Raw genomic sequence first — 144,179 nt, forward strand, 5'->3', positions numbered from 1 at the left:
TCCTGAAAACAAAATAGCTCCAGAACAAATAGAAAAGCCACAACATAAACGAAACAGAGAAGACTACATGGATGAGAAAGCAAAATAAATAAATAAAAGAAAAGACAAAATCAAAAGTATACAAAAAAGGATTATCTTTCAAAAACTGGTGGCTTGATAACAGTAGCCCAGACCCACCAAAGTTTATATTTTCCTTCTAAGATTTCCAGTGGAAAAAATAGAGGGCAAAAGGGATATCTCCTTGTTCTTGCACAATGAGAGTTACCAAAGCAAGGAGCAAACGACCCAGAAAACTTAAAAGGTGTCAGTAGATCCGAAGGAAATCCAAGGTTGCTGACGCCAACGAAGAAATTCAAACAAGAAAAAAATTTAAAAAAATCACGTTTTCAATTATGTTTGCAGGTTCTCTAGATCTATCTCCTCTTAACTTCAACCAAAAGAAGCAACCAGAACCAACTATTTGAAACACTATTACCTTCTATTTCTTTCATAGAAACTATCTATATATGCAACAGAAAGAGAAGAGATATGTGATGGATTAGGGCTATAGTTGAAACGAACCAAAGAACCAACCCTTAAATAATTCCGATCAAAAAATGGAACAGACATATACGAAATCGAAGATTTCAATAAAAATCATGTAAGAATCATCAAAAAATATCCTTTTCAAATTATTTCACGGTTTAACTTCCTGGATATCGTATGATAAGTGAACAGAAGCAATCTATGACAAGTCACAGAGTTGGCCCATCAATTAGCCTTCCATGAATTTTTTATATTTTTTTTAAAAAAAACCAGAGAAATCCCCAAAACTTTGCACACCAGCACCTCCACTCATCAATCCAAACAAAGAAAGGAGCACTTTTCCAAAAAACCCATCAAGGATACAAGAGATCCATACGAAATCCCAAGCTACAGAATCCCAAAACCAAACCCGATCCCAAAATAACATCAAAAAATCCACCTTTTCAATTCTTTCACGTTTTTCCAAGCTTTATTTCTTCTCAATTTCAATTCCGGAAGGAAAAAAAAGCCATCTTCTTTAATCTCTCACGGATTTCCAAGCCTTATTTCTTCTCAAATTCTAAAATTTATTGCGGGAACAGGCAAGCCGAAATACCTGAGACGAGGGAAGAGAGCCAATCGACGACCTCCCTGCGGGACCGCCACTTGAGGGACAGCCCGGAGGACGACGACGGCGGGCAGCCGAAGGACGCGCAGGAGGAGGCCAGAAGATGGTGGCCTGGCCGCAGCGCAAGGAGCGATCTGAGGAACTTCCCGGGAACGGCGTAGGACATGTGGCGCACGCTCTTCTCCCGCCCCACCACCGCCAAATCCATCCCGCCGCCGGCGTCCCGGAGGTAGTAGTGCACCACCCTCCTCCCCTTGTCGTTCGACACCGCCACCTCCTCCCACCCGACGAACACCTTCCCCATTTCCCCCATATCCAAACCCTAATCGCAGATTCGCAATCCAAGAGAGAGAGGATTCGTTCCGACAAATATGTAAATAAATAGGAGAAGAGGAAGGGGTGGAAGAGATTTGGGTGGGGAAAGAAATCGACGGCGGGGATTTCGTCCACGACGTTAAATCCGACGAAACCACCTCGAAAGGACGGGGATCCTAATGGACATGGAGACGTTATTACCCCTAATAAGTCCAATTATTTACGTGATTCCCATCATAGGATCGGATGACCCGAACAGCGAGGCTAGGGGAGGGAGGACGCGACACGCGTCCGAATTTGTGGTGAGCGAATCGGCGGCTTTGCGTGTTGATTACGTCAAAAACGCGTGCCAGAATTTGTCGGGTTATTTTATGCGGGTCAGCCGATCCGTTTTCAATTTATTTTTTTATTTTATTTTTATTTTATTTTTTTTTTTGCTACGACGGGTAATTCAAATCTTTTTTAGCTCATTCACGGGTTTAGGTATGTTAGGCTCCATTGAAAGTTTGCAAGCACAAGTCAGCCTGGTGCCAACCAAATTCCCCTAAACAATCCAACAAAATTGATCTGGTTAATGTTGGAAATAATATTAGTTTTAATTGTAAAAAAATAAATTTTCTTATTCTCTAAATTTTAGTTATTTTAAATATTTTGAAATATATTTTTATGAGACGCCTCTTTTAAAAGAGTTGGACTTGCCATGACGTATCTTTAAAACGTCTCTTCGATCTTCCTGATAATCCAGGATTTATTCAAAAACAATCTGATCTGTTTTTTTTAGTATTCTATCTTCCAAAAGCTTTTTCTACAAATAGAGACTTTTTTCACCTTTCTTTTCTATCTATTATTTATTTTATAAGCATCCGAAGAAGTCAGTCGGATTAAGCCTCCACAGTGATCGTACTCGTTAGAGAAGGATTGAACCGAGCTAGATTGTTGTACTTTACGAACGAGATCACCGCAAACCTGCACGTGAAGGACGAATCACGTTCTTAGAGTAGTGTATATCACACGCCTCAATCCAGGCACGCTCTTTTCAACCTTCTAATTTTATTCTAGTAGATTATTCCTTTATAATATTTTTATTAAATAAAAATATAGCAATTTATAGGCAAAATATTATTTTCAATGGTTAACATTACAAGAGCCTCACCAGGGCCTCTTGTTATTAATTTTATTTTTGAAACTATTTTCTTTTTGATTGTGAAGAAGATATATTTTGAAGCAAACTTCATGACAGATTTACACCTCAGTGATTCTCCATTATCTTGATTGTTAAAGCTGAAGTTCTTCTTTCTTCCGAGGAGGAGGCTATCCATATCTTTCTTAGGGTTCCCATTCAAACCAGCTTCGAAAGTAGGTTGCCTAACAAAACTTATGTTTAGATGATACCTTTGGGCCAACTTGGGTTTGGAAGTAGGTTGCCTTTTGTCATAGTCTCAAGTTTCATACTTCTTGGTTCGGATGGATTTAGATTTGCTTAATACCATTCGAATAAGTTGACCCCACTTCCTCCTCCTCCAAACTCTAGTGACTTATCTACAAATTGATTGACCCAGATAAGATTCCTGGATCAATCAACTCCACAAAATTGACTATAAGGTAGAAAATTATATGATCCAATTTGATTACTTGGCTAAGATTAGATCATTGCTTTATTAGCATTCTTAATTGCATAGTTATAATTGAAAAGTTTTTGTTAAAGTTATAAATATGTTTAATTGCAAGAGAATGCACAAAAACTAAAAATTAGCTGCCCCTAAACTCCTATATTGTTATGGTTAAGGTATAATTTTTATATGATGAAACACTTACACCGAATCTTTCTGTAAGGAATTTGCATCTATTCAAAAATTAGCTACTCCTAATCTCAATCCTTTCTATGCTTAAAACTTCATCATCACCTGCTTTCTCAAGATTTATTTCTATAATTATTCCCATTTGCTTGGCAAACTTGATTATGGCTCTACTAAGAATCTCCATGACAACCATTTGAGCCCCTCTCCCTATTTACCATTCACAAGAGGTTGTTCGTCATTTGCAAAATTTTATTATTAGAAGACTTGGAAAAGTTGGGATCTTTTAAACCTATTGTCCATTATTTTCAGCAAGATATTCATTTCTTTGATGCATTTTACTCTAAAAGTACTCTCTTTTATTTTTTATATTATTGCTTTAATACTATTTGATCTTCTTTCATTGATTTACACATCAATAGCTATTGAAATAGTGTATATAGAGCCTAAAATTTCTAGTTATATGTGCCTAGTAATTCATAGTATTGGTATTTTTATTGTTTGTATGGTTTTCTTTGCAAGGGTAAACTTGACAAAAAAATCCAATAATTATTCTCTCATTGGACAAAACATTACTTTCTTTTCATCAAAATACACCTAAATAAAAACAATAAATTCATAATCATTACATAGGATAATAATGCTAATCTCAAATGGATGCAAGGATCAATTTCTGTTAAACCTATCCAAATTTAACCCAATCTATATATAAAGTCTGTATACCCCTAAAAATTCAATTTCCTTTCCAGACCATGCCTCAGGTTGATACTAAAACTCATCTTAAATTATATCTCCTTCTCGATCATTTCTTTAGACCCATAATATTAGGACTTATTTGGTTCGTAAAAATAAAATAAGAAAAATTATAGTCAACAGAAAACGAAAAAAATCTTTAATTTGATTAGAGTTTTCAAAAAAAAAAAGTAGCATTCATATGAGAATAAAATTCTCATGTTTCATAAAAAAATTCATGAGGAACATAGGAAAGTTATTTTCAATCAGTTGAAAATTTGATATATTTTTCTAAAACTATTCTTAAATCATCAAAATTTATGAATAAAATTTTTTTTATTAAAAATATAATAAATATTTTGACTTTAAAAAATAGATGCTCAACTAAATATTAGGCACTCTAAAATATGCTAATATTTTATGGTTAACTAAAAAAATTTTCGCACGAAGGCTCTACAAGCGGCAATTAATAACCGCTGATTTTTTAAAACCTCATCCATTGAGCACGTATCTTAATGCATCATTATAAATCTTGTACTTCCAAATCTCCCCTTCATCCTCATGAAAATTTTATCTTTTTCTTTAATAAATTCACTGCAATCCCGAGGTGGCAGGGCGTGAAAGATGACGTATTGTGGTCGCAAGGGGGCACAAACTTCAAAGAAGATAACCGATTACAGCTGGAGACAGCTCAGCCAGCTTGGACCATATCTAATCTTGGACCATATCTAATCTTACACGATTAACCACCAACCTTGTAAGAAAAATTTCAGAGGGATGTAATAAAAGGGTCAAGGGACAGAATCTAATCTAGGTTCGCTTTGACTCGTTCCATTGTTTCTGTTCTTTTTCGTGAGAGCGGACAAGCACAGCATTATCCACGTGATGCTGATGCTCTCCCTTGCTTTCCCCTCCCCATCTTGGGCCCATAAGCCTCCAATTATTGCCGCTCCATTTGTGGGTCTTTTTATATAACTAATCTAACTTAAAAAGAATACTTATTGATGGTGCAAATATACAAAAAAAAAAAAAAAAATAGATCGCATCTACTTTGATCATCCCATGGTTCATCGATCAGCTTTTTCATAAAATTGCCATCGATGGCAATAACAATCATCTACCACCACATTTATTCTTGGTCTATCTGAATTAAAATTATTTGCAATTAAAAAAATATAATGATCGATATTTATTTCTTATTTATTATTATAAAAGAAAATAACAATTACAGCATCATCGATATAAAAAAAAAATATTTTTGTAATTGATGCAAAGATATTGATATTAAAATATGATATTTTATTTCAAGGAATATTCAAAATGTTAAATAATAGCCATTGTTCTCATAATTGTAATGGCTGCTATGACAAAAGAAATCATAGTGGCTATCATTTAAAAAATATATATACAATGTAAGATGGGCCCTTCCAATGTGTGTGTACCTATTGTTGTCAGATATCACTATACTTTGGACTCAAAATGTTGTCATGTTAAGTGTTAGATCCATGGGCCCATGCATGTTTGTTGATTTTTCTAGAACATGATGCCATCGAGCTAGGATAGGATGGATGATTTCAAGAGAATAACGACAAGATCGATGTAAAGCTTGTATAAAATATGTATGTGTTTGGGATTGTTTATTGTTGCAAGTGGTCTCAACTAATGGACAAAACCTTTTGTTTTTTTTATATAGATAAGAAGAGCTACTTTACAAGGCCCTTGTGTGACCACAATCCCTAGAGCACCAATCATAAGAATATCCTGTAGCCCCTAAGATAGTGATGCTGACCTCTCCCATCCAATTAGCTGTTCTATAATCATCTCTGTAGATATGTCTGATCCCATATGAGGTGCAACTCGCTTTGAGCCTCCAAATATCTATCAGCAGTGGAATATGGGTGTCTTCATGCTCCGCTTCTGCTATTATGACTGTTCGGAGATCTCTTTTCAAAACAATACTATCAGCTTGCAAAACTAGAGCAGCATAAGTCAAATCCTTCCATGCAGCTCTTAGCTCAGCAAGCGACACCAATATGTCATACAATAGACAGTCACTTGCTGCTATGAGGATTGATCTGTGGTTGCAAATGATAAAGCCAGCTCCTCCACTTTGCTCTCTATTCTTAATACGTCTATCAAAATTGACTTTGAGAAGCCACAAAGTGGAAGTTTCCAAATGAGCCACAAGATGCACAGAAGCCGCAAGTGTAGGACCCGGCACAACCCTTCACATTTTAAGTGTGGGGCCATATGAATTTTGAATTTGAAGAAAATAAAAACTTTATATATTTGAATATATATTCATTTAAAATAATTATAGAAGAGGCATCAAAAATAACCTGTATGAAAATGAACTGAAAAGAAAATAAAGAAAAGGAAAGAAAACAAAACAGGCAAACATCTTATACCTGTTTAATTGCACTATGATTTTGTTCAGAGGAGATTTTACCTATGAAGTATTAACTAATTCTAACACCACTTATTCATAATGATTAGTCATATCCCCTCTGTTATGCATAAAATAACAAAATATTGCATGATTCTTGAGTAGTTTGAATTTTGGGATATGAATTGAAGAATCATTTGGTCAATCGAAAAATTAAAAATAATATTTGTACCCTTAAATTTCTATGGTTATGAAGTATAGGGTTGTCTCCCTAACCTATAAACCTAGTGATTAACCCAACCTAGTATTTAACCCAATCTAGATCGGATGATAAGCAGGTTGGGTGTGGATCCAAGTCAAATCTATTGAAATTTTTGAATTAGGCCTAGGTTTAAAGTTGTTAAACCCGACCGGCCAAACCCATACTCCAATCCACCAACAGTATGCGCGCGCGCATATATATATATATATATATATATATATATATATATATATATATATATATATATATATATATATATATATATATATATATATATATGTGTGTGTGTGTGTGTGTGTTTGTGTAGACATACTAGTTCAATTATGCTTATTTAATGATAGTATTTTTAGCCCAAAACTTATCTGTCGAAACTATGTGGTGATATATCTTGATTAACAACTCATTCTATGCAATCATGAACTATATTTTATATAAATTAATCCAAGAATTAGGTACGTGACATAGTTCAAAAACTGGTGAATCAACTTGAGAATTGGCCGAGACATCTCCACTGGCAAGTTTTCAAGCCAACTCTGTAGAAGATTCGGATTGTGTAAAATCTAGATTTTGGATCAATCTTGACTTGGCTAGCTTGTTGAGTTACTCGGAGCTCAGTCTGAATAACTTGACTCAATCAAGTCTTTAACACTAATTATACCATATCTCAATACCATCTTTTTTCTCTCACATTTCTATCCAAAGCATGTTATTGAGGGTGTCTTCTACAATATAAGTGGTATATGAGTGACAATCTATCAAACCTTTGAAATAACATTAATCTTTCACAATCAATTATTTATTAACTTATCATTATGTATTATTCTACTTTTTTTCCTAAACAATTAGTACAATGTGTCTAGGATGAGGGTCCATTCTGTCATGCTTATTCATGGTATAGTTATATTCCTTTCCCAAAAATTACTAAAATTTGAATTTCTTTAGGTGAGAGCTGTAATACTATTTACCGAGACAGTTTATTGTTTCCTTTGAATTTGATTAGCATTCAGAATAAACAAGAAAAAAAAAATAGTCGTTGATAGCTGTTAACTAGTCATTGGTGTCTCTTATTTTTTTTTATTTTAATTATTTAATTAATATATTGTTATCATGTTAACAATAAGCATTAGGGCTCCATGCAGTATTTGAATGAGCTTAACTGTACTCAGCTAACTTTCAAGACGGGTCTAGTTTTTGAATTTTTAAACTATGGATACATCCTATGTATCAAAGGAAACATCTCTCCTTTCTTACTTTCTTACTTTAGGTTTGTTATGGAAATAAAGAAGCCTGGATTTAGTCCCACATCAACTAAATAGTGGAGAGGCATGTTCCTTAAATGGAGAGGGGCTACCTCTTTCTGTTTAGAGGCACCTTTTGCGGGCAAAATCGTGCGTTGGGAAGAGACTATGAAACCCCCTTCAAAGCGGACAATACCTCTGAGAAGCAGTCGCTTCCGCTGTTTAGACCGATGGGGACGAGGTCAGAGGGCGGTAGATCCCCCGTAGCGCTGAACGCACAGGCCGGAGGCCGATCTCCCTTGATCTCATCACTGGTGGCCCATGCAGGACCCCTTGATCCCGGCACAGACCTCTTCACTGGGGAGGCTACGTTGTGGGAATAAAGTGGCCTGGACTTAATTCCACATTGACTAAATAGCGAAGAGGTCTGTTTCTTAAATAGAGGGGGGCTACCCCTTTCTCTTTATAGGCACATTTTGCGGGGCAAAACCGTATGTTGGGAAGAGACTATGAAACCTCCTTCAAAGCGGACAATACTTCTGAGAAGAAGCAGTCGCTTCCGCTGTTTAGACCGGTGGGGGCGAGGTCGGAGGGCGGCAGATCCCTCCGTAGCGCTAGACGCGTGGGCCGGAGGCCGTTCTCCCTTGACCTCATCAAGGTTCATGAAGAGAAAACAACATATAATACATAAACTGATCTGGTGAAAATTAACTTGAAGAAACATGACAAATTTGGATGCCTTGCCTTGGAACCAATGACAGTATGATTCATTCATTTTTCTCTTCCCATTTGGGTCCTGTTTGATATGATGTCCTGGAATCCAGGATTAGGATTCTGCATGTCTTTGTTATGCTGCCAGCTATAATTGTTTCAAGCAACTTATTCTAAGCACACTTCGAAACACATCTTATTAATTAATTGGAGGGAGGGGGGAAAAAGCATATCTTGTGTGAATTCATCAGGTGGATTTTACAACAAATAACTGGAATCCTTAGAAGTAGTATATTTTGGAGATTGTTGCACTAGATGCACTAGCAGTAAGACTGATCTTCTGAAATTTAGTTTGCATCCAAAGGTAAATTAAGTCAAACTTGTTTGCCATCCAGTGGTTTTGCTTCTACCCTTTTATATCGAGCCATCTTCGCTTATTAGCATTTAAGCACCACAATTGGAGTCTCAAACTGCATTTATAAATCAATTCTACTTTCCTGGCCTTCTGTGTCAATTCAAATATAAAAGGGATCACCCATTAGTCTCCTTCCTCTCAAAAATATAAAAAATAAAGGGATAAACCTATAGCTTCTTTTCACTTTCATGTGTAGTTTTTAAGCTTTGACTCTTTACTTGTACAGTTGTTACAAATTAAAATGCTTCTGAGATAAAGTGAAATTTTTAGCTTTGGAGCAAATGAGGGTCTACATCTTCTCTCACAATGTAATATCTTCCACCTGCTGTTGGTGTTGTTCATCTTTCTTTCTGGTTGTCAAGCCCATTGTTATTCAGCAGGCGAGTGCACTGCTAAACCTCTTGTACATATAGACTTGTAGATATTTTCATCCTTAATAAATGCAGAGTGGCATCTTTGCCTCCTTTTTTATCAAAAAAAAAGAAGAAATTTTTAGCTTTGGTAATTGATTTAAAAAACTCTGAAAAACAGACAGCTTCATCAGTATCCCTTGTCTCTAATCCTCTCCTGGTTTCTCTTGCATTGCATGATGTTTTCTTGCAGGTTCATATTTTTGTATCAACATATTTGGGATTTATTGCTACTAAATAAAAAAGGTTATCATACCTGCATGCATTCCTTTTTTAAAAAAAAAATACCAAAATGAAAAAGAATGCAGGGACTCGGAAATAAAAGACCACCCAACCAACATTTCGGCAAAAGAAGACACAAACTGACTCAAAAAAAAAGAAAAAATTACTTGAGCAGATATAAGGTTCTGAGTGCTTAACTTCTGATGGGATAAAAATTAAGAGGAAAAAAGAGAAAAGTTGGAAAGCAGAAGCCCAGCCATGTTGAGCTTGTATCAAAATGAACACCACTGATCTATTTAGGCATCTGAAGGTTCTGTGATGGTTGAATCCTTCCGTGCTTCATGAGACATTACTCCATAGTCAGTGCCATAGTTCCAGTAACCGGGGCCATATCTGCTGTTCATGATACCAGCATGTAGCAGGATCAGGTAAAGCAGCTGTGTGAAGGTCAAGATTATGATAAAAGCTTCCAAAGTTCTCTGCAAATATTGAAACACAACATAGGTTTGATAACAACTATTATTCAGTTTGTTGATAAAAAATATTTCTTATTAATGGTTTTTGAGTACTTCACATACCAGATGTCTCCCTCGGTTTCCCAGATTGATATGCTTGCATGCAACACTGCAGAACACAAAGATAAAAAATTGTCAATTTGTTAGTTATGGTGATCGTCGTCGGGTTTTCCTCGACAAGTAGAAAAAATAAAAATTTGTGGAAACTCAATTATGGAGATGGAATAGGTTTTGATTTTGTCTTTCTAAATGATATTTCATGAAGATATATAGGTTTTAGCTGTCAATTAAATAGATCCTATCTTTGTCTTTGTATGATATATCCTTGTTTCAAAATGCTCTCTTGATGGCTGCATTTCAATGATCTGTAAGGCTATGTTTACAACCAACATCAGAAAAATTAAGTAAAAATTTGGAAGTGTTTAAATGGAAAGGTGAACTATATATACGCAAACGAAAAAAAATCCCCAATCTGGTTTAGATGTAACAATTGATTGCAAGTCCCATTATTTTGTATAGTTTGAAAAAGCAAGGTTTTTGTCCTTCAGAGATCAAGTGTTTTGTGGTAACAATTTTTTGTTAGCATTGTTTTTGAGTTTTTCATGGTTTTAATAGCAATATATGAAAATTTTCTAATGAATTGATTTTCCAACATCTATCGAATCACGATCTCTATTAAATTGCCCCACTCCATGCATATATTCCTCCTAAAGAAATTCAATTTTTCAAATTCTTGTAATATCTATTAAGAAACAAGGCAAAAAAAAAAAAAAAAAGTTCTTGAAAATTAGTTTACTTTAGATGCCCACATTATTGTTTTGAAAAGTATGAACTATCTTCAGTGTGTGACCTCATAGTTACTAGATGATTTTAGGGACTCATGCTCTCCTAGATGACCATTTTGGCACTCAACTATCTATTTTCAGCATACCGTACTTGAAGATCAAAACACCCAGAGGGTGCCAATTAGTTGAGTTAGCAAAGTCATTGGGGTATCATTTATCAAGTAACTTAGGTTCGCCCTGGCGTCGCGACATTTTGATCAGAGATTTCTCTTGTCCTAATTCTAAAAAATTAAAAAAACATTCAGCTACCATCAAACCTTAATTCAGAAAGTACCATCTCCCCCTCATTGGGAAGTAGATGGGGGGTTTGATTTTTAGGAAGTATTGGCCCTCACTTCGCCTCCCAATTAGCAAAGCCCTGATTCCACAAGCCTGTGGCTCGGCCTGCTTGAGAGCTTAAGCTCTCGCTAGCAAGGATTAAGGTGGATATAGGATAAAATGACAGAGATTTTTTTTTCTTTTTTTTAAAATAAAATTGCATACAAGGTAGATCATCATAGAAAAATATTATGAAAAATTAGTTGGGATAAGTATAATAAATCGAACGAGAAGTCATAGATTCGAATATGAAAACAACCTACTCGGACTGACTTTATTCTATCTTTATTCAACATAGACCATTATAAAAGGAACCAGGAAAAGCTAGTTGTGAGAGGTGTGACAACCCGAACGAGAGGGCCGTGAGAGCCCAAGAAACCAATGCAGAAGAGATTGCACTCGCCAAGCTGTCGCTCCGCCACGCCCTCATATGCAGCAGCCCTGCCACCGCCGAGCACGCCCCCACCGCTCCAGCCATCAATGACAAGATCAGCAAGTAGCTCGTCGACGGATTCCCTTCTAAATCCATACACAGTCAAAAAAAAAAACAAGCCAAGTTCTTGAAATCAAACCACAAACGAAGCCTCATGCATGTCATGCATCAACTTACGTGGGCGCCTGTCGCGGTCGATGATCCTATCGAGGGACCATCCAGCGAGGCCAAGGATGATGATGTGCATGACGAAGTTGATGAAGAGAAGAGGGACGAGGAAGCCCCTACCAGCCGTTCCCATGGCCATCTATCTCTTTGGTACGACTGTAAGTGGTGTTTATGCAGCTGAGATGGAGATGAAAGAGAGTGAAGGGGGAGTTAGAGAGAGAGAGAGGGGGGGTAGGGGGAGAAGCTGGGGAGAGAACTTTTAGCTGAGATTTATAAGCTTGTCATGAGGGTAGGGTTAATGGTGGGATACGTGGGGATGTTAACAGAACTAAGAAGGGGTTACAGATGTTGGTTGGAATGTGATAACGTGGATGGCGATGAGAGCGTTTGCAGTGTTGGTTATGTCTGCCTTCGGCTTTTCTTCGATATTTTTTTTGACCGAGCCTGTGGGCTCGCTCTCCTTCCATGCGCCCCAAGTGTTGCACCTCCAGAAGCTTTTTCTGAACACAGCTCAGTTTGTTTGAACCAGTCATGAGGGAAGCCATGGCGAACTACTAGTGATTGGGCACGTAATAGGGGGGGCATGGGGTGTGTAGGGTCTTTTATATAATATAGGGTTTTTTTCCGCATGAATATTCTTCTAAAAATTTAAAGTTACGTGAATACCTTCTTAAAATTTATATTTATTTTTGTACCCTCATAAAATACTATTTTTACACAAATGACCTTAATATAACGATTCTTCTAACACCATCAATAAAAATCATATTTATTTTAAATAAAAATAAATAAAATTTTGAAATTACTTTTTTTTGTACCCATCGTGATCGCGTTATAAATGTTTCTTTTTGCACATCTACCTATTAAGAATATTTTAGTCATTTCAATTTGAAATAGTTAATTTTTTTAATGGCGTTAGATGGCATATATGCAAAACGAGAATAAAAAAAGATAAATAACAAAATAAGTGATTTACGAGGGTATATATGTAAATATTAATTTGGAAGGAGATTTATACAAAATTCAATATTGAGGAGGGTATTTATGCAAAAAATCCTTTAACATATATCATACATTAATTAGGGAGAATAAATGTGCTGTATATTATTATTTTTCATAATTATAGAAATATAGATTTTCTTGTTTACAAAGTACAAGAAATTATTGATGATTATTAGTTAGATGTAAAATAAAGATTCAAAGGTCAAAGGATGGCTTTGCTTAGATATTTGATGCACATGTAAAAGTTAATTAGAAATAATATCAAGAATTAACTATTCATACTGGATATAAGTCATTGCAATAGTTATGGGAACTTAGAATATATAACTTGTTAAATTAAATCTTAATAAATTATATTATTAAAAAAAGATCTTGTTTAATCTATAAATGGTGGCATAATTGAAGAGAGTCATCATTGTCTTATTATTATATGCTATATCCACTTAAACAAATATCGATAGTCATACGGGACCATTAAGAATAGATGTAGTCAGAAATAAAGCGGACTGCTTACAATTGTCATTACTGTTATAATGATATTGTTATGCTCCCAAATTCACTATTTAAGGACCATGGATGTAATATATTTAATTTTAATTATCCTTATTCCATATTGAACCAGCTGATAATTTAATATAATAAGTGATAAATAATATAATTTTGAAACATTTTGATTAATTATAAATATGTTCTAATGCTATTATTGCTAGTGATAAATTTAGAGACATAGGTTTTACATAATGCTATGACATTAACTATCACAATAACAGAGATAATAGCTATTGTTTAATAATTTTATTATTCAATTAATAATTAAAAAATTTATATTGGAAACTTCATGTAATTTAGAAAATACAATACTTCTGCTGATGAACTAATTGTATAGCACATAACATCATTATTTTCAATTTCAATTTTATGGTGGTTATTTTATTCCATTTTATGAAAATAATAGTGATTATTTTTTAAGATAATTCCAAGCAAATTTAGAAAACCAGCACTATTATTTTTTTTATAATTAGAAGTAGACTAGTAAAAGAATACATATGCGAATTCATGGTTTTAAGCTCCACACCATGAGACTTTCTATAATATGATATAATCATCATGTCTTTCACATTATATTTATATTTGTATATTGTATTGCATAGAATTATATTTTTTTGATACAAAGAAAAGCATATCCACCTACACTTTACTTACCCAAGCCCAAATATTTGATTTTCAACATATATCGGGTTTTTGGACCCCTACAATGAAGTCCACCAAATTAAATAAGACAAAACTATTATAAAAATAAAAAATATCTTATTCTTGGCAAAAAAGAATAAAAGTGTCAGCAATTAGCAAATCTAAAAACTAGGATGCCTCCACTTGAAACCCGTCCCATCATAAGCGCCTAGATAAATTTTTAAGTCATCAGAACTCTTAAAAGCTTAGAGGATCACTGAAATAGAATAATTCAGCCATTCATTGCAATATCATCTTTACACTGCAAAGCTCAATCTGTCCAGAAGTTTAGAACGTAATTTATTAGTTCTATTGATCTTTTCTTTCTTGTTTAATTTGACTTGACAGATGAATAAAAGAACTCGAAGACTTCTCTCTCTCACACACATGGCACAACCATGACTTCATGGATGACAATGTGACATCCCTCCATCAAGCACTAAGAAATAATAGTTCAGAACTTATCCCCAGTGCGTCACAAAATCCAAAGCAATCAACAGAACAAACGCTATTGTGCAGGGCCAAAATGTGTTCGCCTACACAAGGAGCACCAAATTAATGGTTAAAAGTACTGCAGGCCATCCCAGTAAAATGATCTACATGTATACAAACTGTTATATTCTTTCAATGGTTTGTGTACCTGTCTTTAAAATGCAAAGTTTTAGGTCTGATTCATGAAAGCCTGATATAAATTTTATCTTAAAAAAACTGCACTTAGCCAGCAGGATCTTGAATCAATGCCTAGGCCATCATGAGCAGTCAAGCATTTGAAGCAGCAGGAACACAAACGAAAAGAGGAACCAAAGGCCATAGTCAAGCCCAAAGCATTTTATACAAAAATTTTCATTGATAACTAAGCAAAAGTTGCAAGCTTCCCCAATAAATGATTTTTCCTTTGGACATATACACAATTTTCTTGAGGGTCACTTGACATTTAGAGGCTAATAGCGCCACCAGATTATGACCAACCTGGCCTAGGTGTCTCATGCTAGTCACGCTGTTATCCATCTCGGACGCCAAACTGGCCAAATGTGTTTCGGTGGTCATTTACACATAGAGGTAAAGCTCTCGTGGTCCATTCATCAACCAGCCGGCGTAGGACTTCTGTATACCAAGACTTTATCAGTGAAGGTGGTCTCAATAGCAAATCAGCACCAGTAGTGCAATCTCCAGTTTGCTGTGTGGACCTAACCAAAAATGGCACTCAAGTAAAACGCTTCATTTCTTCGATTGCAAAACCATTCACAGATGGCAAAACTGGGATTCAGCTTTCCAGCACAAGAACCCTAGCTCTCTTTTGCATTTCACTGAGTAAATTTAAATTTATGGCGCGGAAATCCTTTTGGCAGTTCCATCTCTCAGTAATACAAAGCAGGTCCTTGATAACAACTACTTCACCATCCTTCATTGGATCTGGAAGCTCACCTTCACTTTCATACTCGCGCTTCCCATAACCTGCTTCAAATTCACTCGATTTTGCCATGGCAGTTTGCAACACAGAGGCAGGTATTCCTGGATTTCCAAATATGTCAGTCGTTTTGACATTTCAGAACTAAATAACAACTTCAAAAAAATAAAAAATGCAAACAGTCCTCTTAAATCATGCAAATGATAACATTTCTTATAGATGATAGCTAAATTCTCATGATATTTCAGCTTATCGTTGCAGTGAACCATGATAAAAGGATGACGTTCCAAAGGAAAACAAAATGAAATAAAACAGTCAATTGGGAAAAAGAATACCAGCCAAACGAGCAACATTAACACCATAGCTTTTGGGGCATGAACCAGGAGTCAGTCTATAAAGAAAAGTAACTTCTTCCAATCCGCTAACTCCCTTTCCAACTTGGCAAGCCATATGACAGAGTGACACCTATGTATGCATGATACATTAGAGCCAGCAATTTGTCCAGCGGACGCATGCAGAATTCATAATACAGATACGAAAAGTGCACCTTAGCATCTTTCTCATATTCTACGGCCAATCGATGATAATGAGTAGAAAACAAGCCTCGGCACTGTATCCGATGAACAAGATATTCTAAAACAGATGCACTGTCAATTGAATAAAAGACGAGAAGAAAATTATTACTAAAAACTGCACACAATAGAATAAATATTGAGAAAAGAACACATCGGAAAATGCAGCATTTGCGAGATGAATGCTATTTTGACACAAAGCAACTCTCCAGTATCTATGATCGGTACTCACGCAATAGCTTGTCCATCAGAAGTTGATGTGCCCCGCCCAAGCTCATCTAATGCCACTAGAGAATTTTGGGTGGCAGAAGACTGCATTAAAGAGGTCAAAATATAAAAGTATCAAACATGGAAAAAAATGATTCCCCATAATCTACACAAGCAGAAAGGACCTCCATATTTTAAATATCAAGCATGAAGAACAAACCACAGACATTTCACATTCATAGTCCCCAAATAACACTTACCAGCATTGAAGCAGTCTCTGAAAGTTCCATCAAGAATGTACTTTGGCCAGCAATAATGTGATCTCTTGCACCCATTCGAACAAAGATGCGATCGACAGGAGAGAGCTTAAAGCTTTCTGCAGGGACATCTGCTCCAATCTGGGGAAGAGAAACTTAACATGAAGAGAAGGTAAAGGAGTAACAATGAACAAACTCATGAGCAATATCTTACCTGTGCCAAAATCACAGACAGGCAGACTTGGCGAAGTAGAGTTGACTTACCACCCATATTTGGACCTGTGAGAAGGATAAAGTTGGCACGCCCTGCCCCACCAATACTTACATCATTGGGCACAAAAGAACCCTTGCCTAAGGCATCACTTTGGAGAATTGGATGTCCCAGACTTTTAGCAGACAAAAATGGAAGTTTGTCATCTGAATGGCATATTTCCATAATGAATGGGCGGCATGCTGGTCCCTCATAATAGTCACTTGCAATTGCCAGGCTTATTAAAACATCTAGCTCTGCATCATGCAGCACACAGCATAGTCAGAAAATGACATTTTACAAAGGACAGAAGATAGTGACTTTTAATCAGTGTAATGTGTTAGCCTTGAGAATTGAGAAATCCTCCAAGAAACTGCAATTTTAAACTTACTTCCTCTTAACATCTCTTGTACTGTCTTACATCACTAGAGATCAAGTATTTAAAAATGAGAACTTTGAAGATAGTGCATATATAGTCTGCATTCAAAGTCTTTTAAATTCCCCAAGTGCAAGGCAGAATAGCATCTCTTCAGCTCCTAGAACTTATCATCTCTGAATTAAGGGTATGCATTTAGCAATAACCAGCCCATTACAGGGCAGATTCCAACAAATTACTCAATTTTCTTTACCATTGTTAGTCATCAGAAATGTAGTATTGTCAATCAAGGGTGTGTTTTAGAAGGAACTATAGTGAAATGAGAATGATGAACAAGTTCTAGCCTTAACTGGTGGTGGGTATAGGATGTGAGAAACATATTAGCTTAAACTGCATCCTATGTTGAGAGAGGTCCCAACCAAGGACAAACTAACCTATCCATGCTTTATTTACATACCATAGCTGTAGGTTCTGGGGACAGCAGGAAGAAGCATACCACTTTATTGGGGCATAACTTATACCAGTGACCATCACTTCAACACAGTACAATTTGATGTAGCCTACTTTTTCCTCTTAAAACACTATCAAAACATCTGAAACAGTGCTACTTCTTGGGATAAACCAGAGCTCTTCTATTCTTCATATTTCCTTTGGCTTTCATTGAAGATATAAAGACTTAATCAATTAATTGGACATGTTAAAAATGCCGAGTAGTCTTTCGACATCAGATCAGTGAATTCTTTAATTTGTTATAATTACCTTAAAAGAATTAATGGCATTCCTCTTTTTGTTTTTAATTGAGACAAAACCATGAAATTCAAAAATATGATGAAATAAGAGGAGACCAAATTCAAGAAAGTCCTGTAACATCCACAATGGTAAGTGAATGTAGCATGTGAGAAATAGCAGTCAGTGCACAGCTATTATGCCATTCGGAATGTGATTGATTATACATGATGTTTAGATTTAGAAAATGTATGAAGAGTGTATATGAAATAATATTATTATTGGTAAAACAAAGATACCTGCAGTTACAGAAACCAACTGTCTCCACTTGCTATGATGCTCACTGAAATACTTGATCAACCTCTGAAGAATGCCTTTCAGCTTAGATTCTTTATCTGCCTCAGCTTGAGAAAGTTCTGACAAGAACTCCTTTATTTTTGGTGTCCAGTATCTGAAGTACCCCTATATGTGCCGAATTCAAAAAAGAAATAATCCTGTTAAACCCTTTCATAAGGAAAATTAGCCCTATTAAGTGACATCCTCTAACAATTAATACAAACAACAGGGGTAGCAAACTCAATGGATGATTATCACTGGATTATTTTCTGAATTATCAAGTCATTTTCCATCAAGTTCGATTATTTTCTATTATAAAGTCCTTAGATTTGCTCTGAGTATTACTATAATCCTATGCAGACAAGGATTGGTTAATTAGAGAAGGATTAGAACCCAGCTGCTATAAATTATTATTTTGGCAATTATTAAAATGTTATTCTGACTACAATTAATGTTAAAGAGTCCTATAAATTTACTTATTGGGTTGAAGAAGGTCCTATAATCATGAGGATTGCAGAAATTACATTGCAACTGCAAATTGTTTTGCAGGCAAATGGAATTGCAGGCAATCAAACAGCCTGTAAGAGTGTTAGGTTTTATTATAGGCATCCATATTCCATAGGCATCCAAATTCCAAAACCAAAATAATTATCCCTTTGCAAGTTAAAATTTAGTCTTTTTTAAACTCATCATTAATGTTGGATACCCTATTGGTTAGCAGGAATAAAGATGGATTTTCTAAGAAAACTTTGAGTATCACTTGACAGCAAACCAGAAAAAACAAACCAAACAAGTCTCGCCAACCTTTCCTTTCCCTCTTCTATAATTCCTTTTATCTACAATGATACATCAACATTATATAACATTATTAATCAATATATAGTTATTCGAAGGTTGCATTTTCTTCTTTTACTAGCAATTTAATAATCATATCCTGCAAAACATATTACAGCATATCATATAACAGATATACTTTAATTCAAGGATTAAACTCTGATGTATACCAGCCGTATTGGATTACAACAGTAAGGTATCAGTACTAATACATCCCCCATATTGGTACCACACCAACACATGGAATTTCACCTCTATTTCGTTATGCCAAGACCAAGAGGCAAACCATGCGTCAATGAAGTACCATACCATACTAGTCTATTCCTTTCCGATAAAGCATAGGTACAGATGCTAGTACCAATACTTCAAACCAAGGTTTTCTGTACCAACACAAACCAACCTGTACAGGGCATGCCGTATTGACTAGTACAGTATGGGGGCTAAGTACAGCCTCATACCAACACATGGTACAGCTCTAATCTTGACTCCTACAACATACATGTGTCCATATTGGGGGAATATCATAACAAACCATAATACTAATAATGTACCGGTACAAGGTCCAGTACCTATACTGAAACCCAACTTTGCATTTATTCAACTAGTACGATTAATATAGCAAAATATGCAGGCAATAACAGAAGCTAAACAAGGTTAAGTTGATTCATGATTTGAGAAACTAGTTTTCAGTTTAGAATAATATTGATTTAGATGTGCAAAGCATGGACGCTATCCATTTACTTATAGAACAACCATGATAGCGACAAGGGCTGTAATATCTTAAAAAAATACCATCAAAATCATAGTTTGCTATATTGGACCACATTGCTATACCAGTAGGGTAATGTATCAAGTATCAACACTCAATATGGAGTGTATTGGTTGGTTACTGGTACAAGGTCTAGTACTCGTAATCAATATTTTCAAAAGCCATTTTCTATGAACTAGCAACCCCTTTCGATTAATCAAGTGTTGATTAATCATATGCCTAGTGCCCTTTGATCGAAATCCCAAACCCAATCTATCATCGCAATTCCATGTTTGTTACAGTTGATTCAGCTTAATTTGGAAATTGTGCATACACCTTGGCACAATCCTTAGTTGCGTGCATAGATCCAAACTCATCGATTTGTCTTCGAGAGATTATAAAGTAGTTTGGTTACCTAACTGGATTGTCAAATAAGAATAATTGGCTTAACATGCCATAAGAAAGATTTGTTGGGAACTCTATATGATAGGGATCTATTATTACGGAGTCATGGGATCTATACAGGATAGGAACCAATTGATTGAGGGATGGCAGGCTCTAAACTGGTTTAGGCCCATTATCAGGCCCTTATTGGGCTCAATGCTTGAGAAGCGAGTGGGATGCCAGTCTAGGGGAACCAACCCCACTCTCGTTTACATGAGAAAGGGCATCGGCGCCCATAGATGCCCCCTCACTTTCTGATGTACACGAGAAAGAGAAGAGGCGGCCACTTAAGTGGCCTTAGCCTAACCCTAGTGAACTTTCCCTTGCCTATAAATAGGAGGTATGAGGTTAGGGTTTAGTATAGAAAATCCCTTCTCTCTCTTATTCTCTCCTCTCGGATTCATGTGGTGGTGTGAGGATCTGGGGAAATCCTCTTGAGGCTCTTCCAATGAGCGAAGCGAATCCAAGCGAGTCTCAACACAAGTTGCCTCGGCATCCATTGAGAATGTGTCTACAAGATCTATCCCACTGATCTGAAAAATCTGATAGTCCATATAAGGTATATTCTCAACCTCGCATAATGAGACAAGAAGATGCCTTTTGCTCCCTTTTCACAATAAGATAGGAAGAGTGATAAGCAGAATATCAAGAGATTATGATTTGATGTTTTTGTTAGGTCAGCAATACAATAAAAGAAAAAAAAAATGGTCAAATTAATTCCAAGATTATGTTATTTTCAAACTACAAAATAGAATAAGATCATTTTGCATACAGAGGAAAGAATACAAAAGTGCATAAGTATGTACGAAACCATGCCTTATATACATGGAACAATTGAATAACTGATGTTGCACACATAAGACAATAATAATACGAACAACAACAGCAGCAAATAATAGTAATAGTAATAACAACGACAACAGATATTAGCTATTAGAGAGAATCTTAGTTGTTAACTATGGAACCAAGAGATTTTTTCAAAAAGAAAAAAAAGACTACTTATGGTTTACAAAATATAGATAAGATCTGCTATATAATACTTGCAAGATAATAGTGAAGTGTATTTCAAATGAAATAGCCAGACAACAGATCTCTAATCTCCCAGCCCTCATCTAGATATGCACCTGAATACCATGCCTAAAGTATTGGGGAGAAGTCAATCAATGATAATACAGAAAATCTATTATTAAAAATACATAAATCATATTATGCATAGCATAATACCAGTCGGTCAGATGTAATACATCAAGACTTCAATTTGCATACCTTCTTTGATGATTGTAACTCATAGTCGCTAGGAACAGCACCCCTCAAGCTCTCAGGAACCTCAAGTAGATACATGTCTTTCCCAACAGTGACATAGTTTATCTACAAGGATTGTTAAATTTTATCATTCAATACAAGAGAACAAAGGCCCACTATTAACTATGTAAACAAAGTATTCTTAACAATGATTATACCGATGCATCTCCTAGCAGCTTGCGTTGCTCCTTCAGGTACCTTGTCAGAGCAGATTCAATCTCTTTCACTCTTTTACATGCAAGATCATATTCGACATCACCTCCTTCATGAGGTATAATGCGCCCACTGCAATCAGCTTCTGACCAATCAAAGGCATCCTTGAAATGACTAACAAGTGAGCACATGTCTGGAAGCCCTTTGCCTGCAAACAATAATTCATCAGTATGGATGGCGCTTGACAAGTCTACACTGGAATATCAAGTAACAAAATAAATGCTCTGTGTACCGCATGTGAGCTTAATAATTTACACCTGGTGTTAACAAATGATGGAGCAGACTAGATTCTGTAGTGCTCAGTATAGGACTAAGGGAAGAACATGCTTGGACCATTAATTGGCAACCACGGAGAGCAGCAATAAATTCTCGGAGTTGCTTCTTTGCTGCATCCTCGTAAAGAACCACTCCATTGGAATTTCTTCCATTAGCCCCACTGTAATTCATCCAAAATATATTATGGCACCATCATTCATCATCAAAATCAAAACTACAAAATCATTTTAAAGTTTAAATAATTATTTGTAGGTGCAGTTTAATTCTAGTTACAGCTTACTGAACTACCAATTCATCCATTCTGCCGTAGGAAGAAATCTGGATAAGGAAGACAATGTATAACCTGAAACTTGTGTACCAACAACAGAGATGAAGCCTTGAATGAGTGGTTTAGAAGGATCCAGATACTGGATTTCCATTTACATATGTTTGAAGATGTATAAACTATAAATCATGATCAACTGTTTGGGATTTTGAGTATATATGCCCTATCATAGCAAAGAACTTTCATGGTCCTTCATTTTTGTGCCTGCTTGATGCATATAGGAAACCTCCAAGACATGTGATATTTACTCTAGGTATTCTTTATGGAATAGATTATTATTAATGGGGTCGACCTCAATTAAAAACATAAATCATTTTGCTTTGGTAGGATTGAGCCTCAAACCTTTCAGAAGCAGTCAACCCCTGTATAGACCACATGCATGCATATATGCAAACATGCACATATGCGCAAACCAACAAGCACAAGCAACAACACCACCAACCGAACCACTGGCACACCGCCCTCACAAGCATGCACAAGCACACAAAAGCATACTTGCATGCACACAAACTGACACAAAATCTTAGCAATTGGATTTGAACCATGTCCTTCATCAGTGAAAAACAATGATCGGTTATCTTAATTGTAGATATATTGTTAACTGTCATCTACAACAACTCAAAATGAGTGGTACAAATAGACTAGCATGCTATAATGTATGCTTGGAAATAATGAGAAAAAGAAATGATTTGCACATGTTAAAAAACAAAGGAAAAATTTCAATCGATTTGATTGCCTCTATATCACAGGTCAAATAAGAACACTGTAACTACCAATAAAACCGTATTTTGCAACCACCTATCCATCATATGGTATATAAAACACATTTGACTTCAATGCATTTTAAATGTCATAAATCATTTTTAGCACAATTTCTGATAGTTTGTTTGTACTTGGTTTACACTGATCAGCTTTGGGCTAAAATCCTATCAATAGATTTGCAGTACAACTTTATGTATATCGTACAAAAGCCAAAGAGGAATTTTGATCAATCAATACTTGTATTAGTAAGATAAGTATATATGAGTGACAAGTTAACTGACCAAAATAGCATTTGCCCTTCTCTAAATTTTAGGGAAAAGCCAAAGGTTTTATTTATCATCTCAGTATATTTATAAAAACCCTAATAATCCATTTTTACTACATGTCCATCTGTAGATGATCATATTTACATCCATACACCCATATGTGGACAGGAAAAATAAATTTAACACTTAACACATGTTGACAAGTCTTCTTGAAATGTAACTTCATTTATAGACTCATGTTAAAATTTGTATGAAAAAATAAACAAGAGAATATATAAAAATAAAAAACACAAAGGTATTCTTTATCATTTTCATATCACAACTATTGTATAACTGTCCTATTTTCTCCAATTTAATTACCAGCAAAATGAACTGACTTTTAAATATGACATCAAAGGAGAACCCACGAAACAGAGAGTGGGATGAGTAAGCTCATTGTTAAGCATGGTAGAAGATCATCAAGTGACTGACTGAGATAACCTTACATCAGCATTGAAACATGCATAATTTCCAGGAGTTTATCTATATCATGCAATAGTACTTATGCCTAACTGTCCATGTTCATAACGATCATATATACCACAATAATATGCATATCCATACTTAAGAGTAGAAATTTCTTAGTGATCCACTGATCAATTACTAAGATGGAACCCTGAATGGCAATGACAGTTAAAAACATGCTTCAATAGATTGGTGCACTGCTCATGATTCATCCACAAAATTTTTGCTTGCATACTATCATGCACAGTACGATATTATATTAAATGGAGCAGAAAAAAAGTCATCCTGGGAAAAACAAAGGAATTCTCTTTAGCAGATTTTTCAATGGAAAATTTTATACACTGTAGAGTAGCTATGCATGCCTAAGCAAAATCATAGTACTACTCCACATAGAAATTTGTGTAATCTTCATTATTTGTATAACCAAAAAATTATGGCTCTTAAATTTTATCAAAATTAACATGTAATTATCCAAATAATCCTTTACTCAAACAAGAAGGAACATCTCTGGCAGCCTCTTCTGCACTAGATATCAATGTAGCCCAAAACTTGTTGGTGATGGCTCAGATAAAATTACAAGCAAGGATAGAGGTATCAGCCATGCAGGACCCTGCTGGCAGTACATGATGTACTAGCATGAAACCAGCAACCAGAACAACCGGATAACGTCAAACTGATTGGTACACATCAGCATTAGCAACAAATGCCAATAGGTGTCGAACCGCTTTATCTGTCAATATGTTGATAAGAATGTATTAAGATTAAAGTGGCATAAACCCTTCTGTTTCCTATCCTGGCATGCAGGAGGGGATTTTAGCTGTGGGGAGCCTCGATTAAGTTTGAGTTGCACAGATCAGGCCAAGGATGGCAAGAAGCAAGCAAAGCCACCAATACATATTTACCGTAATGGCCCCTTCCACCCGTTCTTTTTGGTAATTTCTTGTTAATAAGACAATACTATGAGCAGTACCACAACATGTCACTCCAATAGTGTCAAAACTATTTCCATCAGAACACAACAAGAACCTGGTAATTTGCAAGGATATCTATGACCTTGTCAGACAGTCAAAGGTAACAACGAAGTGAAGATAATCTGAAATCGCTGTACATAACAATAAATTGTTAAGTTTCAACTGAAATGTGTTTTCATAGTGTTTGACTATAAATTTCTCCAATATTTGCTTTTGTTGCATATGTATACATGTTTTTTACTAACTAAGGCCAGATGACTGCAAGAAAATAACATTTTAATGCATTAAACATGGCACATCTAACTAGAAATAGGTTTAAACAATAAAAATTCAAAAAAGTTCATAAAACCCCATGTCAGGCATAGTTGGTCATGCAACAGGCCATTCCAGCCTGTCCGTGTCAGCAAGGCATGTGCTGCAATACATGTTTTGTCGATCAATGATCAGCATAAATACTGACACCAGCTTGGAAGTTCATATTTGACTTCTCTTGAAGCATGCAGAATTGAATGATACAGAGAATATGGAATATGCCAAGCAAGTTCATTTAAGAATTAAAAAGAAATTCAGATAACAAAGTCAGGAACCAACAAAAGTTTACATGATTCATCACTGCCAACAATTTGAATTAAAGGCACCCCAGAGGTCATGCTTAGCACAAAAAAAGTGAGTACAATTTCTGTTACACTTTCCATATTGCTCAAAATTGCATTAGTTTTCCAAAGTCCAAATAGGAACCACTTAAAACGAGGGACGAAATTAGCATGTTTCAATCGTAGAAACCTAATTTTCATAATGGAGCCACCCATAAACTACCAACAACTCATCAACAGGTACAAGAGTGGTACCATGATATTTAGGGCAACTTGGAAAATCCACAGAATTGGATGTAAACCAAATGAAACTTGAAACAACTTGGAAGAATTAATTTGGATGATTTCTAAGGACATAAAAAGAGAAAAGATGAATTTTCCAGAAAAAGGATATGGTGGAAGATGAAAATTTGACTAGTAGTTCGCAAACAATTTATGTTTCACGGAAATAAAGATCATCGGCAAGGTATGCTGAACCGACGTTCCGGTCGGTTCAACCTGTACCGAACCGGTGCTGACCGGCACCGGTACGGTACAGCGTATAAAAACGGTTCCGACCCAAAATGGGTTGGAATCGATTGGTTCCGTACTTGTACCGGTGTGAACCGGGCCGGTTCGCGCAGGTACAAGCCGGTACCGGTGCGAACCGAACCGGTCCAAGCACATTTTCCCCGCGCGTGGGCGAGCGGGGAAGAGTGCCCACGCGGCTTCCAGCCACGTGGGCCTCTTATGCCACAGAGTGGCATTTAAAGCCACTCTGTGGCATTTAACTTTTTTTTTGGAAAACGCGCGCGGACACGCGCCTGCGCGCGATTACCCGCGCAGGAACCGCGTGATAGCCACCTCACTCCGCCAAGCCAAGGTCCAGCAAGATTGGCCGAGGCCAACCTCGGCCAAGACCCAAGCTCGGGCCACATCCACTGCTTGGAGGTCTGTCCAAACATTGGCCAGCACCTCCAGCCCACGGCGCAGCCCCGCGCAGGCCATGCCCAACGCCTGCGCGAGGTTTTGCGCCCCCTGCAGCAGCGCGCGGCCCACCGCGCGCACGGCCAGCCACAGCAGCGCGCGGCCAACCGCGCGCGCCCACTGCAGCCCGCGCGCCCGCCTGCGCGCGCCCTGCAGTCCGCGCGCCCCCCTGCGCGCCCCAGCCAGCCAGCGCGCCCGCCTGCGCGCGCCCGCCAACCCGCGCGCCCGCCTGCGCGCGCCTGCCAGCCCGCGCGCCCGCCTGCGCACGCCCATCAGCCCGCGCGCCCGCCTGCGCGCGCCCGCCCCTCTGCGCGGCCGCCCGCAAGCGACCGCCCGACTGCGCGCCCGCCTGCGCCCGCGCGCCCGCCTGCGCGAGCCCGCCAGACCACGCGCCCACCAGCGCGCGCCCGCCTTCCAGCGCCCGGCGTCTGCGCCCGGGCCATGCGCCCGGCACTCTGCACCCGCGCCCGCCTGGCGCGTCCGAACCTCGCCCAGCAAGGAGACGACCAGTGCACAGCAAGGCCGCCTCCCCGCCTCTCGCCAACACTTGGCGCCCGTGCAACGATGGGTTGCACGCGCGCCGGACATGGGCATAACAACGGGCGGCAACCAGGGGCACCAGCCCATGCATGCGCACAGGTGCGCGCATGCACAGCAAGCACAAGGCTCCGCCAAGACCACATCTGACCGAGCGCAATCAGGCCAACCAAGTCCAAAGCCAGCGCACGGGTCAAGCGCAGCCAGGAGCACCGCGAGCCAACCGAGCCCGCGCACATTGAGTCCGGACCAGCCCGCGCGCATGCCCAAGAGCCAGATAAGGAAAGCCGAGGTCAGCCCAACCAAGCGCGCGGCCAAGGACAAGTGGCACCCATCCGCGCACCAGGCGCAAGGCCAAACAAGGAAGGACTCGGTCAGCCCAGCCGTGCGCGCGCCCAGCGACAAGTGGCAACCATCCGCGCGCAAGACCAAGCATGGAAAGGCATCACCGGTCGGCGCCCAGCCGAAAGCAACCAACAGGGACACTTGGCAGGCCGCCCAGCATCAGCGCCCAGCCAAGCAGGGAAAGCGCACGCGCCAAATCAAAGGAGGAGCCGGTAGGCTCTTCCATAGCGAACCGGCAAGGATGGACATTAGCGGCCGAGATGCAATCGGCCAAAGGATGGACGCCCAGCAGCAAGCTAGGGCAACAGGCCATGGGAACCAAGGCACAAGCGGCGCATCCCTGAAAATCAGCAAGCGCCCCTCGGCCGAACAGGAAAGCCAACCAAATCAGGCCGCGCCCGGGCAGATGGCAGCAGCAGCTCGTGACACGCGCACAGGCCAAACCGAGGGCCAATCCCATGCGACCACCTATTGAAGCACATGGCCGAAGAAGGCCAAAGAAGGACAGCACCCGGCGGCCAAAGAAGGCAGCCATTTGAATTCAAATTAGAGTCCCAATAAGCTAGGGCATTCGGCCTACAAAAGGAGCCATTAGGGCCCTTAGTTCATCATTCATCTTTTATCATATTTTCCAGCAAAGAGTCAAGGGTTGTATCCCTTTGGTGTGTCGGCCGAAAGGCTTGGGCTAAGGAGGAGAACATCAACTCCCCTTAGATTGTTTTAGGCAAAGCAAGGTCCCTTCCGGATCTTGCATTGAGTCCTTGTAATCGTTGTCATTGGAATGAAGTCAATTTTCCTTTCATCATTGAGCCCCAACTTTTGATTTCTTCCCAACGCCGGCAGCCAAGAGGCAAAGCACACGGCTTAGATTCCAAGGCAGCAAGAAGGAAGAGAGATACCCACAAGCAAGTCGGTCCCATCACAAGCAAGTCCCTCTACCGTTGGCGCGGGGTTTGGGACCGCAAAGCCCCGCGGGTTCCAAAACCGCGCCCGCGCGCGATTCCCCGCGCGGGGCACCGCGCCCGCGCGCAGTTGCCAACCCGCGTGGGCCATTTAATGCCACAGAGTGGCATTTAAGGCATTTGACGCGTCCGCGCAAACGCGCGCGGACACGCGAGCGAAGAACGCGCGCCCGCTCACGATTCCCCGTGCAGGAACCGCGCCCGCGCGCGATTTCCCGCACGGGGCACTGTGCCCACGCGGGCTGGGCGCGATTCCCTGCGCAGGAACCGCGCCGGCACGCGGTTTCCCGCGCGGGGCACCGTGCCCATGCGGGTTGCCAGCCCGCGTGGGCCATTTAATGTAAATGCCACTCTGTGGCATTTGACGCGTCCGCGGACGCGCGCGGACGCATTTTTTTTTTTTTTTTGATGTCCGTGCGCGTGGGGCCACGCGCGCAGCTCTGATTCGGTACCGGTTCCAAGCCGGTACCGAACCGAAACCGTACCGGTGCCAGTGCTCACCTGTATGCCGTTACGGTCGGTCCGGCGAACCTTGATCATCGGTCATATTATATATGTTACAATGATGTGCTCCCTATGCATGAAGAGTAGCTAATCTGAACTCTGTAAAACATCCAAATGGAAAACATCACCAACAAAACAAATATTTCCATAATACAAATGATGGAAAGCACAGAACAAGGATATATGTAAATATGGCAACTGCCTCATTTATCAAAGATATTGTCAGAGGAAGTATGATAATTTCATATAGCCAGAGATCCAATGTTACCAGCTAGCAAAGAGGCGTGCAAGCAAACGTTCCATGTCTGGAAGCCTTGATAATTCTTTTCGAAATTCAAGCACAAATGCAAGACCAACGCCCTGATATCCAAACTTAATGTTAATGACAGAAACTTTGAACACCTAGAAAATAATTACCATAACTGAAACAGCACAAAATAATGTGAATTTAAAGTTAAAGATATGGTTTACAGTGCATATTTGGATCAGAGTGTCTTAACCAGGTTGGACAAAGGTCCAAATCAGACCAAACCTACATGTAACTCATTATGAAGCATGAATTGATATTAGTGTATGCTGATCCTCACTTTCACTTTCATTAACCTTAGTTAAGTGAGACATCTGTAGTGAGGGTCATCTCAGACATCTTTCAGGCCATCAGATCATACTGTATTTTATAAGAACTTTATGGATCTGCATAACCCATGTGATAAAGAATTTTTCCCTTCAACTTCATGTGTCCCTTCTTTTATCATGACATTACATGAGAACTATGAAATGACAGGAAGCTACAGCTTTGCATCTACATTTTTCTTTTTACTTTTTTTTTGTTGGGAAGAATAGAACATTGTTTTAAAAAGTGATTAAGATCTGATAATGATGAGATATATCTCTTAATATAAACATAGCATACTATATATTTATATTAGTCCACTGAAACTTTTTAAAACATAGCATATAAAAATAAATATTAATAACACGAAATGAAAATTAAATTCTACAAGCATTTTCTTCACAGGATAAAAAAGAATAAATATCAACAGTAAGTACCCCTTTATCACTCTTTGTCATTTATTCTGAAGAGTTAATGTTTAATATTGTTATCTACCGCATTTATGAGTGGTTAAGAAGAAAATCAGTGTTTAATGTGATCATTAAGTTGGTTCAATACTACCGAGGAATTTTCTCAAAGACCCATGCCCCACCTCCATCCCACTTCATTACACCATTAAATAGGCCAAAATCAGAATCTCGGCTATGTGATCTTGAAAATTTGAGCAAGTCTTCAATGACCAAACTTTCTCCAGCTAAAAATTAAGATTTGTTAATTACATGTTTGCAAATTTCATATTCTACATTTAGTTTTAGCCAACTTCTTGGAGCCATGTAAAAAAGAATGAGCCATCATATTTCTGATTCAACCCACATACATGATAGTAATATCTGTCAAACTGCAAGATACATTCATTAAAAATGAAAATATGATAATAATAAATGATCAATCTACCAAAAGAGAATATATCTCTCAAAAAAGAACTACATCACTGAGCGAAGGTCCAACCCATGGAAATTTAAAAATATGGTCCCTCTAAAAGTGCATCCTACTAGTCAATTTCAATGATCCCACACACATAAAACAAACATGGGCGCATGCACACAATGACAGTCGTTATATACATGTTAAACAGATATGGCAACCACAGACAAATTGTTCCAACTTAAACCTATAAATCTATAATGATGTCCAAGTGGCATTCTATTAATGCAGATGATGGTTGAAATTAGTAAAATGAAAAGATAAGCTCCAATTATCAGAAAAAAAGGATTCTGCAATTAAACCTACATGGAAAGCTCAAACTAGAGATGAAGTGATGAAGTCAGCTTACTGTAACTATGATAACTAAAACCTTGTCAAACTTTAGAGTTTAGATAATTGCCATTATATACAAAGTAAAAGCAGCTTAGGTGAATAGAGAAAGATGTAGAACATCGAAATCAATCTAATCAGAGGTGTTTTGCTTAAAACAGCAGAATTAAATGGAAACTGTAAATTTCACATGTTTTTGAGCCTGAATTTTGCAGTAGTAGTAGGAGCACCACCATGTCCAATGACAGACATCCAAATATTATGGTGTATGCACAAATTAACTGGAAAATGGGCAACATATTGAAAATGCTGGGGAAAACTATCTTTTTCTAATATAATCTTCCAAATGTGAATTATTAACATTATGGTATGCACAAATTAACTGGAAAATGAGCAACACTATGAAAATGCTCAGGAAAAAGCTATCTTTTTCTAATATTATCTTCCAAATGTGAATTACAAACCTTCATAGCTGCTATGGCATCTTGACGTTCTACAATTGACCTTGTATTATACAGTGGTCTAGCAAGCCATCGTTTAAGCAATCTTTTGCCAAATGCTGTCATGCAATGATCCAACTGTGCAAAGAGTGTCCTACAAGGAGGAAAATATCACATTAGTACGATAAGATTGCAAAGTAAACCTATGAAGTCTATTCAAAGTTGTAAGTACCCTGAGGGACCTCCATTTCTGTTATTCTCCAATATCTCTAGGTTCTCAAGTGCTGCTGCATCAAGTATCATATATGAATTCTGAATAGTGCTGAAAAACCCCGAGCATGGAAGTGGCTCAAATTTAGCACAGTTAAGCAATGTTTCATCCAGGAATGCCTGCCTTAAATAAAAAAGGCAGCCTCCAAAAGCAGAAAGGGCATACAATCCATCATCACCTGCACTCACCAGCTCAGCTAACACATCTGGTAAGGCCAATGAATCACTCGCCGGATTCTCAAAATTAGCAGAAATGCTGTCATTTGCTGATGCTGGTAGCTTCCTTGATAGACTATAATATTTTCTGACCTCACCAATAGCTTTCTCAGCATCCCAAAATTCTGTAAAAGGAACCAAATCATTAACTAAAGGGTTTCTTGTATTGTTCCTCAAGACTCTCTCAGTTTCAGGACTGAGCACTTTAGAAGGCTTTATGATTTCCACAGGCCTTAGTTCAGATAATATTGAGCATAAGCAGTGGCGATCTGAATCATCTTCGAACTGTAACAAAAAAACAGAAAGAAGTTCGTATGATAAGAGAAGATATAGTACTGAAAAAATATAAACAATTATTCTTGAATTTGAATGGCAATGCATAACAGAGAGAAACAGAAATTCAAGGATCACTAAGTTCACAAACCTGTCCTATCATGAACTTGCTTGTGGAAACATCAACCACACAAAGACCTATAATTGTCTCTCCTTTCTTGTGGTTCTCAAAACATTGGCAATTTTCAGTAATTGACATTAGGTAAGAAGTGTCAGGATTTGCCAATAGTGACTCTCCATCAGTTAGTGTTCCTTTTGTGACCATAGCACATATTTCCCGTTTCACGACCTTGAAAAATAGAGAAATATCAGTAATTAACTTATTTAAATGTATAACACAAAAAATTATAGCATACAGTTTCTAAACAAAAGAACAAAATGAGAAAAGAAGTGTGTAACATGCTAGAGGAACAACATAAATAGTTCATCAAACATATACAAAGTTGATCTAATTGATGTTGGCATTCACACTATCATTTCTTCCAGGACGTTCTTTTTCTTCTGTTTGGAGAGTGTGAAACCAAGATACAGATCTCGTTAGGCATTACTGCACCTTATCTTTAGACCCCATCTCTTTACGACGAAGTTCAAGCTGCTCAGGTGTCTCTGTCTGTTCCACAACAAGAACCCGGTAACCCTACATTACCAAAGCATTCCAAACAAACAAATTGTCAAAGATAGCACTCCACTCTCAAGACTTCCAACAAAGCATAAGTAAAAAAAACACGAAAATGAAGTAAACTAGTTTGATATGCAAAAGCACCTTTCTAGCCAATTTCTCCAAATTCATCGCAAAATTCTTTTCAGGAAACCCACAATGAGGCTGTTCTCCCTGAAAGTACATGTTATTCGCCAGAAGTTATATGAGAACCAAAAGAGTTTTATCTGTGTTAAAAGGGAAGTAGTAACAAAAATAACACTTCAAAGACAGCCAAAATATTTGAAATATGAAAAGAAAATCTTCTTTCCTTGAATTAAAGTATCATAAAAACACAAATTCCAAGCAAGAAAAATGGTAAAAAAAGAAAAATTGCAGCAAATATAGTCAATCCAGTTCATATATAACTATAGATTTAAACATCAACACAATGGATAGGAAGTGCAGACAGATTGCTAAAGTGACATGCACGACCATAATATAGTTAACTATCCTTAACTATATACCTGGACATAAAAGCCCATGCTGGAGCTTCTTCTACATTTTGCAGCTTTTGTAGGATTTGTATATCTCATTTGTTACCATCAAAACAACCATGATCCCGACCTGGGTTTTCACGAGCGTTGGCGGGCACACGAACGACCTGCTTCTCAACCACCCTATCTTACTAATAATAATAAAGGGGAGCGATTAGGGCGTACCCGCCGCCTATCATTTTTAGGAGAACCCGGGTTCTAAAATGGAGTCGGTGCTCCATCGGCTGGGATGATGAGAGTGGATGGGGAATCTAACCCAAAACGGGCGGCTCCTGTTCTACTACCTTCATCCTCGGGTGAAGCCATTGTTGGGGTTGGCTTTTGCTAACTAAGGGTCGATTTTCGTGACTTGATGAAGAGGAAGCCGAGTCTCTTTGGTCTTGAAGAGTCAGGCCAATCCAACCACTTGCTCCTTTCCGAAATACGGGAAAACCCCATGAAATTTTCGATGGAAACGGAGTTTTGCGAATTCTCTCAGAAAGGGCCCGCCTTCTATTCAAAAGGCGAGCATCTGGTCTTTCGGTTCGATCCATATTCCGCTCCATTGATGAAAGGGTCGGTCCCCCTATCAATTCTCAATCTATTAAGGGATGTCGGTGAAGTAGTCGACCAGTTGTACGGTCTGAAGGAAGCAGACATCTGGAGAGACCGTTTCTGTTAATTCACCAACGTGACCGACCACGTATCTCACCATGGCATCCATCATAAGTTGTACAAAACAAGAAGATTGGGTTAGGGCTAACAAGTAAATTTTTCTTCCTTTCTATAAGATTCCATATCAAAAGTGAATGCCGCTTCCTCGAACAATGTGATAATAATAATTGCTTTTTTAGTTAATGTGAATCAATGTATTATTAACATTGTTTAATAGGATTCAGCAAACTAATCAAGTTGAGACTTCGCAACCACTGAAGGAGTAAGTGGCAATGTACAAATCACTACAAAATATAGTTATAAAGATGGTAGACAAGGTGGATAATGGAGGTAACATTTGCAGATTTATCTGCAGTAGGAACTAAAAAGACTTGTAGGACATCATCAAGAATGAAAACTAGGACATATGTAGTGTATTCAAAAAGGAAGTGATTTTCCAAGCCAAAAAGAAAATCAGAGCCCAAATGTCCAAATCAAAATCAGACATCATCAAGAAAATCCCAATACAAGTCAAGGAAGATCAGCTGAACTGCTGAAGTGATAGGAAGCTTCAAGGGCATGCCAATACTGGTGTTATAAAATGGCTTAATGGAAAAAAGAGGGCAATTCAAGTTCGTATGCATGAGGTGCAAAAGACCAAGGCTTAGTGAATAAAATCCCAAAAGCAACCATGTCTGGAAAGAGATATGATGATTGCAAATGCCTTTCCAAGAATAAGCCAATCGTAAATGTATAAAGCTATGTTTAAGACTAAAATAGCCACGATAAGCAGAGAAAAAATAAAGAACCCCAAGAAAAGCATAAGTAAATGACTATTTAACATTTTGGGTCAAGAAAGGGTTATCAGAAATTAAGCATGAACCGAAGCAGTAGAAAACTAAGCTTTAAGCGTTGAGACATTTACAAAAGATCTAAGGTCTAGGAGGGTCTAATGAAACAAATGCAAGGCCCAACTCAACCTTTGGAACTAAACAAACATGGGTAACAATCAGAGGAGTAGGACGAGAAGGATCTAGTCTTGGAAGAAAGCATTGTTTGTCATAACTAAGGTTTAAATTTTCAGCCGAGATGGACCGGTTTCATCCCAAAATGGTTGGAAATTGATTGATTTTCAATTTCACTTGATTTTGGCCAGTTTCAGCAGGTTCAACCGAAACCAGTTGAAAGTCTCATATTTTGCACTTTTATTTGTCCACTATTTAAATGCTTCAAATTTTGAAATATGTATCCAATAATTTATCTAAATTTATAATTTTAAACAGTTAAGCGTCTAATTGTTAATCATTATTGGCTTGTTCTCTAGCTTATTCCTCAACATCCTACAATCCTATTGTTCTTGCATCAAATAGTGATTTTTATCACTAATCACTTCGTTTGGTACTTGGTCATGGGAAGAAAAGAAGGTGGGGGCTGAGAGATTTCATTTTGAAGCTTCATTCTTTCACTTTGCTGTGAATTGGGAGGGAATTCCGCAGGGGGAAGGAGGGTACTATTCACATCACTCAATGTTCCCCACCTGACCATTTTCCTTGGTAACTAGGTTACTAGGAGAGAATGAACACTTCATCCCTCTCCTACCCTAAGAGTGAAAGGAAGCAAGAGAAGTTGAACTGAGGAAGCTCTTCTCCCAAATCCTAGTCTCCCACCGTTCAACAACAGTGACACAGCTCCAGATCGAGTAAACTATATTGCCAACCATAATATTAAGAGGCAAACAGGGAAGATCTCATGGTTATGATATGATTCTTTTTCTTTAAATGATTTCTTTAAGAAATAAAAACAACTTATGATTTTTGAAACCAGCTTCTAAAAACAGCTATAGCATGATTCTTTTTAGAAACAACATGAAATAGCGACATAAAATTGTTTTTCATTTAGATGAGGATGTCTTGTGTAGATGGGTCATGGGTTATTGAGTTTAGAAAAAAGTTTATTACAATGCAAAAATTAGAGTATACATGGGAAAATCACAAAAAATAAAGAAAATTGTAAAGTACACAACAAAAGAGGATAATTACATAAACCCCCTTAAGATTTACGTTTATTATGCTTACACCCAATAGTTTGTAAAACCTACAGTTACACCCACTTAAATTAACGGCATTAGTGAACCGTTTACCTCATATGAAAACTTGAAATTGCCCTTGGCTGGGGAAGACGATGCACACGTTTTCTTGTGTCCTTGGGTGGTAGTTATGTCACTTAAGGTTATTCTAGTTATTTTTTATTTTTTTTTGACATGATATTTGAGTCCTATTTAAGGTTAATAGTTTGACCAACATTCTGTTAAGTTATGGATCGAGGTATTGAATAAAAATATACCTCAAGGGAGTAAGCGTAGGTTTTTCAAACTATTGGATGTAGGTGTAATTTACCCCTAATCTTAGGAGAGTGTGTAATTTACTCTAACAAAAATTAGACGCCATTGAAAGAAATTACATAAATTAGATAAATGTTAGAAAATATAGAAATTGCAAAAACTAGAAAGGAGCAAAAAAATATAAAAATCAAATAAAAGATGTATAACATTACAAAAAATAATAAAAGAGTACAAAGATACAGAGAATTATAAAAACTCAAAAGAAGTGAAGAAATTATGAAAAAGTAGATAAAAGGTGTAGAAAAAATAGATAGAAGTGTAGAAAAATTAGGAAAAAAAGAACAAGGGCCTAGTAAACTACATAAATTAGATAAGTGCTCAAGTTTGGCCTTTTGAGGCCGCTCTCCTCTTAGCGCAAATCCTCACTTAGATATGGTAATCTCTTCCCCCTACATTCTTTTTTTCTCACCATTTTTTTTTGGTTGAAAATCAAGAAAATAAGAAAAAATCATGCCAAAATTTTTCCATCTAGCATAGACTTAACTACATAAAGGGGAGATTTTTCATCTAGCATAGACTTATCTAATTTTTGCCAAAACTTCTTCTTTTTTATATTTTCTCTTTCTGAAAACATAAAGGCAACCTCCACCCGTAACCAAGTCTCGGATTTATATTGGTTCATACCAATTACAAACTGAATGCACCAATTTACAAGCACCTAGGCTTCTATAACCATCCCAACATCCAGCCTCTCACCAACCCAATCCAAGACAGACAGAGATCTATTGGGCCTTAAATCCATGCTTTCAATACAAAATAAATACTTTGTACAACTTTATTTTTACTGATTAAATGATCCAAATATATTATCCTATTCCATATAATTCTTGCTTTCATAAGACCATTATACAAGTTATACTTCATTTACAAGTATCATCCAAACCTCTTAGAATGCTTCCATCTAGTCTGTTGAACAACAGAAATACCTTTCCCAAAGAACCATGAAACCATTCACTTTCAATATCAATTAGGTAAAGTTTCATCTTGCAATCCATCATAATTGATTAACAACGAAGTTTATCCCATTTATATTAACTCAGCACTAAGGATTTGGTCATGGTATTGTCCATCAAAATTGAAGTACTCTGTGCCTAATATCCCTCTCTAAATATTTGTAAATTCCTACAAAGATCTCTTTGGACAAGAGGAGTGTGCCATAAGAACCTATATTCTTGTTATATAATTTAAGAAGCTGCAAGAATCAGAGAGAAGGGGGTGGCAGGGAAGAGCTTCTTCTGAGGAATATGTTTCATCTCTGGCACATATCCAAAACTCAAGAATTTCTAAGAAGAAAACTTCTTTCTCCAAAAACAAATAAAGCTAGCATCATTAAATATCTTAGAAAAATATCAATGAACCTGATTAGTTTTGTACAGTCACACTTGTAAGTTGTAACAGCCTAACAGGTCTTTTTAAAATAAAAATAAAAATTTAAAATCCCAACACTGCCTTTTATGTAAAAGCCTATAAAGAGAACAAATAAACCAAAAAAAAATCTATGGAGACGGAATGGGCTTTCGCATACTCAAGTAAACTTTTATCCATTATTTTAAAGTTTGATTTATATGCTTTTTACTAGTTTATTTTAGGTATTCAACAATGAGACTCTAAGTTCATAGTTAACTAGATACCTGACCAAGCACAATCTGTCTAGACATATTAAGTCTCATCTGTCTAGAAACTGGCATCTGCCTAGAGTAATTATCTGATCATATCATGAAGATTACATGTTGTTTCTGACAACTGAAAAACAAAATAAATGCACCTTTTTGTCTAAATATCTAAAATAACAAAGCACCAAATTAAGTTGTATTTCAAACCATTGTGAAAGCTAATAACCAAAGCAAATTTACCTAAAAATTGCAGTTGTAAACATTCATATATAAATCAAAAATCAGCATGAATGAGTGAGAATATCTACCTTCATATATTGCAAATCAAGCTCCCTCACTCCAATATGTGCATCCATTTCAAACAACTCATAAAACTTTCCCATCTATTAAAAAAAAGTATGTAAATCTTTCAATTCAACTGATTATATCAAGGTGCTTAAGCATGTAAATGTATTGAACTGACTCATAGGAGTGTAGTTGTACCTTGAAAAACAAGACCTTATCCATATGCTTTGACTTGAACTCCCACCATTGCCTCTACAGACCAAAGATGCCAGCTAATATTGGGAAAAAATACAGCAAAAAAAACTTTAACCACCAGCCTATAGAATATAAGGAATCACCCACCTGTCCTCCTGACAGACTCCTCAAGAATTCTGGGGGCAAGTACAGAGTTTTTGGATCATAATCTGCATCGCCAGGCCACCTCCCATGAGCATCTTTCCGCCCTCTAGGACAAAAGGAAAAGAAAGTAGCAGAACCCATTCAGGCAGAAATCTTGAGGTAAGAAATTAAGGTTAGCCTACCATCATTATGCTAAGCCTTTCTATAAATTTATGCTTAATATGCCTCCAAACAAACATGCTAAGAGGATTGGAGTGATCCTTGACATGAGATAAATTTCCATGATAATAAGTTATTCAACTAAGCTTTCCAGCTAATATCAGATTGTTCTTTTAAGTGCTTAAATGTCTCTCTTTTTTTTATAAGTTTCAGATGGTACATCCCTCCATGAAGATTCAAACCCAGCCCACTTTCCGTGACAGTTGATCTTACCGCTTTTGCCATCTAACTATTGTATAAAGGCCGTGGAAACAGAAAGCCTTGAGGAAGCATTTGGAAATGAGAAACAGGATACGTTGATCCCTAGAGTTTTAACCAAATGTGCAACAACATTATATGCATTTCCACAATACTATGCTTAAAGATAATGTCAGCACCAGAATACCCATATAATCACATCCAAGTTCTAACCATTTATCTAGTTCCTTTTCTACCTGCAGTTCCTTACCCAAGATAAAACCATATTCAGACCAGATTTTGAGAAATTAGAAGTTCCTTGCTTAAATTAAATTCATACGGTCCCATTAACAAACTGGATGAAAATGTTTAATAGTTTTCATCTCATGAAACTATTTATGGAAGATTTATCAATCCAATACACATCTGCATAGTGATTACGAGTACTTTGACAATCAAGTAGCATTGTAATATGAGTATTATTAGATTTTTTTTTTTTTTGCTAAGGCAGGTATTTCATACATTACACGTACAAATACACCCAATAAAGTCAGAAAACAAAAGATTGCGGAGTGCCCGAGGCAACTCCCCCTCCCTAGCCCACATGGTGCTTCCAACATGGTTGGCTACATAGGCAGCCACCCAATCCGCAGCCCCGTTGGCCTCTCTAAATACATGTTTGGCCTGGAAGGCCCCTCCATCCCTTACCATTATCCAGATGTCTTGAAGCAAGGGGTGATCCAAACCAGCACCTCTCGGACCCCTCTGAATCCAGGCCAAGAGTATTATTAGATTACTAAAGAAGAGAAAGCAAGATTCCCTATTCCAAATTGAATAGGTCATTTTTCAGCATCTGTACATATGAAGGGTGTCTATGATCTACCATGTAGAAAATATCTATTTCTCGTTGGAACCAATTTACTTTGGTTCCTCTGAAGGGATATCATGCCTCAAGGTTATCATCCCATAAATAATGTGAAAAACTATTCAATTCTAACTTCCTCCCACATCCTAGGGCGGGGCCTACAATCCATCTTGATTATAATTCCTATTCTTTGGTCTACTTCAAATAATAACTTGAAATCGAAGTAGTACTTTTAGCTTCATTATGCAGTTTGGAGTTTTGTTGAGGGTGCTAATATTTAAAAAGCATGAAAAATATCATTAAGTATGTTCCAACAGCAAGTTATCATGGTATAAATTAGTTGAGATGTAAGAAGGACTATAAATTATATAGCTCTTTTCTTTTTTTTTCCCTCTTCTTAAGTCTATAGGTTATGACTAGTTAGATTTAGTCAATGGTTTAGCCAAATTCTAAGTTCCGCAGGGTTTAAGCTATCATGACCTATATAAGGGTAAGATTAGCCACAATGACTTCAAAAAGATTGATAAAATTATCAATTTACTTTATCTCATGTCCCCAATTCATCATTTGTGGTGGACCACATTCTCAAATGCGGTCCTCTCCGAACTTGACATTTTGCCAGGATGATCAGAAATCAGCTTTTTCTTATCCCATATCACATAAAAAGATTAAATGAAGAATTATATTTCGTTTTAGGTCCATTGCTTATAATTGTTTCCTAGGAAATAAATGTATTTTCTTATCTCAAACCAAGTCCCCTCTTCCCTCGTTCTCTAGATTCTTTTTCTCACACAAGGAAACTTTGATGGATTCTCCCTGATTGTATGAGCTCAAATTTTCTTAACTATCAAAGTGAATTTCCCTTCTCCCCAACTATGATTCTAGTTTTCATGGTAAAAACTGTCTTTGCATGAATGTAGAGACTAATACAGAAAATTGAACCCCAAGTATCATCTTTGCCTTCACATAGAAGTCAATGCCACTGAACCCCACGACTAGAAGACCGACTAGCCAACTTTCTAGTAAGATTTCAAAGACACTAGATGCATCAGTGAACTGAGGAAACATGTACGAACTTTACCACCAATTTAGCAAACTAGTCAGGGCACATGCTACCAGCAGCATGCAATGCTGCACTAACCCAAGCTCTCATGAAGCTATCCATCAGAACAAGGAAATATGTCCCATCAAAGAAGGGTTCAAGTGATGGATTTCAATGAAACCTCAAGCTCCATTCCAGCCATTCAGCCATAAATCCTTCTCTTCCTCCTTAGTTTCTATAAATTTCAACATGGATGTCCCAAGTCCCAACTACACAAGACATGAGCATCTTCATTATCAAGGGACATGGATGTTGGTTTCCACATTTGTCAAGGGACATAGATTTAGGTGAGTCCTGGTATCTTGCTTCTACTTGGCAGTTTTGACAAGACTTCAAAGTGAAGCAGCGAAGTGCTTAAATTTCTACAGCATATGCCTTCCATCTCCAAATGTTACCAGCTTGCTTCAGTAGTACACCTGATGGAATTTGGCAAAGCAGCAGAAACATTGATTAAAGCATTCAGCTTTTTCTCATTTCTTTCAGTTATTTCCATCCTTTTCCTTGCTGACAGCCCAGAAAAAGTATGGAACTTACCTACAATATTTGGACTATGCTTCTACACTCAGTTAACTGCTAACTGATTTTACTCCATACACCAGGAATCAAGCATGTCCATGTAGCTGCAATTCCCAGAAGACCCATAATTTCTCCCTCTTCTGGTTCCCACAGCATCTGCTTAAACTATACAATTTGAAAACCTCCACGGTCATCTCCAAAACCTATACTACAGGAAGATTTTGCTTATTAAAAGAGTAAACTTAGTTTATATGGGCATGTGGTTACATAAATAATAAATTTTCTAGGAATCTAAACAGAGAGTTATCCTGTGGATCCCTCCCTCATTTTGCATCTGAAAAAGATTAGCATCAACAATATTGTGGATACATCATTCCACAAAATTCTACATTTAGAATGAGTTTACAGCACAGTCATGAAAAAACGAAAATGGGTTGGTTTTTACTAGTCTGTCCAAAAATATAATATTGAAAAATGTAAAACATCTTTCCAATAACAAATAACAAAAAAAAAAATCATCTTTTATAACAGATACTCACTCCCCAAGGAACCTAAATCTTTCTGCTTCCCTTTTTCCAAACCGTTCAGCTGCTTCACCAGTTAGACTGCTGTCAAGAGTATGCAAGACCTGCCCTCCTGCATTACGAAACCATGCATCATAAACCCATTTCTTATGCTAGACACAAAACCTAGTCCTTGTCAAAAAACTACAGAACTGAACTTAACAACTGCTCTATAGTAGGCTGAACTATTGATAGTGAAACAAAAAAACAGAACAAGTATAAGAATATTAGGGCCCATTTGATATTGCTTTTATTTTCTTTCTTTTTTTTCAAAAAATCCAAGAAGAAAACTGAACTAGACTGAACAAGTATGTAGAATGAAACCCTTTTGTTTCTTAAATTGTTTGTAAAAGCTTTAGAGCTTTTTGGCAGCAAAGATTTATTGCTTTCAAAAAAGTGAAAATAAATCGAGGACTGGCAGAAGTTCTGTGCAGATGCTATCTCCAGCATCAATCTCCACAGTACTTCAAAGTTGTAGGGAAACAAAAACACAAACACAATAATAATATCAAACAGGCCCTTATTTATCCATGTAAACTGGCAGCAATAGTATCCCTTGAAGGTAGATTTCAATCAAAAAATACCATCTGAGACATCCATAAACTCTGGTGCACTAATTCCCTTGAGTCTCTTTTTCCCAAAATCTAACACTTATTTTCTTACTGCACCACATGCAATATTTCACGTCTATAGGTAGTCGGGACCATCTTTCTTACTCTCAAAATTGCTCAGGGACCCAACAGTGCTGGTTCTGATGCCGCTCAAAGAGGCTTTTGATGCACTCTTCTCTCCATCTCCATCTCCATCAAATCTAACCTTTTTAGCACAGTCCAACTTTGCAACTTCGATCTTCTTCCTTTTCCGATACTCTGAAGAATTCCCCGACCGGGACCTTCTTGAGCTTACAACGATCTCCTCCTCTGAGTCATCCTCCACTATGTCCTTCCCCATCCCCTTACCCCACTCCTCATCGTCAGTAGAATCCTCCGCATTGCTCCCGTCCTCCACGTCCCCCGCACTGCACGGCGTCTCCACCGGATCCGACATCCGCCGCAGCCGTCGGAGTCTCCTCGAGGGCTCCTCCTCGACCCACTCGAACTTCTCCTTCCCAAGGTCCAAGCTTTCTTCCTCAGCATCGTCGTATTCGACCAGGTGCTTCCGGGAGGCCTCATCGAAAGACTTGACACTGCCCTCGTACCACGCCTTGTCGAGGGGCCAGAAGACCCTGATCCTTCTCCCGACCACCTCCTCGGAGTAGGCCCTCTCCCCGGCCGTCGGCGGGGTTCTAGGGTTGGAAGCGGGACTAGGAGGGATAACCAGAAGGGGCTTATTCTTCTTCCCTAGCGACGGAGAAGGGTCCGGACTAGGCTTAGCGCTAGGGCTAGAGCTAGGGTTAGGGCTCGGGCTGGGGCTGTGTTTTTCTTGGGAACCCTTACCGAGGGAGAAGAAGGCGGTGATCTGGCTCTGTTTCCGGACCAGAGGAGAGCGGCCATTGCTGAGGCGACGGGAAGGAGCCATTAGAAGGGAAATTTAGGATTAGGGTTAGGGTTTGCGGTGGGTAGACGGAAAGGGGAAGCGTTGCGAGGGAGGGAACATGGCGAGGTGGCGGGAATTTAAAGGCGGGACAGTGCTTGGCGGCGAGGACTGGAAGATTTGGCGGGAAGAGTGGCGGGCGTATCCACGTCAAGAGGCTAGGTTGGCACGATATTTTTGAATTGTTGCCTATCTTTCCGAGGCCCGGCGGCCGGCGGCACCGCCGCTGGGAAAGTACAGACGCCTGGGCTTAGAGACATGCATCAGCGAATGGAACATTAGTGATATATGAGGTAAGTGACAAAGGGAGGATAAATGTGGCCAATTTGGGTCAAGATCCAATGTCTTTGAGTTTCCCTGTCATATTCCCTGGTGACACAGCCAATGTGTGTTGAAGGGGTAAAATTTGCATCAGATGTAGAAGTTCGTGCAGTAGCAAGAAGAATTTGATTGGACAGGGCAATGGAAACCAGGCCCGATTCCTAGTTATGACTTGGAAAAATTGTTAGTTTGAAAAGCTCTTTTAAATTAGGAAGAGATGCATGAAGTTGATCCAATATTTTTATTTTAAGATAGTAGCCTGGCTTGCCTTTATTGTGCATAGGTTTGTTGTATGCTTATGCCTCTAAAGACTCATTTGGTTCGCAAAAAAAGAAAGGAAAAAAATGTGGTCAACGGAAAAATAATTAGATGCCTCTTATTTGGTTAGAGTTTTCAAAAGAGAGATACGGAAAAATTGTATTCCTATAGAAATATGATTCTCACGTTTCATGGGAAAATATGAAACATGGAAAAGTTACTGTTCCGTGAGCTGGGAATCACTCCATTTTTATTTTTTTTTCAAAAACGCCCTTTAACATTAAAAAAGCATTAAAGGCCTAATTTTTATTAAGGGAATAATAGGAATTACATATAACTTTTTCAGCAAAGTGCATGGTCAACCAAATATAAGCACTCTGCAAATCTGTCACTTTTTCATTGTCAACCAAATATGCCAAAAGTACTTTTCCAGACATCCTCTTTTCAAAAATCTGTTTTCCATGAATTATATTTTTAGGAGGAAAAATGCTTCCCGCAAACCAAATGAGCCCTAAGAATCATGAATATAAGCAGGTGAACATGCAGGTGAGATAGAAGGTTTAGATAAAGAGAAATGGAGTTTGTAGTCAGAAAATAATTAATAAAAAAAATCAATTGAAGGAGGTGGTGAGATCAGTGGAGGGTATGCTGTTAAAGAGAGCACATAAACAAAAGCACAAAGGGGAGCATGCACGCTAAAAGAGGGGAAGAGAGAAGAGTAATGTGCACATAAAGCGGAGAGGAGGATTCAGGGGTGCCCAAGCTGGGATCATCACGAGCAATTTTGGAGGTGAGTCGGTCCTACAGCAAATCGAGCTTGAGCTATGGCCTTTAGATAGCTAGAGTTATCGTACTTGATGAATTCCATCATACCAAATAGTTGGGCTAGGCCATAACCACAACTAGACTTACTTGCAGGTAACCTTAGCTTATCGAACAACCCTAAGTTTATAAATCTTGCGACCTATATGATACATATTCAAAATTTTTATTAGAATCGCTGATGGTTCATTTTGCTCTCTTTTTTTCAGAAATGCTTCATTGAACTTCTTAGACACTTATTGAGTTATTAGTAATACCATAGAGCTTTCATTTCATTATAGTTATGCCTTTTCAATTGCATTTGCTGAGATATTATTGGTTCAAGTTTTAGTTTTCCTAGTTAATCTTCTGTTAAAATCTTTAGACAAGAAAATAAAAGCCATCAATTCCATATCATTACATTTTATATTGGTCGTTTTTCTTTGGTACCAGCTTAAAAGTTATTATTAGATCGAGGAAAGGCTATGACAAATAATCTCAAAGATCGATTAGTAAATTATTAATAATGCTTTCTTTTCAACAATAAAATGGAGTCTTTGTGCATTGATCGTAGCACTCGGCATATCTTTTGGTCATTTAATAAGCGAAGCAATCAAATTTTATTGCTTATTGGTAGGGTTAGCGAATGGACAAGTTATTAATGAACTAGCTCATATCTGGCTTGGAATTCAATGGGTTAAAATTGTGAGCTATATAACTTGTGCTATATTTTTGTTCACTAACTAATGTTGTTATCTTTCTTCTTCTTTTTAGTTTGCTAACCTAATGCAGCGATCTCTTCTCTGATGAACAATGGCTCCATTCTCTCTCCCATTTTTTTTACTGTCCATTGTTCTTCAAACTTCCAATACTCGACCCAACCTCTTATCTTATCCCCCTTCTCTCTCCTCACCCCTCTACGATACAAGTTGTGATGGAAATAGAGATTGAAAATGACAAGATTGTGGGAGCTCTCCAATTCATTACAATCAGTGACTTCCCTCGACCTCCCATCTACAAAGCAACATCCCCTTCCCTCTCACTTCAGATTGACAACCTCTTTTCTTCTAGGCTTTTAACCATCAAAAGAGGAACTAAATTTCGAGCTTAAGTTGCCCCAATTACATACGAGCCAAGCTCGAGCAAAGGTTTCTCGGTTTACCTTGAGCTCGAGCCAAGTTCATGCAAAGTCATTTTAATTTTGTCTTGAGCTCAACTAGAGCTTAGTTTGCTTGTATTAGGCCTGTTTGCACCCCTACTTATCAATTGTATGAATATTTTATGGATTAACTATTATTGGAGGAACGTGCAAGAATTTTGTTTGTTCATTTTGTGGGTTGGGTTAAAAATACTCAAATGTAATTTTCTTGGTTTACGCATAGAAAAAAAAGCCTTCACAAATTTATGAAAGGTATACTCAATAAGGACAAATTCAAACAAGTTTAATATTAGACTTGGTCTTTATATAATGGGATATAGCATTATTTATACATGTTACTTAATAAGTGCATCTTCACAATTCAAAATCTGTGCATTTATTATTCATTGTTGCATAAATTGTGTTGATATTAGTTTACTCTACTTGCTTGCTATTAATTGATTGTGCAAGATCTCAAACAATGATCTCATAGATTTAAGCAAGTCATGCATAAATTTTCAAGAGCATTGGTTCAAAATAGACCTACACCGTATTGAAAAACTTGCAAAAGTTTCTAACATTTATATATAACTTTTGAGTAGGGCTTTAAGATATTTACAAAGGATAGGGTTTATAAAGCACCTAGTGGCGATGAACTTAAAACTAATAATAAACAAGTAGAAAAAAGAAGAAAAAATTATAGCAATTTATCACAAATAGTGTTTGAATTAGGAATGCATGAAGAGAGAAGCTATTTGTTATGATTATGAAGTTCATTCGAATATGAAATTCAATCACAAAAATACAACATCCCATTTTTCTTTTACTACTCAAAGCTTCGAGATATTTCAAAATCAAGAAATCTCTACAGGAGTACTAGCTACACGAGGAGGAAGATGAAGTGGAAGATAAAAAAGAAAATTATGAGAGTAACTTGCTCGGATTTTTCCAACATGTGTATACCATAATATATCTCCAGCATAGCATGAGAAAGTTTCTAACTTATGGTCTATTTAGAAACGAGTCAATCCAATCTTGTAGAAATTTATGACATGAGAAAGAGTTGGTCGATTCCAGCAGTCTAGATCAACCCAACTTCTCTGCTCATATCCTGCAGGATAAAAGAAATGACCTCTTGAGATTTTTTGTATAGCGCGACGCTTAGGCACTCATCCTCATTCCATTCTATTGTCATCTCTCTCTCTCTCTTCTCCCTCACGGATCATGACTACCTTCCCCCTAACCCTCTTCCTCTCCCTCCCTTCTCCACCCCCTATCCCATCTATTCTTCCTCCATTTCCTATAGAACCACGCAAATAGGCCCAAAATAGGATCACTGGTTTATTTCTCCCTGCTACATAAAATGACAAAAATAATGCCACATACGTATTTTTTAAAAATTTATTATATTTTTGTATCTTTCAATTTCTTCCCAATCCCAAGCTTAGCATTAGATATAAGCTACTATGTTTCATAACTTTTCAATTTTCATCTCCATACCTATCAAACAATTAGGAGAGAGAAAACTCAATTTTCTCCAAAATTGATGAAAAATATAAAAAAATAAGCATGCCACACCACTAATTTCAAACTAATTGGACTCTTCTTCCCTAATTCCATTGCGGGATATATATATATATATATATATATATATATATATATATATATATATATTCTAAAATTTTATTGATATAAAACTTTTCTAATTTATCTTTTTTTTGTTGGAAGTTTCGCTTATCTAAAACTCTTATCGATTGGAAATAATCTTCTATAATCAAAGAGATTAATTGATTAAAATATAAGTTAATATCATACCTTTTTATATAAAAAATTCTTTTTCTTGCATGTGCATTACTCGTATAAAATGCTAGTAGTAATCTTAATTAGGTTTCTCCCTTAGGGATCTAGATCAAGGTATACCTGCTCACTGAGAAAAGGAAAAGGCATGCTAAAGTTCTATACAAAATATAGCATTGTGAAACTTTAAAATCAATCTAATGGAAAATTCTTATTAATTTGGGATTTTTATTATTTCATACATGATAATAGACCAATGCATTTTAAAATCCATATCAATAGTGATTTGTTGGTTAAAAGCAAAACTTAAGATCATGTTAAATCAAAAATATAATCTATCAAATAAATGTCAAGAAAATTTTTAAAATTTGTATGATATCAAATCCTTGTTTTTCTATAAAATTATTTTATATCTAAAACATTGACAATAGCCGATTGTTATTAGGGTTGGCGATGCTTATTCATTAATATCATCTTACTTGCTTCAACTCATCCTAAATCAGATTAAATCATTTATTTAATAAAATGATCAGATTCAAATTTAAATTTTTAATAATTTTTATAAATAAATTGAATTTAGATCGATAAATTTTTGTTCAATATCCAGTCCGACCTAATGGACACCTAGAATTTGTATTTGTACAATATTGACAACTATTGCCCAAAAAATCATCGCTTATTTTCTTCCCACTCACAGATCCTGTTAGCATATCTCGGTCCAGCCAAAATTTGTAACCCATCTCGATTCGGACTTTTTTTTGTGTCTGTTCTCCCATCTTTATAGGGTATTTCGTCTCTCCACTTAGAGACTAAGAGCTCGTTTGGTTCGCGGAAAAAGAAGGGGAAAAAAGTGTGGTCAACGAAAAAGTAATGAGATGCCGTTTGTTTGGTTGGAGTTTTCAAAAGAGAGATATGGAAAAGTTGTATTTCCATAGGAATATGATTTCCATGTTTCATGAAAATTTCTTTTCAATGAAAAACATGAAAAAGTGATTTTTCCGTGAGCCGAGAATCACTTCATTTTTATTTTTTTCTGAAAAAGCCCTTCAGCATTAAAGAGGCATTAAAGGCCTAATTTTTATTAAGGGTATAATAGGAGCTACATATAACTTTTTTAGAAAAATGAACGGTCAATCAAATATAAGCACTTTAAAAATTTGTTACTTTTCTATTGTCAATTAAATATGTCATAAATATTTTTTTTTTTTAAGCGTTAGGTCTATTTTTTAAAAATTATATTTTTTTAAAAAATAATGTTTCCGCGAACCCAACGAGCCTATTGACATAATGAGAGATCTTACAGCGCCTCAAATCGGCCACTTCCACTCCCACTACGCCGCTTCCCTTTCCCTTCCCTCTCTCCTCAAACACCTCGCCACCCAGAACCTTCTACCGAAAAACGCATCGAGCTTCGCCATGGCTGCCACCCCATCCTCCCACTCCGTCGTCCTTGCATGGTACTCTCTCCCCCCTTCTCTCCCCCTTCCCGATTCCAGATTCCCATAGGAATGACCACATGGTGTGGTGGTGGGGATTTTGTGTGAAGGGGCTCAGGGGAAGATGGGCAACTTGGAATGGGCGACTCGGAAGAGAAGGACTGGGTCTGCTGCGTCAAATTCCTCGAATCCGAGAACGTAACCGCTGTCGTCGCCGGCAGCCGGAACTCCCTCGCCATCTGCGAGAGCGGACATGTCTCTCTCTTTCCCTCTCTCTCCCTCGATCTCTCCATCTTTTCATATCCATTTTTCTGTTATCTTCGTTTAACTGATATTTATGGCTGCTCTTTTGCTTGCAAACTATTTCAATAGCTGTTTACCTGGGGATGGAACCAGAGGGGAACCCTGGGCCATGCCCCGGCAACCAAAACCGAGAGTCTTCCCAGCCTCGTCGAGTCCCTCGCCGCGGCCAATGTCAAGATCGTTCAGGTAATGCTGAATAAAAAAAGAAACGATGTGAAGTCGGAATAGTTTTGATGGGTCGCGTTTGCGTCCTTGTGTCTCCGGTTTTACAGGCGGCTATTGGTGGGTGGCATTGCCTGGCTGTAGATGATCAGGGGCGAGCTTATGCATGGGGTATGTTATTATTGGAATTATTGCGAACACCTTGATGTCGTTCCAGTGCTGCCTCTAGTCTGCTCCACTTGGTGTGTATGCTGATAAGTATTATGTCGGTGGGCAGGTGGGAATGAATATGGGCAGTGCGGGGAGGAGCCGGAGAGGAAAGAGGATGGAACCAGGGCTCCGAGAAGGGACATCATGACCCCACAACGTTGTGCTCCAAAGCTTTCTGTTCGGCAGGTGATTGTGACATATTCCACTCATTTATATTCCGTTTTTGAGAATGTTCTGGGAATATTTTGTTTTGCTCGTTTCTAGTTCATGCTGTGTTAGCTTTATCCCATCAAGTTGTGTTAGCTTTAATTGATTCTTCTCATGTATTTGTTCCAGTCGTTGTGAATGACCAAAATGCTTGCTTTCAATATCTTGAGCATTAGAATGCAGAAGGGAAAAAAGAGAAATACACTTGTGGAAAGATGAGTTAGCATCCCATGCGAGAAAATATTGAACAGGAAGACTCTTAAGAAAGAAGACGAAAAGAAAGAAAAGGAAGGAAGACAAGATGTAAACTGAAACTAAAGCCCCTGTTCCACAAAGAAATTTGATCATGTACTCCATACTCGTCTGAATGAGTAAATGATTTATGTAGAAAACAATCTCATCTTCCCACTGACAAGGCATATTAGCTGTGCAAATTCATCCTCTTCGTGATTGATTTCAATCCATTAAGCTCCACCCTGAAATTACTAATGATCAAAACCTTCTTTTCTACGCGACACACTAAAAAATTCTAAACTTAAATTACCTTTGGAGATTTCCAATTTCCTTTCTTACATATTTTTTTTTGTAAAATATTTGGCAATTCCTTTTTAAAATTCCATCATCTAATAATTCAGCATGTTTTAGTTCCATTTCTTTTCTTCTCATGCTTGGTCTATGTTTGGTTGCTGAGAAAGCGAAAGTAAATAAAGATAAATGGGTTGGAGAAAACAAAAGAAAAAAAGAAAATCAAGTATTTTCTCATGTTTGGTTAAGCTAAAAAATTGCAAAAGTTGTTGAGAAAATGGTTATGATATGACTAAGTTATCTTAGGCCACTTGCCTACATTTCATTTTCTCTCCAAATTGCTGACTTTTGAAGAAGAAAAGAATTAGGCTTATTAGAGGGAATTTTGTCCTTTTTTTGTTCTCTTTGATGTTTTGTTCCTAGATTTCCATTTTACCACCAAGCAACAGAAAATAAGATTCTTCCCTTACAAATTTTCTTTTCTTTTATTTTTCTTAGCGACCAAACGGAGCCTCAATATGGACATCTAAGATCACTAGCTTATGTTGCGGGGTCAATCCATCATCTAGTATAGCTTACAATTCTTGCATTGTTTATCTCCATATTCTTTGCAAGAAAAAGTAATCTATTTGTGATAATTTGATCCACTCTCTTTAAGTGACTATACCTTCATCTCCTTTCTAACATATGTATATGGAATGCTAGATCATATGTCACTCTAAACTCCTAATTTGAATCTCTCATTAAATTATATCACTAAACTTGTGTTCACATGCTCTCGCATTCCATAATACCCTTCTCTATATGCCAGTTTGAGGCACCGTCTGGAATTATCCTTTTGTCCTCTGGGATACTGCTTGTTAGTTCATCAATCTCCTCCTAGAATTGTTTTTTAATTATTTTCTCCTAACCTACTCGTAGTGCATTAGTACTAACAATATTAGCAGTCCCCTTATCTCAAACTAATTAAATAGCTCTTAGTTTATGACTTTATCCTTTATATATCAAAAATTTTGTTCTTCATTCTTTGTCTTTTAATATTTAAGTCATTTCTATTGTTAACCTTCCAACTATAAAAGTTTATAACCATTGTGATGTCCTTAGGCTTTTCACATTTCCATTTGATTTTTTTGCAAATAGATGATATTGGTTCTCCTTTATATCCACTGGCTTTTTGCTCCTTCAAGTCAAGGTTCCAAATTAGTTAGTGAATTGAATCTTCTTCTTTTGTGTAGTTAGCTTCTTCGCATGGTTTTGCTTCATTTATTGTGGGATTGTTTTTATCTTCTTAGAACTACAATTAACTGTCATTATACGGCATTACTTTTAGGAGACACCTAAATCCATGGAACTCTTGCCTATTTCTCACTAAAAGTGAGCTATGTTGCAAAATGTTGTTTGCAGGGGACCAGTAGCTAAAGCTTACTAGTTTCTCACCATAGCTGGGTTAGGTTGTGTCTTGTCACTTGCAGATAACAACTAACCAACTCTTGCCCATTTCTCATTATAGTTGTGTTAGATTGTGGTGCATCATAGAACAAAGAAAGCCCTGGCATTTATGCAAATTGAATTCAATCTGTTGCATAGCTTGATATACTCTTTACATTTGGCTATAAAGCTAACGTCAACCCTCTACCTTTTCTATCTTAGGACTGGTATTAGCATTCATATTTCATATTTTACTAAAACATTTTATACTGGTCAGTGCAACCCTAAGGTGCAAGATGGTTTGTGATAATCATTTTTGTCACAATTGTGAGATCTATCGTATGACCTATGCTTTATTCTATTATTCTATGTGATATTGTGGATGACGCCGAGACCCTTCGACTTAGACTAAAGTATTGGCGCCCCACATTTAAACTTGGAACTATCAGATATTGAAAGGATTTCATGCTTAGACACACACCCATACCCGACAAGAACTTGAGTTTGTCTAACATAAATGCTGATTATTTTTAGATCCAATGTGGATAGTGGCTGCTGATAACCTACCCCGACCACCAAACTATATGACAGACTGACAGAACACCACCAGCATAATCAAGAGATTCATCTTCTTATTCTTGTTATCTTGTCTTGCTTCCTTAGCCCCCTCTCCTCCAATGCTGGTGGGCAACCTCCTCATTATTTTGTGTAATACTCTTTTTTTTTTTTGAGGCCAATGAAAGTAGCAAGTCTCTAACTTGGCCTTGAATACAAGTCCATACCCTTGTCCACCAATTTCTTTAATGTCTGTGTTACGATATTTTTTTTTTAAGTTCTTGATTGAATCTCCGAGTGACTTCATTCATATATAAGGTCTAGATCCAATAATTTCTTCTTCATCTATCATTTTATTTCAAATTGCTTAACCCTAGATTATTCAGTGGTGATAGAGCAATGGCAACAATTTAATTAAGCTAAATTTATCTTTACATTTTATGGAGATAAGGAGATAAGCAAAAATGTGCTTAACATGCTCCCAGTTTTTGCAATTAAGTTCCTTACTGAAAATATACTTAAATTTTCCATTTAAATCTATGTTCAGATATCAAATGGCTTTTAGTTGCTTTCTCTTCATATATTTTATTGTATTCCTTCTTAAAAATATTAAATCATGCTTGTTTTCCATTGGCTTAGTTCTATTTTATAAAAATTGAAATATGTTAAATTTTATAGAGATGAGAAAGGATGTTCTTAAGATATTTTTATGATTAAGTTTTTTGCTAAAAATGTTCTTAAAATTTTGCTATTTTAAATCTAGTTTCAGACATTGAAATTATGGTTTCTAGATGCTGTCTCTAAATATTTTATTGCTTGGCTTCCTTAGTCAAATTCAGACTTATACTTGCTTTCTGTTGGCTTAAGCTTATGCCATGAAAATATATGTCAAAGCCTAAAAGCTCTTTTCATTTAAACTTCAAATCTAGTAATGTTTCCAGTGCTTGTGGCCTAACTCTGATTGATTGCTTTTATTGTCGGTGATGACTATTGTTTCTGGAGCCTATATTTTGTAACAAATGCATACTCAATGGTCTCAGACTCTCAGTAGTTCATATATCATGTCAATCAATTTTGTATGATGAACATTCTACTCGGTGTAGAACTTCTTCAAATTATGTCCATCAGGATGACGATTATACATCTTCAGGATGCTAATTTTTCTATGCATTTTCTCTTATATTTCAGGTAGCTGCTGGAGGGACACACTCTGTGGTGCTGACACGAGACGGTCATGTGTGGACTTGGGGCCAACCATGGCCTCCTGGAGATATGTATATTTTCTTCTCTTCTTGCAAAGTTTATCACAGCTGATATTTTGTTTTGTTGCCTTCTTGTCCTTTGCTTATCAGTGGCATTGCCTTTTCCAGTAAACAAATATGTACTCCTGTACGAGTACACGGCCTGGAAAGGGTGAGGCTGATTGCTGTTGGTGCCTTTCATAACTTGGCACTTCTAGAGGATGGAACATTATGGGCATGGGGTAATAATGAATATGGCCAGCTAGGAACTGGGGATACACAACCAAGATCACACCCTATTCCTGTTCAAGGACTATCTGGTCTCACTCTGGTGTGTACTTCAAACAGTCTATTACTTGTATATTATTTAAGATAATGCCAAGGCTACTATTTTGCAGCTAGCTTAGAAAACTTGTAAGATTATATTTAGAATAAACTTCCATGATTTTTTGCAAGCTTGATTTGTTTATGCATCTATTTGAATTAAGAAGAATTTTGTAACCAGAACTACTTATCATAGGATGATAGCTAATAAGTGGATAATTCTATGGTGGTTTATTGCAACAGTATTTTTAAATTGTACCCTGCCCAATTTATTCCAACTACTTCTGCTCTTTCTTGTGAATTCAACATTGTGGATACTGCTAGCATCCCACCAGTCAGCCAACCAAAATCTTATGTTTATTGTGCCATGGCTACATTCCTGAAAATTGACTAATAGATTGTTTAGGAAGCTACATAAAATACAGGAAAAAGGGTGCTTAGTAAAATGCAAATGACAGTAAATGTGATTGGATAAAGCAATCACTCATATTCTCATTTCAATTTTAATTACAAATCCCAATGTTTAGTACTCATGTTAGTCATTAATGCATATTTTTATACTTAGGTTGCTTTATTTTGTGAACACAAAGTGAAATGTGATTGCCTGCAAACACCCAATCTTGTTTTCTCCTTTTTAGTAAACTTTTTGCTTCTTAAAATAATATACAATAAGTACTAGTATAAAAAACACTTGTGAGATGTGAACACGTTGAGAAATGGGTTTTACTATCAAAATTGCCCTTAAAGATTTTCATCTTTTATTAAATTTGTATAGAAAATAAATTTTAATGTGGAAATAAATGTCGTTTGAGACTTGTTGTTTGGCTCCTAACTTATCCAGAGATAAAATTGAACATATCTGTTTTGATTGGCTTAATAGTATCAAATTGGTAGCCATTTTGGGAGAAGATACTGGGTCAAACTCATTTTACATATAAAAAGAAAGCTTAACAGTGTCCTATCTAATAATTCTTATATTGTTTTGAAGATTTTATTTTAAGATTTTGCTAATTTGCTACACACTGATTAAAATATAATTTTCCCCGAAATTTAGAACTCATGGTAGGATTGTAGATTAATTTTCCCTGAAATTTAGAACTCATGGTAGGATTGTAGATTGGCCCCTAATTGATTACATAGCCAGTGATTTTACTCAAATGGATGAATATTGATGGATTGCTTTCAGATTTATTGTGTTTTGAGGGATTTTAGGTCAAACTCATATTCTTGCCCATATTACTAAATGTTTTAAAAGCTCTATATGATCTACTTAATGAACTAGTGCAAGGTTAGAAAAAATCATCTATTTTGTCAATTCTTTGCTTCATTATGTTACTTTGTAAAGCTATCCTCTTGGAATTCACCATATCTAAATTCTCCTTTTTGATCAAGGCCTTGTCGTGCATCAGTGATTTCATAACTAACTTTTATTTTAAGGCTTTAATATTTTTCCTTTCTATCTTTCCCAGGTCGATATTGCTGCAGGAGGTTGGCATTCAACTGCATTGACTGATAATGGAGAGGTATGCCAAACATTTTCTCTATGATTTTATAGTGAAGTCAAAAGTTGCAGATATTAACCTACTATTATAGTGGTTTAAACATATCATCATTGGCATGACCAGTGTTGGAAATGTTATCTAACAATCTAGAAGTGCAATGATATGTATTGTGTTTGATCTGGGGGCGACAATTGGTTGGGCCGGATTGATTTTAGTTTGGGTTGGGTCATGTTTGCATCAAAAACTCCTCAATGGTTCAACCTATACTGAAACCATTTATAATTGGGTTGACAATAATAAGTCCATAGTCCATACCCAACCCATTTAGTAACTGAAAACAAAATAAGGTAAAAAACAAATGATCTAGGGTTACAAGTTCAAAAACGTGAAAAAGCCCATTTAGTAACTGAAAACAAAATAAGGTAAAAAACAAATGATCTAGGGTTACAGGTTCAAAAAAGTGAAAAAGGAGAGTAAATTTAAATGGAGAGTAAAATATGATAAATCCTATTTAATTCATTATTTAACCATTGTTTGCATAGTCTTTCTAAACAACTAACTCAATCATTGATTTAACCATGGCTCATTGCACAATTACATCTATCCTAAACGTGTAGGGATGGATTTTACGGATTTAATTAACCCACGGTGACCCTTTGGGTCAGAGGCCCAAACCCGTACCTGACCCATTTATAATTGGATTGTCTTGGCTTCCTCAAACACAATCCAATTTTATAAAACCCTCACCTGAACTTGTTTTGTTTCGGTGGGTTCGGGCAGGTTGGTAGGTCCAGGTCAGAAATTGCCTCCCCTAGTTTGACCCTTCTCTAAGGAACTATTGTGAAAATACAAATACATAAATGCAATCCAATAACCTGGTAACACTTAATTGTTGTTTTACAAACAATTGTAAATTTTTTGAGAAGAAAGGAGATGATCTACAACTATGCTTAATTATTTTAGTACCAAGAGGTTAGCTCTAATATCCATGTTGAATTTTTTATTGAAAAAAAAAACAAAAACGATATTTAAAGAGAAACAAGTAACTTGTATTCTTAATTTGCATCGGTAATGGAAGTCATCAGAACTAAAGTTTAAAAGTTCAGTTCAGGTATTAGTTTCAATAGGTGATTTGAGCTGGTCTTTTTTTTCCCCCTCTCTTTTTTGGTGTTTTCATTGATTGCTTTGGGCTCTAATTTCAGCCTAAAATTAATGTTCATATCCAAAAATCAGATGCACTAGATAAATAGAGAGTATACGAAACAGATGAATCAGATAAAATATTGTAGTATAATATATTTTACTGTTTAGAGAACTTGGGTTTATAGTTTTGGTGGCATTTTGAAACATGTTATCATACTGTTTCGTAACATTCTAAAGACTTAACAATCCAAATGTTTAATGAGATTTGATCTCAAATCTTGCAAATCCAGCTCAAACTTGCGAACTTGCTGTTAGTAGTTTGATTACTCCATAGGCCCTTTTCACTATATCCCAAAAATCTTTCAAAAACCACTAAAAATCTCTCAGGCTTTCACAAAAGGTTACCTTTTTCAATTTCTCATAACCAAACATCCAAACCTTCTAATTTTGTTGAAATTAAAAAAATGAGCTTACTCATAAGAAAATGCTTCTTGGAGACTGGATTAATCACCCATGAGTAAGCTTCACTTATCTAATACAAAAAAATTACTGAGTTGAACTTTTTTTTCACACCCTAGATCGTGCTCAGCTTGAGAGTTTTGTATTGACTTAGATTTGACTGGTCCCCCAGTTCCTCGGCTGCACCTCGAGGTGCATTTAGTTGTCTAACTTTATACTCGGGATATTCCCCACTCCATGGCACCTTTCGCACCGGTCGTCCTTCAATTCCCAATCTCTGTTCTGGTACTTCGTTCTTGTCCCAATCTAAGTTACGGTCTAAGTGCTTCTTCCCTTGCTAGCTATTGTATACCAAAGGCACACTACGGCTTGCATTAGTTGTCTGCTATAAGATAGCTAGTTGTGGGGCTTTCGAAAAAAAAAGGCTGAAGGCTTCGCTATCGCTCATGACTTGTATTGTAGTCGTAAGAAATAACCAAAAAATGACTTTAATTGCGAAAAATGCTAAAAGTAAACCTTGCCTCCCATTCTTTCACCTGGTATTAATGGTTTCTGCCTAAGGAACTTGAATTGGTAATTTTTTCTTGAACTACCGAAATTGTGGCAAGGAAGCAGAACAAAGGTTGAAGGCAGTTTCACATTCACTTTGGCTGAGGGCCTGCGACCTTTGTCAGAGATGAGATGGACATGTTTGAGGATCATTGTACACATGCTTGTGACTTGATAAATATTTGGCCTGTGAGTTCCTTGAATTCATCAAGATAGACCACTATCCACATGCACTTTTATCTATCAATGCCATCTCTTACATAGATTGGTGGAATATTTTGGTAAGATGCACTGCCACCAAAATAAGCTCTTTTAAAATAAAATAAGAAAGAAAATTGTAGTGGGAACAAAAGGGTTTCAGGTTTCAATAATATTCTTTCCATGACTGTAGGGACTTGATACTTGGATAATGTGCTATAAAAAAGGAGAGGTGAAGTCATAAGTTTAGTTGACATCAACAATATCTGTGTATCTGAGGTAAACTTGTTACCAGTATGCATAAGCCAAGGAAACATAAACTTCATTGCATATATGATAATAGTAATTTCTGCCTTTATGAGAACTTAGAGAGGTTCATACTAGAGTGAAGCACCCCAATAGGTGCATTAGAGATGTCGCAACAGAGGAAATAGCTATAGACAGATTCAGCTGGTTTGGAGTAGCAGGGACTCAAGTGGTCAGGGTTGGGACCAGGTCCAGCATGACCTGATTGGGCTTTTGATCAATTATTTAAACCTAAATCTGATCCAATCACTTGATGTATCAAGTTTCTTTTATCTTGGATTTGGATCTAGTCTAAGTCTAAAGTGTTAGACAAGGACTTTGTAAACTAAATTTTATCATGTATTGACACTTTTCGCCAGGTCTGTTAGATTTCTTTCAGGTTTACTTAAGTATTTTTTTTACCTCTTTCCCAACCTTAAATTAAAATTAAACCTTATAAAAAAATGACATCTATTTGTACATTTTGATGTGGAATTAAGAAGCTTCTAAGCAATCTTTTTAATTCTTAAGCATTTTATGCATTGTAGATCCAAATTGACAAGGGATTATTAATTTAAATGGATCACCTTATATGCTACATCACTAGGATAAAAAACCAAAAGGAAATTTCAAGGTTTTTTAATCAATAATTTAAGTGGCAGCAGTTTTTGTAACATCACATGACGATGCACTATTGACCATGATCTACTCAAAACCTATAAGGATGATAAGTCAACAAACTTGGGTATTTGCAAATTCTAAATTAAGTAGAATCATATATTATTTTACCAAAAGCTGTCCATACATGACTACTCAATGCATAGACCAGAAATCTCCAAACTTTTTGATTTTTTAAGGCGATTTTAGCTACTTGAGACCATGATTAATTGTGTGGATTCGAATGTTCCATTTAACTGGCAGAAAGTATGGCCCTAAATTGAGCAGAATGGAGGAAAAAGGATTCATGTAGCCTACCCCAACTACTTTGGGATGGAGGCTTAGCTGAGTTGAGCATTCTTACTTTCCATTTCCTTGATAGAATTTTTGTTCGAACTGGCAGGACCATGATGCAGATTCTCTTTTAGGTATTGCAAACGAAGACTTTTGTTTCAAATTGTTGCTCTGTGTTCCCATAACTGATACAATTTTTTATTTCTTTTCCAGTTTATGCCATAAATGAGTGGACTTTAGCGCCTTTTAGTTGAGAAGTTTTACCCATTCTGTCTGATATATGTTTACATACCTTCAAGCAAGCATACATGTGCCACAGGCCACATACCACACACCCATGTCCTTGCCCATACATGCCCATGAGCATTATCAAATACTTATATAATTACATGGTTTAGTTTGCAAAGGGAGAGAATTAAAGGACAGCGAGACAATTATTTAAAGTTGTCGTAGGTATACATTATGAAGAAAAAAAATAACACATTGTATTTATATTGGATATTCACATTTTAGCTTCAAGGGGTTTTGCATATAAACCGAACTTACTCTGTTTTTATGCAATGAGGCTGACTAGTGAGATATGGCATGAGAAGCAACCCAAACTTTCATAGACAACTACATATATGGCATCTGACTCTTCCAATGGACTACTATGAGTAACAAGAGCAAAATAGCTTTTCAAGAGTTACTGTTCCAACATTTGCTTTTGAATCAACATTTGTAGTTATGTCTTTTTGTGTCCATTCAGGTATATGCTTGGGGAAGAGGGGAACATGGGAGGCTTGGATTTGGAGATGACAAAAGCAGCAAAATGGTGCCCCAGAAGGTTCAGCTCCTAGCTGGGGAAGATATTGTCCAGGTAAACTAGTAAATAGTACAGTTGCATCTTTACAAGTCAGATTTGCTATTTACCCTGTCTAAGCTCTTCCAATCTCGGTTTGCCATGCTTAAACTTTTGTTCGTGTAAAGATTATAAGAATTAATTTTGATGTTTCCAATCTGAAGCCGTATCTGACAGCTTGATTTGCTCTTGTAATATTCAGGTATCCTGCGGAGGCACTCATTCAGTTGCATGCACACGTGATGGACGAATGTTTTCGGTAAGCAATTCTGTGCTTCTAATTGTATTTTTTTGAATTAATTTTCTCTTACAAGCAATGTGGGTTCACATAGATTTTGTAAAAGTAAGGAGATTTTTGCAGAAATAATCTACTCAACTATTAGATTTGCAGAAAATGGCCACATTCTTTTTTTCAGAAATAGTCTTTTGAATTTTTGAGCACCATTAGGCCCTATGCTTTTTAACTGCTTATGAGAATATGAGTGTATATTGACTTGTATTACATTTGCTCCATTATCAATTCATGTGCATTGACAAAGATAAATGTATGCATTCATCTGATGGTAGGGGGCATAATGGCGAGTAGAACCCAAAGTGGACCATTTCTACAAAAGGAAAAAACAGTGTGGCCCTTTTTACAAATATATAAATGAATGGGATTTTTTTCCTGCAAAATCCCCTAGAAATCAACGGTAAACTTGGATATTACCTTCATCCAAATTCCACTTTTTCGAGCACATCAATTAATGTAATTGGTTCCCTGCGCTTGATTGAATATCTGAAATGTGACGATCCTATAAGATGTCGGAGAAAATTCATCAGCCGACCGGCCATTATCATAGATCTCAATTTTTTAAATTAAAGGTAATCAAGGAAGTTCTGACCAGATTTTATATATTGGTTAATTTTTTTTATTATAAATTGAGAAAGTATATAACTAAAGTTGATGATTTAATTTTAAAATGGATGTTGATGACTTTGTATACTGCTGATTAGGATAGTGATTAGTCATTATAATGTGCTGATCATTAGCTGAGTCAAACTGTGGCGGTATAGTAACAATATCGTGATATCTACAACTCAATCTAACAAGCTGAAGCAGTTCTTAGGTTTTTCTATCGCGTGGCTTGGAAGAAAGGGGACCTTTATTTTTATGCGCACAAGTCAAGCTGGATGTAATGTTTCATCCAGTTTCCTTCTTCATTACTATAGCATATACTCAAATTGCTTCACTTATGGTCCCTAAAATTTCTTAATGATTCACCTCAATTGGGTTGGTCAATGAGATCCAGCATGATATTAGGACTTCTTCACTTTCCATAAGAGGAAAATAGTTATAATATTAACAATCAAGGCAAAAAAACATTCATTAGACATGTCCTGATCTTGTTGATTGATTGCAGCTGTCCATCTCAGCAATCAAAGTGATTTACAGGAGGATCAATGGTCATGCCAAATACTGCTCGTAGCTGTCGACCTATTGTTTATATCCTTTATCAATTGGTAGACCCACAAGGTACAACTTGCCCATTTTGTTTCACATAGCTTTGACTAGCGGTTATGACATGAAACCAAGTTCTTCGTCCGTTGGATCACAAATTATGAAAAATTAGTTTGCTTTAATCAATCTAGGGGTTCGGGATTGCAACGGATTTTGCATCCTACAAAGCGACCAAAAAAATATCCTAGCCTTTGGATTGACTTGTACAACATGGTTCCATTAATTAGCAACTCTAGAAACATCTAGTAGAAGTACACGCGCTCATGGGAAGCTGAAGAGTTTGCAATGCAATCCTTTTTATCCCTTCTGATTGGATGCCTATGATTCCTTGCATCCTAGACAATAATAGAAGACTAGCTGCTCTTATCGAGTCTCGAAACATATAGCTGCTGGCATTTTGGATGATACTTGGGTGACCAAAGCAAATCTTTCTTCCAAGTACTATTCATGCAATTCTTGTCAATGATTCGTATGGGCTAGCTTTAATGTCCCTGGTAGAATGAGGTGACTCAAACTTTCCTCTTCTGCTTGGTGGTGCAAGGTTATGTGCATCCATATGCATCTAAAAGATGAGGACTCTATTGCATGATTGCTTTAACTTGACTAGAGCTTAGATTAATTAGTGGACATCATTTATCAACTTATATGTTCATTTATTTATGGTTAAATAATTTTTATTGGATGGAGCTTAGTATTTGGTTCCTAATCATATGTTGACAGTATGGAAGAGGAGACCATGGGCGTCTCGGTTATGGAAGGAAAGTGACAACTGGTCACCCAATGGAAGTGCCTATAGACTTGCCACCACCAAGGAATTGTCTCAGCGCTCGTGGGCGATGGTGTTCTAAGTTTGTTGCCTGCGGCGGACGTCATACTTTAGCAATTGCCACATGGATTGATGAGCCTGAAGAGTCACTATCGAGCTAAAGACTACTAGCTATCCGGTGTCCAGTCCACGCTCTGAACTACTGTGTATTCTAATACTCCTAATTTGAAGACCTAAATTGTTAGTTCTCTTATGGAGAAAAATAAGTTTCTTAGATAAATGAATAAGAATGTGAGTATTCTGTTTCAATCCAACATTTTAGTTCAGAGAGGGGGTGTGTTGGGTAAGTAATCAAGCCTGCAGTGCTTCTGACATTTGGTGGAAGAATTCAGCATATGATCTTTGAATTAATGAGGGATCTTCTGCAAGTGTATTGATGTGTGCCCTCTCAATGACTACCACAGCTAGACCCACCTTAAAAGCAGAAAACTATTGCGTATTCTCCTTCAACGTAGAATGGAGGTCTAGCATAAAAACCTGACTTTGCTTAAATTCCATTTAAAGCGGATTTATTTGTTCTCTCTCTCTCTCTCTCTCTCTCTCTCTCTCCCCATCTATCTATCTATTTGTATATATATGTGATATGACAAACGAAAATTTAATTAGATTTTTGTGGGGAAATGTTGCATGGATTTGAAAACTCATCTCTCTGCTAATAAATGGTTCCCAATGTGATCTAGATATATTTTGTTGTTCCTCATTTGCAGCCTAAACTTTGGACAGGCGCACAAGAAACTGGCAAAAGCCAATCTTTTCTCAGAAGAATTTAGCACAGCTTCAATCATGGTGATTTTAGCTCGCAGCACATCATCCAACTGCTTTAGCTTTAGTGATAAGAGACAGTATCAGTTTCTTGTAGCAAGGGCTCTGCTTGCTTAGAGTTAAAAGCATGCTTGAATTGATTGCACCATTGCAAATAACAGCATGATGGCTGCTAACAGCAGAAGTGATGGGGAAATAAAGCAGCAGTCGCCCTTTGTCCTAACAATCCATCTACCAATGTCTGTGTAGTTGTCATCAACCTAAGTTTCGAGAAATATTTCACATTTCAATGGATTCAGCAATGTGATATAGTATGGAGCCAGTAGCTCTTGAGAAAGCAAAGATGCGAAGGAGCTGAGACTTCCAATGAATTGAGGCATATATCTACCAATGTTCCTACAAAATATAGAAATGCCAAAACAAAAAATAGCTAAAATATAAGATAGGCAAGGGCAGTGAAAAGTGGGAACATATTTGGATTTTAACTGAAATTTAATTAACTTCAGCTACTTCATTCAGTGAAGGGTTAGTATACAAGAACATTATCATACCTTGGGTTGAAACTGATTCCAAATTGAATCACATGTAAAATTATATGTTGGCGGAGGCTTGAAGGGCCGAGTCAGTCCTGCCGCCTGCCAACGTGGATGCGCTGGAGGAGTAGGGTGGGTTATACCACTAGGGGGTCCCTAAACCCACTGGCGAGGCTCTATCGGAGTTCGGAGTCGGGCGAGGCTTGGTCGGAGTCGACTCGTGGTGCTATGGGCCCTTGCGCTAGTTTAAGAAAATAAAGTTGCGCCTTCACTAACACCTGCGGGTTTTGGTGTAATGGTAGTGCTTGATCCTGACATTATAGCAAGTTGTATTTCTTCCCAATTGCTGTCAAAATGATAAATGCCTAAACTACATGCCTCCTATACAAAGCTTAATTTGAAAAATACAAGGTGTGTAATTTTTATGCATCAGCCTCACCAATGAGCTTCAAAGTGAACTTAAAACGGCTAGACTCCTCAAACAAGACTTGTTAAATAATGATTTTTAACTTGGACTATGGCCACAACTTCTAATCTTGTCTTATCATCAACTTTTTATAAGTAAATGAAGTTCGTTTGAGCTCTCGAGATTATCGATGGGGAAATCAGTAAGCATTATATATTTTGGCAGAAAATTTTGATATTTACCACTATAAACGAGATAAGTTACTATGTTCTGCAGCACATGGAAAAAAAGTCAGATAACTAAGGACTTGTTTCATATGTTCTTACATCAAATTCTTTGTTTTCAAAAACCAAATAAGAAAACTCAGTAATAGCAGAACAATTGAAAATATGTCTGGTCACGCCCTTTTCTTTTGGTTACTGTTCATAAGTTTTTCAGAATTTTTGGAAGAACAATTTTTTTTTGCTTTCAAAAACAGAGAACAAAAATAAAAAAGTAGGAAGACTTCTCTTCTTCTTCTTCTTCTTCTTCTTTCTTTTTTTTTTTTTTTTTTTTTTTTTTTGCTTTGAAGCGGGGGGGGGGGGGGGTGGTGGGTATGAGTGTATTGTCTATCCGTATCGGACATTCCCTGGTGGGGGAGGAGAATTAACCTTACCCGCGTGGCAGCTCCCACTGGGCCCTCCTTCCACCAGGAAATATCCGATGCGGGTGGACAATACACTCATGCCCTCTCCGACTTGTGGGCGAGCCCACGTGTGAGTACGTCATCCCAGCACCACCTCAGTACCGGTAGACCCGATGGCGATTCCACCGAGCAAGTTCAAGCAGGGGGCATCTGGTCCCTGCATTTAATCGACGTCCGTGCATTTCAAACTTGGCCCACCCTGGTGGAACCAAAGCTCCGTTCCAACTATGCTACCATCTCAGAAGCTCAGAAACTTCTTTGCCAATGCAGCCATGGAAGTTTATAGACCAACCAGCAGCCCCATAAAATTTTGGAATGAGGACTCACTCCAAGTAATTGTACAAGAGATCTGCATTAACATGAGTCATTAAAATACATAATATCACAGTTTTCAAAAAAATTAAATATATGATATCACAAGACTGCTACTAATATGGTATCTATAATACAGATACATGAAATGAAGCTGAAGCTAGAAACAAAATTCAAGCATGGGCCGGACAAAAAGACACACTAGTTCATGATGAAAAATAAAGATTTTCTCTATAACATTTGAAGATTTTAAGCTTTATTGTTGGAGTGATCTCATGCAAAAGGAACCAACTAGTTGAAACGCAGGGCCGATAAGAAGTGGAAAAGCTAAATCCTATTTTCTTTTTTCACAATCATATACGAATACCAATAGCCCATGTAGACTATAGTGACGACGAGAATCCAACTAATAAACATAATGTTACTCGACTAGAAATTGAACGCCGTGGTTAGAATTTTTGGTAGCTAAGGCTTGAATTTATGCTAGTTATAATTACACAGGCATTATATTGAATGGGGTGGAGAAGATAGTACCAAGGCAGGGGTTGGAAACTTAGAACAGAACTAAAGGCTGAGGGACAGGAGCAAGCAAACAAATTTTCACAACTAGATTATTACTAGGTTTCAACAGACAGCATCTATGAAGTCGTGCATGAATGCTTAGAGCTTGGACGAAAGCGTGCCACAATGCACAAACACCCCAAAACTCATGCACCCCCATGCACTGACACAAGTGGATTGACAAATAGAAGGAATGATCCTGCTTCCTGAGTGATGTATCTTCGTTTTTTTTTTTTCCGTGTACAATGGCGCCTCACACATGAAAGATGTGGGTACAGGCGTACAACCAACAAAGTCAGGAAAAAAAAGAGGTAGCACAAAAAAAAAGAAGAGACACGTGATTCTTCCAGAGAAAATCATCCGAGTGATGAGCCGCGTAGAAAGGCATCCAGTCAACTGCACTATTCGTCTTTCTGTGGCCCGGAAGGAATTGCATTTTTCTAAAAGTCCGCATAATTCGCAAAGCAATAGCATCTCGCGGAATGTGCAGCGCCGATCCGATGGTTTTCAAATACAAAGGAGATCACTAGAATGACAATTTACCCTATTAATAATAATCAATGTCTATCAATAAAGAATAAATCTATTGGAAGCATTTAACCAATTCATTTGTGGTTAGAAAGAACAGGAAGAATGATAGTCCTTTTTCTTTCTTTTTGGTTGGAGGGGTTGCAAAATGGTAACATAGCGCATGACTCGAGGTATCAAATAACAATTGAATTGTGGTAACAAAATGGTAATATATGTCACACTTGTAATGGGTGATTTGAACCTTTGAATAATTTGGAACCCCAATCAAACGCGCTACCAAGCTTTTAAAGCTTCTGCAACTAAAGTTGTCACCCTCTGAAATTCTCCTGTACTTTTTTATTTTTTTTTGCTAAAAAGAAGTGAAGAGAGGGGTGGGGAGAACCTCACCCACGTAGCAACCCCCACTAGATCCCCTTCCCGCTAGAGAATGTTCGATACGGGCAGACGTTACACCAACACCACCTAAGCAATAGGGAGACACTTCACCAGGCAAACCAGGCGGAAGAGCATCCGATCCCCATATTTAATCAACGCCCGCGTGCTTCGAATCTGGGCCACTCCGGTAGAATCAAAGCTTCTTTCCCACCGTACTACTACCTAAGCAATCGGCAGACCAGATAGCGACTACTGTACTTTGAAGAAGAAGTCTGGACAAAAAAATCGCAAGCCTTGAACTGCTTTCAACTTTGATGCACAAATAATAAGTCAAAAAAATAAAAACGGAATGCACGGGCATACTATCAGCGTGTGTTCGCATGTATACGTAGTTATGCGTGTATTATGAAAATAAACAATGAAGTGGATGCATTGGATTGTCAGAAGTTAAACTTTACTAGCGACCGTTGTCTTGATGAGAGAGAATTACCTAGAAGTTCCTCTCTTTGATGATGGTGAAAATATTTGTTGTAAAACAAAAAAAAAAGTGTACCCGTTAAAATGTAAACATACAACTTATTTAACTGGCAAGAATAAACAGAGTATCTTTATTGGTGTTCTTCAAGCAAACGATGCAACTTTCTAATAGCAATTTCCTCCAATGAGTTAATGGTTTAAGCCTTTAGATTTTGATAGTATAATTTATGAAACAAATCTTTGATGGGTTTATAAAGACCATCTTAGCAATAATGAAACAATTTTGCGGCTATGCCTATAAACACACATTTTACAAGATAGAAGTGGTACATGTAGTCTTTAGTGTTGTACCAAAGCTCATCATCATCGGAGTAGCATAGAAGATTAATATAAAGCAAAAGTAATAAAAGTTAAAATATAATTACATAAAAATATAAAAAATAAATTTAAAATTAACAATAATTAGAGGATTATTTTTTTTAAAAAAACAGCACTTTTCAGTACCCATTCTAAAGCTTAATCCCTAAACAAAAGTTAAAACCACTGCCGAAATTAAGTAAACAAAATGTTCTGTCATCTAGTAAAGCAACGGTTCACTCTAGCGAGCAGTCGCTTCAAATATCATGCACGGTCGGTTTTGTTTGAGCTGCAAGTGTTTGTACCAATGTTTGACTGGGGGTGTTAGGCGGTGAGCGGCCCTTCTGTCGGAGGGAGTCGTAGACCGCCGGCGCTGGGCGAGGAGAAAGGGAGCCAGACAAGCTTGAGGGGGGTGGTCTTCTCATCGGATCTCAGAGGAGGAGGTGGAGAAGCTCCAGCGGTACTTTACGACGGTCCTCGAACTGCCAAAGGACTGGATTGAAGCTTCGAGGAAGGCTTGGGAGAACCTGGTGATTGTCGTCCAAAGCCTTGACTGTCGGGTCCCGACGGAGTGAGTGGCCCGAGATGTGACGACGTAGGAGAAGCTTCGGTACGAGGCGGAGGTCTTTCCACTCGCCGACGACTACTTAGCTGTTAAATTCAAGACTAAGGCCGACCAGGACAACGCTCTTGCCGGCGGCCCTTGGGTGGTGGCGGGGTAGCTACTTGCTATGGAGCCTTGGGTGTCCGACTTCGTCCTAGGCTCAGACATTGTGAAAATGACTGTGGTATGGATCTAGATATTGAAGCTCCAATAGAGTACTAGGAGAGGGAGATGGTCCTGTAGATCATCGCCGCTGAAGGTCGATCGTTAGCTATCGACGGTATTACCGACCAGTAGAGGAGGATGGGGTTTGTTAGAGTCAAGGTAGCCATCGACGCCACCACACCGCTTGCTCTGGACATCCAGATCAAGGGCAAAAACAAGGTTTTATGGCAGCCTTTTGTGTATGACAATGTTTTCAATTTTTGCTATTGGTATGGGCGAATCGGGCAAGTCGAGGTCAACCACAAGTTTCCAGTGCCAGAGTTGGTAGCGGAGGTGGGGAAAGCACAGGATTGGCCGCAATCCCCGGCTCTTATGGTGGTTGAGGTGGGTGGTGACTCAGGGGTCGGCGGTGAGCTGGACTCTAGTACGATGAGCTAGCCCGAGGATTGATCTTCGACACTTGGTTAGCGATGTCGAAGATCCGACCGCCATGGCCGAGAAAGATGACTAAATCAACCCCAGAATCATCAGGGTTGGCTTCGTCTTCCTCTCAGCCGTGTTCCCCCTTTATCCACCTGAGCTTCCCCGGTTTGCTATCGGACTCCGACGGGTGGCAGAAGCCGGCGAAAGTGGCGCATCGTTGCTCCCCCCAAAGGACTAGCCGATCGGCGATGGAGCTGACTTGTGTAACAGTGTTGGGGCGACTCTGGTGAGTCATTGAGCCGGGTCGAGCTTCAAACCCCTAAATGAACTGGTTGACTCGGCTGAGGACGCAATCGGGGCTGGGGTTGGGCCCATGCCACTTGAATAAGAGGCCCAGGAGCCCAGTGAAGGTGTCGCCAGAGGTGGGCTCTCGCTCGATGGATTCAGGCCGGCACGACGGCACGAACTGGGCGACCCTAGTGATTGGGCCCTATGTGTCCCAGATGCTCGAGTCGGGACCTGAGCGGGAGCTGACCATCGCCCTTCCCTCCGCCCAGGCGTCATTGGCCACCTCAACAATGGAGCCTCCGAGCCCGACGATGGAGCCTCCGAGCCCGATGACGGAGCCTCCAGGCCTGGCAAGCCCCGGTTTTTCTCCGACATTGTCGGGGGTTTCCTCTTCTTCTCTAACTCTCGAGGCCACTCAGGCGCTTGCCCCCTTACTAGAGACAGCCCGACTGTTCAAGAGCTAGAGGAGCCGGCTCTTTGATTGACGGTGGCAGTAGTGCAGGCTGAAGTGGAAGTCTCCAACAGTGGCGGGCCTGACATTGGGCAGTCGATCCAGCTCCCCTCTGTTGCGATTGGCGAGCACCAAGCAACAGTGAGGAAAACAAAGAGGGTGCTGTATTCGGAGATTATGGAGGAGGGCTCTTGTAGTGGGCCAGTGTTAGCATCCCTCATATGCCATGAAAATTTCGAAATAATTTTCAGATTGCAGCGGAAAAACACATGCGGGATCTGTTCATCGCATGAACGTGTTTTAAAACCTTTCGTTTGTAGATAGATTAGAATTAAATTATTTTAAACCATTTTAAAATCATTAAGAAGATCAGATCTTTACCTTGTGCGGGTAGATGGTCTCCGCAAATCTGATTTACGTGGTATTTGATCAAGGCTCAGTGGAAGCCGCACACGCATCCGGCCTCTTCAGGTATCCACACGAAGTAATGATTCGATCGAAGCCTTAGGATCTCTCCGGGGTGCTAGCTCCCTTGCAAAGAAGGCTATTGATGGCTGAAGTCCTCTCCTTTGAATCAACCTTTGATTGGTTTGAGAGGAGGAAGAAGAAGGAAATGCCAAGGAAGAAGAAACAAAGACTCTTCGCAGCCTTTTACTTTCCCTTGCGCTAGAACCAAAAGAAGAAGAGAAAAGAGATGATGCCACCTTTATTTTCTTCCCTTGCTCTTGTGGCTGAATGGAGGAATGGGAGATGGTTCCTTGCTGCCAAAAATCCCAAGAAAAACCATGAAAAATTCGTAGCCCCTTTGAACATCTCTTTTATGGTGTGTGGATAGAGATGAGCTCCTAAATTTTAGGAGCTCATCTTTATCCCTTTGTGAATTCAAATTAGGAGGGGGGTGGCCCCTCCTTTTTCCTTCACGCCACCAGCCAAGGGAGGGGTGTAGGCCCCTCCCTCTTCTCCCATTTGGTTAGCCCCACTTAATCAAATTAAGTGGGGATTGGGTTAGGACTAGTTCTAGGTCCAATCCTATTCAAAATAGGACTAAGTGCACCCAATTTAATTCCTCCAAATCCTAATCCAATTAGAATTTAATTGAATCATGACTCAATTGAACTCTTCAATCCTAATCCAATTAGGAGTCATTTAATTAATTAGATTAAAATTAAAATTAATTAGGACTTAAGAAAATTCTAATCTAATTAGGACTTATTCAAATTTCAGCCTAAGACAATTAGGACTTTAGAAATCCTATTCCAAGTAGGACTCTAATTTAATTTGAAATCCTAATCCAATTAGGACTTCATGAATCCCACTCCAAGTAGGACTCATGATCAAGTCCAATTAATTAAATTAAATTGCAATCCGATTGCAATTATTCCTTCTTCTAACCACTAACTCTTAACGGGTTATCCATTTATCAATCTAATTGATTATTTGTGATTTCTAATCACATTCAACCATCGGATCGGTCAATACCTCTAATGTGTGTAACCCCATAGGTTCTATTCTGACTGGTAGTGATATATATTGCAATCTCTATCACAATATCGTTGAAAACTCTTTTCAATGGGTTGAAACAATTCCAACTCAACTCACCAGGGATTATCGACCATCAAGATGATCCCTGTGAGTCTCACCATCCACCAGTGACACCTAGCAGTATGTAGTGCCCATCCAGCAGAATAGAATGATGAACCTCTAGGTGCAGTTATCGTATGATACAGTCCTTCTATTGTGGATCCCTACAGACCGGAGGTCATGGATAACTCGTCAAACCCCGTCATCTGTCATATGTCTAGATTTATTTGATTTGAGTTCGATAGTGAAAAACTCTTTCTCCACTTTATATTACTGCCCTGGCCAAGGTCTTAGAACTCAGTCTAATAAATCACATAGGATCACTCCTCTTCTATCAAGGTCGATAGATTCCATGTAAGTGCATACCCTACTCCTACAGTGAACCTACTGCAGCCAATCTACACAACAAGGACCCATATGACTAGAGACCATGTATATGTGCAGTCAAACTACAATAACCTCACTGTGAATAGCCGAAGCACCGCAGGTCAAAGGACCAGTCACACTACTGCAACATCAAGCAAGTCACTGACGAGTGGATAGACATCCAAGTGACTTCTTGTCTTGGTCACGCTCAGTACCCTTGTTCTCTAACAAGCACCTGCACTCTTACTTCAGTGTCCCTACACTGTGGACTCGAGTCTCGTCCATCCATAAGGAAAGCAATCTGTGCACTGATCGGATCGATCACCGTCCTCGTGATGATCCATTGATCAGGAGCATTTAGAAATTAATCACCAATGATACATGGCTCAAATTTTCAACTCTTGAGAATATGTATCATCATCTTATTAATTTCTTGGACGATTCATAGACACATAAACAATATGAATGAAAAGAATGCCCATTTATTATTCAATAATAATAAAGTCAAGTACAAATTTATGTCCCAGAATTAATAATGTGTTCGCCAGATTGCCTTCTAGGGCATACATCTAACAGCCAGCCCATCAAGGAATGCCAGGGAAGGGGACTTTGAGCGACGAGGAGTAGCGTCTCTATTTGTCGCATATTGAAGAATGAAAATTTTTGTGTAGAATTGTAGGAGACCGAGCAAGCCTCCCTTTGCTACCACTTTTAGGAAATTGATCTAGGTACATAGCCCGGACATTTTTTTCTTGAGTGAGACACAGCTCTCTGGAGATAGCCTTCTCCGAGTGCAGCATTGATTTTCAACAGTTTGGGAATCTTATGCCATTAAATCTTAGGGCTTGTCGGGGGTATCATTGTCCTTTGGAAGTGGGCCGCTGCCACTATGGACGTGTTCTATAACTACCCCAACAAGTTATTATGGTAATTTTGGAACCCAATAAACTTCTTTGGATTTTGTTGGGTGTGTATGCTAGTACTGACTACAAAGTGAGGAGGGCCCTCTGGGGAGAGGTGACTAACCTTGTGACACAGGGATTCCGACCATGGTTACAGGTGGCTTCAACAATATCTAGGGGCCTATGGAAAAGAAAGGAGGCCCTTGGGTGTGCTGGCTCGGATGTGAGGGTCTGGAGCACATCCTTTAGCCTCAGAGTCAGAGTAAGGGATATCTACGAGCTTCTTCAGAGTGATCAACGTTAAAGACATGACTGTGTCTGGATTTGGAGGTTTGGTTTTCACCTGAGGGTTGCCTTGTTTCTTTGGAAGGTAACTTGGGGTCGGCTACTAACGAGGACTGCCCTAAGTAGGTGCAGGATGAGCATGCCGCCGCACTACCCTATATGCGAGGTAGAGAAGATCGTGGATCACAATTTGTTCCAACGTGATCGTGCTATGTAAGTGTGGAGGTTCGGTGACATCCTGCCGGATGCCTTGTGCCAGTCCGGCTTTTTCATCTAGGCACTTTGACGGTGGGTCGACACACCTTAGACATAGTATGTGGCTATCAGGGAAATTTATATTGTTTACTATATTTGGTTCGCTAGGAACACCTGGATCTTTGGAGAGAGCAGTTCTACACTAAAGTTTGTCATGGAGAGGGCCCAAGTGCAGGCTACGGAGATCACTCATGCAGGTCTATCATATAAGCCATTGATAGCTCGGACACTTGAGAATCTATCTCTATTCTTGTAGCACTTCAGACGGTGTACTTGGGAGCTCGCACCCCCAAGTTTCCTTAAGGTTAACTTCGATCAATATATTTTGGATGGTGGCAGGAGGGGTGGTGTGGGCTTCGTGATCTGATGCCCGGACTCTAGAGTGGTGGCAGTCGGAGGATGCCCAATCTTTGACATCTCGGTCCTTAAGGTAGAGTTGTGGGTAGTTTGGGCTGGCTTGTGTCATGCTCGGCGTGTGGTGCCGACCAACGTAGTCATGCTCGAAGGTGACCCAGCTACAATAATCGATTGGATTTAGGGGCGCACTGGCGACATCAGTGCTTGTCACCCTTGCTCTGAGATATCTGGAACATGATAAGCGGAGATATTATCTTTCGGGCCAAGCACGTTTATAGATAGACTAATGGCGCTACAGACTCAGTGACTTTTCTCGTGACTAATCATTCCAAAAGTATTCTAAACTAATGAGGGAGAGTTGCCTGGAAGGCTCGCAAGTTATTATATTTTAACTTTTTTAAATGTATTTGTATTAGAATGGCACGAGTGGGAGAGACAAATAAAGAAAAAAAAAAGAAAAAGAAAAAAAAGAAAACCACGGCCATTGCTGGGCCACGGGAATCTAAGCAACAAAGGCAACGAAGCAGCTCCGGATATTTAAGATAGGCATGCAACCAATAAGATGTTGCCACGCGTCAAGAGGCCTCTAAGCGAGTGACCACGCAGAGAAGGCGATGCCGAAAAGATTTCGAGGAAAAAAAAAGGGAGAGAAAAAAAAACGTGAGGATTAGGCGAAGCCAGGCACGAAAGAGAGGTCAGTCAACAACCGCCGCGAGCGAGCGGAAGATAAAGTGAAGGCGGAGCTCCATGGCGGCAGCGACGGCGGCGTACGCGGCGGCAGCGGCCGTGCTGGGCGGAGCTCGCCTCCCCACGGCGGCCTCCGCCGCCCCTCGGAACCCCTCCCTCCTCATCCCGCCTCCCCCTCGCCGCTTCTCTTCCTTGTTCCTCCCTCTCGCCTCATCCTCTCGCTTCCCAGGTAGCTCCAATTCTTCACCTATTCTAACGGCAAAGTTTTGGGTGATATCAGCAGTTTAAATTTTTAGAGCTTAATTTTCGAATTATGTTAGAAATGAGCTTAATTTCTATCCACTAGTATAGACATTTGGATCTTCGAGATCGACGCTGATGCAGGACTCTAGCATGATAGTTTTAGCTAGTTCTTTTATTTTCTTGGTTGGAAAAATTGTTTTGTTTTCTAACTTAGAGAATTTAAAACCGATGCTCAATTTTTGAGGAAATTTACATATGTTAATTACTTTGCTCATGGTGTTGATGGTCACTGTTTCAGTGACAATTTGAAATCTTGAGGTTGTAATGCAAGATGTTTCAGTTGGACACTTTGATGGATTCTTTGAAATGCCCCTTTGAATTTGTTAGAGAAATTGGGGTTTTTAATATAGGAAATCTTTCGTGCTCTCAGCTTGTTTAAATCTTCTTCTTTTCTTTCCCCCCTCTGGTAGAAAACTTCCTCCAATATATAATTAGTAAGTTTCAGCTCTCACTTTCAAGTTTCAGCCAATGTTATAGATTCTAATTCCAGTTCTCTCTAATTATTATTCTCTCTTTTGCCGTGAACAATGATTACTCTTTTATTGATGAAATGTAAGACCTAGAAGAGAACGTATCTCCTAAATTTCTTAATTGAATTAGTTAAAATTCCCCTTTGGATTGATTGAGAGAGTAGAAGAGTTGTCCCATTCATTGATTTTCATGATGCCCTAGATTTTGCTAAGTCTTGTCTCCATCTTTTTTGGGCAGTTTTAGAGCACTAAATGGATTACTCATATATATTTTCTATAGGTGGGTACTAGATTTTTTATCTTTTTCTTGAGAAGAGATGCTAGAAGGTATTTGATTTAAATTCTTGCTGACAGATGCACACAGGTTTTCTTCACTCCAAGTGAAAGCCACTTCTTCCTCGGAAGAGACATCTACTTCTGCTGACGACCTCCTGGAAGATTTAAAGCAAAAGGTATTATCCATTCACTCACCCAAAAACATAATTTATTTCTACATTCTTAACGGTTTTATTAATACCATTATGGTCACAGTGGGATGCTATTGAGAACAAATCCACAATTTTCCTTTATGGAGGAGGTGCAATTGTTGCAGTTTGGCTGTCTTCCATTGTTGTTGGTGCCATCAATTCTGTCCCTCTGGTATTCACTAGATTTACGTTGCTGCATCCTTCAATTGTATCTGTTCTCTAGCCAGATCGATGCTTTATTTTAACTCTTATAAGTGCCACTCTGTAAAATTTCTAGCAGTTGGATGCAAAATTTGTTGCTACTTTGGTTTTCCTCTTGAACTATGTGCTTCTGATTAGTACATTTCATAATTCTCTCATGACTAACAGCTTCCAAAGCTAATGGAACTCGTGGGCCTTGGATATACCGGATGGTTTGTATACCGATACCTACTTTTCAAGGTAATTGTGGAGATTAGTGGTAGTTGGTATCATGAACGATTATGTTCTACAAAACTAAATAATAAAAGATCTTCTTTCATGATCTCTTGCATCTTTCTTATGTTACATGTGACTTGAGCAATCTTTGGTGCCAGTCGTGCACTGTCCAATTAATTGTTATTACACACACAATCCAACATTTTGTACGATATTATGGATATTAGTCATAAAGCACTTAATAAGGAAGATTTGAATGCAAAGCACAGGATGTGGAATATGTGCCATTAGATGATTCTGCATCTATAACAGCATATGTAGAAAATATCTATACATAATCTTGCAAATTCATGTGGACGCCATGTTGTTCCACATTCAAAACAATGAAACTGGAGATGATTAATTGTATATTCATCCATAATTGCTAGAATCTGGTTTTGCTGATCATAACCCTTATGTAATCCAAGGAAAATGACAAAATGCATAGCATTTGATATAGAAATATATTTTTTTTCTATTATCTTAATCTGGTTCATGAAATGCTTTTATCTATTTAATCATCTTGTGATTGACTTCACTCCAAGTAGCTAAGTGGAACTATTCTAAATTCTGTTCTCTTCTCTTCTTAGCCTTTTCATTTTTCTTTCTTGCTGACAAAAATTATTTTTTTCGGCAGCAAAGAAGGAAAGAGTTAGTCAATGAAATTGAAGTGTTAAAGAAAAAGATTGCAGGATCAGGTGAATAACTGCAGTTAGCCTGGAGATTTCTGAAGTACCTCTGGACCGCCTGTATAAGAGACACATTCGATGATATATTTATAACTGTTTTATGCTATTTCTTGTATTAAACTGTTGTTCTTCCTGTAATGGCATTAACCATTTGTGGTTAGCAATTTTTCGTTGAAATATGCTGGTTTCTCATACAATAGTTTGTCCTTTTCTTTTTTCTCTCTCAGAGAACTTCTCCTACATGCTTCTCTTTTTATGAGGTTTAGATATCTGCACTTATTAAGGGGTTGTTTGGATTCTTCATTAAGAATCATGTAGAGCAATATAATTTATAAATTAGATACTGATGCTGATATAGTATCAATAGAATATGGTATCTTATAACGCAAATATAATATCTGCTGTTTGATCAACTAAAGGAGAACCTTTGAGGATAGTTTTTTTTTTTAATTTTATTTTAAATCTGAATAATATCTTTGAGGATAACATGACCTAGCATCAGGGTGTAAATAGGCAACCATCACTAATGTCTCTCTTTCAATACTGCTAGCAAATTATTTGTTATTATTCTTTTTTTTTTTTGTGTGTGTGTGTGTTTTTTTTTTTCGGGTGGGGGGGGGGGGGGGGGGGGGGGGGGGGAGTATCATTTGGGGTGTGGTTACATTTATAACTTACAAAATAAAAGTAAATTTCTAACTCAGGTGCAAACCTAATTGATTAATTTGATATATACTCTATAATCCACTACAGAAAATATCTTTGATAAAATGGAATAACCCTTGTTGAGCTTAGCACTAGAACACGATCCGATCACTTAAAAAATTCAACATTGTATGCTGAAGGTTTCCACTACATCAGCATGGATTATCTGAGCTCACGGATTTCTTAAAAACAATAAAGATTTGTTTCCATTTCAGCAGCCTCCAACACAGACGCATGCACACACATACACACATGCATATATATACAAATACATACACATATAGATCCACACATGCATGGGCACGTGCGTGCATGCGCACGTGTATTTGATACACTCGAGTGTATTTTCACTCAAAGCCAGTCAAGTTATGATCGGACGATAGGAGTCCAACATTCATAATTCGAATTATTGAATGTGATCTATTATCTCTAAACTGCTTACAAACTAAAAATTATGTAATTTGGAGAGTTTTAGCAAATGCATTAAGTGGCCAAAAAATTGGATTATTTAAATAATATAAAATTATGATCTGACCGGATTTGGAAGGATACAAAATTTAGTTGTTTTTTTCTACTCAACCAGTTAAATAGTCTACATAACTAGAAGCAAAATTTGGTTGTACGAGGGAAGCACCCCTCCCTATCCAAACTCATAAATGATTGCAAGAAGCTTGGCACTACCTAAAATACATGCCCCCCTATGCCAACACAATGCCATATGCAAAACCACAAATCCTCGCCATTGCACAAGTATATCCAACTTGAGCTGCAGATATAATATAGTTCGTTGGTGCAAAAATGATAAAAAAATAAATTTAGAAGATAAATATCCTTACTATTTATTTGCTTATATTATCGATAAATTTATTTTGTCTAATTCTTACGAGCCTCAAGTTATCTGCAACAATGAAGCAGGGGGATTGTTGTAAGGTTGCTTTGTTAGAGTTCTTCAAACCCTAAACAATTTGTTGCATGATCATAAAATTAGATATTCAAAAGATAAAACATGGAAAATTGAGGTGAAAAACATTATAAAAGGCATTTTTTTTTTTGAGTGCAGCCAACAAAATTTAAAAAAAGAAGCTGATGGAGAAAAGAAGAAATAACCACTTGGTTCTCCCAAAGGGACTCGCTGGAGTGTTATGCTGCAAAGAAGGCTACCTAGTCGGTCGCACTGTTTGCCTTCTAGTAAACATGGGAGTGTTATGCCGAAAGGAACCACATTCTCTCGTTAGTCTCTGTATATTATAAAGCAATGACTGCCCACCTTCTTTGCTGTGTTGGGCTCGGAGCCACTCGATCATCATGGTCGAGTCCCCTTTGAGGTGAATGCAGGCCGCACCCAAAGTAAGTTTCACATAACAGATGCCTTCCTACACAGCTCTAAGCTCAGCTCCAATGGTTGAAGTGTCAAAAATCTGCTGGCCTTCGACCGCCACAAGTCTGGCATTGTGGTTCCTGATGACAAAGCCTCCTCTTCCATTACTTCCACCTTTAGCAGCACTGCCATTGAAATTCATCTTAAGAAAGTTAGAAGGTGGGGGCTCCTAGGAGACATAAACAACTCTGCTTCATTGAGATATTCTCTCCTAAGGGGTAATGTTCTAACTCTGAAATTTTCACATCTGATTGGTTCAGTTTGGTGCTTTCATTGAGATATTCCCTCGAGAGGTCTTTGGAAAATCTGAATTTTGAGTGTTTTCGGCCACAAGGCTTGGGAGGTATTGTGCCTATTATTTTCGGTCCTTAGATCTTGTTCTAGAACTTGGGCTAGTAAGGGATCCTTCCGATTCCTTACTAGATTTTTATCAATGGAATTAAATCATTAGTTATTTTCTTTTATTGCTTATCTTTGCAATTGAGTGATTCATCTAGATCTAGGCGTGGAATAAACTACAGCCAGTAATCCCTACAAATAGTCTAAAATTCCACAGCATAGAGAAATGGACATCCATAAGAACGTTACCTACAAATCGGTCTAGGCAGGGCAATCATTAAAGGCTTGAAGCATTCAAGGACGAATCCGCTTGGTGTGGGGCATTTGACCGAGGGGTCCCCATCAAAGAAGCTAAATGGGAAAAACTAGTCAAAAAAATCACCTTTTCAAGTCATTTCTCTAAAAAAATTAGATGAATCTCCAAATAATGTCCATAAGCATACTATAATGCCCATAAATAATAGTATAATACTATTATGATTCCAAACAATTTAGAAGCTCCTTTAGAGGCTTATTTTAGAACCTCCAGCTAATGTTCCGAGTAACACCTTTTTTTGTAAATCATGCGCCCCTCATTTTCTGAATTCGAATATTCGAACAAAAACATGTGATTTTTTTTTTCTGTCTATTTTTTTTGGGTCTTTCCACCACGTGTCGCTCTCCCGTTGGTGATTGACCGGCAGGCGAGGTTTCCCAGAGTTAGACGGCTCGCCCTCGCAACCTCCCATTCCCACCCACGGAAACCCAAAGCCGGTGCGAGGAGATAGAAACGAGGATAGAGAGAGAAGGTGGAGAGAGTTTATTAGGTATTCCCCCCCCCCCCCCCCCCCCCCCTTTTTTTTTTCTTGGCAGATTTCTTCCTTTCTCATCTCGGCGTGACTCCATTTCTCTGATCGATCCGATAATACCGTTGAAAGTCTGCCCGTTTGTTACTAGTTTGGTTCATACGATTCCTTGCATCCGGTAATTTTTCTCGCTTCTGTTTTTCTACGGTACAAGGAATTTCTATTTTTTACCCCCAAATTATGAGGTTGGATTTCATGATTTCTTGGACGTTTCCTTTGAATTTCCAAGTGAAAATTAGCATCTTACTCGAAGGATCGATTTTTTTCTCTTCTCTGTCACTTTCTGTTTCTTCGTTCTCGTAGTTCTGAAATTATTTTTTTTTTTTAATCCTGCAAAGGAAGGAATATTTTGGATGAAATCTAACGATTTCTGCTAATTTTGCTTTCTTACTCTCTCTCTCTCTCTCTCTCTCTTTTCCCTTAAGAAATTGGAAGAAGAACTCAATTGATGATTTCTTAGGAGACTTAGAAAGACAGAAATAAAGGGGAAAAGAGAAGAAAGGAAGAAATTGAGCCAATTCGTATTTTCTGGATTCGTTTTCTCAGCTTGCGAATGGAAATAAATAATTTTGATCTGGATCTGTTATTAAATGACTGCAGAATATAGGAGAAGGTAGCAAGTTATACTTAGAGAGAAGGAGAAAAGATGTCTTCGGCCGAATCAACTCGTGAGGAGAATGTGTACTTGGCCAAACTGGCCGAGCAGGCAGAGAGGTACGAGGAGATGGTAGAATTCATGGAGAAGGTGGTAAAGACTGCGGATGTGCAGGAGCTCAGCGTGGAGGAGCGCAACCTTCTGTCCGTGGCCTACAAGAATGTGATCGGGGCCCGCCGGGCCTCGTGGCGCATCATCTCCTCGATCGAGCAGAAGGAGGAGAGCCGCGGGAACGAGGACCGTGTTGCCGTGATCAAGGAGTACCGTGGCAAGATCGAAGCCGAGCTCAGCAACATCTGTGATGGCATCCTGAAGCTGCTCGATTCCCACCTCATTCCCTCCTCCACTGCTGCTGAGTCCAAGGTGTTCTACCTCAAGATGAATGGAGATTACCACAGGTTGGTGGAATCGTAGAGCGTGAATTTAGAGTTAGCGGTAGATGAAAGAAAAAATTCTTCTGAATATTGCTGAGTGATCATGCTGAACAGGTACCTCGCGGAGTTTAAGACTGGGGCAGAGAGGAAGGAGGCTGCTGAGAGTACGTTGGTGGCTTACAAATCTGCTCAGGTTGGCCCCCCTTCCCTTTGATTCAGCACTGCTGATGTCTTGGTGGTGCCTTTTTACTAGTATCTCTTGGAGAGGGGAAAAGACCAAATATAACTACCTGATAGGCAATTCAATTTTTTACTTAAAGCTTATTTCCCTGTCATTCACCTATTCATTTACATTGAATAAAGAACATCTGGTTTATCATGATGATTCAGAGAAACTTTGCTTACTGCAGCAAATTATCATATCGATCATATTTATATAATTTATTCTCTTCAAGTATTTCTTTTAATGAATTTTGCCAAATTATTCATATTTTATTAGTTTAAAAACAATTTTTGTACATTTTTTAGGATATTGCTCTGGCTGAACTGGCCCCAACTCACCCAATAAGGCTTGGGCTGGCACTTAATTTCTCTGTGTTCTATTATGAGATCCTGAACTCCCCAGACCGTGCTTGCAGTCTTGCAAAACAGGTTTGTCTCTGCTAATCACGCTTCTTTTGGTTTATGTATAAAGTTGTTAAGTACTGGCTAGATCTTGAACAGTCTAAAATTATTGTATTCATACCTGTTTAGTAGGTATAATTATTTATGCTTGTTTTTGTATCTTGAGCACCACCAAGCACTCTTACATACAAAGCGTCAATAGAACTGGTAGAACATGTTTGTCTAAAAACATTTTCTAAACATATCTTAAAAGTTTGTGCAGAAAGAAAGAACATGTCGCAAAAGTTTCTACTATCCTTGTTTGCATCATTACCCTTGTTGACTGCATGCTCTTTTGCAGTTTATATCCACAAATAATGCCTGTGGTATTATCTGATACTGGCTACCTCTTGCAGTAAACTATTTGTGAAGTGGAACTTAGGATGTTAGGATTGGTAGCCTCATAATAAACTATGCCTGAACTACGTACTGAGATTTTATGTGTTAATATTTGCATGGTTCGGTGTAATGGTTGAGTGAATGTACTGGTGTCAGCCTCGATGTGTGTGTATTTGTGTGTTTACATGAATCTGTATGTCTAAGCGACTGCATACGTGGCTGTTTTTGGTGGATGATTTAATTTGCTATAATAGAGACCTTACTACGATATCATTCACGTAAGTGCAAGGTTAAAATTGTTTAGACCAAGGATTGCTATACCGGTGCCGGGCCCCGGACTGGTTGCCCGACGATATGGGTCGGTACGGCCCTATGCCGTGCCGGGTCTGTACCGACACAGTAGAAAAGGTGGGGGAGAGAGAGAACGAGAGAGGAAAAGAGAGAGAAGGGGGAGGCTGAGGGAGGCCGTCGGAGAGCTAACGGAGGTTGCGCAAAGGAGGCGGGGGAGAGGCTCCCCAGCCTCCGCCTTCGCCTCCTCCGCACAGTGGCTCCCTGGCCTCCGCCTCCTCTGCACGGCGGCTCCCCGGCCTCCGCCTCCTCTGCACGGCGGCTCCCCGGCCTTCGCCAGCAGAGGAGGCCAGCCGGCCTCCACCGTTCTCTCTCTTTCTTCCTCTCCCTCTCTCCCCCGCTTTCTCTTTTTCTCTTTTTCCTTCTTCTCCCTCTCCGCCGCTGGTTCCCGTTTTTGTTGCTGGAACCGCTCCGGTCCGCCGCCGATACGACTCGAGATGCCCCGAACCGGACGGTTCGTGACTGTTTTGCCGACTATGGTTTAGACCTGATTTTGGGCCAAACAATTTTGGAGCCTTTTGCTATTTCAGTAAAGTTCAAATTCAAATGGACTAAAACTAAATAAAAAGTTTAAGAAGTGGAATATTGAAGTCTCATTACTTATTTATTTATTTTTATGTGTGATAAACAAAGGGTTTTGATTGAGTGTTAAATTAGTTAACGTTTTCAAGTTGGTTTGTTGATAGACATGATAGGGTACGGTTAGAAGGAAAAAAGTTGTTAGACAATCATATCAATCTCATTATTTCTAATGGGAACATGTGTGTTGTGGGAGACAGAGAGGGGGCCATGACTAAGGGTTGGATATATCAAAGATTTACAAGTTGGATTGAAGATACATTATGGGGTATTATTGGAAAAAAGTAGTTATACAAAGATATCCAATCTCATGAATTCTAGGAAGATTGGATTTTCACCACTAAAATTGTCTATACAATTATCCTCCATGTTTCTAAATGCTTTCCTTGTAGCACCTCCTACTTGGCTGTTTCTTGCTTTCCTGCTCCTCCAGAGAGATTAAATAGGTCTCAAATCAAAGAGTAGCCTTGACACATCCATGCCAAAACCACTAGAATATGAATTGTTAGAAAGCTACGCTAGCTGTCCATCTGACACTGCATTGCATGTGCAATGTACTAATTTGTTTAATGGAAACCAGATTTGGACGGGGAGAAACTAGAGAGGGGTTTAAAAAAAAAGTGCTTGGGAGTCCATATACGGTACAAGCCTGCTTGGTTCATCATGTGATACTCGATGAACTAGAAAGGTGAACAACAATTACTTATGATCAAGTGCTGCCATGTCAATGCAAAAATGGTGCATTTATAATCCACATACTTCTTTAGTTTTCTCAACTTATTATTCATGTTGTTATTATTTTTCCTTTTAGATATAGAATGAATAATGTGCTTCTTTTTTTCCCCTCTTCTGCCTTGCACCTGAAACTAAACTGCTTTGCAAGTTACACATTGTTTACTGCTATTATTTCTTGGTGGGAGGAAAACTAATTTATATGTTCTCTCCAAATTGCAATCATCTAAAGTACCCTACCTAATTTTAGGCTGAATTAGCTCAGTATCATGTTTGTATTCTGTAATTTCCTCTTTCCAAGTAAACATGCTTTGTCAGTTTATGCTTAGGTTTTTTTTCCCCAGATTTTCAGTATTTTAATATTAAATCTAATGAACCTGCTGAAGTTCATTGATCACTTGATCTAGATCTGTCAAACATGTATGCCATAATAATATGGAACATATCAGATTATATATTGGAGAGAGAGCATAGGAGATAAAATAAGTGGTAGAAGGTTCGAATCCTTTATGAGTTAATAAAAAAGCAAACTCTATGGGAGAACTTTAGGAGTTAATAAGTGTTTAGTTTTATTACTTTTCACATGAGACCTAATCATGTTGCATAAACGGTTTTATATCCACTTACAATTGGCCACGAGGATCAGACTTGGATGAGACTACTTGTACTGATTGCATGATTTTGCTACAACATATACATAATGGCAGCTCTGTGAATGGTTGGGTCTTTTTTTTTTATAATTATTAAATGAGTGTAAAACTTTTTCTGCAAGGTTGGAAATTCAATTTGAATCAAATTCAGCTACATGAAAACACATATATACATATACGTAGGTATATCTGGAATGGCAAATTGTATGGAGGTTCTAGAGGCGTTTAAATAAAATAGAGCTCCATATTCAAATATAGGGAAGCATGTGCTGCTCATATCTGGCAAGGAGACCAGTTAGTTGAGTCATAAGGATATATTTTTTTAATAATTTGTTATCCTCAATTTGAATTAAGTTTTAGGACTACTTTAGGGGGTAGGTGATCTTGTAATTTCTTTGCTGGTGATGAGACTTCAAAGTTGTCAATTCAAATTCAACGTTTATTATCAGTTATGCCTCTGTTTTGCTTGTGAAATCAGGTTTCGTAATCAATTGGATATATTAAAGGAATCCTAGTTTTAGTAAGGAATTCAAATTTTTTTCTTGGTCTTGATCTTCATATGGTCATGGAATGAGTGACAAATTTAATTCAGAATTTATTGTAGAAATTTAACAGATGATTTATTTAACTGCATGATAATTTCTGACCTCTCTGTTTACCTGTCATTTTTCAAGTTAGCACATTTTTTAAAATATTTTCTCTGAAAATCCATCATTTAGATCTGTCCTATAGCATTTTGAACTATAACTCTTCAGTCAATTTCCTAATTTTTAGTCTGGTATCAAGTGTTTTGACTTTTGATCTATTAGTCTAGCTGTTCCTGAATATCTGATCCGGTGGAAAATTTGACTGCGTTGGAAGCCCATCAGGAACCTTGTATGTACATTTCCCCTCCACAATAACAGTAAATTTTGAGCCTTTAATAACAATGCATACGCATCCCTATTAGTGTCAATTAAAGCATCTAATAATCAAAGGCCTTGAAGCCTAGCTTAATTCAATATTGCAACTTCATATAAAGCAACATTGACATATATCCTTGATCTTAAAACCAAAAATCTGAAAATTTGACCTCCTTTGATGCATCCTGCACTTAAAGTTTATTGTTTTATTGTTATGGTAGTCGATATTGAATGGCAGCTATCATATAATTCATATGTTCCCATACAATTCCATGTTTCGGAAGTCGGCCCTTGCCAGATGCTATTAAAAAAAAAAAATCAAGCACCTTAATATTCCATTCTAATTGTAATGCCATGACTGTTTTGAGACATTGCTGGCTCCTTCGTCTGTATTTCCTTTGAACTCTTTTCATGAAAATGGTGTTTTTTTTTCTTTGCATAAACATTGTTGATTCCAGACCTGGCTGAAAATTTTCCTTAAAGGTGGTGGTTTTATTGATTTATTTCATCCATTGCTGAATGTTTTTTGGTCCTTCTCAGGCTTTTGATGAGGCCATCGCTGAGTTAGACAGTTTGGGCGAGGAATCCTACAAGGACAGTACTCTGATCATGCAGCTTCTCCGAGACAACTTGACCCTTTGGACCTCCGATATCACGGTCTCTTTCTTGCCTTAAAAAGCTTCTGCTGTCTGTGAGTTATTTCATATTTGTATCATCCATCCTAAACGATCTTTCATGTGTTGTGGTTTCCAGGAAGATGCCAAGGATGAGATCAAAGAAGCCCCAAAGAAGGAAGCAGGAGAGGGGCAGGGATGAACCCATCTGTTCTCTCAGGATGGTGCCCTGTGATCTGGAGTTTGTAATTGGTAATTCACATATGCATGTAGGATACTACCAGGAGCTGCTTATTGTGTATGGTTGTACCTTCTTTCCTTCTGATCTACCAGCATAAATGTTTTAATACTTGATTGCTGCTCTATTCGAAGAAGACTCGTTCATTTCTCCCAGCAGATTGACTAAAACTATCTAATCCCAGGATGGTTTGAACTTATTAATCCTTACTCTTCTCCCGGTTGTCCATAACGACGACCTGTGAGGGAGAACATCCAAATTTTCTAAGCAGGGGGATTCGGTCTGAGCATTACAGAAAACAGAATCACCATCGAGATCTTTTTTTTTTTCATTTTGAGTTCATTGCTGCCGGCCATATAAAAAATTCGATGTTTTCTAGAGCTGCAAAATAAGTGATGTGGTGAAGGAGAAACTTTCCATATCTCTCCCTCTCTCGCTTGTGCAGCAAGCTCATGGGGTAAGGCGAAAAGGTGCTCTTGCTGGCTCTTGGCAACCAAAATTTAATTAATTGAGCCGAGCCTGACGACCCAGGGGCAATGGGCCACGCATGCACACAGGAAAACAAACAAACAAACAGGAGCAGACCACGTCTTCAGCAAAGTTGCATGGCCGTTACTTTAAGATATAATATTTAACCAATTAAACTGTGAAATTGTTAAATTTGTTTACTTGTTTCTTACTATATAATGGGTGCTGTAATAGGATAGTTGCCATATAATAACTATTATTTGAATTCAAGTTACAGAGCACAAAAGGCAACAATATAACTTTTTTTTTTGGTTAATTGTATGAGAAATTTGTGTAGTTCTTAGATATAACATTAGGTCTTCACCTGCTAGTAGTTATGGATGTTGACGGTCTCCAAACCAAATGGGACAGTTTTTAACCAAAATAAGGGTTAAGCCTTATTTTATTTAGTATTACCTGGGAGATAAGGGGTCATTAATGTCAAAATTTGTAAGAACGTAATCCATGTAAATTGATGGCTTTCTACTTGTCCTGAAAAGCTGAAGATTTCAGTGGGTAGGAATCAGACATCCAAACATATGTAGCTATTTTCATTGCTCTGTCATGGCTGAAGAATGACATGCAAGCACTAAAAGACCCCTCAAAAACAAAATTTGATTAGCTAGGTCATTTGCCATAATGGTTGCAATCTATCTCGCTGGCCTTACTTTTGACATGGATTCCTTTTAGAGCACAAGGCTGTTCAATGTTGATCACTGGATATAGAACAAAAGGATATTGAAATATAACAGAACAAATGAAAAGATGGAAAAGATCCAAAAAAAAAAAAAAGTTTTCTTCAATCAGTCCATAACATGAAACATCCTATACTTCCAAGTCAATGGTTTAAATTCACTGAGATGCTCAGCAAACTCTGGTTTTCGTTGGCGAGTCCAATTAACTTTCAAGCCTTTAGAGTTTACATTATATGAAATGTTCCAAATAACTTGGTTTCAGCATTTGCATTTAATAAAATTAAGGAAGAAAGTTTCTACCTCAAAAATGTTATTACCTAGAAAGAAATTACGATGCAGTTCTAATGCATGGCTATCTAAATCCTCATGCACCTTATGTTTTATGTAGAAAGATAAAATAGAAAAGAAGAATCACATGACCACCCCTTAACAACTTTTCACCTGTAGACTATAATAGACATCAAAATCTGAGACTAATCACAGTTAAGTTCACTTTGTTGTCTCAAAAGATGATAAAATAATGTTTACAAGCTGAACTGGGCATTCTACAGTTAGGTGAAACTCAATTACGTGGAAAAATTCCACCCTATAAGGCTTAAAAATCAACCACCTGATGCACAGGTTAATTAAGAACTTCCAATGATAATGATAAGATTTAACACAGTTACAAAATATGATAAGAATTATTAACCAAAAAGCTTACCCCAATGAGTGCCGGTTGTGTTCCAAGGTCTATCAACATCCATGGTTCTATCCAACTTTATGGTTAGGAAAAGGGGAAGAAAACATAAATGTAAGCCACCATAACAAAGGATACAAGTGCATTTCCACTAAGGTCGTCCAAAACAGTTTCTTCTACATTGTTGAGAATTTAAGTCTCTCTCTAAAATGAACCATAAATCCTAAACTTAGATTATATGCACAGAGCAGAATCGTTGCTAAATCATAGCTCCAAAAAACAAAAGCAAGGTCTTAATGACTTGGAAGAAGGATGGAACACCTCAGTAGCGAGGAAGACCATGCTGTTCATAAGATGCCCAAGGACCAGTGCCATAACGGCCTTTCTCACCACCATAGCCATCACCAAAAACACCTGGGTAGCCCATGTCAGGGCTGCGGTTCATAATTCCATAAGCCCCAGCACCTATAAAACAAGTTTGAAGGCCCAGTTATCCAGAACTGGTTCAATAACTAAGTGAAAAGGGGAAAAAATTACCAGGTCCCCTCGATCTCCTCTCCAGCTCTGTCCTCAGCTTCTCAAGCTCTTGAGCCATGGAAACAAGGTTTTTCTCCATTGCTTGCCTCTGTTCTATCTGCTCAGAATTTGCCTTCTTCTCATACTCATACGCCGTCCTGTCAATGTGATCCATATATAATATCGTTAAGATGGAACAAGCTAATCAAGTAATTTACATATCATTTGGCTTTAGGCATCTATGTATTTCTTTTGTTGTCATTTGTCTGTAAGAGAAAAAAGAGATGCAAGACATAAGCAATGAAATGATCATAGAACTGCAAACCTGGCTCTAATAAGCTCCTGACGTAGGCCATCGATTTCAGCTCTCAAGGTGGGCACTTGCTGGTTCTCAGTCTGCAAGTGTTTCAGATCCTGCGACAAACTTTGAACTTTGGCAGCCATCTCTTGCTTCAAAGCTTCCAGCTTCTGTGCTTCGGACTGCAGTTGCAGTACCTCGGCCTTCAGAGGTTCAAGAGCACGAAGCTCAGCCTCTAGCTTCAGACCATTCTGGATTAATTCCCTAGCCTCAAGTTCTTTGTCTGCCCGGACCTTAGGAATGGCCTGACTCAACATATGGAGCTCTTCTTTAGCAGCAGCCATCTCTCTCTTAATAGCCACATTTTCCTCAAAAAGAAGCCGATTATCAGCAAGAAGCCTCCTAATTTCATCATGTTGCATTGCGAGTTCCTCCTCAATAGGGTGTAGAGGCATGGATCCATGTACTCGGGGGAAAGGGGGTGGAGGCCCTTCGTGGAAGCCATGTGGCTCATTATTTATAGGGTAACGGGGGATACGATTCCTTCCAGCCATAGATAATCCTGACAAGGGACAATACGCAATGCCATACATGTTGGTTAACTGGATGAGCATACATGATCCATATATCGAAGAGTACAGAGAAGAGGAAGTTCAACAAATCAGATTGCAGTGCACTATGTCAAAAATGAAAATAGGTGAAATACTAAATCAGTTGCACCACAATTATATTACATCCATCACTTTTTCATGGTCATAGCATTATAAGGATGAAATATCTAACAAATTACTAAAAGAAATATCTTTTCTGATGGAAAAAATTATTAAAAGAAATGTCGAATCTGAAGAAATCATAAATTGGAGTATCCAAGAATAATTTTATGTCCATTTCAAAGGAATTGCTCTTACAAACACGTTTGTTTCGCATAGAATTGCAGCGGCCATGAACTTGGCTCCAATACATGGTCTTGATATTGCATCGAGAGTTGATTGTAGAAAATTCTCAGATATCACACTTTAATCCACAAGATTATCTTATATGAGTGGATTGCACTTGCATATTAGACTTCCTAAAAAAAATATGCATCTCTTTTTATGAATAATAGGTAATTAAGGATATCATACTCTGAACTCAATTAGCAGTAATTCCAACTAAATGAGCTTGATTCTTTGGCAGTTCAACCAATTTGACTATTAATCGATTATGAACTGCTTATAATGCTATCAAAAGCAATAGAAGAAACATATATACGTTTTAGACAGTATTTCAGTTTTGACCTTTAGAGCATAACCAGCAGATGTTTTTGGTAACTATATGGCCGTACCTCCAATATAAGTTTTATTTGGATGCCTACCAAGTGTCGAATGAATGCTTGAATTAAAATATAACTATGTCCAAATCTCAGATTGTGCTAGCAATTTTTTTGGATTGTCACAGGCCGCATAACATATGGCAAAGATGGGCAAGCTTCTGGCGATACCTAGAATCAAAAGTAGATGGAAGATCTTCCAGAAGATCCAGACACAACAATTAAAGACTCTCAAAATCCGTACACTAGATCTGTCTATATTTTGAACTTAGTTGCCACAAGAGGGAGCAGATCTGGTAGTGCATTTGGTGTGCGGATACAGGGAAATGGATCTCTTAAAAAAGTTTAGAATAGGAAATGATTTGAAAAAAACATCTGCAAGGACGAGATTCTCATGCAAATACGATAAGTAGAAGTTTCCCACTACTAAGATTTTGTAAAAGCCAAAAGATCTGACAAAAAGCAAACAAATGTTGGTCAACATAGCTAGAACCTTAAGGTTACTCAATTTTGTTAGACTGAATATGACAACTGAAAAGATCATTATCGCAGACAAATCTTGTTCAAAGAAATTTGATATTATGAAATACAAATCCCCATCTTGGGTAAATCAAAGATATTGAAATTAAAGATGCCTAATTAACTCAGAGTTCTGGAACAAAATACAACAATATGGTAAGGTTATGATATTATACGCAAATATGCATAAATAATTTATTCATGTATACACATACATGTGAATCTACATGACTTTGCCCATATTTTATCTATCTATCTATCTATCTATCTATCTATCTATATATATATATATATATATATATATATATATTATTTGTCTCACAATTTTCACAGGTATTTCTCAGTATCGTCCGAGCTTATGCTCAACTTAACCTCATATGACAAATTATTACTTCCAAAAATATCTGTCATCATGCATAGAACTCTCAGTTTCTCATCAGGAATGATGTGCATTTCCATAACAAATATAAGTATGAAAAGTACATATATTCAATGTTTACATTCTTGTCACTTCTTCTAATGCATTTCGAGACTCTTGTCTAATGCTAATGACATGTTTGATTTCCTGTAACTTATATCAGATCACCAGCTGCCTGCTCCTGTGTCTCATTGGTTCAATGACATCCTTGGATGTGTAAATAAGGGCAAACACAAACATGAACAACTAAAAGAAGTAGAAACAAGAACAGATTGCTTCTTAAATTATGAGTTCATACATCTTCAAGTTGTCAAAAGAATAAGAAAACATGAATTGCAGTCCTCCTTGGCTCAGGAAATGGTGTAAATTATGATTTCGAAATACTCTACACAAGCCACTTGGACTAATATAACAGGCTTAATATATATCCAGAACTTGATAATGTATGTACGAATATCTTGTGCAGTAGCTATCAGCAACAATGTTTTAATTTGAGATCCTTTACTTGTCTATAGTTAGGCCAACTTTCAGCCAAGATAAGCAATCTGTTAGTTAGGCTAAATCCAAGGTACCTATGTCTTTCTTAGAAGCAATGTAAGAATTGCTCAACCGAAAAGAACAATATGAGTGCATATGTGTGTCATCTGCATGTTGCATAAGCATGTGTGTTTAAATACACTAGCAAACATGGTCTGCCGAATCAGGCCGAACTGCCCGGTTCACCTCGTACCGAACCGAACCGAATCGGCACAGTTCATTGCTGTTTTTTCAGAAAATAGCGTGAACGCTCTAAACCGGTGTGAACTGCTCGGTTCGCACCCGTTTGAACTGGTTCAGCCCCCCTCCCTTTTAATATCTCCAAAGGCTTGAATCATGGTCCGTCGAACCGGGGTTAAATGCTTGGTTCACCCCGTAGCGAACCGATAGCTGATCGGCACAAGTCTCGATACCAGTTCAGCAAACCTTACCAGCAAATAAGTAATATAGATGCCACTCTGTCTACAGTAAACAAATAGCTAAGACTAAATACAATGCTTGCTGGCACATGCTTGAGCTTGTGCACAGTTTAGTGTTTGGAAGAATCAGGGTAAGTGAATTTTCCTACCCACGGTCATAGCCTCTAATCTAAATTCATAATTTTTCGTAGGATTTTATGATAGTCAGAAATCTTGAGTGAGCATCAAAAATATAAATTTCAACTGTAGGATAGCGATATTTTTGACACAACACTGTCTACTGAGAACACTCTTAGAAATTTTCTGAAGGCTCTAATCTACCATGTATGGCTTCTCAACATATACAATGGGCTCATATGTGGTAACAAGTAGTGTCATTTCACCCAAGTGTCATTGTTTTCAGCAACCTAATTTCGTCTTCTTGTTTTGCCTGCCATTCAATCTTCAGGGCTTGTTGACCAAGAAATTTTATCTCTAATCTCTTGTTTCGATGGCTATTTAATATTTTTAGTTCCTGGCCTGTGTATAAAAAAGGGAATAGGAATCTATAAACAAGAATAAGTGTGTACGCACATGCGAACAAAATAGAAGGGACTAGAAGTTAAATGATAACGGGCTTGATCCTAATCATTAAATGGCAATATGACCACGATCCATGAAATTTTTACAAGTACTTAAGATGAAACTTTCAGTTACTTTATGACATAAAGTATCTTGGTTTAGCAACTTTTGATATGTTTTAACTTGGTTTAGCACGTGTACTAGTACTTAACATGAAAATTCCCTCAAATTACCAACAAAAAAAAGAAAACGAAATTTTCCTCCATGTGTACCTTATCTTCTAATATAGACTAACTTGGTCTACCAACTTTGGTCTACTTACTTGTCATAATTTTAAAATATTGTGCACTTGGAACTTGTGAAAACATATCTTCTACAAATAAAAATGTAGCAAATGGTTGTCAAAGTAATTAACATGGGATTTGGTATCAAGCTGACCTATATACATACATATTATAGAGAGAGACATGCACATGTAAATAGATATATCATCATGCATTTTTGTGCTTTAATTTAGGTATTATCAACCAATGCAGATTTGAAGATTTTCCAACCAAAAGCAAATCATTTAGATCCAAAAAATGATTCAGCTCAGAATCCCAAAAAAAAATATGCCCTTTAAGACCGGATATTGAAGCCTCATTGCATAGCATCACACAATGCTTCCGAACATGCATCAACAAGGCTAGTACGCGACTGTCCAACTAATGATAATGTACCCATTTATTTCTTCCCTGCTAACTATGAATGCAACCATATAAGAAGTCAATACCTCTAGAATCAAAACTACACAAACTGCTGGAACTAAAACTGTCGTCCAACCAAAGTTCTGAATTTCTCAAGAATGTTGCTATTGATTGTGGTGTTCTCAAGAGAAAGATGTCCATCCCATGTTTTTGTGCCCCTACAAGTCATTAGGAAGCAACAAAAATTGATATTACTTTACACTGGCCTAACTAAGGGAGCAAATTTGTAGGTCAATTGTACACTAGTACTATCCACTTGAGACCATGGCCTTTCAATTTTATTGCTATGAAATTACTGAATTAACAATCATTTGTATAATTATGGTCACAGGATTATTTGCTAAATTGACTAGCACATATAGGAATGATGGTTAGCATGAAACAACTACATTGTGACCATTGGACTGGTGAATGGCTGTTTTGATTTTGGTATACAGGTTTCGTATCTTTCAGACAGTATAATATGCCATTTACAAGGATCATTGGCCTAATTGAACCTTTATAGGATGACAAGACAATGAAAAAGTTTTACATCTAGGTTCAAGAAATATTTTAGGTGGATAATTAGATTTTGAAAGAATAAAATTTTACATTCAGTTTCCTAAAATTTAAAAAATGGCAAATGTGTAATTTAACAAGTGGAAGCAAACACATACATTTTGGCGTAGTTGCACGATGACGCTCTAAGTCAAATACGACCTAAAATTTACCCATCAACTTATAAGAAACTTATAAACAGGAATAGGATTCCTCTTGTGGATTATGAAGCGCTAGCTAAGGTTGCAAATGGGACGGGTTGACCCATGACCCGACTCGACCCGACCCGCTTAGACCTGATCCAACCCATTATGGAGAACCCGTGGGGCCGGGCTGGATCCTAAAATTGGACCTGTTTTATTTTTTGGGTTGGATCTGGGTTTATTAGAATTCAGACTTGATCCACTTGAAATTTGAGTATTTTTCAATTTTCAATCCTACGATCGGCCCTGATCCGACCCGGACCACACATTGGTTTTGGCGAAAACTTATCCCACACCAACAGTCTCTCTATTGATCAGCATATTGGTTTCGATAAGTGATGGGCCTGAGCAATGTCGGCCTCAAAGGAACAATAGCAGAACTGCTGGAACCCGAACTCCTCTTCTGCTTCTTTGAGAAGAACTGCGAAGGCTTGGTGACCCAAATACTTGGTAGGGATCACAACCTCTGCATTTCCTCTCCAACACATACAATGAGATATCCCTTGGGGACATCTCCGGAGAGTGCCGATGAAGTGTCGGAGAAGGAGAGGGTCCTCTTCAGGAACTTGATGCTCTTGCTATTGCTCTTTGGTGCAATTGCAAGCTTCTTCCACTTCTTTAGCATCTGCCGAAGCCTAACTATGTCTGTGATCTTGTTGGGCTTCTTGGAATCCATGGATTTTATTTGATAGCTTCCCAAATGCTTCAAGAAGACAAAAACTCTGTGTTCGCGTTGGCAGTGATGGTCTGAGATGCGATGGTGGGTGGTGCTTCAGAATTTAAAGAGAGCTCCAATCCTTTGTTTAGTATTTTTCTTTTGTTTATTTTTATATGGCTATTGGTCATGTACTTGGGTTTCTGAGATCATTGCCCGGGGAATCAAACTGACCAACGGTTTCTTCTTTCAAAATACTCATATGAATAGGACTGCAACTTTTTTAGCAAGTCTGGGCCTCATTTATTGGTTTCTAGGAAAAAAGCACTGCTTGGTCTTGTGCATAAGAAGGGTCTTGGACTGTTGATTCCGATCAAAATGCAGATCTTTCTACAATCTTCGTATTTCATACAGCATCCATTATAAACACTCTATATATACTGTCCTAGCATGTGATTCTTGTACAATATTTATTATATTACTGTCTCAGATGCCAGAGCGATCAAGTTTCATGGAATACCCTTTTCTACTCAATAATATAACTAGGGCGAGATAGCAAATCCAATATTTTTTTTGTCAAGACCCCGACCCGAACCGGATCCAAATTTTTTGGGTCGGGTCCGGGTTATACATGGACCCAACCTGACCCAAATGACCAGTTGGGTCTCGATCAAAAATTAGGACTTGAATAAGAAACCTGGTTGGGTCGGAGTCACTCATGATCCGACCCGACCCATTTGCACCCCTAGCGCCAGCATTAATTCTAAAGGAACATCCATAAAAGAGAAATTTGATTGCAATATATGATCTACTAAGATTCATACTAGATAACTTATTACATGTTGCAAATCTGAGGGGTGCATACTTTTTGTTATCCACAAAATGCAGGTAAGTGCTTATTAATTTTGCACTCTTCCTTGTAACTAGTTTAAAATCATAAGTATAGCTTCCAATACAAATTGTATAATTTTTACATCACATTTCCACAAAAATTACCTTTTGTGGTTTCAGTTAACCAAATTAAAAATGATTCTCCCTCAACACACATGAGATATAGGGACACCTTGCGAAAAATAATTTCAACTAAATCCAAATTTACTTTTTTTATACACAACATACAAAATATTAGAGGACAATATTTATTAGTGTGCGACATATTCAATATTTTCTTGCAAGAAGTCACATCTTCAATATAAAATTGAAAAAGTTACCCTTTGTAGTTCTAACATATCAGTGACCAATTAATTCATTATGTCACTATTGATTTCAATGATTTCAAGGATTACGATAGTGATTTTCTTTGCACACAAAGAAATAGGTTTATCACAATAATAGTAAATCAGTGATGCTTTTACAGATTCTAAGAAGTGGCCACAAGGATAAATGATGATATATAACTCTGTTCAGCAGCTGCATCTAGAAAACATAATACAATCAAGCGACAAAAGGGACTAGCATATCATCTTAGAAGTTCTAGGAATAGTTAAAATCTTAGTATCATTTGTCTTACTAATAGTATCACTAAGGAAATACATGTTCATTGTCTAAACTCCAAAACTATCTCAAGGATAAAACATACATGATGTTTCACAATGCTTTTTTCAATCACCTCCCATCTTAACCAAGCTAGGAAAAAAGAGCCACTTCTAATGTCATTATGATGGATCAAACTCATTCGTCGGAGAGTCCAACACTACTCCTATCCATAAAATCGGCAATCAAAGAATTTGATGAATATCGAGAATATCCAATGCATGTCCAACTTGCTAATACATGTCCAACAAAGATTCTTTGAGCTAAATGAGAGAGTCCAGGTAACACTAAAACTAACACCCACCTCCAGATGCTTTTACCTTTCTTTACAGTATGCATCTTTATTAGTGCCATATAACCTTGGAGATCAAGTTTAGATATTAGTTTTGCATTTCTAGTGGTTGAAATTTCTCAAACCCACACATCAAACTTCGCACGGGTAATTGTTTACAGTTATTACTAAATATCAAGTACTATTTTCTATTGAAACACTCCATTAAAGCTCCAACCTGCTAAATGCAGTACTAGTTTTGCATTTCCTGCTGAGCTTGCCCGCTAAAAATGAAAAGAAAGACATGCTAATGAGGCAAATGCCAAAGGGAAATTTCCTTAATAGAATTTTCAGATAAATTTGAACACTGCCTTAAAAATACCTATTAATTCATTTGCAGGTCCGCATTCATATACGTCGCATGTCTGTATCAAAGCACCAGGTCATTTGCTCTTTCTTATCAAAAAATTCGCATGTGGCCCAACCAAGTCTCGTTAAGTCCATTCCTACAACTCGTTGATTAAATGGATTTAACTTTATATCCAACTATCCCATAACCTTCCATACCCTAAAAAGAGATTGTAGGTTCATGTTTCATGTTCACAAGCAATTCAAGATTCGCAATGCAAATTAGTAGGAAACATTTCTAGTAGCGATGCAAGAAATTCCATGAAAAATATACAAATAATATGATTTGATTCGAGCACCCACGAAACAAAAGAACACAATTTAAACTTTAGTTTCAATTTTCTATTTTCCGATTTTTTTGGGTATCAGTGGGAGGAAACTTTACCCGCCGCCGGAATCCCTGTCGCTAAAAGTCCAGCGGTGGCCAAATATTAAAAATAATAATAATAAAAAGAACAGAAAAAGGAACAAAGATCAGAAGAAAAGAGAAGAAAAAGAGAGGGGAAAAAAAATTAACTTACTCGAGCTGACACCGTCGGCGAGAGCAACGGCTGCCGCTAATTGCCGCTCTCCGACCGCCGGAACCACCGACCGCTACTCCCCGTAGTTCTACCCTTTTCCCGTCCTTCCGCTGAGGGCACGGATGGGAGGGTTTGGGGAACGGGAAGGAGGAGATATCTTCCAAGAAACTGGGTCGGGTACCGGGTTAACGGGTACTTGACCCAACTCTGCCCGACCCAGCATTGTCAATACCTTTTTTTTTTGGGGTAATTAATTCCCCACCCTCCAAAAGACCCCGCTATAACAAAAAGTCCCGGTTGACCAGTCTTAAAATTTTCCATCCAATATCTTTACCAAGTTTAATTTCCGGTCCTTGAGCCCCTTTTATTTTTTTAAAAAAGGCCAAAAATGCCCCTGCCCTCCTCATCTCCCATTCCCAGAAGGAGAAGAAAAAGACCCCCCACCGCCGACCACGGCCCGCCGCCGCCGGCCCCGGCTCGCCTCCTCCCGAGCCCCCTCCTGCGACCCCGCCCCCTCCCGAGCTCCCTCCTGCAGCCCCGCTCCCTCCCACGGCCCCGCCCCCTCCCGAGCTCCCTCCTGCAGCCCCGCTCCCTCCCACGGCCCCGCCCCCTCCCAAGCCCTCTCCCGCGGCCGCGCCGCTAGGATTGGCCCCGCCCCTGCCCCCTTACGAGCCCCCTCCTGCGGCCGTTGCCGGCCGCAACCCGCCCTCCTCCCACGTCCGCCACAGCCCGGCCCCTTTCCGAAGTCGCCGGCCTAGCGGGAGGAGAGGTGTTCTCCTCTGGCCAGCCGCGGCTGCCGCCGCCGGCGACCTCGCCTCCCGCGGCCCCCTCCTGCGGCCGCTGCGCCCCGGCCCCCCTTCCGGCGTCGTCGGCTCGCGGGAGGAGAAGAAAGAAGAAAGAAGAAGAAGGGAAGAAGAGAAGAAAAAAAAAAGAAAAAGAAAAAAAAAGAAGAAAAGGAAAGAAAAGGAAAGAAAAAGAAGAAAAGAAAAGAAAAAAAGAAAAGAAAAAAAAGAAAGAAAAGAAAAATAAATAAATAAATAAATGCATCAATATATATATATGAATGAACAAATAAATAAATAAATAATATATTTTAATGAAATAAAATAATTATAAATAAATAAAGCTGCTGCGGCTGGACCCCCTCCGCGGCCGCCACGGCCCGGCCCCCTTCTGGCGCCACCGGCCTCACGGGAGGAAAATATAGAAGAAAAAAAGAAAAAAGAAGAAAAGGAAAGAAAAAAGAAGAAGAAAAGGAAAGAAAAAGAAGAAAATTAAAAAATAAAAAGAAAGAAAGAAAAAAAATAAATAGATAAATAAATCCATAAATAAATAAATACATATATATATGTGATGAACGAATAAATAAATAAATAAATAAATAATATATTGTAATAAATAATAAATAAATAAATAAAGTGGCTGCGGCCGGGCCCCCTCCCGCTGCCGCCATGGCACAGCCCCATTTTGGTGTCGTAGGGCTCACGAGAGGAGAAAGTAGAAAAAAAAAGAAAAAAAAAGAAAAAAAAAGAAAAAAACAAAAGAAAAAGAAAGAAAAAGAAGATTTAAATGTGTGTAGAGAAGACTTAATTGTGTGCAGAGAACACTTAACTGTATGATGCACACAATTAAGTATTCTCTGTATACAATTAAGTTTTTTCTGCACATACTTAACTGTGTGATGCAGAGAATACTTAAGTCTGTGCAGAGAAGGAAAGAAAAAGGAAAGGAAAGAAAAAGAAGAGAAGGAAAGAAAAAGAAAAAAAGGAAAGCAAAAGAAATGAAACAAGAAGAAGAAAAAGGAAAGAAAAAGAAAAAGAAAGAAAAAGAAGAGAAGGAAAGAAAAAGAAAAAAAGGAAAAAAAAGAAAAAAAAGAAGAAGAAAAAGGAAAGGAAAAAAAACTTAACTGTGTGATGCATAGAACAGTTAACTGTGTGCAGAGAAGATTTAAGTGTGTATGCAGAGAAGACTTAATTGTGTACGGAGAATATTTAACTTAACTGTGTAATGTATAGAACACTTAACTGTATGCAGAGAAAATTTAAGGGGAAACTAATCACCGGTCCAGTGTTGGACCGGAGTATAACGAATAGTCCCTGTTGACCGAAAATGTAACTCCCGGTCCAGAGACTCAGGAAACCATAATTTTCGGTCCCTGGGAGGAGAAATGTCCAAGAAAATTTGCCTAATATGCCCCGATCCAGTATTTTGAAGGCGGGAAATGGAGACGTTTGGAGTTTCGATTCGGTCTGGCCAACGGAAGAGGAGATTCTGTTTGAAGGCGGGAGGAACAATGTCGTTTGGAGTTCGGCACCGATTTCCTGTTCGCGTGGCCAACGGAAGGCGGGAGAGGAAGACCGTTGGAATTCCAGAGAAGACTTTGGAGCTCCACAAGCATTCTGCTCTGTTCTTTGAGGTTCGAACGGACTGTAGGGCGGCTTTTTGGTTTGATGTCCTCTGTTCTTTGGAGCTCCACAAGCATAGTTTGTGCTATTCTGTCAGGTTCCAACGGACTGTATGCTTATCGGCCCAGCCAACGGAAGGATTTTTAGAGCAAGACCTTGGGGACCCGAATTGGAGGCCAACGGAAGGCTTTTTGGTTTGAAGGCGGGAGAAGGTGTGGGGAATTAACTTAACTGTTTTCCATCTTGTTTCATTTTGCCATAGCTTGTGCGGAATTAAGTTAACTGTTTTCTTTGTTTATGAATGCCTTGTTCTGCTCCAGTGTGCCATCTTCTTCCATTTTGCCTTAGGGTGTGGGGAATTAAGATCAGGTGTGCCTCTAACTTTGTTTTAACAGAGATATTTTGCTGATGTGCCTCTGATTCTGCACTCTTCGTCTGACTTTGTTATAACAGAGCTGAGGTCCAAGAATTGTCGCCAAATCATTTGTGCTGATCCCTCCTATTTTCATTATGATGGCTTCAAAGAACAGTAGTAGCCCGGTTTTGATGGCCATTTGTTGTTACGGTAGCGAAGCTGTTATTATTTCCATATGTGTAGACACAACTCTTGATCAAATATTCAAGGAAATAGTGGAAAGGTGGAGACATTTATCTTCTACAATGATAGAAATTAAGTTTTATATTCCAAACAAATCTAGAATGGTTGTTACGCTCATGAGCGATAAAGATGTTCATAACATGCATCAAATACATGTGAACTTAAATGCGGCAGTGATTGAGATGGTTGTTACTCATTCTCCAAGCTTGATCGAAGCTGGTGATGTGGTAATCAATACCAGGTATTCCATATTTGAAATTTTATTTTGTTCATTTCAAGCTAAAAGAACATTAATAAGTGTGCTGAAATTATGTTTATCGTTTTGTATGGACAGTGGCTCATCCCATGGTGCTGAAATTAGTTGGAGATCCAAAAATATTTCAAAGAGTAGCTCAAGTAATTTTGTCCAAGTTGTTGAAGAGACGAGAGCTGCAATTGAAGAGGAAGGAAGTCAAAGAAATTCGTTGGATGCTTGGAAAAGTTGTATAGAGGGCGTTGGTCAGGAGTTCAGGAATGTCGAAACTCTTCGTGACAGCATTTGCAACTTTTGTATCGCAAATTGCAGAGATTTTGTGTTCATAAAGAACGATCGTGAGCGACTTACTGTGGAATGTGCATATGAAGAATGTGAATGGCGTATCCATGCTTCTCGACTTGGTAATGGTGAAAAGTTTGCAATTAAAAAAATGAACGGTAACCATACATGTGGAGGAGGGATGCAAGTCCGGTCGCATCCGAAGGCTTCAAAACGTTGGGTTTCGAACATTGTCAAAGATAAACTTCAAGATATGCCATTATATAAGCCGACTGACATTGTAAAAGATATTCGTCGGGAATATGGTGTTCAATTGCCGTATCATCAAGCTTGGCATGGTAAGGAGGTCGCTATGAAGGAGATTTATGGTGATAGATCGCTATCTTATGACCGAATTCGGTGGTATTGCGACGCCATTGTTCAAACCAACCCCGGCAGCATTACAAAGTACGAAACATGTGAAGGTCGATTCAGACGTCTGTTCATTTGTTTTCATGCTTCACTATTGGGTTTCATAAAAGGATGTCGACCTCTAATTTTTATGGATGGGACATTTATAAAACATAAGGATGGGGGTGTATTGCTTGGCGCCACTGCCAAAGATGGCAATGATGATATGTTTCCTATAGCTTATGGTGTGGTAGATACAGAAACTGATGAGAATTGGGAATGGTTTTGCCAGATTTTCAAAGAAGCTATTCATAGTTGCAGTGCGTATCATGGTCAAAAGTTCACATTTATGACAGATAGACATCAGGGAATTATTAAATCGGTGCCGAAGTACTTTCCTGGTTGCTACCACTCATATTGTATTCGTCATGTGAAAGAAAACTTCAAGAATCAGGTTTGCATCATAATATTGAAAATAATTTTAAGTAGAAAGTATCTAAGTAATATACCATCCGGAATGTCTGATATTTAATTGTGATCGCAGGTGCTTGTCCATTATCGTGCAGCTAACAGAAAGAGGCTGCTTGATTTAGTAAATGCTGTTGCGTATACTCCAAGGCTTAATGTTTTTCAGAAGCTAATTGGGAAGCTTACATCAGAAGTCCCTGGTGCTTCCACCTTTCTCCTACATGCCAACCCCGAGCATTGGGCAAACGCAATTTTTCCAGGTCCACGCTGGGGCACTATGACATCTAACGTGGCTGAGTGTTTTAATAGTTGGATCTTGGAGGCTCGTCATCTGCCTATCCCTCATATGGTTGACCATATCAGGCTTCAAATTATGCAGATGATGCATGAACGGCGTAATCAAGGATATAGCATTCAAACCCACCTATGTCCAGATGCTGAGAAAGTGTTACATAAAAATGCAGAAGATGGTCGGAGATTATCCGTGTTTACGTCCAACATAATGTTATATGACGTAAAGGATACAAACTACTCATGCAAAGTTGACCTCCAGAATTGCAGCTGCTCTTGTGGCGAGTGGCGAATCTTCGGCATGCCATGTAAGCATGCTTGTGCTTGCATCGAGAAGGCCGGCAGATCCTTGTACCAATTCACTGACATTTGGTTCCAAGCTGAATTGTATAGAACAACATATGCCGAAGCAATTAATCCAATTCCTGATATTGAGGAGCCGCACAGTGCATCTGAAGAGATTCACATTCTACCCCCTATGAAAAAGACACGTCCTGGCAGGCCTAAAAAGAAGAGAAGACCTTCTCAAGTTGAGTTAGTACGTGATATGAGATGTGGACGATGCGGGAAGCTTCGGCACAACAGAAGGACATGTAATGAGGTCATACTGTAAACAATATGGTGCTCTACTATACATTGAAGGTATCGAACACCTTTGGCACACCCTTGGCACACCTTTTGCACACCCTTGGCACACCTTTGGCACACCTTTGGCACACCATTGCATACAGTTTCAATCCCATGGCACGCCATGGCACACCCTGTATTCTTATTTTAAATGCCATTATACTCCATGTTTTTTAATAGAAATCTGTAGAAGAAAAAAAACATCGCTTTAACCTCTGTGCACACAGTTACCTGTTACCTGCTTCTCTGCACACAGTTACCTGTTACCTGCACTCAGATATGGTTTCTGTGCACACTTAAAACTTAAGCAATCTGATTTTTTTCCCTTTACTTATCTGCAGATTCTAGATGGTTTAAAAGTGGTGCAATTGCAATGGCCAAATGATTATCGATGGTGCAGTCGAGAATGTATGCCTAACCTTTCATGTTTATGTTTCTTTTTCTTTGCCTATGCTGCAAGTTCACATTACTTATATTTAGTAATTTTTTCCATTGTCGTCGCAGATGGGGAAGGATGTGGTGACGTTGTAGTAAAGGAAGACCTTTTGAAGTAAAGGAAGTTGATTGTTGCTGTTGTCAACTAATACAAATTTTGGATTATTTCAGAATTTATCAATGTGGAATACTATTATTTCAGAATGTCAACTAATACAATTTATTTCAGAATTTTGGACTCGGGCTGCCTGAGGTCGACCCGACTGATATTTGGAGTCGACCCCATAACTCTCTCAGAGTATCCAAATAGCGCCTGTGTACGCAGCCAAGCTACGAGTCGACCTCTCATCAAGAGGGAGTCGACTCCATTTCGTAGGAATCGACTCGGGCTGCCTGAGGTCGACCCGACTGATATTTGGAGTCGACCCCATAACTCTCTCAGAGTATCCAAATAGCGCCTGTGTACGCAGCCAAGCTACGAGTCGACCTCTCATCAAGAGGGAGTCGACTCCATTTCGTAGGAATCGACCCGTAACTCCAATAAGGAAATAAAACCTGAGGTCAATCGACTCCCTCTTCCCTTCTATTTCCGTGGTGTCGACCTAAGTTCCCTTCCCGTGCTCCTTGCGTCTCTTCGTTCGTCGAATTCCTTACTTCCCTCCTCTCTATCTATCATCCATCCGTCGCCATGCCGAGGAAGCAGGTCGTGCGGCCTTCAAAGAAGAGAAGTAATGTTCCGGAAGCAACCGAGCGAAGGTCCAAGGCAAGAAACGACGTTCCTCCTCCTCGTCCGCATGCTCCATCTCCTCCTAGGCAAGTACCCTTGGTAACTCGTCGTGTTTCTCTCGGTAGGAAAATAGATTTCGACTTCTTAGAAGGCCAGGGTTTTACCATAGGTCTGAAGCTGAAAGCCATGGCTTGGGAAACCCTATGTTCCCTTAACATTCCGACGTACCCGAACCTTGTTCGCCAATTCTATGGCAATCTCAAAACCGGAATTGCTAGCATTGAAAGTGTGGTAAACAAAACCCCAATTCTGCTAAACCCGGAAACCCTAGGGAGTCTTGTGAACATCCCAACCTCTGGTTCAACCGAAGATTTTTTAGAAAATAGAGTGTTGGGCATTCAATATCTTCTTGGCACAGAAAATGTTAGTCCACTTGAGCAAATTTCGGCCAACCGACTTACTGTGGAAAATCGACTATTACATCATATTGTTAGCCGAATCCTCTTTCCGAAAACAGGTAGGTTTGATTTTGTGTCCGAAAGAGATATTCTTGTTATGTTCCACATTCTGAATGGTAGCCCCCTTAGTTTACCTCACCTGATGATTAGACACATGGTAGAGTCTGCCTCTAGAGCTAAGGCATCCTTACCATATGGAATGCTCTTAACCTTAGTCTTCGAGGAGTTCGGTGTAAATACTGAAGGGGAACCATCTACAACTCTTGGTCCTTGGGATACTTACAATGACCGGTCGCTACATCGAATGGGTTTTCGTAAGAAAGATGGTCAGTGGATAAGAAAAGATAAAGGGAAGAGCAGTGCGTGCCATAGAGAAGAGCAGCAACCTGTCGAAAATGAAGAATCATTTCATCCTCCCACTGAAGAACCAATTGGCCAAACTCAGCAGCCCACTGAAGTTAGACTTAGTGCTGAGCAGTTCAGAGCACTAAGGGAAGATATCGTGCAAGAGCTAAGAAATTCTAGAGATGTTGCTTGTACAGACTTGGTACCTTCCAACGCAACGTGTGTGAATTGGTCGCTGATATGAGGGCGGAAATGGTCAGTCTTCGATGTCTTGTTCAAGGACAGTACCAGAGATTTGTGGACATAGAAGAGGAGACAAAAAAACTTCAACAATCTGTCAGAAAGGACATGGAGAATCTGAATGAAAATGCACAGGATGTATGCGACAAACTACTACAATCACTTCATAAGATCAATCAGACTTTAGCTGACCTGAACAAGTCCTATCTCCAGTCCAACTCTGAAGTTGCAGCCATTCTGCAGAAAGTTTCAGAGGTTCTGGGTCTTGTATTGGGGAGACTGCCAAGAGCTTCTTCGAGTTTCACTGCCCCATGATTTCTTCTTTTCCTAGAAACTAAGGTTATTTTGTCTGCAAGAGTTTAATAGGTCTCGAGGAGACTCATTGTAATATATTTATGTAATGTCTACAAGTGCAATGAAATGTTCTATTTTTGACCAACATGGCTTGTATAATGATATTTTGATTCTATGGTAATTGTGTATTCGTAACATCCAGAAGATTGCTAAATAAGGGGAAAGAAAGAATAATTAACTAGATTAAGGGAGTCGACCCCAGTGAATGGCGAGTCGACCCCTTAAGTGGCACAGAGGCAAGACAGAGAGCACCCAAAAACAGCCAGAGCCTAAGTGTCGACCTCAGGCAGACTGGAGTCGACCTCTGGACATAAGGGAGTCAACTCCAGTGAATGGCGAGTCGACCCCTTAAGTGGTACAGAGGCAAGACAGAGAGTACCCAAAAACAGCCAGAGCCTAAGTGTCGACCTCAGGCAGACTGGAGTCGACCTCTGGACATAAGGGAGTCGACTCCAGTGAATGGCGAGTCGACCCCTTAAGTGGTACAGAGGCAAGACAGAGAGCACCCAAAAACAGCCAGAGCCTAAGTGTCGACCTCAGGCAGACTGGAGTCGACCTCTGGACATAAGGGAGTCGACTCCAGCAAATGGCGAGTCGACCCCTTAAGTGGCACAGAGCCAAGACAGAGAGCACCCAAAAATAGCCAGAGCCTAAGTGTCGACCTCTGGACATAAGGGAGTCGACTCCAGTGAATGGCGAGTCGACTCCAGTGAATGGCGAGTCGACCCCTTAAGTGGCACAGAGGCAAGACAGAGAGCACCCAAAAACAGCCAGAGCCTAAGTGTCGACCTCAGGCAGACTGGAGTCGACCTCTGGACATAAGGGAGTCGACTCCAGTAAATGGCGAGTCGACCCCTTAAGTGGCACAGAGCCAAGACAGAGAGCACCCAAAAATAGCCAGAGCCTAAGTGTCGACCTCTGGACATAAGGGAGTCGACTCCAGTGAATGGCGAGTCGACCCCTTAAGTGGCACAGAGCCAAGACAGAGAGCAACCAAAAATAGCCAGAGCCTAAGTGTCGACCTCAGAAAGACTGGAGTCGACCTCTGGACATAAGGGAGTCGACTCCAGTGAATGGCGAGTCAACCCCTTAAGTGGCACATATCTGTGTGCAGTAATCGATAAACTGTGTGCAAAAAGCAGAAAACTGTGTGCAAAAAAAAAGCAGAAAACTGTGTGCAAAAAAAAGCAGAAAACTGTGTTTCGGGATAAATTAAGTGTGTGCCAAGGTTAATTAAGTATGTTTCCAGGTTAATTGAGTTTGTGCCATGCTCTAGGTTTACAACAATAAGTGTGTGCAAATGACACATATCTGTGTGCAGTAAACAATAAATTGTGTGCACAGAGCAGAATGCTGAACTTAACTGTGTGCACATGGCACATATCTGTGTGCAGTAATCGATAAACTGTGTGCAAAAAAGCATAAAACTGTGTTCGGGAAATTGTGTGTACAGAGCAGAATGCTTAACTTAACTGTGTGCACATGGCACATATCTGTGTGCAGTAGTCGATTAACTGTGTGCAAAAAGCAGGAAACTGTGTGCAAAAAGCATAAAACTGTGTTCGAGAAATTGTGTGCATGGAGCAGAATGCTTAACTTAACTGTGTGCACATGGCACATATCTGTGTGCAGTAATCGATTAACTGTGTGCAAAAAAGCACAAAACTGTGTTCGGGGGTAAATTTAGTGTGTGCCAACGTTAATTAAGTATGTTTCCAGGTTAACTGAGTTTGTGCCATGCTCTAGGCTTACAACAATAAGTGTGTGCAAATGACACATATCTGTGTGCAGTAAACAATAAATTGTGTGCACAGAGCAGAATGCTGAACTTAACTGTGTGCACATGGCACATATCTGTGTGCAGTAATCGATAAACTGTGTGCAAAAAGCAGAAAACTGTGTGCAAAAAGCATAAAACTGTGTTCGAGAAATTGTGTGCATGGAGCAGAATGCTTAACTTAACTGTGTGCACATGGCACATATCTGTGTGCAGTAATCGATTAACTGTGTGCAAAAAGCAGAAAACTGTGTGCAAAAAGCACAAAACTGTGATCGGGGGTAAATTTAGTGTGTGCCAACGTTAATTAAGTATGTTTCCTGGTTAATTGAGTTTGTGCCATGCTTTAGGCTTACAACAATAAGTGTGTGCAAATGACACATATCTGTGTGCAGTAAACAATAAATTGTGTGCACAGAGCAGAATGCTTAACTTAACTGTGTGCACATGGCACATATCTGTGTGCAGTAATCGATTAACTGTGTGCAAAAAGCAGAAAACTGTGTGCAAAAAGCACAAAACTGTGTTCGGGGGTAAATTTAGTGTGTGCCAACGTTAATTAAGTATGTTTCCAGGTTAATTGAGTTTGTGCCATGCTCTAGGCTTACAACAATAAGTGTGTGCAAATGACACATATCTGTGTGCAGTAAACAATAAATTGTGTGCACAGAGCAGAATGCTTAACTTAACTGTGTGCACATGGCACATATCTGTGTGCAGTAATCGATTAACTGTGTGCAAAAAGCAGAAAACTGTGTGCAAAAAGCACAAAACTGTGTTCGGGGGTAAATTTAGTGTGTGCCAACGTTAATTAAGTATGTTTCCAGGTTAATTGAGTTTGTGCCATGCTCTAGGCTTACAACAATAAGTGTGTGCAAATGACACATATCTGTGTGCAGTAAACAATAAATTGTGTGCACAGAGCAGAATGCTTAACTTAACTGTGTGCACATGGCACATATCTGTGTGCAGTAATCGATTAACTGTGTGCAAAAAGCAGAAAACTGTGTGCAAAAAGCACAAAACTGTGTTCGGGGGTAAATTTAGTGTGTGCCAACGTTAATTAAGTATGTTTCCAGGTTAATTGAGTTTGTGCCATGCTCTAGGCTTACAACAATAAGTGTGTGCAAATGACACATATCTGTGTGCAGTAAACAATAAATTGTGTGCACAGAGCAGAATGCTTAACTTAACTGTGTGCACATGGCACATATCTGTGTGCAGTAATCGATTAACTGTGTGCAAAAAGCAGAAAACTGTGTGCAAAAAGCACAAAACTGTGTTCGGGGGTAAATTTAGTGTGTGCCAACGTTAATTAAGTATGTTTCCAGGTTAATTGAGTTTGTGCCATGCTCTAGGCTTACAACAATAAGTGTGTGCAAATGACACATATCTGTGTGCAGTAAACAATAAATTGTGTGCATAGAGCAGAATGCTTAACTTAACTGTGTGCACATGGCACATATCTGTGTGCAGTAATCGATTAACTGTGTGCAAAAAGCAGAAAACTGTGTGCAAAAAGCACAAAACTGTGTTCGGGGGTAAATTTAGTGTGTGCCAACGTTAATTAAGTATGTTTCCAGGTTAATTGAGTTTGTGCCATGCTCTAGGCTTAACTGTGTGCACATGGCACATATCTGTGTGCAGTAGTCGATTAACTGTGTGCAAAAAAGCAGAAAACTGTGTGCAATAGGCTTACAATAATAAGTGTGTACGACGTTCTTGTAACTGATTGCATTATTTCTTTATTTCTACGTATTAGGAAATGCTTAACTTAACTGTGTCCACATGGCACATATCTGTGCAGTAATCGTTAAACTGTGTGTAAAAAGCAGAAAACTGTGTTTCGGGATAAATTAAGTGTGTACGATGGTTAATTAAGTGTGTTTTCAGTTTAAGCAACTATGCGCCATACTCTACATAAATCGGAATCCTTAACTTAACTTTGTTAAGTATGTTTCAAGCTTAATGAACCAAGCAACACTGCTGTGCCAGGGGATCTGAAACTGTGTTGCATGGTGTGCCATGGCACACCATGTTTATAGATCAAATATTGTAGTTAGCCCTAAAGAAAAAAGGCATCATAAGGTCTCTCCACATAAATCAGGCACCCAAAAAGGCATAGCATCACCTATAATAGCGGCACGGCATGGCACAGTTAACATATGTAACTAGACATTTTATAAATCATTACAACCAATTTAGAGCACGACAAGATAGACAATAATGCCAATCATCTGAATAATACAAATGTATTCATCATAACTGTCTCATTGTTACATTACACAAAAAAAGAAAAATGTATTCATCATAACTGTCTCATTGTTACATTACACAAAAAAAGAAAAATGTATTCATCATAACTGTCTCATTGTTACATTACACAAAAAAAGAAAATGTAGGAGTAGGTTGCCTGCTCTAATCTCTCTTTCTACATATCTTCTCATACCAAATCCAGAAACTATCATTTGTACTGCAATGGTCATTCAACAAAATATTGCCCGCAACCCAGCTTCTATATAAAGAGGGATCCTTGAACTGTTCCAGCAATGGTCTCGAAGTGCCCCGTATCAGTTCCTCCGCATACATGAGCAAGTATACCCCACAGTCGAGAGTATCCGGCATTTGCTGTGGACACTCTCGAATTTCATGAATGATAGTTTCCGGGATATGGTATCCTACGCGGTCGCTTAGCCAAAATCGCAGAAATGATGCCTGCATGGATGTGAAGAATATATTATTTTAATGTACCTGTGAGTCTTAAAAAAAAATGTAACAAATCTTTAAAGTGACACTCACAAATTTAATATTATACTTTGCATCATTGAAGCTCCACATAGAATTGTAGCATTGAAAACACTGCTGCTTCAAGTCCAAAACAAGTAAATACCAATGCCATTCCATATTCATTGGAATGAATAGATATCTATAGTTTTGGAGATCGCAGAGTTGTATGTCCCCTAACCATTTTATAATACTAGGCTGCAAGGACTGTAAAATACTTTTTGTAACATCAGCAGTTACCTCACCAATGCCCAATAGATGTCGATTCACGGCAGCCTACAAAATTCATTATGTCAGAATACACATAATTTGTAGGAGAGTCTTAAAAAATTTTGGGTGATTCAAAACCTGTATTTCACAACGCAAGAATATAGATGGGTTATCAACAGACTCAGTCTTCTCTCGATGCCAAAGCTCCATGACACGAAAGTAAACGTTGACGACCTGCATTTATTAAAAGAACTCCATCAAATAGAACTGTTGAGAAGAGAAATACATGTGAGGTATGTCTTCAATTAACCTACATCACTGCGTAGTGGCCCATCATGTAGGAGCTGCTCTATAGCATCACCGTTGCATGATGGTTTCAAAGTATCTGCATCCTCCCAAATGGTGTGCCTACAAAATTCATTCCAATATTTAAGCTACTTACATAGTGATAAATGTGAAATTGCAAACTTAATTTAGGTAACTTACTCCGTGTGATTTTCTTGAAGGAAGAAATCAATAGCTTCTTCATGGTACATAGGGAGCACACCTTCCCCCTTCCCGTAATACATATGTTTCCTTGCCATTTTCAGTTTACTCTTTGGCGTCTCCACTCTTTCAACATCAATGAATTTAATGGTTTCTTCTAAAAGCTAAGTGAAATGAAACGAGAATACAACAATTTTACTTACCAAAGAACATGATATGGTAGAACAAAATTGCATATGTACGCAGAATATTTAAGGAACAGAACAAATTTGTATACCTCTATAGGGGGTGATGTTTCTTTGTCGAGTGGAATTGACTTGCGGAGCTCCATAAGTGCAGTAGTGATAGGCTCCAATAATTTACTCGGCCGAGTGGGCAAATCCTCCTTTTTAATTGCTAGTGCCCTACTACCTTCACCTTGAGAGGCTATTTTTTGTTTCTTTTTTGCCCTTCTATAAGTATTTGGAAAGTGTGCTATGGCCTTTGCTTTCTCTGTTGCCTTTCGCTCACGTGCTCCAAACTTCACGCGCCGGCATAAGGAGGAAACATATTTCGAGGAGATAGGTCCAACTTCTTTCTCACCCTCAACATCAGTGGCCCAAATAACCTGATAACAATATGCATTTCATCTAATAAACAAGATAGTATAATGATAAAATTTTTTTTTATCAAAATCAAATAAATACATACCTCCACCTCATCTGCACTATCCTGAATTTCATCTTTCTCCACTACACTTTTGTCCTTAGCTTCAACTGCAGTATGCTCTTCACTCACCTAATAATGAGTTGTATTTAACAAATAACAACAACCATGATCCCCACGACAACATACTTAATAATTCATCAAACATTGCTTACCTCGGTAAAATCTGTATCATGCTTAACATTTTCGTCATCCACTAAGAGACCATTATCTCGGAGGACCTTCTCAATTCTGGACACCCTCTTATCAACCAAAAACAAATACCTCTCAGCCACTTTTAAGCGGGTATGTAAGCTTTCCAATGTAGGTCCTTCACTCTGGCTGGATGATGGAAACTAAAACAACACAATTATCCAATTTAGAGTATGTCTTTAACTAAGTGCCACCAAATGAAATTAAATGTGTACCAAGTGGTTATAAGTTTGTGCCGCAAAATAAAAGGTGCGTGCCATATGGAAATAAATCTGTGCCAAGTACTTGTAAATGTGTACTACCTGACTTTTCTCTTTCGGAGCTTCTAATATTGGCCTTCCTCGCGAGAGAAGATGCAACTCCTCCTCTCTAGGCTCTAGCTTCTCGATCACCTGTCGCAAGCAAAAACTTAAGTCTTGCATCATGTAAAAATAAATATGATGTTACAAATTAATATTCAAACCTGAAATTTTTTTAAGTTCTTCATAACTTTGGCAATCACGTCCACCTTGCGAGGAAATTTGGCATTGCTCCAACGCAATAGACGTGGATACATAAACGGTGGCCGGTGCCTGCCTAAAATGATATTCGAATGCTCAACAGCCCATACCTGCCAAAAAACAATGTGAACATCAAATTTCAACACAATACATATCTTAACAATGAAATTTAAAAAAATATAAAGATGCTTACCACCAAAGCCACCGTGCATCCATCCATATATCCACCACATCCATTCCCGCTGATGTTCCTTCTCCGGACACTCTCGGATATAGTAGGTAGCTGCTGCCGAATAAAAGCAAAAACGGCAAGACCCCAACTATATGAACCTAACCGCCCTAAATCATCAATATATGAACATAATGCCTTTGGAATATTGTAGTGTACAGTTGGAAACAGAATAGTGACAAAGAGGTATAAAACCCATAATTTGGTAAAATCCTCTACATCTTGTCGTCCTCTCTTTCCAACTAGTATTTGTAATCTATTTTCTATTGCATCCCTACCGGCCTTTTTGTGGTCACCATCAAAAAAACGGGTGATAAGGTCAGAAGTAACCCTCCCCTCTCTATACAATTCTACTTCATCACCCGTGGCACTCAAACCTAGGATGAGTGCAAACTCACTCCCTAAAAAAGGCACTAAAACTTTACCAAACCAAAAACCTTCTTCGACATCATCCCAAAAAGAGACCAAAGTGTCTAGGACAGGCCTACTCTGCTTGATATACGGCAAACTTAGCATATGTCCAAAAGGAGTTGCGGTCACCCTATCATTCTGCTCCCGAGACATAGACTGCACAAGGGTGGCAATAAATTGGACATAGCGGCTGAAGTAGCACCTTCCATTGACCATATTATTCGGGCCAACAATTGGAGCCATATCAAATGTCTGCATCAAAAATATTAATGAAACACGTTATCCATAAAACAAATCTTTCAAGAATGCATTGTCAAACAAATAATAAAGATCAAATTAAGAATCACTGCAGGGTAAAATTAAAGATAACAGCAACCTTACATCATGTATTCGCAGGAAACTATACCAATATATCACCTACCAATAATCTTCCCTGGGCGAAATCAATAATCGATTCCATAGCATTCAAAAACGAAATCAAAATATTATTCCGAACAAAAAAAACGGAAAGCAAGAGAGATTACGGTTTACCTTCCACTATAGCCAGCATTATGGTTCTCAAAAAGTAAGAACAAATCTTCCCTAAGCCAAATCATTATTTCATTTCGTAACATTCAAAACCCAAAAGAAATATTTCTTCGGAAAAAATATTTGGGAAGCAATATTGATTAGGGTTTAGCTTCGATAATAGCAAGCATTATGGTATCCACATTGGGCGAACGGAACCTTACCTGCGATTCGGAATGCTTATCGGGGCGGACTCGATCGGCAGGAAGACGACTTCGTCGACTGGAAGAGGACTCCGTCGACACGAACAGGAATCGTTCGAGAGGAAGAAGAAGAAGGGGTTCTTTCCGAAGGCGAAAGAGAAATTCTTTCGGTCGAGAGGGAAACGAAGACGAAGAAGGGTTTCTTCCTGGGTACAGAGGAAGAAGAAAATGAGAGGAAGAGGAAGAGGACTCGACCGAGCGAAAGAGGAGCAAAGGAAGCCGGAAAGCCCAACGGATGAGAAAAGGGTAGTTTCGTCACCATTTAGAAAGCCAAAAACTCTCTGGACCGGGAGTTACATTTTCGGTCAACAGGGACTATTCGTTATACTCCGGTCCAACACTGGATCGGTGATTAATTTCCCCAAAATTTAAATATGTGCAGAGAAGATTTAATTATGTATAGAGAACACCTAACTGTGTGATGCACACAATTAAATGTTGTTCATATACAATTAAGTCTTCTCTGCACACACTTAATTGTGTGATGTAGAGAACACTTAACTGTGTACAAAGAAGATTTTAGTGTGTACAGATAAGATTTAATTGTGTACAGAGAACACCTAACTGTATGATGCACACAGTTAAATATTCTCTGTACACACTTAACTGTGTGATGCAGAGAACACTTAACTGTGTGCAGAGAAGATTTAATTCTGTACAGAGAATACTTAACGGTGTGATGCACACGGTTAAGTGCTATCTGTACGCAGTTAAGTATTCTCTGTATATAATTAAGTCTGTATGCAGGGAAGACTTAATTGTGCACATAGAATACTTAATTATGTTCTTTTTTCTTTCCTTTTTCTTCTTTTTCTTTCCTTTTCTTTCTTTTTCTTTTCTTTTCTTCTTTTTCTTTCCTTTTTCTTCTTTGTCTTTCCTTTTTCTTCTTTTTTCCCTTTTTCTTCTTTTTCTTCTTTTTCTTCTTTTTCTTTCCTTTTTCTTCTTTTTTTCCTTTTTCTTCTTTTTTTTCTTTTCTTCTTTTTTTCCTTTTTCTTCTTTTTTTTCTTTTCTTCTTTTTCTTTTCTTTTTCTTCTTTTTTTTATCCTTTTTTCCACTGTATCTATCAATATCAAGAAAAGAAAAGGAAAAAAAAGAATAAAAAGAAAAGAAAAAGAAGAGAAGGAAATAAAAAGAAGAGAAGAAAAGAAGAAGAAAGAAAAGAAGAAAGAAAATAATGAGTGAGTGACAGTTAGGTTAGTAAGCTTGGTATACAAGTAATATAGCATAGTTAACTTAACTGTGTGCAGAGAAACCATACCTATATGTAGGAAACAGTAATCTGTGTGCACATAACAGAAAACTGTATTTCGAGGTTAATTAAGTATGTACCATCGTTAGTTAAGTGTGTTTCAAGTTTAATCGATTATGCGCCACGCTAAGGTAAGACTTGGCTCACAAGAACAACCTATATTAAGTGTTTACCACATCATTGTAATTGATTCGAAATATTCTATAAAAATCAAATTGTTTAACTTAACTGTGTGCAGAGAAACTATACATGTGTGCAGGAAACGGTAAACTATGTGCATAGAACAGAAAATTGTGTTTTGGGGTTAATTAAGTGTGTGTATTAGTTAATTAAGTGTGTTTCAAGCTTAATCGATTATGCGCTATGTTAGGATAAGTTTTGGCTCACAAGAACAACCTATATTAAGTGTCTACCACGTCGTCGTAACTGATTCGAAATATTCTACCAAAATCAAATAGCTTAACTAAACTGTGTACAAAAACTATATCTATGTGCAGGGAATAGTAAACTGTGTGCACAAAACAGAAAACTGTGCCAGGCTATATTAAGTGTTAAAACATTGATTAATTGTGTGCCAAGCTTACTTAAATGTGTGCTATACTATATTACTTGTGTACCAAGCCTATTAACCTAATTGCCACTTACTCATTATTTTCCTTTTTTTCTTCTTTTCGTTTCTTCTTTTTCTTTCCTTTTTTCTTTTTTTTCTTTTTCTTTCCTAACCTAATTAAATATGTGCCATACTATATTACATGTGTACCAAGCTTACTAACCTAACTGCCACTTACTGTTTTCTTTTTCTTCTTTTTCTTTCTTTTTCTTCCTTTTTCTTTTAAGTCTTCTCTGCACACACTTAAATATTCTCTCAACACAGTAAAGTATTCTATACATCACACAGTTAAGTTAAATATTCTCTATACACAATTAAGTCTTATATGCACACATTTAAATTTTCTCTGCATACAGTTAAGTGTTCTATGCATCACACAGTTAAATGTGTGCAGAGAAGACGTAATTGTATACAGAGAACACTTAACTGTGTGCATCACACAGTTAAGTGTTCTCTGTACACAATTACGTCTTCTCTGCACATACTTAAATCTTCTTTTTCTTTTCTTTTCTTCTGTTTTTTTCTTTTCTTTTCTCTTTTTTTCTTCTTTTCTTTTCTCTTTTTCTTTCCTTTTCTTCTTTTTTCTTTTTTTTCTTTTTCTTTCCTTCTCTTCTTTTTCTTTCCTTTTTCTTCTTCTTTTTTTCTTTTCTTTTTTCCTTTTCTTTCCTTTTCTTCTCTTTCTTTCCTTTTTCTTCTTTTTCTTTCCTTTTATATCCTTTTTCTTCTTTTTCTTTCCTTTTCTTCCCTTTTCTTTTCTTTTCTTTTCTTTTTTCCTTTTCTTCTTTTTCTTTTTCTTCTTTCCTTTTCTTCCTTTTTCTTTTCTTTTCTTCTTTTTCTTTCCCTCTCTTCTTTCTCTTTCCTTTTTTCTCTTCTTTTTCTTTTTTTTTTCTCTTCTTCTTTTCTTCTTCTTTCTTCTCCTCCCGCGAGCCGACAGCGCCAGAAGGAGGCCGGGGGAGAGGGCCCGGCCGCCAAGGGGGCCGCAGGAGAGGGCCCGGCCGTGGCAGATTTATTTATTTATTTATAATTATTTTATTTTATTAGAATATATTATTTATTTATTTATTTATTTATGCATTTATTTTTCTTTTCTTTCTTCTTTTTCTTTTCTTTTCTTCTTTTTCTTTCCTTTTCTTTTTTTTTTTTCTTTTTCTTCGCTTCTTCCTTTCTTCTTCTTTCTTCTTTCTTCTCCTCCCACGAGCCGGCGGCGCCGGAGGGGGGCCGGGCTGTGGCGGCTGTTGGAGAGGGCCGCGGGAGGGGGCGGGGCCGCCATCGGTGGCGGCGGAGAACACCTCTCCTCCCGCGAGGCCGGCGGTTCCAGAAAGAGGCTAGGCCGCAGCAGATGCGGGAGGAGGGTGGGCCTTGGCCGGCGACGACCGCAGGAGGGGGCTTGTGAAGGGGCTGGATCGGGGGTGGGGGCATTCCTGGCTGCGCGATCGTGGGAGGGGGCTCGGGAGGCGGCGAGCCGAGGCCTGCGGCGGCCGCGGGAGGGAGCTCGGGTGGGGGCGGGCCGTGGGAGGAGGCTCGGGAGAGGGCGAGGCCGCGGGAGGGGGCGAGCAGGGGCCGGCGGCGGCCGCGGGAGGGAGCTCGGGCGGGGGCGAGCTGTGGTCGGCGGCGGCCGGGACTTTTTCTTCTTCTTTTTCTTCTAAGAACGGGAGATTAGGAGGGGAAGGGGCACGGGAGGGGGCGGGCCGCGGGACGGGGCTCGGGAGGGAGCGAGATGGGGCCGGTGGCGGCCGCAGGAGGGAGCTCGGGCGGGGTCGGGCGGTGGTCGGTGGCGGCTGCCCCTTTTTCTTCTTCTTCTTCTGGGAATGGGAGATCAAAAGGGGCAGGGTCATTTTAATATTTTAGGGGGCATTTTCGTCTCATAATAAAGTATTGAAATATGGCTGGACTGATTATTAAACAACAAGTCAACAGGGATTAAACGTTAGAGACCGGTCAATAAATGTACCGGTGATTAATTACCCCTTTTTTTTTTATAGCTAAACTTGATGTCATGAGACCTAGGAAGTGAGTTCTATAAAAAAAAAAAAAGTTATCTTTTTTTTTTGCCCCCTCAAGAAACCTATTTTGCATGGTATTATTATGATTATCTACTAGGAAAACCCACAGGCATCCGAACAGCCTCATGATGCTCTTGCAATTTTATATGGCTACTATTAAATATTTTATATAGAGAATAATAATTTCAAAAAGATTTGAGTTTTTCTTGTATGAATACCCTCCAAAATTTATATTTATTTTTATATCCTCATAAAACACTGTTTTTGCACAAATGCCCCTAATATAACGGTTCTTGTAATACCATTAATAAAAACTATATTTGTTTTAATTAAAAGTAAAATAAAAATTTGAAATTATTTTTTTATCCTCCATCACGATCGCCTTATAAATATTTCTTTTGCATAGTCATTTAATTTTGGAACTGTTAATTTTTTAACAGCATTAGATGGCATTGGTACATATGCAAAAATAAGGATTAAAAAAAAAGGATAGAATAGCAAAACAAGTGCGAGAGTATATATGCAAATATTAATTTTGGAAGGATATTCATGCAAAATTAGATATTTAGGAGAGTATTTATGCAACAAAAAATCCAAAAGATTTTAGTATGTATTAGGTGTTGATATATCTTTTGATTTTTTTAAAGAGTTTTTGGAGGACCAGAGACTCTTATCATGCAATCAGGGATTTAGGGTGGCTAATTACTGAACATGGAAATAAAAGACTTCTAATTGTTTAACCTAGAACTAGATCAATCCCCTGCATTTCAGTAAAATTCAAGAAAGTTCAAGAAAGTAAAAGAAAAGAAATAAGAAAAGCATGCAAAAAATTGAACTACTAGGCTAGAGACTTACGCAATCATAAGCAAAATATGTTTTGATGATTTGATTGCATGAACTTGAAATAAAATGCAAAAAATACTATAGTGGAGAAAAAAAATTAAAGAAATGCTTCTTGATTGGATGACGTCAATGCTAGAGTACTCTTATGAGGTCCCTTTAGGGGATCCCTTCTTTTTGCACTACAGAAATAAGTGTGAACAGCGACGGAATATTGCCAACGCCAGAAAGAAGCGTTGTCTTGTGCAAAAGTTTCTTTCTCATGGGCTCACTGCTCATCGCTTTGTTTGAATGAATATTAAAAAGTTTTTGAGGTTCCTGGTTATGGTTTTGAGGTTTGAAGATGGTGCTAAAGAGTAAAGGACTTGAATTAAAGGGCTGTTCAAGTTTAAAAGCTGACCCTATGTTTAAACTTTAAAAGAGTCCTCTTTATGCATTCTAGAAAGGGGTCAAGTTGAAGGATTGGTAGGTAACCAGGATTATTTTTTCTTATGCAATTTTCCTATTAGGCGGCTAGGATTTGCTTAAGTGTCAAGTCATGGTTGGCCTTAAATTATTCACATGGATTGAAGTTTAGGAATGACCAAAATTAGCTCTTAAGTCTTGGGTCAATCTAAAAGCTAATATTAGCTTAAAAGAGTGGTGCGGCTTAAGTTTTAATTTAGGCACTTTTTGTAGTCCCAAAATAAAGTGCAAAATTAGACTAAGTTTTGGAATTTGATCAGCTATCCTATTTTAGGCCTTTGAAAAATGAGATCAGGGTGCTCGAATTGTTCTAAAATTTTGTAGAGTGAGAAATCAAAATTTGGTCGAAATTAGAGCTAGTTTGGCTGTGAGTCAATTAGGATCAAAATGGCTGCTCTGTAAGACTGAATTTGATCTCAATTTTAGAATTTGCTAGTTGATTTGACATCTAAAATTATTGAACTTGACCCAATAGTAATGACCAAAGATTGGAAATGGTATTAAGAAGGATTTGGATAGGTTTTCGACCAGGGCATGACCTAGGATCAATCTGAGGTTAGCCTAGGGTTTCGGATTTGGGTTGGTGTTTTTAAAGTATTTTGACCGAAAATAGTTTGGTGATCCCAATCAAGCATTTAGTAGTTTAATGTCTACATTCTTTAATAAACAAGAAGTGGATGATGTTGCTCCATAAACCATTACAACTCATATGTTGGAGCCCATCCATTTCTGCAGTGATCATCTCATGTTCTCCTTCTGCCTCTCTTTAGCAAACACATGGCTTAGTTGGGTATGTCTGTTGGGAATCCGCCCATGCCGCTGATATTTCAAAAATTAAATCAGATGGCAGCGGAAGAGGCATGTGCGGGATCGACGTTCATCACATGAACGTTGTTTCGAGACCTTTCGTAATTAGGTAAGAATTAAAACTTTTAAAACTAATAGGAAGATCAAATCTTCACCTTGCGCGGATAGATGATCACCGCAAATCTGAATTCGTGGTTTTGGAAGAGGGTTCGTTTGAAGCCGTTCAAACGTCCGGCCTCTACGGGTATCCACACGAAGTAGAGAACCGATCAAAGCTTTCTTGTCTTCCCGGGGTGCTAGCTCCCTTGCAAAGACTTCTTTTGATGGCTGATCTCCTCTCTTTCAATCAACCCTTGATTGTGCTTGAGAGGAGGAAGAGGAAGGATGAAGAAGAGGAAGAAGATCAAATCCCTTCGCAGCCTTCTTCTCTTCACACGCGTTGAAGCCAAGGAAGAAGACCAAGAGGAGGGAGAGGCCTCCTCTTCTTTTCCCTTTGCTAATGGCGGCTGAACCAAAGGAGGAGCAAGAGGGGGGCGTACGGCAGCAAGGAAGAAGCCTTCTCATCTATTAGGTCAGCCCCCATGAAGCCCTCTTTAAATAACAAGTGGAGCTCCTAACTTTTAGGAGCTCCCTTGAAATAATTCCAAGAGGGGCGCCGGCCCCTCTTGTTGCCGCACCAAGCAAAATGAAAGGAGGAGGGGCGTGTGCCCCTCCTTCATGGTTGCCCTAATCCTCATTAGGTAAGGATTTGGATGCCCTAATGTGGTTAAGTCCTAATCCAATTAGGCTTAACCAAATTGGGTTCAATCTATGCTAGTCCTAATCCAATTAGGACTTGAATGAATCATGACTCAATTGAACTCTTCAATCCTAATCCAATTAGGAGTCATGTTGATTCATTAGATTAATAATTAATTTAGACTTAAGGAATCCTATTCTAATTAGGATGTATTTAATTTTAGTCCTAATCCAATTAGGACTTTATTTGAATCCGAAGTCCTAATCTAATTAGGATTTCAAGGAATCCTACTCCAAGTAGGAATCCAATTCAAAATTCCTAATCTCATTAGGATTGTAGGAATCCTATTCCAAATAGGAATCCCAGTCCTACTCCAACTAGGATTCCTAGTCCTAATCCAATTAGGACTCTAGGAATCCTACCCGAAGTAGGATTTGTGTTTAAGTCCAATTAATTAATTTCCTGTGTTCCTTCTTCAACTTCTTATCAATCAAATTGATTTCTTGTGATTCCTAATCACGTTTTCAACCATCGGATCGGTCAATACTTCTAGTGTGTGTGACCCCATAGGTTCTATTCTGACTGGTAGTGAGATATATTGTGATCTCTATCTCAATATCATTGAAAACTCCTTTCAATGGGTTGGAACGATTCCAACTCAACTCGTTAGGGTTTATCGATCATCGAGATAATCCCTATGAGTCCCACCATCCACCAGTGACACCTAGCAGCATGTAGTGGCTACCCAGCAGAATGGAATGATGAACCTCTAGGTGCAGTTAACGTGTGATACAGTCCTACTATCGTGGATCCCTACAGGACGGAGGTCATGGACAACTCGTCAAACCCCATCGTCTGTCATATGTCAAGATTTGTTCGACTCGAGTTCGATAGTGGAAAACTCTTTCTCCACTTTATATTACTGCCCTGGCCAAGGTCTTAGAACTCAGTCTAACAAATCACATAGGATCACTCCTCTTCTATCAAGGTCGATAGATTCCTTATAGGTGCATACCCTACTCCTACAGTGAACCTACTGCAGCCAATCTACACTGCATGGACCCATATGGCTAGAGACCATGTATGTGTGCAGTCAAACTACAATAACCTCACTGTGAGTAGCCGAAGCACCGCAGGTCAAAGGACCAGTCACACTACTGCAACATCAAGCAAGTCACTGACGAGTGGATAGACATCCAAGTGACTTCTTGTCTTGGTCACGCTCAGTACCCTTGTTCTCTAACAAGCACCTGCACTATCACTTCAGTGTCCCTACACTGTGGACTCAAGTCTCGTCCATCCAGAAGGAAAGTGATCTGTGCACTGATCGGATCGATCACCGTCCTCGTGATGATCCATTGATCAGGAGCATTTAGAAATTAATCACCAATGATACATGGCTCAAATTCTCAACTCTTGAGAATATGTATCATCATCTTATTAATTTCTTGGACGATTCATAGACACATAAACAATATGAATGAAAAGATGCCTTTTATTTATTCAATAATAAATAGTCAAGTACAAAATTATGTCCCTAGAATCAACAATGTGTCAGCCAAATTGGCTTCTAGGGCATACATCTAACAATCTCCCACTTGCACTAAAGCCAATTGGTCATATATCTTAGGCCCATCTTCTCAAGGTGGGCTTCAGTCTTTTGCTGACTCAGCTGCTTAGTGAACGGGTCTGCCACGTTATCCGCGGAGTCTACTCTCTGCACCTCTATATATTTCTTCTCCACATAGTCGCGTATGAGGTGAAAGCGCCGCTCTATATGCTTAGACTTCTGATGAGACCAGCTATGGAGCCAATGTTATCACAGTAAAGTGTTATGGCATCTAATGACATTACACCTAACTCTGCAATTAACTTTTAATCAGAAGGTTTCCGCTGCACCCTTAGATACGGCTTAACATTCAGCTTCTAAGGTAGAATCTATAATGATCGGTTGTTTGGAACTCTTCCAATTTACTGAATCACAATTGCACATATTCTGATGTAGACTCTCTATCATCAATATGTGTGCATCCTTCTACCTTCAACTCTGATCTTCTCCCAAAGACTAAGAACATGTCCTTAGTTCTTCTCAAGTACTTAAGACTGTTCTTCACAGCTATCCAGTGCTTCTTACCTGGATCCGACTGATATCTGCTTGTGACACTCACAGCAAGAGCTATATCAGGTCGTGTACACAGCATGGCATACATGAGGCTTCCTATTGCCAATGCATAGGGAATCTTGCTCATGCGTTGAATATCTTCAGATGTGTTGGGGCACATCTTCTTGGAGAGATGAATTCCATGCCTAAGGGGTAAGAGACCCCTCTTGGAGTTTTCCATGCTGAACCTCTTCAGCACCTCCTCTATGTACATCTTCTGTGACAGGCCAAGCATCCTTTTAGATCTATCTCTATAGACCTTTATTCCCAAAATATAGGATGCTTCCCCAAGGTCTTTCATGGAGAATTCTTTTGACAACCAGACCTTGACCGAGGTTAGCATGGGAATGTCATTCCCAATCAGGAGAATGTCATCTACGTACAATACGAGAAAAACGACAGCACTCCCACTAACCTTTTTATAAACACATGGTTCCTCTTCGTTTTTGATGAAATCAAACGTTTTGATTGCATCATCGAAACGAGTGTTCCAACTCCGAGATGCTTGCTTTAGTCCATAGATGGACCTTTGCAGCTTGCAGACCTTGTGATCTCCATCACTGGAAGTGAAACCCAAAGGCTGTTCCATATAGATATCTTCATCAAGATATCCATTCAGGAAAGCAGTTTTCACATCCATCTGCCAGATTTCATAATCATGAAATGCTGCAATGGCAAGCAATGTTCGGATGGATTTTAGCATGGCTACAGGTGAAAAGGTCTCCTGATAGTCAATGCCTTCGCGCTGACTATACCCTTTCGCCACAAGCCTTGCCTTATAGGTCTCTACCTCTCCATCCGAACCTATCTTCCTTTTGTAGATCCATTTGCATCCAATAGGTACAATACCTTCTGGTGGGTCTACTAAGGTCCAGACTTGGTTGGAATGTATGGAGTCTATCTCTGACTTCATAGCTTCCAGCCATTTCTCGGAATCGATATCAGATATCGCCTCGTTGTAGGTTTTGGGATCCTGTATGTGATCCCTATCTCCCACTAGGAACATTTCCTCGGTATCCTCTTCTAGTATACCTAAGTATCTATCGGGAGGATGGGAGACCCTACTAGATCTACGAGGTGGTCGAGGGACATTGTGTACTGGCTCTGTATGAATGGGTTCAATAGGATCCATGACTCGTTGCTTTTCAGAGACTTTCTCTTCAAGCTCAATTTTCCTCCCACTGCCTCTATCAAGGATAAACTGATTTTCCAAGAAGATGGCATGACGGCTCACAAACACATTGTGATCCTCTGAGACGTAAAAATTGTATCCTAATGTCTCTTTAGGATATCCTATAAAACGAGCACTTATGGTCCTAGCCTCTAACTTGTCCGCCTGTAGTCTCTTGACGTGGGCCGGACATCCCCAAATCTTGAGATGACCCAGACTTGGTTTCTTACCATGCCATATCTCATACGGTGTGGTAGGAACGGATTTAGAGGGAACTCTATTCAATAAATAAATTGTTGTGAGTAAGGCATCTCCCCAAAGGAACATAGGTAAATCAGTGAAGCTCATCATGGACCTGACCATATCCAATAGGGTCCGATTCCTCCTCTCTGACACCCCATTGAGTTGAGGTGTACCCGGAGGTGTCCATTGTGAGACTATGCCGTTTTCTTTGAGATAGTCCCGGAATTCCCCACTAAGGTATTCTCCTCCTCGATCTGATCGAAGAGCCTTAAGAGGTTTTCCAGTTTGTTTTTCTACTTCATTCTTGAACTCTTTGAACTTTTCAAAGGATTCAGACTTGTGTCTCATAAGATACACATACCCATACCGTGAATAATCATCGGTAAAGGTAATGAAGTAAGAATAACGTCCCCTGGCTAGCACATCGAATGGGCCACATACATCTGTATGTACTAGGGTAAGTATTTCAGTGGTCCTCTCCCCATGTCCTACAAAGGGCAGTCTAGCCATTTTTTCTTGAAGACAGGACTCGCAAACTGGATATGACTCGGAAGTCAATGAGCCGAGAAGCCCATCTTTATCCATTTTGTTCATCCTATCCTCTCCAATATGGCCAAGTCTGAGGTGCCACAAATATCTTTGGTTTATCTCATCTCTGGATCTTTTGGATCCTTTGGCACTCACATCTTGCTCGGTAACATTCACAGATACATCCATATGTAAATGATAGAGACTGTCAATCATGAAACCACGTGCGACTATTTTATTTCTCAAATAAATAGAACAGCAGTCTTTGTCAAATGTAAAAACATGACCTTCCTGTGCTAGACAAGAGACAGAAATCAATATCTGCTAGCAGCAGGTACATAATAGCAGTCTCTAAGTATTAAACTAAATCCAGACGGTAGTCGCAGATGGTAGGTGCCCACAGCCACAGCAGCAACTTTTGCCCCGTTGCCAACCCGAAGGGTTACCGCACCTTCCGCCAGCCTTCTACTTTCCTTTAGACCCTGCATGGTAGTGCACAAATGAGCACTAGAACCAGAATCTATAACCCAACTAGAAGTAGAAGAAACCGTTAGATTAGTTTCAAATATGAGCAAGTCTATACCTTCTGAAGGTATGTCACCTTTCTTGTTCTTCAGGCTCTCGAGGTATGAAGGACAGTTTCTCTTCCAGTGGCCTTCGACATTGCAGTGGAAACATTTTCCTTTGTCGTTAGCCTTTTTCTTTTGAACTTCCTTCTTGGGCTTCTTGTCTTTCTTCTGCTTCTTAGCAGGCTTCTTTTTCTTCCAAGTAGACTTTCTCTTGGAACCAGAAGTCAACTCAGCAGCAAGGACATTGCCCCTTGAACCTTTCAAGGCTCCCTCAGCAGTTACCAACATGTTTATGAGTTCAGTCTTAGTGCATTCAATCTTATTCATGTGGTAGTTTACTATAAACTGACCAAATGAATCAGGAAGTGACTGTAGGATCAAATCCACTTATAATTCCTTGTGCATGTCCATACCGAGCTTCTCAAGCTCCTCTAGGTCCTTGATCATGGTCAGACCGTGATCATGGACAGACTGCCCTTCGCGCATCTTCGCTTTGAAAAGCCTCTTGGACACTTCAAAACGAGCCGTGCGACTCTGCTCACCATACAACTCTTGCAGGTGTGCCAATATGTCCCTAGCAGTCTTTATATTTTCATGCTGGCATTGGAGTTCATTAGACATAGATGCCATCATATAGCATTTTACTCTAATGTCATCATCCAACCACTTTTTATGCATCTCACGCTGAACATCAGTAGGACGTGCTGGTAGTGTGGGGATATCAGAATCGAGTATATAGCCTATTTTCTCACAGTCCAAAACAATTTTGAGATTTCTAAGCCAGTCCTTGTAATTGGTTCCGGTCAGTCGGTTGGTCTCAAGAATACGGGTCAAAGGGTTTGAAGCTGACATTGTATCTGCAGAGAGTAAAGATTCTAGTTAGACTTTTGTACTTGATCCTAATCTGTTCTAAGGTCTTTTAGAATAAATGTAACTCCCACTATTTTCTCGAATTCCTCACACTCCCCTGGTAGGAAAACGGAAATCCCACACGACTAGGGTTTCTAGTGGGTACTGCGGTCCCACCAATTTACATGTCACCTCACCTAACAGTTATTGGTGACACATAGATGGATGAGTGTACAACTCTTGTACAATGCTTCTCAAGCATGTTGCAGTGTAACTTGGTCTCTAAGCCATGAGACCTCACCTAACAGTTATTGGTCCCATTTCTTAGTTAAGTCAGACCCACCGTATAACCGTAGGAATAAAGTCGTCATTGGGTCCTCACCTAACAGTTATTGGTGCCCAACCCCACCTTTACCCTACAACATCTCATGTCTATAGAGAGGTCCAGCCCCCCGATGCAACTTGACCACTGTGTCCAGCCGAGACAAATCAACATCAGAAAGGCCTTAGCAACTCTACTACAGTGGAAGACCTATTGACTTAATATTGGTTAATCAGGTCTTAGTGTTTGCAACTTGAGCCCTTCATAAGAGGTAATCGAACAATTGGCCAGGTAAGCAGGTGGGAGGCTCCCCTTACTCAGAGAGTAAGGTCCTAATTAAGTAACCACCTTTCATGCTTTCCTAGACACCAATTAGATCAATTAATCTAATATGACTTGCTCATGTCGGTTCACTCTCGACTTGATTGAGGAGGTTTTGATTTAGGTCTCAATTGGGTTTGCTACATCACATGTAAACCTATCTACCCGACTCGCATTTACATCACATGCAAACGGCACATCACAGGCAGTTATAATCGCAGCATCAAATTAAAGCTAAACTTTAACTAGGTGATGATCATGGATTCTAATTAGGTCGTATTACAAGCACATGCACATCAATCGATCAAGTGATCTTCAACTCTTGAATTAGTTCCAAGCCTCCTTGATTCGATCCTTGATCAACCCTTGATCCCATCGCCATCAACCGCTTGGATCACCTTTCATCTCATGCCTTTGCTTCAACTTGATCGTTGATGTACATCACATCACATAAATACAACCAGATGTAAAATAAAAATAAAAATAAATTACATCTCCTTTTAGGAGGCACGCAGGCCTCTCAAAACATCAAATAAGATGCATGCAAGCATCTGAAAAATTACATGACATCGCAGATCACATCGCAGGTCATTACATTTGATACCAAAAGGGGTTGAATCCTATGATCATCACCGTATGCAACAATTATAATTTTCAGATCTGAAAACTAACTGATTGTATCATGACATAGGTCGCTGATCATGCTAATCATGATTCTAAACTTTGTAATCCCATTAACAATGCATTTAGAATCATCTTTTTATCACATAAAAATCAGCATGCAAAAAATCAGCACCCCTGAAAAATCTGCATGCAGAATTTTTCAGCATGCATGATCATTCAATTTTCAGATCTAATAAGCCTTTAGATATTTAATTCTTACCTTAATCTACGAAGCCTAGGCTCTGATGCCACTGTAGGGAACCCGCCCATGCCGCTGATATTTCAAAAATTAAATCAGATGGCAGCGGAAGAGGCATGTGCGGGATCGACGTTCATCACATGAACGTTGTTTCGAGACCTTTCGTAATTAGGTAAGAATTAAAACTTTTAAAACTAATAGGAAGATCAAATCTTCACTTTGCGCGGGTAGATGATCACCGCAAATCTGAATTCGTGGTTTTGGAAGAGGGTTCGTTTGAAGCCGTTCAAACGTCCGGCCTCTACGGGTATCCACACGAAGTAGAGAACCGATCAAAGCTTTCTTGTCTTCCCGGGGTGCTAGCTCCCTTGCAAAGACTTCTTTTGATGGCTGATCTCCTCTCTTTCAATCAACCCTTGATTGTGCTTGAGAGGAGGAAGAGGAAGGATGAAGAAGAGGAAGAAGATCAAATCCCTTCGCAGCCTTCTTCTCTTCACACGCGTTGAAGCCAAGGAAGAAGACCAAGAGGAGGGAGAGGCCTCCTCTTCTTTTCCCTTTGCTAATGGCGGCTGAACCAAAGGAGGAGCAAGAGGGGGGCGTACGGCAGCAAGGAAGAAGCCTTCTCATCTATTAGGTCAGCCCCCATGAAGCCCTCTTTAAATAACAAGTGGAGCTCCTAACTTTTAGGAGCTCCCTTGAAATAATTCCAAGAGGGGCGCCGGCCCCTCTTGTTGCCGCACCAAGCAAAATGAAAGGAGGAGGGGCGTGTGCCCCTCCTTCATGGTTGCCCTAATCCTCATTAGGTAAGGATTTGGATGCCCTAATGTGGTTAAGTCCTAATCCAATTAGGCTTAACCAAATTGGGTTCAATCTATGCTAGTCCTAATCCAATTAGGACTTGAATGAATCATGACTCAATTGAACTCTTCAATCCTAATCCAATTAGGAGTCATGTTGATTCATTAGATTAATAATTAATTTAGACTTAAGGAATCCTATTCTAATTAGGATGTATTTAATTTTAGTCCTAATCCAATTAGGACTTTATTTGAATCCGAAGTCCTAATCTAATTAGGATTTCTAGGAATCCTACTCCAAGTAGGAATCCAATTCAAAATTCCTAATCTCATTAGGATTGTAGGAATCCTATTCCAAATAGGAATCCCAGTCCTACTCCAACTAGGATTCCTAGTCCTAATCCAATTAGGACTCTAGGAATCCTACCCGAAGTAGGATTTGTGTTTAAGTCCAATTAATTAATTTTCTTTGTTCCTTCTTCAATTTCTTATCAATCAAATTGATTTCTTGTGATTCCTAATCACGTTTTCAACCATCGGATCGGTCAATACTTCTAGTGTGTGTGACCCCATAGGTTCTATTCTGACTGGTAGTGAGATATATTGTGATCTCTATCTCAATATCATTGAAAACTCCTTTCAATGGGTTGGAACGATTCCAACTCAACTCGTTAGGGTTTATCGATCATCGAGATAATCCCTATGAGTCCCACCATCCACCAGTGACACCTAGCAGCATGTAGTGGCTACCCAGCAGAATGGAATGATGAACCTCTAGGTGCAGTTAACGTGTGATACAGTCCTACTATCGTGGATCCCTACAGGACGGAGGTCATGGACAACTCGTCAAACCCCATCGTCTGTCATATGTCAAGATTTGTTCGACTCGAGTTCGATAGTGGAAAACTCTTTCTCCACTTTATATTACTGCCCTGGCCAAGGTCTTAGAACTCAGTCTAACAAATCACATAGGATCACTCCTCTTCTATCAAGGTCGATAGATTCCTTATAGGTGCATACCCTACTCCTACAGTGAACCTACTGCAGCCAATCTACACTGCATGGACCCATATGGCTAGAGACCATGTATGTGTGCAGTCAAACTACAATAACCTCACTGTGAGTAGCCGAAGCACCGCAGGTCAAAGGACCAGTCACACTACTGCAACATCAAGCAAGTCACTGACGAGTGGATAGACATCCAAGTGACTTCTTGTCTTGGTCACGCTCAGTACCCTTGTTCTCTAACAAGCACCTGCACTATCACTTCAGTGTCCCTACACTGTGGACTCAAGTCTCGTCCATCCAGAAGGAAAGTGATCTGTGCACTGATCGGATCGATCACCGTCCTCGTGATGATCCATTGATCAGGAGCATTTAGAAATTAATCACCAATGATACATGGCTCAAATTCTCAACTCTTGAGAATATGTATCATCATCTTATTAATTTCTTGGACGATTCATAGACACATAAACAATATGAATGAAAAGATGCCTTTTATTTATTCAATAATAAATAGTCAAGTACAAAATTATGTCCCTAGAATCAACAATGTGTCAGCTAAATTGGCTTCTAGGGCATACATCTAACAATGTCATGCTTGTGGGTGGAAATCATTCTATCAAGCAACGACAGGCTATTCTTGGACATCACTAATGGTGATGAACTACTTCACAGTGCTATAACAAGTGTAACTCTTGCATATATATTCCATTAAAAGATAGCTTCTAACTTCGGTGTGCTCTAGCACCTAGAAAGCTCTTGCGACGTAACCTTATAATTATTATGGAGGGGATAATTCTTAACATAGATGCCGCCAACCTTCAAAATATTGAAAAAAAAGTTCTGGTAAGCCGTTGTGTTAGATGTGTGACTAGGATTGTTCAACAATTATTTCTAAAATCCCAAAATCCTAAATATATAGAGAATTATAAAAAATAAAAATTAAGTAGACTATGCACAAATACCAAAATTAAGTACACTATGCACACACACCATACAATGTTATTACTTAACTAGTTCGCTTATTATAGAATGCTAAAATCCACAGTCGATCTCTAGTGGTGTTGATAGGGTCAAGTCTTCACTGACTAATAATGGTATGCCAACTTATATGAAGAACAAAACTTCTTTAATTCCCATTAATAAGATATAGAGATTGACCATTAGATCTACCTGATCCAATTAGTCAGGACCTAAACAAGTCTTTATTAAACTAAGGGGATAGAGGAACAAATAGAAAATACGAGAACTTTATTTTTGAATCTCTCTCTCTCTCTCTCATTCCCCCAACCGTTCAATTGGTACTTTCTTCTATCCACTAAAAATGATTTCTTGGTTACCACTATATTAACTCTCTTCTGTCTTTGCCCTGTCTTCTTCGAACCCTAAAATCTTAGATTGTTGTCAACATTAAAACAACTCACTACTATCAAGATGCAGCTAAAAACCCTTGACTTGAGATTCATGCTAAGTATAAATGAGCAACACAAAAGTATCTCAGGCGATCCTTGGGGAGTTTCAATTGATGGTTAAGTATGACTATGTTGTGCAGTTGAGTCACGAATGCTCAAAGAGCTCAAACTTTCACAATATTAAGATTTATCATAGGTATTAAAATTTCAAAGCTTCACTTACAATAACAAAGCAAAATTTGGATTGAGAACACTTCGATCATGTCCGGCATCATGTTAGCTTTCTAACAGAACGTGAGTTACCTCAACCTTCCAAAAACTAAGACTACATAAGTACGATTAGGCTAGTCACACTAATTATGGAGATAACCTAGCTATTATGGAAATTTAACAGCATAAATCCTACTATAAGATCAAAAACTACACTACTTGGTTATAATTAAGTCAAGGAGTATCTAATGGTGTCCCTATACCATCAAAAGAGATCTTTTTTTTTTACACAATCAAAAGAGATTGGATGATAGTTATTGTGCTACTAGATGTCCCAAAAGCCTGCTTTCACCCTTTAAAGGCGTGAGATTAGTTCTAGAAGTTCACTTTTTTATTATAGTTTCTTTTGGAGTCAAATTCCAGAGGCATCGATGAGGCCAGTTCATTGTGAGGATCTTGGAATACTTTAAATACCCAATGTACTTCCCTTTTCTTTATAGTAGTGAATCTAATTGATGTTTTGAGAAATCTTTTGCTAGTGTTTTTAGGAGTGAAACCTGTCTTCCTAGTGGTATGCACTCTAGGTTATCTTTTCTCACAGGCATCCATAACCTAATGTTTTTGAAACCCAATTAGGGATCTTTTTGCTTCTGCAGCACATCCTAAACTTGCTTTGATTTTAATCCTCAAGATTTGTGGTCATCATCTTGCATCATGCCATCTCTAATCTAATACCAACCACTATTATATTGATTTTCCACTGACCAAATCTAGGGAGAAGGCCTCGAACTCCTCTTCTTCCTCTTCACCATTAGGCCAGTTTGAGAACCCAACTTCATCATTGGTGACTGTCACCTGCTTGTTGCCCACTGCCCACCATTTGTTTTCCACCATATGCTCTCCTCCACATCTATCTTTTATAGGTTGAGCTATTGAGAGTGACGATGATGACTTGAAGATCTAGGAAGGGACCTGTGACAACTCAGGACCTCACCCAAAATGGCTAGCCCGAAGGTATTATTTGGGTTCCTTGATTCTATATAAGTATCCAAGATCTAACCAGCGTATAATCGATATAGGACTAAATACATACCTGTACGGTCCTCACATACTCATTCTGTTTAAGTCTTGACGTCCTCGTCAAGTCAAGAGTTTAAATCTAATCATAAGTACCACAATTGGTCTGTGGTTAGCCTCAATGAATCCGTGTTGTAGTGTCCCCTAGTTTACATGGATTATGAGCCAAGTTCACTCTAATACCATTTGTGACAACTTAGGGCCTCACCCAAAATGGCTACCCAAAAGACATTATTTGAGTTTCTTAATCCTCTATAAGTATCCAAGATCTATCTAGTGAATAACCGATGTGGGACTAAATATACGCCTGCACAAATCCTTATAAGACCAAAGGAAGCACCATGGGCTGATTTATATTAATTGCTCGAATGCAGTTGACCCATTGACTGAATGGGTGAACCGTGGTCTGCCACCAAAATGGTTTAGTCCTCATCAGATGGCCTAAAAACACTATTTTAGATGCCGCACATGCAATTATACTAGCCATGCAATAACCAATATTTAGGTTTAAATGCAGCAAAACCTAAACTTATAATGGCATTAGTTCCAGAATGCCACTATTCTAATGCAACTCCAAAAGGAGAAGCAAAAGAAAAAGATGACTCTATTAACTAACTATACATAACTATTCTAATGCCACTATTTCAGCATAATATACATAACTAATGTCATGCAAACATGCCACTAATAACCACTTCTATAGTAATATGTCCCAAAGTAATATTCTTCGAATCAATATATACCTAAATGCGGAAAGAGGGAAATCTGTCATACCTATACACCCTCAATAAATTTTGAATAATGGCCATTTTCAATAATCTAAAAGGCAAATAAAGTACGGATCGATTTAGGTGCTCCCAACCTTCATCTGATTGGAAATTCAATATTTTTGGCTAGAAAATTTATATGTCCTTCCATACATGGGTTATCATGCAAGAGCACCAAACAATATCATTTTCAACTGTACAAGATTCTAAATATTCTTATACACAGTGTGTGGGACACCATAAGAAAGACAAAGAAAAAATAAAAGTTGTGAATGCTGGTCAAAGAAAAGATAACAGAGATGAATCCAATTGCTAATTAACCAGTTTTGCTGCTTGTCCTTTTGTAGGAGAGTTGAATAAGTTATGGAGATTTCCCCTCCCCTAACTGCTTCTAGTCAGCACTTGACCCCTCACAAGCTCAGGTGTTCCCACCCGAGGAGAATACTACACGAGGTTGGTGGAACTCGCAAAGAGAAGACCATCAGAATGGCTTCATTTCCATTGAAACTCATGTGATTAGAAATATGACGTAGACTGCGATTTATACATGCATCTGTTGTTATTCTGGTGGAAGAATAGAAGATTTGAGACCAGTCCTGTATTGTTTGGTGGGAGCACTTCTTGATGAGCATATTTAAACTATGCAAGCAAGAGCTTAATGGAAACATAACCATCCATACTAGATCCTTTTCTGATGTGGCCCCTTCTCTTTCTTCTAATATTGAGAGTTTTTGTTTGTAGTGGTAGTCAAGGCCACGAGCCGTGTGACTTGGTCAATAGAAAGCTTAAAACCTTTGAAGTGTTGCTTGCCGGGTTTTTTTTTTTGGTACAACGGCGACTCATAGCCGTCGGGTATGAATGCGGCCAACAAAATCAGAAAACAAAATGCTGCTTGCCATTTAGGACTACTGCTAACACATTTCGTACCTTCTCTTCGCTTGTAGCCCGCCTTTGATTCGTTCAAACTTTAGAGTTTGGAAGTTAAAAGAAAGCAAGTTGGGCACTAACACAGGCTGCCTACCATTACAACTCCATTGCATTCTCGAATCCAAGTACATCAGAGTCAAGATGGAAGGATTAGTATAGGGTGGATAATGGGTGTAAGGATATGCACGAATGTTTGCTTAGTTTTATATTGAAATCCAAAAAATGTCCCCGGGTTTTTTTTTTTTTTTGATAATATTTTGAATTGTTGCAAATAGTATTAGAGCTGACTCGGTTGATAGCTCATGTGGACTATAGGACAACGGCAACATAGGTCCCTATATGGTAGGGAGATGGCTAGCCTTTTTTTTATTAGGTCCTATATTGCAATGAACAACTGAAAATTTTCATGCCTCTACCACATTAAAATTTTTTGATGGATCACATTTAAATTTCTCCATTCAAAGTAGCAGCTATTATGATCGAGAACGAAAAATTAAGGATCGAAGGTCCAAGTAGCACCTTTAATAGAAGATGAACCTGTATTAGAAAAGAATAAGTGGTTAGTTATCTCAACTTGAGCAGATCAAGCTTGTTTTGTTACCTGAATCTAATATTTCAACATTACATTTATTTGATCGTTTGAAGCAATATTGGCTGCAAATTCGACCTTTGGGATCTGCAAGATGCGAATTAATATGCCAATGGCTATATGTTGATACTCCCTAATTCCATTCCATTGGACAAGTGTAACAATCCAGAACCTCATCTAAAATGGCTAGTTGGAAGGTATTATTTGAATTCCTTGATCTTGTATAAATATAAAAGATCTATCTAGCAAATAACCGATGTGGGACTAAACACACATCCATATAGATTCTTACAACAAGTACCTAAAAATAAAAATCTAGAGATTGCAGCATGGATACTGAATCCAGACATTTGAGCATATAGCCTCCAGAACATCTATGGATTGTGACATCCGAAACTTCGGATAGTTTGGGAACATAACAAAACGTCCTACGCACACAATTCCCGTGATTCACTTAGCAGCACTGCAGTATTTCAAAAAAAAAAGCTCTCGGTCATTAAGGACAGTCAAAAGAGTTAGGAAGTTGGCGAATTATTTAAGGACTGCCTCTATTCCGTGACTTTCTCCAAAAGAAAAAAAAAAAAATTCTATTTCGTCACCACAAGAGATGTTTTCTCTTTTATAAACTAAAACATGCTCCAAAGAAAGCAGTAGGATAATCTGTGCAGAATACATACTTGCTACTATAACCAAGCATAAGCCAATTGAACGTATTAGGTAGTTGGTACTTATATAGAATTAAAGAACTCAAATAATATTTTCCAACTAGCTTTTTTTGATAAGGTCCTGTGTTGTGACAAAATGATAACAGAGCGGATGTGGCCCATAACTTATGTGAACTAGGAGACATTGCAGTACGGATCCATTAAGGTTGACTATGGGCTGATCGTGGTGCTTGTGATTGGATTTATATTGATTCGAACTCGTATCAGTTATTTGTTGAGTAAATCTTGGGTACTTATACAGAATCAAGGAATCCAAATAATATTTTTTGACTAATTTTTTTGGATGAAGTTCTATATTGTGTGACAAAAATGCTGACGTATTTTTTTAATGCAAGTGAAATATCATTATGATTAATTTTTATATTTAGAAGTATAGCATCACAAAAAAGTTCTTTGCTGTTTGGAAGTCAAGTATATATATGTTTCTCAAGGCAGAAGGTATTACTAGTTTTTTCATTGAACCTACCGATATCAATTATTCATTGAATAGATTAAAAAATTAAATAATTTTTTTCAAATTTTTTTATAAGATTCTGAACTGTAACATATATGATATCCAATCAAAGAAAGACAGGTGGCATTTTTTTTTTTTTTTTTTTGAGATTCTATTCTCACCCTGCATGCCACCAAAAGTGGGCACCGTCCTGCTTGACAAATCGAGCCGGCGTGCCCCTCTCAATCAAGAGGCAAGGAAGAAGGGGCCCATCGCTTAAATGTTACACTAAGACTCCAAGCTCCGACAATTCCAAGCCTTCTTCGGTTTTTAAAAAGACTGACACGAGGAAACGTGGCCATTTCCACGTACATCACGGCTGCGTCCTCGTGACTCGAGGATTTCTGTGTCTCCTTCCTCCTGAAATTTAGTAGTTGGTGAAGCCACCAGTCCTCCAAAGTTCAGCCCGTTAGGTTTCTGTTTTTTGAACCTTTGGCTCTTCTTTTTCTGTTGTCAATGTCTCTTGGATTGTGTTCTCAAGGGAGAAAGAAAAAGGGTCTCTTGTCTCTAGGATTGAAGACTTCATAAACCAGACAGTATAGGACCCACCTTGTATCAATAATGCTCAAGAATTAGAGGGGTGTTTTTTTCTAAGTAGGAAGGGGATGAGGTCTCTTGTTTAACCTTTGCTGACGAATTGAATGACAAGTGGGTCAATAATGTCTGCTTTTCCATTTGGGCTATGTGGATCTCCTATTGAAAGGCTGAGAGAAAATGCTGAAGGGCCAATTCAAACAGATAAATCATTCAAGAAATCAGAGATGCATTAGTTGTATGCATTGTGTGGATGCATTATAGTGAAAACTAGCACATTTTTCATAATTGGTTGGCACAATTCAAGAAGTACAACTTGATAAAGTAGTACTTGAGCAGTTAGGTTTCTATTAGGTAATAATCATTAACTCTTTTTATGGCACATGTAAGTTAGATGTATTGAAGTCTTAACTATCAAAATTCTTCTAATTCAAATATTTTAATAATAGAAAGAGGATGAATCACATTTTTGGAATGAAAAAAAGATCGAAAATAGAACTAATGTTTCTCTACATTGTATGAGTTTTTTTTTTTTTTTTGTAATGAAGTGAAATTTGGCTGCAAGAACTGCTACAATAGTGTTTTAGTAGACCATTGCAGCCTGATAAAAACGTATGCAAACTTATTAATGATGCATGCTGGATCAAAATCCCTAGATGTTACCCAACTATGCTTGGTTGGTCCTAAATTGACCTAAACTAAAAAATTTAAATTGGATGATGGTTTGGTCCTAAACTTAGACCGGACAATCCTATGCTTAACTACAATGAGATGATAACATTTACAATTTAGTTGAATTCGAACCTAATTTCTGACTCAAGCTATTTGAGTGAAATGAGAAGGTCACCGATCATGTGAACTTATTTTGCTTTGGAGCACTAGTTGAGTTTCACTCTCTGCTTCATCCATTTCAAATTTATAATTGCAATGTCAAACAAAATCACTTTCATTGGGGTTCGAGTGGGCCGGGTTTAGCATTTATTTTATGACCTATATATTGAAATTCTCTTTTCAAATTTGGTCAACAACGACCTAATATAGTTGACAAAAGATGATGTATGGAGGACCTAGCCGGAGCCAATCTTATGAGTTCTTCAACCCTTACCTGTTACCTTGCATGTCTAAGAAGATGGTCGATGTAGATGTCCCGAGATTGGCGGCAACATCAACAACCAATTCTATGTAATATTAATAACAGATATATGTATCCCCTTAATGATATAAATATATAATTAACTAAATAAAATTAACCATAGATTTCATATTAATTTCTTAAATTTGATAGCTAGATAAGCAGGGGAGAAACCTATTGCATTTGGATTTTACTCAAGACAATCCTATAGGACCCGTAACTAATCCATAACTTGAACAGGCTAGGCTTGTTTGACCCAAATACAGCTAAAAATGAATAAAGTTCAAATTGGACCACGATTTTTTTTCAATAAAAAAGAAACGGGTTATATTATGACATTTTCTTGTCAAATTGGATAAAAAATGACTAAATATAGATGACAAAGAATCATCTATGGGTTTGGGTCATAATTATATTGTTAAGCATGCTAAAAAGTATAAGCAAACAACCAAATATATAATATTAATAATAGGTACAAGTATCTCCTTAATTATACAAATATATAATTAACTAAATAAAACCCATCATAGATTTCATATTGGTTTCTTAAATATGACGGTTAGATGAGCAAGGGAGAAACATATTGCATTTGGATTTTACTCAAGGTGGTCCCATATGACCCGTAACTAATCTATACCTCGAACTAGCTTGTTTTTTTTGACGCAAATACAGCCAAAATAAATATAATCCAAATTGGACCAACTGTTTTGTTTTTTTTGGTTAATAAGAAACGAGTTATATTATGACCTATTGAGTTTCTCTAGTTAAATATAGTCGACGGTGAATCATGTACATATTCGGGTTATAATTATGTCATTTAGGCATTACCACAACCAATTCTATATATTATTACCCATATGATTCCTACCTATTTCAGATCTTGAACAAGCTAAGATGGGTGGATTATACCTGATTGGTACGAACACATCTAATAAGATAAAAAATAAAATACCTCGAAGTGTTAGGGTAACTCTCCATCTTCAGTCTATAAAATATTATCGGAGTGACGGGCTACATAATTAGTCATTCAGTCCGCAGCCTTATTAACTTCACAAAAATATACTTGATCTAGAAAGAGTCCCTTACTATTTGTCAGATATCTCGAAAAATAAATCACTATTTTTGACCCAAGTACAGCCCAAATGAATATAGCTCAAATTGGACCTTTTTTTTATTTTTTATTTTTAATAAAGCACAATATAAGAACAGAAACATGGCTTTTGTACATCTTGTTACGGAAAAGATCTTGAAATAAATCCGCAAATCCTTCTAGAACTTGCGAATCTATTGGTCCCTTTCCCCCTCCACCGTTCTCTCTTTTTTTTCACGCCGGCCCCACCTTTTTCACGTTACCCCGCCCCCACTTGCGCGCCCTTTTATTTCCCTCCTCTCCCCTCCTGTCCGCCCTCATCCCACCATTTCACTTCACAAACCAAGAGGTAGAAGAGTCCGCACTCTGCTTTTAATTCATCCTCTCCTCAGAAAAGAGCAGGTCAAACTCGTATACCAAAGAGAGAAGACAAGAGATGGGTAACAGCATAGGGGGCAAGAAGAGGACCGCGAAGGTGATGAAGATAGACGGGACCGCGTTCCGTCTCAAGCCGCCGGCCATGGCCGGAGGCGTTCTCCGGGATTACCCGGGGTACAGCCTCCTCGAGTCCGAGGAAGTCAAGCAGCTGGGCCTCCGGGCGCGGCCGCTCGAGCCCGAGGCTCTCCTCAAGCCGGGGAAGCTCTACTTCCTCGTAGAGCTTCCCCGGCTCCCGAACCAGCGACGCACCTGGTCCGGGGCGCTCCATGTGAGCGCCAAGGAGCGGCTGGAGAACCTCATGCTCTCCCGCCGCTCCGTCTCGGACCTCTCTCTCGCCAACACGGCCGCCGATGGCGCGGTCCGCCTCCGCATGAGGCTGCCAAAGGCTCAGGTGGCGAAGTTCATGGAGGAGAGCAAGGATTCGGCGGAGGCGGCCGAGAAGCTCATGGGGCTCTGCCTCGCCAAAGGTGGCAACACGGCCGAGGTGCCGCCGACTGTGAAAACCGGGCGGAAGGAGGTATGCTCCGCTCCCCTCTGTTTCCTTCTCTTTTTCCTTTTTTTATTGGCTTTAGCTTCGTTCATCCTGTGATCGAGCATGGCAAGCCAAGGAATTTGGGGTACGTTTTAGTAGACTTGGAATAGAACTATTCAAAGTCTAGTAGACTAAAGAGGGTGTTGATTGTTTCCCTGTTAGGGGAAATTCCTAATATAATATTGGTAGAAAAGGTCTATCCTTTCTTTAAGCCTTGGGAGGAGGCTTATATGGTTAAGACTCATCTTTTAAGTTCCCAAGAGGCCAAGTAAATTCTTTTGGGGAGGCAAATTTGAAGAAGAAAAATGATAGGGAAGGAAATCAGGAAGAGTTTTTTTGTGCGTCTATTATTTAGAATGCCTTCTCATTATAAGGCACCCATCTCACCATAAATTGATGCAGGTCTGATTTTTAAGCACAATAGTCTGTGCTCTGGAATTGGATATGTTATTCTTCATCATCATTACAACAGTAATTGGACTAGTCAATGGAATTATTACTTTTCAAAGTAGCTACAGGTCTGAAGGAGGATTTGTTTGTTTAGAAAAGTATATTTGGATTCATATACTTCAGTTGCACATGAGACATGTCTCAAATTTTGCACACTACTTTGATACATCCAGCATTAGGAAACCATTCAACAATATAATGCCTAAGCAGCAGTTTATGCATTAAGTTACCATAGGTTGCAATCCTTTTTCTTCCCCTTTTTTTCGTTATATGAACAAATGCATCAGATACATACAGCCAGGCTCGACATGCTTTCGGTGCAATTGAGGGAGAAGCACTAGGGATAGCATGTCAGAGAGGTCCTCATATGGATACTGAGATAGTGTGCTGAAACAAAATCTATATGTAGCATATAGCACAGTTCATCTATTAAGTGATTTGTGATGTTCTGGAAATTTGGGGATTGTAGAATTAATGGCTTTTCCAATCCCTTCTGGTATTCTCTTACCCTGACTCCTCTCCTTATCTGAATCCAAGACTGCTGGATATTTACGGATACGGTAGCTGGCCATCCAGACACCCCATAAATATATTATGTGTTGATTGCTTAAGGAATTGAACCTTGAACCATTTCTTCTACTCCATGATTTGTCCTTTATTACGAAGATACATACACAGTACTTTAAATGTAACATAGAAATAATGCTTAGTGGTGTATCAAACAACTGTTTTGATTACAGAGCGTTGATTTGATGTTCTTAATTGTTGATGCTTTGATTTGTAATGGAATTTATTGAGGACATGTATTAACTGGATGACCCACTGCCGTGACAAATCATCTGCCGATAAATCTTAATTGCATATACTTTCCCTCTCAAGCAGTTTGATTTCTACCAAGTGTCCCTTTCTTTAAACTGTAAGATCGCAAAATTAGTTTTGGTACTAGTCTTCTATGCATCGAGGATCCCTTCATATGATCCTTCACATCTTCCTCCTTTTAAGGGCTTAGAAGTGGAAATGTGCTAGTTGATCAATACTCCATTCCCTTGTGTTCTTTCCTTGTCGTTGTCCTTGTATTCTCCATAGCAAGCCATCAAGCTCCTATCAGATTCGGTTGACCTATTCTTGTATCATTTATTGTAAAATCAGAACTCCCACTGAGCAGTCTTAGTCTTGCACTTTGGTCCAACATCTACAATGACCGGCGGCTGAAAAATTGAAGGATGATTACCATATATCCTTTTCATTCGAAATCAGATGAACAGTAGGGTCCCATTATGAGGGGACTTGATGATAATCCAGTGTTTAATGTTTAGTGTGACAAGATGCTTGTTTTCAAAGAAATTTATTAGTTATTCAGATCAGTCATTTTTCCAGCTCTATCATTCTCTCCTTGCATTGATGGTTGATTTGCATAGCTGACTTGAACTGGTCATCATATTAATCCATGTTTTAGATGACTATGTCTTATTGAAAACACTGCTGAAAAACTTTCAGAGATCAAAAATTGACGCCGATAATAGAACGAACATTATAAAATTCAGTCGGGTTGTTCATAGTTTTATGACATCGAGAAATGAATCTTCATTTTTGTGATGCAGTACTAACACAACTGCCTATGCATTCTATTGAAGCTTTCCTTACTATTGTTTTTCTTCGATTGACTTTTCAGAAGCGAACAAGATTTGTGGCCACACCGGATGAGATAATTGCCTAATTTACCTTCCGGGCATTTGAAATTCTAGAGCATTTTGCTGCTTCAGGTCAAGCCTGGGGGCCATCTCAAGGAGCAGCTGAATCATAGGATACCTCCTGTCTTTTTGCCTAGGATTGCGGATCGAACATGTGAAGCTGCTCATGGCCTCCTATCCTCCTGCAATTGCCTTATGTTAGCCTTTGCTACACTCCAGCTAACAGAATTTAATGATAGGAAAGAGGCATGGAAGGTGGATTGCTATGTGAAAAGAGTTGTGTTTTTTTTTTTTCCTATCAGAAAAAAAGACAGACTTGTCTGATGGGGTTTGTCTCCCTTTCTCTGTAATGTATAATAATATTAGCTTCTCTTCTTCAAATATATGCAACAAGTTATCAAGGGTCTTTTGAAAAAATCTAGCTTAAATTGAGAGCTTTATACCTAGTGGCAAGGTGGAATGTATAACCATTTTCATATGTTAACCTTAACTAACCTAGTTTCTTACTTACAAATGTACATTAAATGAGACTTTACTGGGCAATGATCATAATGCTCTACAAAAAAAAAAAAAAAATGGTGTTGATAAGAGTGGGTAGGAACGAAAATGAAATGCAAGTAGATTGGATTCTATCATTGTAACAATCCAGGACCTCGCTCAAAATGGCTAGTAGAAGATACTATTTGGATTTCTTGATTCTATATAAGTACTTAAGATCTATGAGATTAAACACATGCCCCCAGAGGTCCTCACAATCATTCTTAATTATTACCGCAACATTTACATGATACATCAAATAGGATAGTGAAAAGAATATATTAATCAGGCTAGGTACAGAGATGTAACTAGATTGGATTGATGGGCTTCTGATCTAGAATCGATCCAAAAATAATTCAATACAATTTGAGTTAAAGTCAATTAGACTTGGATCTAAATATGAATCAGATATGGATTACTAGATTCGAATAGGAGCCGACTTGAAACTAGTATATCATATTTCCACAGCCCTTTTTGAATTTAAGAAACTAACTTGTATCCACTCATAAACAATCCTCAAAATTTTTTGATGGTAAATTGTGGAGGGCTATCCGTTTTCCTTTTGAGCTATTGTACAAGAAAACAACCAACATGTCATGCAAAAAAAACAACTAACAATGGATTCCACATAAGCTGGTTGTATACTATCGGTCTCATGTGGAATATGTTGTCAGTTGTTTTTGGATAACATGGTTAAAATATTTTTCCACCTTACTTTCAAAAGCATGTTTAGAATATTTTTAAATAGATTGTGCGTATTTTTATTCATTTGCGTGCGAGACGTTGGATTGGCTTTTGCTTGAAGTGAAATATTTGGAGCTACATGAGTTGTACGAGCCGATAAACTCGCCTGAGATGCTTGCAGCCTGGGGATAAGCAAACGTAGAAACTCGTGTCCAACTTTAATGGCCATTCTTCGAGTTCAGCACGTCATCGTGTGTGAATTTTGTCAAAAAGGTTTCTACGGAAGATAAGACATTTAGATCCTATTTAAATGATTGGGGTTCAGCACGCAAACGTGTGTGAATTCGTCACCCCCGACGTGTTTTATCGCCAATTTCACCGTTCTGAGAAAGATTCAGCTACAGTCATCAATTAAATCCAAAAAAGCCCAAAAAATGTAATAGTTACATCTTTTTTTTGATCTACAATATCTGGACAATAATAAAAGATGAAAAAACTTTACAAGCCAAACATATTTTCTGTAAAACTAATGAGACTGCGGGCTGAATGGCTGCTTATGTAGCTAATCACTCCGGTAGTATCCTATTAGCTGGAGATGGAGAGTTGCTCTTGGTACTGCAAGATATTTTGTTTTTTGATTTTATTGAGTGCATCAGGTATCATCCATTCGTCTTAGCAAAAAAAAAGCTATAAGACCGTATACAGAACTAGCCGAACTACCAAAATCATAAGATCATATATTGAACTAAACTGGTATTCATAAATATCCAACAATTTTTTTTTCTTTACTATAAAATTTAGACCGATCAATTTTAAAATTATTTATATTGTAATCTTATAATTTTAGTAGTAGTATTGGCTTAATTCATGAATTTTATAAATTTTTCAGTCCAACCATATAAACAGACTCTCAAAATTTGCTAAATACAATTAGAGAGCTTCCAATAAATAAAAAAAAATCTCACGACATGTAAAGTATCCCATTCAATAACGAATCAAGTTAGATTAGTTGCAACCATGGTTGCCATAAGTGGAAATGAATGCAAGAAATGAATGCTCAAAAAAAGTTCTTGATATAGCAATCTAGAAATGAGAAATGAGACGACTCTCTAATATTGACAATTCCTCTTCCGTAAGACGACTAGCGTAGGAAGATGGTATTTGAGATGACCACCCCTCTATGACCAGGCAAAAGTAAGCAAAGTTTGTTTCATGCTACTAGAATTAGCCCAAATGTGATCCATTGCTACTAGAATTAGCCCAAATGTAAGCAAAGCAAAGTTTCTTTTTTTTGATGATAAGCCCTAAAGGCCCCTTGCTTTCTTACACTTTCCACAAAACATTTTGCCCCTTTCAAAAATCAAGATACAGGATTTCTTTGTGTCGAATTGATAGGATTCCTTAAGTTTCTAGGATTAGATTCCCCATTCTTTGATTTATTATTTTTGCTTTCCTTTTTAAATTAGTTCGATTTTCTGATTAATTTCCTAGTTTTGTAGTTCTTGTAGGATTAGATATAAATATGTATGGACTAGGGATTCAAGCTGTGGATCAATAAAATTGCCTAAAATATTTTAGAGGTCTCGATCCCCTCGAAGTGGTCAAACAATCTTTCTTCTACTCTCTTCTTCTATTTTTCTCTATTTTTCTGTATACATATATATAAGGACTATGCAAATTTAAAAGATTTGAGGGATTATTAGGCAAGTAAATAGGATTTTAGAGATTTATGTGCAAAAGGCTATTATATAATAGAAGGGTAAAATGGCATAGATATTTTAAACCATTAGAAACTTAGCCCCAGTTTGGAAATTCAGGGATATTCATTTAAACTGCAGTTAATTTCAATTAGTTATGTAAATTATAGGATGAATATGCAAATTCAAACATATGAAAACAAGAAAGATGTTAGGGACTACTATGCAAGAAGACCTTTTTTTATAGATAACAAATGTTCGATTGATGTTGTTTCTAAAACCTTTTCTTAAAGATAATTTTTTGTTAGACACAGCACATTGAGGCAGCAATGAAGTTTGAAGCTTAGATTACTTCTTCCTTTAGTAGCATCGACCATATGAACAAGTCATATTATTTCAAAGGTTCAATGTACTCCTACAGAAAAGACTATAATCTACATCAGCTATCATAGATAACAATTATATGATAAAGGTGGTATATTCCATAGGGCTAAGGACTCATCATCTTGCTTTGGGGATTCTAAGTCCAATAATTTTAATCAAAAAAGGATACATCCAATAATAAGTCTTTATATCTTGAATTTAAAATGATTAATTCACTAGGATCAGATGTTTTGCTTAGCTAGGGGAAATTGATGTAACACACAATGAAAATTACCTTTCAAGAACTCATGATGGACACCATTGAGAAAAGAGCATCCAAGAGAGACCTAACTTAGGAGTAACATAGCTTGCAGATTAAATCACTCTTAGATGGACCTACAAATTTGGGCCAGACCTTGAGTCAGATTTGGGCCCCAAATGATACCCCATGTAAGGCAAGTATATTTTGCCTGCCATCCTGAAGTTGCCCATCACCTGCAATATCCAAGAAGGCCCTAAAGGCTAGATATTAAACTTTGTTTGTAGTTTCAGAAACCTTGTTTTTCAGAAGGCA

General features: G+C 38.5%; 9 protein-coding genes and 1 pseudogene across 13 annotated transcripts in view; 5 read left to right on the forward strand and 5 right to left on the reverse strand.

Moving 5' to 3' along the window:
• Positions 1-1,556, reverse strand: part of LOC103715034 (uncharacterized) — a 5,883-nt gene extending 4,327 nt beyond the window's left edge. The window contains exon 1 of one of the 2 annotated variants that reach the window (XM_008802534.6): positions 1,121-1,556. In XM_008802534.6, the coding sequence (XP_008800756.3) occupies positions 1,121-1,445 (325 nt within the window). In that variant the 5' untranslated portion in view covers positions 1,446-1,556. The other variant, XM_008802535.5, reaches the window with a different exon arrangement.
• Positions 1,557-9,729: 8,173 nt separating this feature from the next.
• LOC103715048 (membrane protein PM19L) lies at positions 9,730-12,094 on the reverse strand. Its single transcript, XM_088714557.2, has 4 exons — positions 11,908-12,094; positions 11,645-11,816; positions 10,198-10,243; positions 9,730-10,098 (listed from the first exon to the last, which is right to left on the reverse strand). Exons 1-4 carry the CDS (start codon positions 12,035-12,037, stop codon positions 9,916-9,918), a joined length of 531 nt encoding a protein of 176 aa, XP_088570683.2. The 5' UTR covers positions 12,038-12,094; the 3' UTR covers positions 9,730-9,915.
• A 2,863-nt stretch (positions 12,095-14,957) lies between these two features.
• MSH6 (MUTS homolog 6) lies at positions 14,958-43,770 on the reverse strand. The gene is made up of 21 exons (XM_088714635.2): positions 42,564-43,770; positions 41,824-41,920; positions 38,409-38,511; positions 38,265-38,318; positions 38,090-38,164; positions 32,704-32,772; positions 32,494-32,577; positions 32,032-32,229; positions 31,354-31,892; positions 31,146-31,275; positions 29,083-29,174; positions 22,061-22,239; positions 21,749-21,951; positions 21,555-21,656; positions 18,226-18,388; positions 16,789-17,081; positions 16,578-16,715; positions 16,343-16,422; positions 16,086-16,185; positions 15,874-16,003; positions 14,958-15,642 (listed from the first exon to the last, which is right to left on the reverse strand). Exons 1-21 carry the CDS (start codon positions 43,363-43,365, stop codon positions 15,395-15,397), a joined length of 3,879 nt encoding a protein of 1,292 aa, XP_088570761.2. The 5' UTR covers positions 43,366-43,770; the 3' UTR covers positions 14,958-15,394.
• A 5,214-nt stretch (positions 43,771-48,984) lies between these two features.
• LOC103715036 (ultraviolet-B receptor UVR8-like) lies at positions 48,985-63,126 on the forward strand. Of its 3 annotated transcripts, none has more exons than XM_088714224.2 (11): positions 48,985-49,152; positions 49,242-49,386; positions 49,504-49,620; positions 49,707-49,767; positions 49,874-49,992; positions 53,710-53,795; positions 53,892-54,093; positions 55,556-55,609; positions 59,922-60,032; positions 60,217-60,273; positions 63,049-63,126. In XM_088714224.2, the coding sequence occupies exons 1-11, from the start codon at positions 49,112-49,114 to the stop codon at positions 63,109-63,111; spliced, it is 1,056 nt and encodes a 351-aa protein (XP_088570350.2). In that variant the 5' UTR covers positions 48,985-49,111; the 3' UTR covers positions 63,112-63,126. The 3 variants fall into 3 exon arrangements, with proteins under 3 accessions (XP_088570350.2, XP_088570349.2, XP_008800760.4); XM_088714223.2 differs by lacking the exon at positions 63,049-63,126 and adding an exon at positions 61,418-61,525; XM_008802538.6 differs by lacking the exon at positions 63,049-63,126 and adding an exon at positions 62,236-62,709 and having other exon boundaries at positions 48,987-49,152.
• A 10,512-nt stretch (positions 63,127-73,638) lies between these two features.
• On the forward strand, positions 73,639-76,286 carry LOC103715037 (protein CURVATURE THYLAKOID 1A, chloroplastic-like). Its single transcript, XM_008802539.6, has 5 exons — positions 73,639-73,933; positions 74,832-74,929; positions 75,009-75,116; positions 75,314-75,385; positions 76,038-76,286. The coding sequence occupies exons 1-5, from the start codon at positions 73,765-73,767 to the stop codon at positions 76,104-76,106; spliced, it is 516 nt and encodes a 171-aa protein (XP_008800761.3). The 5' UTR covers positions 73,639-73,764; the 3' UTR covers positions 76,107-76,286.
• A 2,881-nt stretch (positions 76,287-79,167) lies between these two features.
• On the forward strand, positions 79,168-85,602 carry LOC103715039 (14-3-3-like protein). Of its 2 annotated transcripts, none has more exons than XM_008802543.6 (6): positions 79,168-79,314; positions 79,954-80,406; positions 80,497-80,575; positions 80,911-81,033; positions 85,136-85,252; positions 85,349-85,602. In XM_008802543.6, exons 2-6 carry the CDS (start codon positions 80,000-80,002, stop codon positions 85,409-85,411), a joined length of 789 nt encoding a protein of 262 aa, XP_008800765.3. In that variant the 5' UTR covers positions 79,168-79,314; positions 79,954-79,999; the 3' UTR covers positions 85,412-85,602. The 2 variants fall into 2 exon arrangements, with proteins under 2 accessions (XP_008800765.3, XP_008800764.3); XM_008802542.4 differs by having other exon boundaries at positions 79,241-79,471.
• A 1,841-nt stretch (positions 85,603-87,443) lies between these two features.
• Positions 87,444-96,916, reverse strand: LOC103715040 (protein FLX-like 3). Its single transcript, XM_008802544.6, has 4 exons — positions 96,780-96,916; positions 88,170-88,704; positions 87,866-88,002; positions 87,444-87,793 (listed from the first exon to the last, which is right to left on the reverse strand). The coding sequence occupies exons 2-4, from the start codon at positions 88,694-88,696 to the stop codon at positions 87,651-87,653; spliced, it is 807 nt and encodes a 268-aa protein (XP_008800766.4). The 5' UTR covers positions 88,697-88,704; positions 96,780-96,916; the 3' UTR covers positions 87,444-87,650.
• On the reverse strand, positions 93,572-94,210 carry LOC148699514 (protein SMALL AUXIN UP-REGULATED RNA 51-like; annotated as a pseudogene).
• A 2,612-nt stretch (positions 96,917-99,528) lies between the features above and the next one.
• On the forward strand, positions 99,529-102,251 carry LOC120105333 (uncharacterized). Its single transcript, XM_089928553.1, has 3 exons — positions 99,529-100,023; positions 100,117-101,161; positions 101,252-102,251. The coding sequence occupies exons 1-3, from the start codon at positions 99,695-99,697 to the stop codon at positions 102,077-102,079; spliced, it is 2,202 nt and encodes a 733-aa protein (XP_089784679.1). The 5' UTR covers positions 99,529-99,694; the 3' UTR covers positions 102,080-102,251.
• A 35,274-nt stretch (positions 102,252-137,525) lies between these two features.
• On the forward strand, positions 137,526-140,725 carry LOC103715041 (uncharacterized protein At1g66480-like). Its single transcript, XM_008802546.5, has 2 exons — positions 137,526-138,168; positions 140,306-140,725. Exons 1-2 carry the CDS (start codon positions 137,650-137,652, stop codon positions 140,348-140,350), a joined length of 564 nt encoding a protein of 187 aa, XP_008800768.1. The 5' UTR covers positions 137,526-137,649; the 3' UTR covers positions 140,351-140,725.
• The last annotated feature ends 3,454 nt before the right edge of the window (positions 140,726-144,179 follow it).

Source organism: Phoenix dactylifera, chromosome 18 (genome assembly GCF_051530095.1).
Source record: "Phoenix dactylifera cultivar Ajwa chromosome 18, Ajwa_hap1_PhDact_Kaust_v1.1, whole genome shotgun sequence".
NCBI classification, from domain to species: domain Eukaryota; kingdom Viridiplantae; phylum Streptophyta; class Magnoliopsida; order Arecales; family Arecaceae; genus Phoenix; species Phoenix dactylifera.

Coding starts and splice junctions, on each gene's coding strand:
- LOC103715036 (XM_008802538.6), top strand. CDS start 49,112: ATGGCTGCCACCCCATCCTCCCACTCCGTCGTCCTTGCATG. Junction 49,387..49,503: donor CCATCTGCGAGAGCGGACAT/GTCTCTCTCTTT, acceptor CTATTTCAATAG/CTGTTTACCTGGGGATGGAA. Junction 60,033..60,216: donor CTGGGGAAGATATTGTCCAG/GTAAACTAGTAA, acceptor TGTAATATTCAG/GTATCCTGCGGAGGCACTCA.
- LOC103715039 (XM_008802543.6), top strand. CDS start 80,000: ATGTCTTCGGCCGAATCAACTCGTGAGGAGAATGTGTACTTGGCCAAA. Junction 80,576..80,910: donor TGGCTTACAAATCTGCTCAG/GTTGGCCCCCCT, acceptor TACATTTTTTAG/GATATTGCTCTGGCTGAACT. Junction 81,034..85,135: donor CTTGCAGTCTTGCAAAACAG/GTTTGTCTCTGC, acceptor GGTCCTTCTCAG/GCTTTTGATGAGGCCATCGC.
- LOC103715048 (XM_088714557.2), bottom strand. CDS start 12,037: ATGGCCATGGGAACGGCTGGTAGGGGCTTCCTCGTCCCTCTTCTCTTC. Junction 11,817..11,907: donor CGACCGCGACAGGCGCCCAC/GTAAGTTGATGC, acceptor GTATGGATTTAG/AAGGGAATCCGTCGACGAGC. Junction 10,099..10,197: donor GAAACCGAGGGAGACATCTG/GTATGTGAAGTA, acceptor CAATATTTGCAG/AGAACTTTGGAAGCTTTTAT.
- LOC120105333 (XM_089928553.1), top strand. CDS start 99,695: ATGATGGCTTCAAAGAACAGTAGTAGCCCGGTTTTGATGGCCATTTGT. Junction 100,024..100,116: donor GATGTGGTAATCAATACCAG/GTATTCCATATT, acceptor TTGTATGGACAG/TGGCTCATCCCATGGTGCTG. Junction 101,162..101,251: donor AAGAAAACTTCAAGAATCAG/GTTTGCATCATA, acceptor TTGTGATCGCAG/GTGCTTGTCCATTATCGTGC.
- LOC103715040 (XM_008802544.6), bottom strand. CDS start 88,696: ATGGCTGGAAGGAATCGTATCCCCCGTTACCCTATAAATAATGAGCCA. Junction 88,003..88,169: donor CAGGAGCTTATTAGAGCCAG/GTTTGCAGTTCT, acceptor TCACATTGACAG/GACGGCGTATGAGTATGAGA. Junction 87,794..87,865: donor GAGGAGATCGAGGGGACCTG/GTAATTTTTTCC, acceptor CTTGTTTTATAG/GTGCTGGGGCTTATGGAATT.
- MSH6 (XM_088714635.2), bottom strand. CDS start 43,365: ATGGCTCCTTCCCGTCGCCTCAGCAATGGCCGCTCTCCTCTGGTCCGG. Junction 38,512..41,823: donor AGATTTAGGTTCCTTGGGGA/GTGAGTATCTGT, acceptor CTTTTGTCCTAG/AGGGCGGAAAGATGCTCATG. Junction 32,578..32,703: donor TGGAGAAATTGGCTAGAAAG/GTGCTTTTGCAT, acceptor TTGGTAATGTAG/GGTTACCGGGTTCTTGTTGT.
- LOC103715041 (XM_008802546.5), top strand. CDS start 137,650: ATGGGTAACAGCATAGGGGGCAAGAAGAGGACCGCGAAGGTGATGAAG. Junction 138,169..140,305: donor TGAAAACCGGGCGGAAGGAG/GTATGCTCCGCT, acceptor TTGACTTTTCAG/AAGCGAACAAGATTTGTGGC.
- LOC103715037 (XM_008802539.6), top strand. CDS start 73,765: ATGGCGGCAGCGACGGCGGCGTACGCGGCGGCAGCGGCCGTGCTGGGC. Junction 73,934..74,831: donor CTCATCCTCTCGCTTCCCAG/GTAGCTCCAATT, acceptor TCTTGCTGACAG/ATGCACACAGGTTTTCTTCA. Junction 74,930..75,008: donor TGGAAGATTTAAAGCAAAAG/GTATTATCCATT, acceptor TTATGGTCACAG/TGGGATGCTATTGAGAACAA.